The following is a 144179-nucleotide window of genomic DNA, read 5'->3' on the forward strand; positions in this document are numbered from 1 at the left end:
AAGAAGGTTCCTTTAATGTATGATTATATTGCAGCGGAACAAACACTGGTAGCAGTGAGATTCATTAGGAGAGTCCTTAGAAAATGTAGTCCATCAACAAAGGAGGTGGCTTACAAAACACTCGTTCGACCTATACTTGAGTATTGCTCATCAGTGTGGGATCCGTACCAGGTCGGGTTGACAGAGGAGATGGAGAAGATACAAAGGAGAGCGGCGCGTTTCGTCACAGGGTTATTTGGTAAGTGTGATAGCGTTACGGAGATGTTTAGCAACCTCAAGTGGCAGACTCTCCAAGAGAGGCGCTTTGCCATGCGGTGTAGCTTGCTCTCCATGTTTCGAGAGGTTGCGTTTCTGGATGAGGTATCGAATATATTGCTTCTCCCTACTTATAACTCCCGAGCAGATCACTAATGTAAAATCAGAGAGATTCGAGCACGCACGGAGGCTTTCCGGCAGTCGTTGTTCCCGCGAACCATACGCGACTGGAACAGGAAAGGGAGGTAATGACAGTGGCAAGTGAAGTGCCCTCAGCCACACACCGTTGGGTGGCTTGCGGAGTATTAATGTAGATGTAGAATGTAGATGTAGACGCAGCATCACAGACAGGAGCGCTGGCGATGGTGTACTCAACGACGAACCTGTGTGCACGAATGGCAAAACGTCATTTTTGCGGATGAATCCAGGTTCTATTTACGGCATCATGATGGTCGCATCTGTGTTTGGCGACAGCGGTGAACGCACATTGGAAGCGTGTATGCATCATAGACATACTGGCGTATCACCCGGCGTGATGGTATGGGGTGCCATTTCAGATGTGTTACGTGGCTCTACCCTTCATTCGATCCCTGCGAAACCCTACATTTCAGCAGGATAACGCACGACCGCATGTTGCAGGTCCTGTACGGGCCTTTCTGGATACAGAAAATGTTCGACTGCTGCCCTGGCCAGCACATTCCCCAGATTTCTCACCAATTGAAACCGTCTGGTCAATGGTGGCCGAGCAAATGCCTCGTCACAATACACAAGTCACTACTCTTGATGAACTGTGGTATCGTATTGAAGTTGCACGGGCAGCTGTACCTGTACGCGCCATCCAAGCTCTGCTTGACTCAATGCCCAGGCGTATCAAGGCCGTTATTACGGCCAGAGTTGGTTGTTCTGGGTACTGATTTCCCAGGATCTATGCACCCAAATTGGGTGAAACTGTAATCACTTGTCAGTTCTAGTATAATATATCTGCCCAATGAATTGGAGCGTCTCCTAACAAAACACATATTGTATGTGGTAAAAAAGGAGAAAAAAATAATCGAACTGGATGATTGTAATTGCGTGGACAACGATTGTGTGAACTTTATGTAATAAAGGGAAAGCATTATGTGTTATGTTTTATACTTGTATAGAATTATGTACCGATTTTTTAAAGATAATATCTGCGTCGGCGAGTACTGAAACCGCCACAGACGATACTTAGTAAATATCAAACAAAGATGAGAATATGTCAAGATGAATATAAATAGTAGTGACCGAATATTATTTTCTCTGTCGTCTTCTTGGAGTTACGTGAGTAGGAAGAGACTGTGACGTTGTATTGTACGCTTGCGTAGCATTCTTTTGCCAAGATTGAGAGACGTATGGCATTAGGTACTGATTTGTAAAGGTGTGCAATAATTTAATCTGATTAAATGTTTTGAATAAAGTTACTTAGTGAAAACTTGCATTATGATTTGTAATAAGCTTGCCTGGTATTTTATCCCATCCTTTGAAGACATTTTGAGCTATTTAAATATCATTCGTGGTGCAGAGCTGCGCTACGAACAAACGAGCCGCTGCCGCGGCGCATTCAGACTGCGTTAAATGAAACCAATCATACCGCAAAGAAGCGGACAGGTAATAGTAAACTAAAATTATTTCTTTCAGCTTTCGGAATTGCAGGACAGAGCAGCAGATTTTATGATTTCCTTTACAGGTGGACGCGGCCCGCCGATGATATATTATTAACAGTGCAAAAAGATAACTTACCTTCTTAACATAAAAGAAATCTTGCTGTGCGTAGTTCTGGTCTGGCAAACATTATAGTAAAAACATCTTTTTCTCTGATAATAGTCTCATGTTCTCGTGTTACTCGTGGTACTTATTGGCGTTTTACTGTTAACAAAAATCCACTGCAAAATTTTGATGTTGAACAAACATTGCGTACTGTAACATCAGTATTGATAACGAAATAACTTTCAGTAACCTTTTCAATAACTGTAAAGTAAGGAATATATGTTGAACTTCATGGCGAGTTGGCCGCGGTGGTCTAGCGGTTCTAGGCGCTCAGTCCGGAACCGCGCGACTGCTACGGTCGCAGGTTCGAAAACTCCCTCGGGCATGGATGTGTGTTGTGTCCTTAGGTTGGTTAGGTTTAAGTAGTTCTAAGTTCTAGGGGACTGATGACCACAGATGTTAAGTCCCATAGTGCTCAGAGCCATTTATGGCGAATTACAGTAACGAAAAAATGTTCCTTTAATAGAAAGCCAGATCTAGGATAATAAGAACGTAATATATTTTGTTTGGTTGAAAATTAATGATCCAAAAAAAGTCACAGCACAGCATCCCTAAAGTATTTCGGGGCTCTTTTCGTAGCAACATATCTTATCTCATTTATTAGTTGTTACGCGAGCAATAACAAAGCAAAGAGAGCCAGCGAAAAATATATCTGTCCAATGAATACCCGTTTATCATCTCCATTTTTGCTCGGTGTAGCAATTTTAGTGGCTAGTAGAGTAGTTACCAAGAGACCTGGGTTCGAATCCCGACGTGGGTACAAATTATCGTTTGTCGCTTCGGCCTGCACAAGTGAATCTGCATTTACCTTCAAGCATGCATTTCTCGGGGTGTTTCTATTTATTTTTCGTCCACCCCCGATAGATATAAGAATTCCGCGATATTGTGTGATACAGGTAAGAGAAACGCGTGCGGCGACCCCCAGCGGCCACGTTCCTCAGAGTGTTTTTTGACGACCGCAGAGCTGCAGGGCCGGCCTTCCGGATCGGGGCCAGCGGCACGGGTCTGCGCCGGTCTGCGGCTGTGCGGCCTGCGCGCCCCACATCGCAGCCGCAGCCGCTGCCAGCCTGCTGCAGCCGCCCGCTGCATTTCTCCCAAAGCGTGCAGCCGCCGCCGCTGCTGAGTCACCGGGCGACAGAGGTCGACAGCACGGCGGCGTGCCAGCGGCACTCGCTTTTCACGGACACTCGGCCGCCACCGCCGTCTAGGGCAGTAGCCCGACCCTAAATAGCGCTGACACTGTGCGGCCTGCGTGCATACACATCGACAGAGGGTTCGCACCGTTCCGAGGATGGCGTGGCAAATTTTGTAACTGGGGTCAAGCCGAGTGCATAGTGCGTCATTTAGTTTCTGTGTATCTACTCGAAGCCTGTGATACTGTTTCACGAAATAAGTTGCGGAGAGTGTGTGTGTGTGTGTTTTGGGGCTTTGGGCACTCAACGTCTAGGTCATCAGCGCCCTGACACACATTAAAGGGAACAAATGTGGACAGACCCAATAAAACTGAAACACACACGCAAAGAAAGGAGGAAAAGCAGGAAACTGCGACATAAGAAAGTAGAACGTAAAGAAAGGGAAAACGTAGCAAGAAGAATGCCACAGTAAATTGTCATTGGCTGGCCAGTTACATAAAATATGGGCGAGCTTGTCACACAGTGAGCAAATTAAGATCCTCTCCCTAAAATCTTTGTAAAAAATTTGACATAGCACAGAACTTCAAAACTTTAACCACATTCGTCCGAGTGTTGCCTAAAATAGATGGCAGGTCCACTGGCAAGTCAGCTGCGGCCCGCTGGTCAGAAAATAAAACGCAATCCAATAAAACGTGGCGCACAGTGACCTGTACGCCACAAGCACCACTGAGATACTCGTGGATCGAGACACGCCACCGAGCGAGGTGGCGCAGTGGCTAGCACACTGGACTCGCATTCGGGAGGACGACGGTTCAATCCCGCGTCCGGCCATCCTGATTTAGGTTTTCCGTAATTTCCCTAAATCGCTCCGGGCAAATGCCGGGATGGTTCCTGTGAAAGGGCACGGCCGACTTTCTTCCCCGTCCTTCCTTAATCCGATGAGACCGATGACATTGCTGTCTGGTCTCCTTCCCCTAACAAACAAACAACCGACCGAGACACGCCTCCTTGGCTGCGAGATTTGTCCTTTCAGTCCCAGCAGTGCCGACATGCCCCGGAACCCAGCAGAAAGCCACCACCTTCCCAGGAGGGCATCCTGGATGGTCTGGACTATTTTATCTGCTAGATACAAACGCTTCAAAGAGTGAAGGGCACTTAGTGAATCGAAAAAGACAAGAAATTTAGGACAGGAATAATGTCTCATCTGCTCCAGTGCCCGCAAGATCGCAGACAATTCTGCATTAAAGACAGTAAAAGTCTGAGGCAGTCGGACCTTGAGGACACGATCCGGAAAAACAACAGAGCAACCAACGGAATCCCCTTGTTTCGACCCATCCGTAAAAAGGACGGTATTCTTGTTGTTTGGCCTTCAGTCCAAACACTGGTTCGATTCAGCTCTCCACTGACACACAGGTGTCCATAATTAAAGCAACAAACAGCTATTCCCCCGTCCTGCGTCTAATTCACGATATAATCATACAGACTATCAGCGAGACGTCCGTACGATCATGTTCTGCACGGAAGATGCGATTCCGGTCAACGTACAACCATGACAATGGTGACGTCAGGGCACCTATACTATGTGATCAAAAGTATCGGACACTCCCAAAAAATACGTTTCTCATATTAGGTGCATTGTGCTGCCACCTACAGCCAGGTATTCCACGTAGTGACCTCAGTAGTCATTAGACATCGCGAGGGAGCTGAATGCGGCGCTCCGCGTAACTCACAGACGTCGAACGTGGTCAGGTTGGTTCAAAAGGCTCGGAGCACTATGGGTCTTAACAGCTATGGTCATCAGTCCCCTAGAACTTAGAACTACTTAAACCTAACTAACCTAAGGACAGCACACAATACCCAGTCATCACGAGGCAGAGAAAATCCCTGACCCCGCCGTGAATCGAACCCGGGAACCAGGGCGTGGGAAGCGAGAACGCTACCGCACGATCACGAGCTGCGGACCGTGGTCAGGTGATTCGGTGTCACTTGTGTAATACGTCTGTACGCGACGTTTCCACACTCCTAAATATCCCTAGGTTCGATGTGATAGTAAAGTGGAAACGTGAAGGGACACGTACAGCACAAAAGCGTACAGCCCGACCTCGTCTGTTGACTGACAGATACCGCCAACAGTTGAAGAGGGCCGTAATGTGTAATAGGCAGACATCTATCCAGACCATCACGTAGGAATTCCAAACTGCATAGGGATCCACTGCAAGTACTATGACAGTTAGGCGGGAGGTGAGAAAACTTGGTCGAGCGGCTGCTCATAAGCCACACATCACGCTAGTAAATGCCAAACTACGTCTCGCTTGGTGTAAAGGGCGTAAACACTGGACGATTCAGCAGCGGGAAAACGTTGTGTGGAGTGACGAATCACAGTACACAATGTGGCTATCCGATGGCAGGGTGTGGGTATGGCGAGTGCCCTGTGAACGTCATCTGCCAGCGTGTATAGCGTCAACGGTAAAATTCGGAGGCGGTAATGTTATGGTGTGGTCGTGTTTTTCATGGAGGGTCTTGCAACCCTTGTTGTTTTGCGTGGCACTATCACAGCACAGACCTACGTTAATGTTTTAAGCACCTTTTCCTGCTTTCCACTGTTGAAGAGCAATTCGGGAATGGCGATTGCATCTGTCAACAAAATCGAGCACCTGTTCACGGTCTTTGGAGGTGTGTTCAAATGTTCAAATGTGTGTGAAATCTTATGAGACTTAACTGCTAAGGTCATAAGTCCCTAAGCTTACACACTACTTAACCTAAATTATACTAAGGACAAAGACACACCCATGCCCGAGCGAAGACTCGAACCTCCGCCGGGACCAGCCGCACAGTCCATGACTGCAACGCCTCAGACCACTCGGCTAATCCCGCGTGGCTTTTGGAGGAGTTGTTACACGACAATAACATTCCTGTAATGTAGTGCCCTGCATCCTACAGAACGCCTTTAGGATGTTTTGGAATGTCGACTTCGTGCTAGGCCTCACCGACCGACATCGATACCACTCCTCAGTGCAGCACTCCGTGAAGAATGAGCTGCCATTCCCCCAAGAAACCTCCCAGCACCTGATTGAACGTATGCCTGCGAGAGTGGGAGCTATCATCAAGGCTAAGGGTGGGCCAACATCATACAGAATTCCAGCATTACCGATGGAGCTCGCCACGAACTTGTAAATCATTTTCAGCCAGGTGTCCGGATACTTCTGATCACATAGTGTATGAAACGAGGTAGTGTTTGCTTGGTAGTCCCCCATCCACAATCGCTGTGTACACAGTCACAGACGGTGCAGTATGGCACAGAGAAGAAACCTACCAGACTCTCTGCGATGGAGAGCCACAGAAAGAAAGGACGCAGGACAGTCGCAAACTGATATGACCCGATGGCTTAATGTTAATTGTAGTGTTGTTTCTCGGGTGTGGCGACAGTTTATAGAGACCGAAACTGTATCCCGAAGACCAGGGCAGGGCCGACACGTGTCACTTCAGAAGAGAGGAACGTTATTTGGCTGTAAGGGCACGACAACACCGTCTTAGTACTGCACCACAACTGTCATGTGAGTTCGCAGCATCCACTGGACGTATTGTATCGAGGCAAACGGTGTACTGAAGGCTTCAGTAAAGTCGTCTTTATTATCGGAGGCCTGCTGTGTGTGTACCTCTGACGCGACTCCACAGAAGGGAACGTCTAGATTGGAGTCGTCAACATGCCATCTGGGCGGTGAACAGTGGACCAATGTTCTTTTCACAGATTTGGTCTGGAGAGTAATTCTCGACGGATTCGCACTGGAAGGAACGTGGAACACGATTTCAGAATCCAAACTTGTGAAAAGAGACCGATATCGAGTATGATTCTTAATGGTGTGGGCAGGGACTATGTTTACAACTCGAACGCCTCTTCATGAAATTATAGTGCTGAATCGGCAAGGTTTAACTGCTGTCAGGGATCGTGACAAGATCTTGGGATTTCCTTTGCGGTAGTGGCGAGGTGCTGTGGGCCCAGACTTCGTAATGATGGACGATTATATTGGATCTCATAAAGCACAAGTGGTTCATGATTTTTTTTTTTAGCCGGAAGATATTGCACGCATGGCGTGGCCTCCTCGCTCTCCCTATTTGAATCCCATAGAACATGTCTGGGACGCACTAGAGAGGTGGCTTGCATCACGTCAGCATCCACCAACCACTCTCCAAGACAGCGATCGGCTCTGCAGGAAGAATTGACGTTATTGCCTCAACATGCGACTGATTACATCATTCACAGCATGTTACGTCGCTGTCAAGCCTGTATTGCTGCCAGAGGCCGGAGTGGCCGAGCGGTTCTAGGCGCTATAGTCTGGAACCGCGAGACCGCTACGGTCGCAGGTTCGAATCCTGCCTCGGGCATGGATGTGTGTGATGTCCTTAGCCGGCCGGGGTGGCCGAGCGGTTCTAGGCGCTACAGTCAGGAACCGCGCGACCGCTACGGTCGCAGGTTCGAATCCTGCCTCGGGCATGGATGTGTGTGATGTCCTTAGGTTAGTTAGGTTTAAGTAGTTCTGAGTTCTAGGGGACTGATGACCTCAGATGTCGAGTCCCATAGTGCTCAGAGCCATTTTTTTTATGTCCTTAGGTTAGTTAGGTTTAAGTAGTTCTAAGATCTAGGTAACTGATGGCCACAGCAGTTAAGTCCCATAGTGCTCAGAGCCATTTGAACCATTGCTGCCAGGGGTGGTCATACCCCACACTGAGCCCATTAACCAGTTGTCTGAATGAGTGAGCAGATGCGTTAAGTTGGAAAAAACGAAGAACCGTTATGCACGTTGCAGTTATTTGCGTTCTGTATTCTTTACATTGTTTCAGTTTTACTGAAAGCTTTTTGTACTGTTTTGTGGCAAAATAAACGCTACCTTGCAAAATTTTCGTTTGTTACTTTAATTTTGGACACCAATGTAGATTCAAAAACAGTAATTTCAATGACTTACTACAAAGTTTAAAAAAAGGGGGTAGGCGTCACCAGCTGGTGGTTGCGCGTATTGTCGTCCACAATTCGTACGGCTCAGCGCGGTAATACAGACAATGGTTCGTACCAAGTTCGGCGTGAAGCCGAGAATGCAACATATAAGGGACATTAACCACCATTAAAAACTTTTAAATGTTAGTGGGGCCCATGTCCGACTACTATAAACCGCAGAACGACGTCATTGTCACTAGACGAATGACCGAATCATTGTTTGCATAGGTTGCGTGAAAGTTCTGTAAGATACTAATAAAATGACTGGTCTTTTCATGACACCAACCATTGCCTTAAGCGGCTTTCCCAAGTTCTGGCGGTTTCGGATAGCATTAGAGTATCATCAGGAGACCTCATAGTTTTTACATCTTTTCTCTGAACTTCGATTCACTGTCCAAATTTCCCCTTGATTTCCTTTACTGCTTACTCAACGTACAGATTGAATAACACAGCGGACAGACTTTTTTAAATCCTGTCTCATTCCTTTCTCAATCATTGCTTCCCTTTCAAGCCTTTCGACTTTTATAACTGCGGGCTGGTTTCTGTTAACGTTTTAAATAACGTTTTGCCCTGTGTGTTTTACCCATGTAACCTGCAGGCTCTCAAAGAATATATTACAGTGAACATTGTCGAAAGCTTTCTCTAATTCTAAAAAGCCAACAAAAGTATGTTTGTCTTTCTTCAGTCTATTTTCCACAATAAATCGTGGGGTCAGTACGGTCTCGCGTGGTACAAAAGTCCACCTGAATCCCAAACTGATCTTACCCGATATTGCATTACATCAATTTCTTCTTTCTTCTAAAAATAATTCGTGTCCTTATTTTATAACGATGATGTATTAAACTAACTATTCAGTAATATTGACACCTGACACGTCTGTCTTCTTTGGAACAGGAGTTATTACATTCATCTTGGTGTCTGAGGGTATTTCGCCTATCGGGCATATCCCGCATGCAAGTTGTAATAGTTTTGTCATCGCCGGATCTGCCAAGGACCTCAATATCACACTGCAATTCTAAACACGTAATATTAATAGTATCACGGTAGGGAATCTGGTGTTCCAGTCATTCCAAGCCTCCAATGGACTGCCACAAGATTGTTATAGCCAGCCGATTTTATTTAATATCTGTTTCGAGGAAGTTCTTAAGAGACGGAGAATGAAGTGTCCCGGAATGGCAGTACCCAGAAAAGATAAAACTTTGCACACTATGCCATTCACAGACGTTTAGGTTATTGCAGACTCAAGCTACATGCTAAGAAACCTGAAGGAAAAATAGGGAGGATTAGAACTGTCAGTTGACAAACTGAATATTTGGCTCTAGCAGAAGGATGGGTAGATGTCCTTGGTATTGAAGCGGCAAAAAGTGAAGGAAAAGGATGTGATGCTTTCATATACTTGGAAGTATTGCTGTCGTCTCGTAGCAGACATAGTTGACATAAATAACATAATAGGCCAGGAAAAATAACAATAACACTACTCCGTTCCCTAGAATAACAATAGAATAAAAAGAAAGAATCAAATGATAAATAAATTATTTGTTGAGAATTTTGCTGAGTACGGTGCAGAGACCTGGAAGCTGAATAAGGGAGAATGAGGGAGAGGGATAGGGAGAGAGAGAGAGAGAGGGGGGGGGGGGGGGAGAGAGAGCTAGACGCCACTGACAGTAGAAATGAAATTTGGAGAAGTTGCGATATTTAGAGGATTGTGTATCGCATAAACAACAATTCAGTAAGAGCTATTGTGGGATCCAGCAAGACAAAAGATGATGCAATAGAAATAAAACAGCTATTGTGGCTCAACCACCCAGAAACCATGGAATGAAACAAGTGATGAAAACGAATTCGAAATGGATTCCACGAGGGAGACGGAAGAGAAGTCTCTCCCCTAGAACATGGGAGGAAGGTGTCTACGAAGCAGTGGTGTTCAGAAACCTATAAGGAGGACATCGAGATTGGAAAATTGGAAGCCGTAAATAACAGGAAAGTGGTGCCGGGTTAATGCATTAAACTGAATTTCGACAAGAGCGGAGTTCACACCCTTCAATTCACAGGTTTTCTTTGGAGTGCCTAAATCACCTATGGCCAAAGCCTGGCTTTGTTCCTGCGAAAAGGCCCCAACTGTTTTCTTATTCCAGTGTTTTCCCGTGAAAATTCATTGTTTGACCCTAATGACTTCAGCGTTGACATAACATTAAACTATGATTTTTCTTCCTTTTATTCGCATGTGCTGCAAGCAACAATTCCCTCGATGAAATTGTAAACTTCTCTGTAGTATATCACGATTTGAGGCCAAAAGACATTGGCAATAATGATAGTTCCATCGGAAGGGAGCGTTAAGCCCGAGAGTTTCTTGGTGCTATCCGATTAGGTTAATGTGTCGGTACCAGATTTCACCCTCTCTCTTCTGTAATACCATACAACACAAATACGATAGCATACTTTACACTCAGCAGTGACAGTCATATATCTAAATAGATACATAAAAGACAGAGCTCTTATACACCCTAGGTGCCATGATATGCCGAGGAATAAATATCGATGTAAGGGCAGATATTCGACCCATTTTCCTGTCGACTGTCCTTCCCACTTCGCCCGCTCGCTAAGGGAAAAAGCTGTCGGGGAGGACAGAGTTTGAAATACGTACAAAAATAATTGAGCACCTTGGATGTAGGTGCTATTTCGAGACTGGCGTAAGAGGAGAAATTTTGCCTGGCCGCATCGAACCAGTCAGAAGACAAATGATACCCCAACCTCCCATGCTCTCACCAAAACGAAAAGAAAAAAAGTAGATGTAAGAGGCAGAGATAACTTTCAGCATAATCTTCATCTACATCTACACTATATAGTCGGAAGTATCTGAACACTTCGAATGCAATGCGGAATTGGCCACTTGCTGGCACGAGAGGCGGACCCACCACTACAAAAGGAGGGGGGACTATTGTGTTGTCAGTAAAGAAGCAGTAACATTAGAAAGATGGTCAATAGAGCTCAGTGGCTTCAAACGTGGACTGGTCGTTGGATGACACCTGAGTAACAAATCCATCACGAACATTTCAACCCTTCTAAAGTTACCCGAGTCGACTGTTGATGATGATGAAGTTTGGTTTGTGGGTCGCTCAAATGCGCGGTCATCAGCAATTTTTACACAGTCCAGTCCAATCTAGCCACTGTCACGAATGATGATCATGGTGATGAAATGACAACGACCACACGAACACTCATTCCCCGGGCAGAGAAAATCCCCAATCCAGCTGGGAATCGAACCCGGGACCATGTGATCTTGAGGCAGCAACGCTAGCCACTAGACCACGAGCTGCGGACTCGACTGTTGAGGATGTGGCGATGCAGTGATGTGATTGTGAAGTGGAACAGCCACAGATGAACCGAGAGGTCCCATGCACTGATGAACAGTCACCGTAGAGTGTTGGGGAGCACGCCTGTACAAATCGCATGAAACCAGCGCAAGGAACCATTTGTCAGTTACATAGTGCCACCAGCAGTCCGACTAGCATAGTGATTGTGCGTCGCCAGTCAAAAAGAATGGAGTGCGATGGTTGAAAAGCTCTTTATAAGCCACACATTTGTGTATTCAATGCTACGCGAAGCTTGAGCTGATGTCAAGAACGACGTCACCGGACAATGGATGACTGGATACGAGTGATTTGTACAGATGAATCACGCTATACGCTGCTGCAATCCGATGGAAGGGTCTCGGTTTAGCTAACGCGTTGAGGACGTTACCTGCCATCATGTATTGTGCCGTCCAACAGTGAAGTACGGAGGAGGTTGTGTTACGTTAAGGGTGAGTTTCTTGCTTTTAGAGTGTGGCCTTGTTGTGCTCAAGAAAAAGGCAAATTTGGAAGTTCAGATGGTTCAAATGGCTCTGAGCACTATGGGACTTAACATCTCAGGTCATCAGTCCCCTAGAACGTAGAAATGATTAAACCTAACTAACCTAAGGACATCACACATCCATGCCCGAGGCAGGATTCGAACCTGCGACCGTAGCGGTCGCGCGGTTCCAAACTGAAGCGCCTAGAACCGCTTTGCCACACTGGCCGGGAATTTGGAAGTATATGAACAAATTTTACAGCTTTGTGTACAGGAAAAGTCCTAAGTCGATGGTTGTTTGTATCAGCATAACAGTGCGCCCTTTCATAAATCAGCATCTGATGCATTGATTTGTGGACAATAACATTTATGGAATGGATTGACCTACCAGAGTCTCGACCTGAAACCAGCAGAGCATCTTTGGGATGAATTGGAACGTCGATTTCGTTTCTTTTCGGGTTTCGCTTCCTGTGTAATCATAGACTGACTCGTCTGCAGACGTTCAGGCATCTCATTTAAAGTCTGCATAAGAGTTCAAACCGCCCAAAAAGTCAAGGGTGTACACATGTTCACTGATAGCTACCTCCTTCCAATGGCAACTGATTTAGTTGATTGTAAGTAGAATGTACGGCAGTGGCGAAATTTACTACGTAAGAGCCCACATGGATGCTTTTCTGCAGCGTAGAATCCTCGAGAGCTTCCAAGCAGGTCAGACTGCGGTCTCGACACACGGAAATCTCACTACAAGGACTCAGCAAGGATTTGAGACAGAGGAAATGTTTGTCGCATGCCAGTGGAAGGCCGACCTACAGTAACCAGTAAGTAACAAGACCGGTATGTGACGTTCACAGCACGAACAACTCCGGCAGTGTTTGCTAGGCAATTGTCAGCAAAACTTGCAGTTGCATCAAGGAGTACCCGCAAACTTCGTATCGAATGCTCCAGAGTACATGGTTTGTAATCCTTGCTATTTTGTGAATTAATGTTGCAGCAACTGTCATCGTGAGATCTGTAACTAAAATTTAAGGAACATAAAAATCATGTGGTTTTTTTTATACAATGTAAAGCTGTTGAAGTCTGCAATTATGAACACAATTTATTGGGCGAAATAGACGGACTCATTGGAAGCACACAGTTAATACAAAAACTGTGCATAACACAAGTAGAATGCTGCAGCTGGCTACTTGAAATGTATGCGATCACAGGGGAGAATGGTCGCGGAAGCGCAGTTTTAGACCATTCAAAAGCCAAGATCGCACAAAATATTTTTTATTCAAGACAACCGGTTTCAATAGTCTTTGCTGTCATCTTCATGACTTAAACATCTTTTTGTAGTAAAACACTTTCATTTCACTCTGAACCTCATGCAAATACCTGAAGATGACAGCAAAGACAGTTGAAACCTGTTGTCTTGAATAAAAAATATTTTGTGCAGCCTTGGCTTTCAAATGGTTTCCAACAATTAAAACCGACCACCCTTCTACACTCTCATAATGAGAAAATTCAAACAGTTGCACACAGGTGGTGGTTTCGGGGTCCTGCCAGGGTCCCTATTATGTATCTATCACATCGATTAGTGCGGTTAGTTATCCTCAGTAGTGAAGTCATTTTCGGTTCTTTATTCGAATTCGCGATTCTGTAAACTTCTGAGACCTGTTACCAGTCGGTTACTTTAAAAAAAATGCTTGAAAATTAAGGTGAGTCTTACAGTCCGTAGCGTCTTATAGTCCGTAAAATACGGTGCTTCATGTCGTTAACGCTGTCGATATCGAAGTCTCTTTGTCGTTCGTCGTAGAACACAATATGTGAGAGGAAAACGGCTGAGGAGCAGTTAAGATCCTCAAAACGAAAATCAGTTTCAGCCTGTAATGGGAAGAAGATTACATTTTTCTCGAAACAAAACCGGCCGTCAGCGTCTCTTTTGTAATGCTATTTTACCGGTGTGAAAGAAGTACAAAGTGGAACGACATCTTCAGCTCCTTCACGACAAATTCGTGACCATTTTGGATACTGAGGGAGGAAGGCCAAATACCTCGAGCTAAAACAGAAAACTATGTATGTTATCACCAATGACGGTGCATTGAGAGTGAGCTATCACATGGCTCTTGAAGTATCCAAATCAGCCCGTCCCTTTAGCGCAGGAAAATTTTTGAACGACTGTTTTGTTGCTACCTCAACAACCTATTGTTTAGAAACTCTCTGTGTTTCCTAAACAGTTCCTCTTTTACGGATAACAGTTTGCGGACACATCGACAAATGGGAAACGACGCGGAAATTAAACAGAAAAGTAGGACTAACGATTTTCCCTCTTTGGCTTTCGATGAAAGCACGGGTGTAACGTATGTAGCTCAACTAACTGTATTTGTTGTATTTGTAAGAAGTTCAACGTGACCGAGGAACTTCTTGATTTAGCGCCAGCCGGCAGCTGTGGCCCAGCGGTTCTAGGTACTTCAGTCCGGAACCGCGCTGCTGCTACTGTCGCAGTTTCGAATCCTGCCTCGGGCAAGGATGTGTGAGATGTCCTTACGCTTAGTGAGGTTTAAGTAGTTCCAAGTCTATGGGACTGATGACCTCAGATGTTAAGTCCTATAGTGCTTAGAGCCATTTGAAACATTTGATTTAGCGCCAATTCACGATACTACTACGACCGACAACACATTTTCTTCTTTAGAAAACATTATCAATAGATGGAATTCCTGTAACGGTTGGTAGAAGTCTAGTGTCGTTGGTTTGATAAGGAAAAAGTCAAAAGAAGTTGATAAACAGCAGGGAATATCAGCGATACACTGTCTCCTACAAAGTGTTAATCTGCCGGCAAAATGTCCCAAAATAAGGATACAACACGACGACTGTTTACAGTCTAATAATAGCAATGCAAAGCTTTGGGGATGTGACGAGGCCATGCATAAAAGAATATATACTAGTGTAAATTCACCTGATTTTCTTCGTGACGGAATGTTTAGACGCTAAATGTTTTTATTTGATTCGGTGGCACTTTTGCATAACGCATGAGAGACTACACTTCCTCAAACACTACGCGCTTATTATATTTACAGTGTTCTACCACAATACGCTGAAGTGACAAAGGAACTGCTACAGGAACGTATTCAAATACAGAGATATGTAAAACGGCAGAATATGGCACTGCGGTCGGCAACGCTTCTGTAAGATAACAAGTGTCTGGCGCAGTTCTTAGATCGATTACTGCTGCTAAAATGGCAGGTTATCAAAATTTAAGTTACTTTGAACGTGGTGTTACAGTAGGCGCACGAACGGTGAGACACGGCCTGTCGGGGGTAGCGGTGAAGTGGGGATTCCCCCGCAGGACCATTTCACGAGTGTACCGTGGATACAAGGAATCCGGTAAAACATCGAATCTCCGACATCACTTGGCCGGAAAAAGATCCTGCAAGAACGGGACCAACGACAACTGAAGCGAATTCGTTCAACGTGGCAGAAGTGCAACCCTTCCAAAAATCGATACAGGTTTAAAAAATTGTTCAAATGGCTCTGAGCACTATGGGACTTAACACCTGAGGTCATCAGTCCCCTAGACTTAGAACTACTTAAACCTAACTAACCTAAGGACATCACACACATCCATGCCCGAGGCAGGATTCGAACCTGTAACCGTGGCGGTCGCGCGGTTTCAGACTGAATCGCCTAGAACCTCCTGGCAACACCGGCCGGCCGATACATATTTCAATGTTGGGCCACTAGCAACTGCCAGCTTGCGAATGATTAAACTAAACATCATCGAATGGGCTTTCGAGGTCGAAGGCCCCCTTGTGTACCCTTGATGATTGCATGACACAAGACATTACTCCTCGTCGGGGTCCATCAACACCGACATTGGACTGTTGATCTGAAAACATGTTGCCTGGTCGGACAAGTCTCGTTTCAAATTGTATCGAGCGGATGGACGTTTACGGGTATGGAGACAACCTCATGGATCCATGGACCCTGCATGTCAGCAGGGGTCTGCTCAAGCTTCTGGAGGCTCCGCAATGGTGTCGGGCGAGTACAGCAGGAGCGATATTTCTAGATACGACACTGGCATGTGACATGGAGGTAAGCATCCTGTCTGATCATCTGCATCCTTTCATGTCCATTGTGCATTGCGAGGGACTTGGGCAATTCAAGCAGGACAACGCGACACTCCACACTTCCAGAATTCCTGCAGAGTGGCTCCAGGAACACTCTTCTGAATTTAAACAGTTCTGCTGGCGACCACACTCCCCAGACATGAACATTATTGAGCATATCTGGAATGCCTTGCAACGTCCTCTTCAGAAGAGATCTCCACCATCTCGTACTGTTCCGGATTTATGGACAACCCTGCAGGATTAATGGTGTCAGTTCTCTCCAGTGCTACTTCATACATTAGTCGAGTCTATGCCACGTCGTGTTGCGGCACTTCTGCGTGCTCGCTGGGGCCCTACACGATATTAGGCAGGTGTACCAGTTTCTTTGGCTCTTCAGTGTAATTACGACAGTAAAAAGAATACTTCTAACAACCTAAGCTGACTACAATCTCGAGCGCCAGCCGCCGATACTGTATTCTCGGCAGTCTTCTGCCTTGTTCGTAAATAAGAGAACTCGAGCTGCCGCGCACAGTGCCCGAGTCCCACGAGAAATACGGGCCCCGCAACAAACTTGTGACTTTACGCTGTAGCTGGAGTCACAAACGATGGTGGTCGAGTTTAGGATGGTTTTGCGCACCCACGTCACCCATCCTCCGACAGCCAGTGAGCACTCAGGACTATTTTGAGCGCTGTGCTGTGAATGAGTGCGTATTAAAAAGAAAATATGTTATGTGGACATGTGTCCGGAAACGCTTACTTTCCAGGTTGGAGCACATTTTATTTCTTCTCTTCAAATCACATTAATCATGGAATGGAAACACACAGCAACAGAACGTACCAGCGTGACTTCAAACACTCTGTTACAGGAAATGTTCAAAATGTCCTCCGTTAGCGAGGATACATGCATCCACCCTCCATCGCATGGAATCCCTGATGCGCTGATGCAGCCCTGGAGAATGGCGTATTGTATCACAGCCGTCCACAATACGAGCACGAAGAGTCTCTACATTTGGTACCGGGGTTGCGTAGACGAGAGCTTTCAAACGCCCCCATAAATGAAAGTCAAGAGGGTTGAGGTCAGGAGAGCGTGGAGGCCACGGAATTGGTCCACCTCTACCAATCCATCGGTCACCGAATCTGTTGTTGAGAAGCGTAAGAACACTTCGACTGAAATGTGCAGGAGCTCCATCGTGCATGAACCACATGTTGTGTCGTACTTGTAAAGGCACATGTTCTAGCAGCACAGGTAAAGTATCCCGTATGCTCCATTGAGCACACTACATACTGACGAAACTAAAATGAGCTCTAACATGGAAATTAAGCGTTTCCGGACACATGTCCACATAACATCTTTTCTTTATTTTGAAACGTCCCCTTTGAACAATTATACACGACTGTCCTTAAACTGACACACAATATTTTGTTAGCGCAACGCAATCTGACTTTCAAAATTCCCTACAAAAGAATGGCCCTGACTAACATTAAACTATACCTTTCACAAATCACTTACCTCACAAAAATCTTCGCTGCTCAAGCTACTGCAATACAGCGAGCGCCACTACTGCCAGCTAAATAAAAGATTCAAACTATGGAAGGCACTAACTACTGATAGGGATAGTTAGCAAATGAAAGATATTAATAGAGAACAAACAATGTATTTACCTTGATATCATCATATATAAATATAGCAGTTCATGACAAATTACAAATCTCCGCCATCTCTCTCCCCACATCCACCACTGCTGGCGGCTCACCTCCAACTGCGCAACGCTACGCGCTGTTCACAGCCAGCTGCCTAACACTACAATGGCGAGTATTACAACAATGCAAAGCAGCCACAGACTGCACACAGCACAGCCAGTGATTTTCATACAGAGGTGGCGTTACCAATAAAAAAACCTAAACAGCCTGCTTACATAGAGAAAACATAAACAGCCTACTTACATAGAGAAAACATAAACAGCCTACTTACATAGAGAAAACATAAACAGCCTACTTACATAGCCCCCATGCTCCCCACAAAAAATTTTACAAATTGGTTTGGGCAGTGCCCAATACAGATTTGAAAAAATTTTTCATAATTACAATAACAAAGATATCAAACGCACACACTTATTGATACAACGTTGGTCAAAAGCTAAAATTTTGTCACAGTCCATAAAGACAGTCCTGATCATTCATTACGGTAAAATATAGTGTTTTTCTCAAAGTCTGAGCAGTAGAAGAAAATGCACACGGAAGTAGTGGATTTCCATGCAGTCTTGAAGAAGTAGTGTTGTCCTTCCAACGGAAAGACAGTGCTGACTCTCGACATGCAGACAAGTATTGGGTCACAACAGAGCAAACCCACTGCAGAGTCAGTCGAAGTTTTGATGAATATTGGTAGGTAGGTCATCACAGAGCAGACCCACCGTAGTCCTGGTAGAGATTACGATATTGGTGGGCCACCAGAGGTGCAGACCCACTGCAGTCCTTGTAGAAATAATGGTATTGATGGATCATCAAAGATGTAGACCCACTGTAGTCCTTGTAGAGATAATGGTATTGGTGGGCCACCAGAGGTGCAGACCCACTGTAGTCCTTGTAGAGATGGCCAGCAGCCATCTGTTGCGATTGGGCAGGTGCACATTCACCATCGAAGAGTCTTGCGGAGAATATAGCAAGTCCATAAACCACCACTTGTGCACTCACAAAGTTTTTGGAATTGTCCTTAGAACCAGCAATGCTGTTATCCAGTCCCTTGCTGAATTATTAACACACGTGCAAACACTAACAGTCCCTACTTCTCACATATTGACCATATACTATGACCAACAGAAACGTGTGCAGTGAAATGTAACTTACAAGTTAATAATAAGATGAACTGGTGTCAATTACAATTTTATAAATTTACAACATGAAAATACAATTACAAAGGTACAAAATACATCATTAAAGAACATAATAATACAGATCACATTTGTAGTACAGGCTTTACAAAAGAATAGAAATAGACATATACATCAGTGTTACAGGAATTATGACATGAGTACATACATAAAAGATCGAATAACTTTCGAAACATCAACTTCACACATGAGCATTAACACAAAACAGAATAAATAATGTCTAAACATCTTTACAAAGTAAATAACGCATTATTAATGCCAATTGTATTTGAGGATAACAGTATTCCTCATCATAGTGAATGTAACTTAGTATTAGAAGAGAAAAAAGTTCTATGAAACAGTACACAGAGACAGGAAGAAAACAAATACACAAGGGTACACAAACATATAGTGGGATAACACAAAAGGGAAAGGGCAGGGTTTGTTTTCAGTGTAACATTTGGTACTGCAGTCCAACCTAAAACTTCATTCCATAGATCTTTCGTCTTATTTCAAAATTTGTTTCCACCAAAAAAATCCTATCAAAGCATGCTTTCTGTATTTATATGTTCACATATTTCTTACCTCATTATTTATTTCCAAGAAAATCCTACGTAAACCTGTTGTCCCTAAACCCTACTTTTTTGCTCATATCCTCTTTCAAAATACTTTTTTTTTGGCCAAACCATTTTCTTATAGCTTCTCAATGCATTTCTTCCAATTCATCACATCTCGTTCTCTCATATAGCCTACCCCATCTTAAGCTAACTTAAATCTACTGAGCTTAGATGCTAAACTAAGGGACGAGGCAATGCAGCAGCACAAAACAATTAACACAAGCAGCAATGACAAAAAATACAGATTGGCAAAGCTAGCAGCAGCAAATGTAATAACTTATATCAAAACATGACATAGCTCAAGCAGAAAAAAATATTACACTAAAAATGGCCATGTCTAATACCTATGTCACATCTTAACACTAGAGTGATGCATCACAATTTATTCTACAAAAGAAATTACCAAGTACTTGAAAAGAAAATTATGAATGCAGTTCCTGTGAAGGTAAATGTCGCTTTGTGCTCCCTCATTTTTTTGAAAAAAATTATTATATACTCGATCTGTAGACAGAAAATATTTATATTAGTACATCTATAAAATTTTATTTTAACCAATGCTGCAGTGCAGCTAGAAACTAGATATCAAATGAAATAAGCAACTATGTACAAAGCAAAGCGTAAGAACATCGTTCAATAGTCATGTGGCATTTCATAAGTAGTAAAAAAATCTCTCATCTAGAAAGACAGTAGTCATAGTCAGGTGTGTAGACAAACTATTTCTTGTCATTTCATTAGGCATTTCAGTAAATATCAGAAAGTACGATATGTTTCCAAGTAATTAGCATGTCGGATTTGCGATGCTTTCTCTAAAGGAATGACAATGGCCAGGATAATGGCCTCCCTTTTTTTTTCCTTCCTGTGCTCTGAAAGGCACGCGCCAATGGCCCTCTCTCCAGGCGTCCGACACAGCTGGGTGCCCACGACGCATTATGTGCAGGTGGTCACTTAACTTTCTTACGGAAATATTTACGACAGCAGTTTCCGCTACAGTGACAGTCTCACATAAAAATATTTCACAGGTCAAGAATTAGCGTTGCAAATCTGTAGAATGAAAATCCTATAATTATAAGTGTCCAAATAAAATATTCGTCAGCATTGTGATACAGTCACGCATTTACGCACATTTCATAACTCTTAAAGTACGATTCTTGGTTTCCAACATACTTCTTATTCCTCATATACGGTAGCAACATCTTATTGATCATAAACATATCTCAACAGCATAGTACACATCGTCGTCGTAATAATAACATCATAACACCTCAGTCAAATCTCAAAATCGTCGTAGCTTCCTCCAATAATTTCAAAACCTAAAAAAAATTCTCTGCTCATTTCAATAGTGTCATCTACCTCAAACGTACTTTAAAATCATGCTCCCTTACCAAATACATCATTCAAAGCTCTCATAGTATCACAATGATTCCGAAAAAATATGAACAGTTTACAAAGTACAGACAAAATACAGTTTCATAAGTGTGAAGTTACCCAACTGTGTATTGCGTAAACATGTGTCACTGATGTAGTAAAAAAAGTTTATCTCTCAGTTAAATGATCAGATAGCTGTGTAATTTATGTGTTACAGAAATATGGTACCGATGTGTAAAGTTGTATAAGCAAATACCATATTAGCTAGGGTTCCTTGTGGTTGCCACACACATGGTACACAAAGTAAGCGTGTACCCCCCTGAGGATTAATGTAATTATACCCTCAGGTGTTACAGATTACAGCAATAGAATGAAATATATCACGGAAAACTTTCTTTGTAATTCAAAAATCTTGAAAAATAAATGACTTAAGTACAAAATCTCTCACATGCGTGTCCTGTAGCGCTAAATGTGCGTCTTGCTGTAAGATAATTCTGTGGAAGTGTCGTACTTATCGTCCTCCGAAAGCCAAGTTCTGCAGAAGTCAATGTACTTACCTCATGATAAACAAAAGTGAAATACTTTGCGTAGAGATATCTTAGTTATTACGCTTATTGTTGTGATGATGAAAGTACTGTGCTGTAACGTATTGTTGTGCTATGGAAAAGGCTGTCTCCTTGTAGCTATACCACAAAAGTTACTAATAAAACATGTTTTGATTTCCAGAAGAATTCAGAAAAACTGTGCAGATATAAAACAGACACACCGCAAAAGCAACATTGTAAATTGTCACACATTAGTAGTGTCGTAATATAACCGTGTAGCTGTCAAAGAAACCAAATACTAAGTCATCTTTAATCTCACAGAAAGTACTTTAAATCCCAAATGTATTTTCAAGTAGACCAAAATGTTGCATTAAAATCTCATTAGCAGTACTGGTAAATGTTCTAATCGTGCAACTAACAAGCAAGAATGTACACACACAATTACACTGTGTCGTCTGTTCGCAATAACAATGCATTCATAATTTCTGTTTAAATAAGTTGTCTTGGTTCTTGACTGGATATTTAACTTCAAACATTGTTGCATATTAACAGTTTCTTAAGTCTGACAAAGCATACTAGAAATGTGAAGTGAAAAGTTATATGTCAAAGACAAAGTTAAAAAGCAGATTATCTTTCAATAAACGGTTTTACATGTGAAATGTGGTGTAAACCTTTACTCTTCCTAGTGCACAGAGTTTCAACTTCAAAGCAATTGTCATGTGTATACATCGGTAAAGAATACTGGAATTTTTCACAAGGTTAGCGTCTATGTTATTTTTCTCTGAGCCAACCGGCGCACGTGGGTGCCTGCGGCGCGAGTCATTGTCTGTCTCTTTGTTGGCGCGCGTTGTTATTGGGATTAGGAGACCTAACTTCTACAAATTCGCCTTGCCGAGAGGGCCCAGCTCTGTTAGAATCCCGCCAGTTCTGATGAAATTCACGTCTGTCGTTTTGTCGGTAGTTTACATAGTTTCTTGTTTGTCGGTCATGTGGTGGAGAATTTCTCCCTGAGTCGTAACTGCGCGCTGGACCGTTGCGTCTAAAGTTATTCTGCCTCCCTTGATAATAATTATTTTGGTTCCCATATTGCCTGTTTCTCTGATTGTCTCTGTGATAGTCATAACCGCGAAGAGGTGATCTTTCCCTGTAATTATTACTACTCTGCCAACGGTTGTCATACGGGTGGTGTCTGTTTTGGTCACGATTTGCGTTGTAAGCATAGGCTTGTCGTGTCCAGTTATTGCTTCTGTCGTAACGGAATTGTGACGTATGTGACCTGTAGTGATTGTTTTCCTGTTTTCGCATCCCGCGACTGTCAGTGTCACTTTCCAGTTCTTGTAACAGTCCCTGAAAGGCTTCAATGTCGTCTTTGCAACGTCCTGCCAAAATAATATGTCGTAAATGTTCAGGTAATTTGATTAAGCAAATGCGGATAAGTTCTGAGGGGCTGTATGGGTTTGACAGGTACTGATTCTTGTGCAACATGTCTTCAAAATATTTCATAAGACTGGAAAATTCAGATTGTTCGAAACGTTTCATCATTATGATGCTTTGTTTTACTCGGTCTTGTGTGGCCTGAGACCAATATGCTGAGAGGAAGGCATGGTAAAACTCTCCTTCACTGTGGCAATCGTGAATGACCGATCGCATTCTTACAGCTGGTTCATTCGGCAAGTAGCCACACATAAATTCTAACCTGTGCTCCAATGACCAGTTGGGAGGAAAACAATGAGAGAATTGATGGAGCCACGCTTGTGGATGAATGTCGTTGGCAGAATTCTTAAACGTTTTGAATTTACGTGTAGTAATGACCAGCTTATAGTCAAAATCATCATGTCGGCGAGTCGCATGTCGGTCATTGTTACGTCGCTTCGGCGGTTCCAACTCAAAATTCGGTGCACATTGCCAATTTCTTTCATAACTTCCGAAATGCCCTATGTTATTATTTTGTGGCTGTTCCGTATTTCTATGTCCCTCTTCCCTTATTGGGGCGCGAGTGTCCTCTGAAATACGTAATTCTTGTATTACCTGTGTTAGCTGATCTTGTACTTCCCGGATTTCTCTTTGGTGTTGCGTATCAATTTGATTCAGATTTTGTTTCAGTTTCCTAATTTGTTCGCTCTCTTCTGTGTTATTAAAGACTACCGGTTTTGTGTCATTCAGATTATCATCTACCTTCGTAGATAAATTATTTAGCTGATCCGAAAGTTCAACTACTTTCTCTGATAATGAACTAATTTCCTCCATGTGTCTTTCTACTGTGTCCTTTAAGTTTTCCTGAGTTTTTGTAAGTTGCGTAGCCGAATCGGTAGATGCAACTGAGTCAATTTTAGCTTGCAAGGTCTCATGATTTTCATGAACAATAATTTGCAGTTCTTTCATGGCCGCTCCGTGATTCTGTAATGCATTTTCATGCCGCGAAAAAATAGGTTGAAAATGCTCACAAATTTGTGTTTTTACGTCGTTACAGACTTTTTGACATTTCGATTCGATTTTATGTAACTCAGTAGTTAAATCTTCACGTGTTTGTTCAAGTGTGGTGTCTAACTTTTGAAGATTTTGTTCCATTGTGTCTAACTCTTGAAGCTTTTGTCCCATTTGTTTCTGATTTTGTTCAAGTGTTGTGTCTAACTTTTGTAGCTTTTGTCCCATTTGTTGCATTAACTGTAATAACAATGCACTGGTGTCTGAAACATGTTCCTCAGTGCTTTTCGGCAGTGAATTTGCACCGGCAACATTCACATTTTGACAAGCGGAAAACGTGTCTTGACTCATTTGGGAAAACGGTGAGGACGCAAAACCTGAATCTACAGTATTTGCAAAATTGTGTCCTGTCATTTCGGATTCCTGAGGCGAGCTGTTGCCGACCGATCGATCGATAATGCTTCCCTCTTCACTAATTGTTTCACTGTCCACGCCATTGTTTGCCGCCCGCTCCATTTCCCTATGCATAATTATCAAATTACTACTTTGAACATCAGTTAATTCATTACTCGGTGGCGCTAACACACTGCTTTCATTTTCACTGTCATTTCTCACTTTACTTTGGAGCCTAGTGTTACGTTTTTCACACGCCATTATTGTCACAGTATTTCACACGACAACACAGAAAAGCACAATTTGAAGAGCAAAAATAAGAGAACACATTAACATAACACTGAAAATAATATCTAGTTAATTGCAGCTGCGAAATACTTGGTGCAAATCTACATGCATGCCACAACTGTTTTACTGTACAACAATGAAAGACTGCAACTACAAAGGAGATTTTCTCTACAATTACGCGCTAGAAATAAACAAAATCTACACTAATTACACAAACTACAACAAAAGATCAGAAGATTCCAGTGAGGTATCCTCGGCTAAGGGTCGACATATGAAACGTCCCCTTTGAACAATTATACACGACTGTCCTTAAACTGACACACAATATTTTGTTAGCGCAACGCAATCTGACTTTCAAAATTCCCTACAAAAGAATGGCCCTGACTAACATTAAACTATACCTTTCACAAATCACTTACCTCACAAAAATCTTCGCTGCTCAAGCTACTGCAATACAGCGAGCGCCACTACTGCCAGCTAAATAAAAGATTCAAACTATGGAAGGCACTAACTACTGATAGGGATAGTTAGCAAATGAAAGATATTAATAGAGAACAAACAATGTATTTACCTTGATATCATCATATATAAATATAGCAGTTCATGACAAATTACAAATCTCCGCCATCTCTCTCCCCACATCCACCACTGCTGGCGGCTCACCTCCAACTGCGCAACGCTACGCGCTGTTCACAGCCAGCTGCCTAACACTACAATGGCGAGTATTACAACAATGCAAAGCAGCCACAGACTGCACACAGCACAGCCAGTGATTTTCATACAGAGGTGGCGTTACCAATAAAAAAACCTAAACAGCCTACTTACATAGAGAAAACATAAACAGCCTACTTACATAGAGAAAACATAAACAGCCTACTTACATAGAGAAAACATAAGCCTACTTACAATTTGTGTGTGAGGAATGTTTCCTGAAAGTTTGGCCGTACCTTTTTGTAACACCATATATATATATATATATATATATATATATATATATATATATATATATATATATATATATATTGTAACTGTCATGTGGAACTGCCGACAATGCAATCCCTGTCCATTTCTTGACCTGCGCGAACCACCATCTTTCGTGGAGCTGACTATAGTCGGCTTGTCTGCCACACTTCGCCAATGCTCGGTTCAGTGCAGGACCCTTGGGACATCAATACGTAACTGAAAAGGTACTCAATAAAGGTTTTAACTTTGTCGTGTGCTATCGGGAGCTTGCATTCATTGAAACGTGCAGTGAAGAATTATTAAACTCGTCTGGAAATAGCCACTCGCTCGCTCCCGGACACGGCTGCTGGCACTCGTAAGACCTGCAGTGTCACGTGATGTGACGTGAACGTCGCGACCTGTCATTCTCGTGGGCCTCGATCGTGCCCACACGGCGACACAAATGCACACAGTGCCCACAGGCAGCTCAAGCGCCCAGCGCTGATGAAGCCATTCATGAGCCGCAACATACCTATTTCCAAAGTTGTATCGAGCAAGATGTATGGTAACTCATTGTTACGAAATAAAAGCACAGCTTTCGCCAGAAATAGTTACCATATTTACACGAATCTAACGCCTACTTCTCTGTACAGATGTAATATTTAAAACTGTAGAGTGCATTATATTCAGTGGCACATTAGAATCTCATAACACTGTTACACTCCTGATGAGTAAAATTATTTAATGGGTGCTTAATAATATAGTCATTATTATTATTATTATTATTATTATTATTATTATTACGGTCAACAGGGGCCTTATTATGTAACTGACATAGTCATGAAGTAAGATTATATGAATTGAAATTCCAGTGTGCTACTAAAAATAATTATTCGATATAATGGTTATTCTGACATGAGGCAAACAATTATGTCACGATCTAGAGCCATCTTAATGAAAATAATCCCACATCACAGGTTCAGGCCCGCCGGCATCGAAAACTGGATTGCAAACAGAGGGAAACTTCTTACCACTACTATGTCAAATGTGTGATTATCCAAGTTATAGTATGTATGAAGGCATTTCACGATCTTCATGGTGTAAAGCGAAAAAGACTGGATCAGATAGTAAGAAGTTCGCGTCATTCACCGAAGGATGGCAGTGGAAATATGCTCCTCGTCACAAGAAACCCCATTATGTTTCGCCTTGAGATGCGTGATTTTATTGTCAGTATTCCCACTCAATACAGCAAATATTGTCACTCCAAAGGTGTAGCTATGAAGTATCTGTCTCCTCAACTCACTGTCTCTCAGTTACACGGATGCTGCATTGATGAGTATCCTGAAATGTAGAAAAATGTAAAATATTCGTTGTTTAATTATGTATTCCATCAAGATTTTCATTTGAAATTTCGTCATCCAAAAGAAGATATTTGTAATGATTGCACTAAAATGGATGCACAACGCAGTACAGCATCTAGTGAATAAACTGAAGTCCCTGTCACGTTGGGAAAAATTGCACTGTTTAACATATATTTATCACTTTAATTGTGATATTATCACTTTCGTACCCTCGTCGTAATTTCATTCGTCTTTTTTTGTTTTTTAAAACAAACGTAGGTGTTCAGCAGCTATCATTAATGCAAAACATCTATGTTTTTACCCTCTAGTTACTTGCTAAAAATTAACATAATTTTGTCATATTTTCAGCTTAAATCCATTTCATATATATTTGTCCTTTGTCCATGATTAATTGTGCGGTAGCTATTTATGTTTCAGCCTCATTTTTCCGCTGTGAAACATAGGTTCGGTGACTATGCGCCACCCCTGTAGTATTACACGATTAATTACTTCATTTGTTTTAGAGCCTGCAGTCTGATTTACTCTTAATTTGGAAACCCGATCTTTTTCTGCCGTCCAAATTTCTTCGCATTGTAGAGCAATTTCACTCACTCGCACATAATCCAACTTACTGCCATCCAGCAGCGAATTCTGTGCCTGTCGAAAAAAAAAAAAATCGTTGGCAAAAGATAAAAATATTAATTTCGCTCCAATGTACAGACTGAACTGGTACTACATGATACACAACGATGTTCTTTTCTCTAATCGGATTCCTAATTCTTACACTTAGTGTGTTTACACTCCTAGTACTTATGGAGACTCATTGATCTGGCATATGCATAATGCTTGGGGGGCATTATGTAGCATCTAAGTGTGTACAGAAAAGTGTCATATGCTGTTATTTTTACAATATGAGAAAGCAAAGAGAGCTTCTACTAAAAGCCTGCCTTGTTTGTCAAAAATCCAGACTTATTGATAGATCATGGCACATTTAGCTGCATCCCATTACACCAACACAAACACTTCAAATAGCCTGTGTGGACGTTACTGGTCCCCCCCCCCTCCCCTCTCTTCCAGGGGTGGAGTTAAGTATTTGTTGCCTTATACGATACAGTCACAAAGTATTTTAAGTTATGCGCTACAAGGTCAACAGCAATGGCTCCCCTCGTCAAGAAAATAGTAACTCATTACATTGCAACAGTTGGCAAACCTTCCACACTGTTATCAGACAACAGGTCTAACTTTACTTGCCACACTTCGAAAAAAATTCCTAAAAGAACATGGTATAAGACAGATATTAATCTCATTCTTTCACCCAGGAGGAGATCTGTGTGAACATGTACATAGAGAACTTCATGTACATTTCTGACCCAGCTGCGAGTGATTATCAGTTTTTCACTCCAATGAAGAAGCACTTGCGTAATATATGTTTTCATTGGATGACGACATTGTGCAGACAGTGAAAGAAGACTGAAGGAGCACAATGTCACAAAGCTTCTTCCAGGTTGGAATTAAAGGCTTGTAGGGAAAGGGATCAAACGCATAGAAATTGACGAAAATTACGTAGAGGACTTGTGTTGTTTTACTACAGTTTTTTTAAGTTCCCTTTCTTTTAGATTTCTCTATTACTTTTCTGATGGTTGACTCCCAAACTACACCAAATATCGGTTGTGGAATCCTTTCCCATATATGGTAGTAATCTCCCATTTAATATACAACAAAAAGAATTAGTTATTCTTCTGGACGACACGAGTACTGTAGTCAAACCAAAACACATATAGTACCACGCGAAATTATAAAACGATGTTCTTAAAATTATTATTGAGTGGTTTTCTGCAAATCATCTCATCCTAAATTTCGAAATGCCACAACATACTTGGTCCTGCACATCTAGAGGTGCTAAATCAATGATAAGTTTCCCACATGGCGAGGATGTAGTAACCAGGGCGGAAACTTCACAATTTTTTAGTGTGTGGTGTATATTGGTGAGAATTTAAACTTGAAAATTTGTGGAACTCCTAAAACAATTGAGTTCAGCCATATTTACACTTAGAATCATTGCAGATCTTGGGGAGGAACTGAGAAAGTTGGCATATTTTACGTATTTCACTCAATAAAGTCATGTGGAATAACGTTCTGGAGGAACTCATCTTTAACGAAGAATTTCTTGATTACTCAAGCACGTGCTGTAAGAATAATTGGTGGTGCTAACCCACAATCATCTTGCTGACATCTGTTTAGGAAGATGGGCGTTTTAACTGCCGCTTCACAGTATATTCAACCCCTCATGAAGTATGTTGTAAATAATACGCTGCAGTTCAACAGGAACAATGATGTATACAATTACAACACCAGAAGAAGAAAATACATTCATTATTCCATATTAAGGTTGCCTTAACACAAAAAAGGAGTTTACAATGCTAGCAGCAAAATTTTTTATTACCTACAGAATGACATAAAACGTATGAGAGACGGCAAAGTTAAATTTGAAACCTTAATGAAAAAGTTTTTCTTTGCCAGTTGTTCTATTCCACAGAAAAATTTCTATTTTCATGATGTGTAGATGGTGGTGCGTGGAATTTGCTAACAAATATCCATTTAAAAAAAAAAAAAAAACTCGTAAATGATCTGCATTTGCCAGCTTTATTTGCATATCGCTGTGTATTTTGAATGTAAAATGTCGTGTCACATTACTAAGATTATTAAGAATAAGTAATCTGAGGATCCCGAAACTAACACAAATATGGTGGGTACAGTAACATGCACTAAAAAAATTTAACTGTTATTAATTCTACCAGTTTGTGGAAAATCAGTCAAAAGTTGTCATAAAGACATGTTACAATTTTTGTCTTCTCTGTGAATAGTTCTTTGCTCCGCATGAAAACCATAATTTTATCGCTCACCAAAGGAAATAATTCTGGCTACCGAATCAAATAAAGTGGAAGAACGTTCTCGTAGAGAGAGAACAGAAAAAGATAATGTCCGCATCCTACCATAGGATGAAACGTCTGGCATTTTCGGGTACAGCAGCTGCTTTGCTTTCGCAACGAGGTCTCGGCTATCAATTTCGCAATAGCCAAGACATGTGAGACGTGGTTTATTCCCGACAGCAAGGCGAAGCCCTGTTCAAGGGAAAGTGTGCGTGCATGTGTGTGTGTGTGTGTGTGTGTATGTGTGTGTGTGTGTGTGTGTAGCGTAGACATTGCAGTTCACTCGCTGGAAGGTCTGCTGCTTATTTCTGTTAGGGTTCTGGTCATTGCCGAACGTCAAGAGTGATGTAGAATTGTCGAGGCTTTTCTTAGCGAGGCTGTGTATTATGTCTTGCTACTGTCTGCTTCTGACCTACTAAACTCCAACGTTGATTTACTTTAGAAACCAGGGATGTGTACTACTTTCACTGATGAACTCTGGTTGCATTAGCATTTGAGTGAAGAATGATGACTATTTGCAGTTTATTGCGATATTTTAATTCATTTTTCTCATCCTTGAATTAAGTACTGTATTGCCCAAGAAACCATATCCTACAGATGAGATTTTATACGAACGGATTCACAGCACGTCTCGATGAAATCATCACCTTTTTCTGTATAATGCATACTCCTTACATTAGATTTTTATAGTTTTGTTTCAGACGTATTGTCTCAGAAAAATGGAAATATTCGCAGCACATCTCTGTATACATTTATACGTACATATTACATACATTAGAATTTTATAGTTCTTATCTCGGACATAGCGTCTCAGGAAGAATCAATACGCAAAGAAGTGGGAAGTACTAAGGAATGACGAGATGCACGTGAAGTTCTCTGAGGCTATAGATAGAGCAATAAGAAATAGCTCAGTAGGCAGTACAATTGAAAAGGAACGGATATCTCTAAAAATGGCCATCAAAGAAGCTGCAAAGAAAAACATAGGTACAAAGAAGGTAACTGCGAATAAACCATGGGTAAAAGAAGAAATACTTCAGTTGATCGGTGAAAGAAGGAAGTAAAAAATATTCAGGCAAATTCAGGAATACAGAAATACGAGTCACTGAGGAGTAAAATAAATAGGAAGTGCAGGGAAGCTAAGACGAAATGGTTACACGGAAAATGTGAAGAAATCGAAAAAGAAGTGATTGTCAGAAGGACTGACTAAGCATACAGCAAAGTCAAAATAGCCTTCGGTGTAATTAAAAGTAAGGGTTATTATATTAAGAGTGTAATAGGAGTTCCACTGTTAAATGCAGAGGAGAGAGCTGATAGGTGGCAAGAGTACATTGAAGGCCTCTATGAGGGGGAAGATTTGTCTGATGTGACAGAAGAAGAAACAGGAGTCAGCTTAGAAGAGACAGGGGATCTAATATTAGAACCAACATTTAAAAGGGCTTTGGAGGATTTAAGAACAAATAAGGCAGAAGATACAGATAACATTCAATCAGAATTTCTAAAATCATTGGGGAGATTGGCAACAAACCGGCTATTCACGTTGGTGTGCAGAATTTGTGAGTCTGGCGACATACCATATGACTTTCGGAAAAATATCTGTACAAGAGCCAACAGGGAATAATAAGAGTGAATGACCAAGGAAAAATGCTCGGATTAAAAAGAATGTAAGGCAGGGATGTGGTGTTTAGCCCCTACTGTTCAATCCGTACATCGAAGAAGCAATGATGGAAATAAAAGAAAGGTTCAGAAGTGGAGTTAAAAGTCAAGGTGAAATGACTTCAATGATACGATTCACTGATAACATTACTATCCTGAGTGGAAGTGAAGAAGTACATGATATGCTGAATGGAATGAACAGTCTAATGAGTACAGAATATGGATTGGGAATAAATCGCAGAAAAACGAAAGTAACGAGAAACAGCAGAAATGAGAACAGCGAGAAACTTGATATCAGGATTGATAGTCACGAAGTAGACGAAGTAAAGGAATTCTGCTACCTAGGCAGCAAAATAATCGATGACGTTCGCAAAGTTTATTGTAAGGCAATTGCCGAAACTGGTTTACACTTCCTATCCTACGTAAAAGTTTACGCAGTATGCTACCGCGTTACATTGTAAAAAACTGTAATGTAGAAGCAACGTTTCGGCTGAGGTTACAGTGGCCTTTTTCTGGGTCTACTGGTGTGCATGGTCACTTACATTTTGTCAGTGCTGCTCTCTGCCCTAGAGTGTTCTCCGTTGCCCATATACTTCCACATCTAGAAATGAAATTGCGCCATTCTCCTCTTTCTGGACCATGTTTTTCAACTATTCCTGAAACCTGTGTAGCTACGTTTCAGCATAATGCCATATAGCGAACGTATTGTTCACATACCTGAATAAGCAGCGTGGGCGTCAATGAGCGAAAGAAAGAGCTGTTGCTTAAAATGCATCAATGAATATGTTGGCTGCAACGGTAATAGTGGAGACCCCACTGTGCAATTTAAACTGCACATTGACGCCCACGAAGCAATAAGCATCTACAGGCGATCTACTAAGTCTCTTCAGAATTAATTTAACAGGTACGAACACAACTTGGTTACCGTAATAGCAGATTTCTAAAGAAAAACATCTCCTGTTGTTAGCAACGCTATCACCAATCGAGCAGGATAAAGTCAACAGACTCACTTATCAGCAAGCGTGTGTAAGTAATGAAATTGTCAGCAGTCGTCACAAGTAAACATCTGAGCAGCCAGCAAAGACGACACGGAACATTTAGACTCGACTGGATGCACCTCGAACAATGATAAATCTCCCATCTCATTTTGTCAGCAATGCGGCCGCAGAAGCATGGGCTAAGGGAACAAAAGTTGTTGTCGCAACTGACTGGAATCCTACAGAAGAAATCGTTGTCTCCGTGGAAGCAGCACTCCGGCACACATCTACCACAGAAGCTGTGAAAATTAGGCAGGAAACCGTTCGAATTTTACTGCCTTCCAAGCCACTAAAGCCGAACCTCGGCCGTGCGGTGAGGGCAGCTATCACGGAACTGAAGAACAAAGAACAACAACGATACTGTAAAATTACAAACATCTTGGACACCTAGCAGTATGAAGACAAGATAAAGGAATTACTAAATGATCCCATCCACAATCAACTGAGGGTGGACTCCACAGAGAAGATAATTCGAAAGACGCCGGACTCGAGAAGTGACGCTTATACTGCCAAGGGACTCATTCCCAGAATACCAGTTGCTCCGGCCGGCCATTGCGGCCAAGCGGTTCTAGGCGCTTCAGTCCGGAACCGCGCTGCTCCTACGGTTACAGGTTCGAATCCTGCCTCGGGCATGGATGTGTATGATGTCGTTAGGTTAGTTAGGTTTAAGTAGTTCTAAGTCTAGGGGACTGATGACCTCAGATGTTAAGTCCCATAGAGCTCAGAGCCATTTAAACCATTCTGAACCAGTTGCTCCTAGAATTTAAAGAGTACTAAAAATAAATTCGAACTGTTGATATCTGCTGCACCGAGATGCGGAAACAGTGGCGGCAAGTGAAAATGTGTGCCGGACAGGGATTGGAGCCCGGGATTTCGTACTTACTGCAAAGTTGTGTTAACCACTGCGCCATCCGGACACAGTGTTTATCGCAAATGCGGGAACAATCTCTTTACGCTCCCCAGCTGTCTCACAATCCCACCTAGCACAACCTATCTGCAGTCCCTGTCCGTATCCTCCACGTCCATTAATTTTAGAGTCCAACCAGCCAGATATCGAACAAACAGTGAATCTGTGCTAAAGGTTGTAGACTCACTGCCGATAGAGGCAAATAAATTGTATGAAAGTGTGGTGTCTGGTCTTTCGGACAAGTCCGGAAGACTTTACGCGAAATCAGCAGTGATGAGAGAAAATGTGTGGCAGAATGGGACTCAAATCCGGGGTCGCCACCCGGACAAAGTGTTTATCGCAATAGCCCGGGGCTATTTCGACAAGCTCCCTTGCCGACCCACATCCCTAACGATCGCCACGTATCCGCAGTGCTCGTCCATGTCACACACGCTCGCTAATTTTAGGTTCCCGTCGAAACCCGAACGAAATGTCCGAATGAAGAAACACCAAACATTCATACAATCGATTCGCGTCGACGGCCAATGAATACAAAATCTTCGGTGCGGATGCACATTTCGTTCGATCTAAAATTTGCGTGCGTGAAGGACATGGGCAGGGACTGAAGATAGGTAGCACTAAGTGGGGATGCACGTCGGCCGGGGAGCGTGCTGAGATAATCCGCGCAAATTCCGACAAACACTGTGTCCAGATGGCGCAATGGTTAACGGAAATGCCTACTAAGCAGGAGATCTAGGGTCAGAGTCCCACTCTGTTGCACATCTTTCACTCGTCGCCGTTGATTCCGCACAAAGGCCCGAAGCAGCTGATATCAATAATTCCTCTCCTTTCTTTCCTTTCTCCCTCTCGCATCTTTCAATTTACGTATTATTGATTAAGGCCAATCGTGAACCGAATCAGCTCACCTATATACCGTGTCACAAAGCATCTAGCCTCCAAGTGAGGAAAACGGACGAACTCGATGCACTTTATAGAACGTATAAAGGGAGAAACAATTTTACCTGCGAACATCATGGTCTGCCTTGACTTACAAACGTGCCACTAGACGGAAATGTACGCATCCTCCAGTAGCATGTCCAGCCCAACACAGGGGACCTCGTTGAGTTGTGTTTGTCTTCAACATACTTCAAAGGCCAAGTGAACTACTACTAACAGACAGAAGATGTAGCAATGGGGTCTCCCCTAGGCCGTAAGTAGCCAACACATTCCTGCATGACTTCTCATGTACTCCCACGATAATTAATCAGATACGTGAACGTTCGCTATTCGCCGTCAGTGTGACACAGAGCTACACAGGTTTCACGAATATTTAAATAAAATGGACAAGGACGAGCAGACTGGCGCAGTTGCATTCCTAGACGTGCAAGTGTACAGTGGAACGGAGAGCACAGTAGGACACAGAGTAAATAAGGAAACTACGCATACGGTCAGGTACGCTCAATCCAGCCATATCCTAGCACAAAAATCAGTCATTCGTTCTTTGGTTATCCGAGCGCAACTCTTAAGTGAAGCTCAAAATATAACACATGAGCTCAAAAGGCAGCGTACAACGTCCCTGGGCAATGGTTACAACGATCAATCAATCCACACAGCCATGGTAACGAAAAAAAGAAAGCAGGAGAGGCAAGAAATGGACAAACTGCAGCCAGCAGTGGGCTTACCCTGTGGGAAGGATGTCACTGACCGCTTCGGGAAACACCTTCGTCTGGTTGGTGTCCAGCCAGTCTTCTACGGCAGCCACATGATCAAAGATGAGCCTAGGCTCCACCAAGGACAAGGTAGAGGCTCTACAGACAGCAGGTGTGTGTAAGGTGCAATGTCAGTATGGAGACGTACACACAGGCAACACCAGCAGGCAGGCAACGGGCATACGGGAACACCAAGGCTGCGTTCGTCTGTGGCAGCGGTAGTCAACATGGTCTCTACGGCTCACTAGTGAGCGTTCCGTTTTTCATTGTGGGAGGCTCCTAAAAATTTCATAAGGGCTTCGTAAAATTTTGACACAAAGTATTCGGTAAGTAATTATTGTTATATGTTTCAACTTACTGTAACTCTCCTTTCTAAATTTTATAATGTAAATTCCCTAGTTTATAAATCACCATTACTATGAAACTGGTGGGTGGTTAGAAAATTTTACTATTAAAAGAGGAACAAAAGTGGGCGGTAGGTGAAAAAGGTTGACCACCCTGGTCTAGGGCAAACATAGCAAATCTGCGGTGGCCGAATACGAGCAAGACTGCAGCAAGGTAATAAAATTTAACGGAAATTACGTGTTTGCCAAGCAGCCGGGTTGGTAAAACGCAGGATCAAAGAAGCCTTCAAAATATTAAAACACCCTAACAACATTAAGGGACGGGATGGGCTCAGGCTTTCCCCATAATGGCTGCAACAACACGCGACGCTAGCGCTGCCTACGATAACTGCCTAACTGCAGCCAGGGGGAAAACTGTAACCCACACCTCATTCGCCGATGACCATCAATCTTAGCACATAGTACAAGAAGCAGCAGATTTCAGCAGATCCCTACTCTCTCCAACATAGTAACCTCCTAGAATAAAGTTTCCACACCTTCCGGATTGAGAGGCCGATTACAAAAATAATCTTTTAAGATTCTGACGCTAGAAGGCCACTGTAAGTGCGGCCGAAGCATTAGTTTCTTCAGTATTGCTTTTTACAGTATGACACGGTACCATACACAGAAAACTTTTATGACAGATGACCGGCCGCGGAAGCCTACGCAATACACTTTCTAATTATTCCCAATTGTCACTCTATTTTCCCCACCATCAAATTGTCTTTTACTTGCCTGTAGACTGCAGGACTCTACCATGGGTCGTTACTCGAAAAGTCCTCTCTTACCGCTAGGAGTAGGAAATGAGAACTAGTAAATAATTCCTAAAAAGAGATGCAATACGCACAAACATCCTCGCTAAACATCACATGAACAACAGTACACAGACACACACACATTTATTTTTACCTTGGATAATGGACATCAGCGTCCCAGAAAGTGGAAAAAGGAGAAATAGATCCAGCCCTTTCGTTCTGACCAAGGTTTTAAGGAGATTCCGCTGTGTCACGGAATTGTCGGTGACACTCGATACCTGCAGCCACCGACGCAATGTGCTACAGCATGTACACTGCTCTGCAAAACTTGTGACATGATAGATAAAGTAACATAACATATTAACTACTTGTTGGAAATGAATTACAGTTCGGGAATCTGTTACCAAAGCCCTCCCAGTCGTGCAGAGAACGTCTGCACGTCGTATGTCGTGAGGTCAATGTGACTTCATCGCCCTGCAACACGAGGCTGTTGAAGAACATGAAAACGACAGTGTGTGGCAATCACCGAACAGTTACAGTGGACTGTGGTGGTGCTCACCATTACAACATGCTTCGGAACCACATTCGGGTGACTGCACACGGGGAAGGGTAACCGGAAAACGGAAGAAGGATGGTGTGTGAGAAGTGTAGCCTAGAAACTTGGTATTACTCACAGCATTGTTACACTTGCTTGGGGAGCGTTCCGAACCATAGATACTGCTGCCCGAAGGAGAGGAGGGGGTCAGCCGCTTTCAACTACAGTAGGAAATGACCGCTGCATGCAGAAACGGATACACGATAAATAGCAAGTGCAACTGCAATCACATTTAACAAGACTGCAAGGCACGCTGCGAGGTGCCTGGGTATGAGAACCAGACATGCACTCGACCCCCTCCTTACCTACCAGCTAATTAATTGTGTGCACAACGGCAATGAGCCGGCCGAAGTGGCCGTGCTGCTAAAGGCGCTGCAGTCTGGAACCGCAAGACCGCTAAGGTCGCAGGTTCGAATCCTGCCTCGGGCATGGATGTTTGTGATGTCCTTAGGTTAGTTAGGTTCAACTAGTTCTAAGTTCTAGGGGACTTATGACCTCAGCAGTTGAGTCCCATAGTGCTCAGAGCCATTTTTTGAACCAACGGCAATGAAAGGAACTGAAGGTGCACCCTGCTAGTTGGTAAAATAAGGAGTGCACACTCACAATAATTTAATAAAAATCGCAATCTACTCAGTGAAAAAAAGGGAATTTTATCATAATAAACGACCCTTACAAATACATTTTCGAAAGTTAAATTTATGGGCGAACTATCGGAACCCTTTGAAATAAAAACGGGAGTGCGACAGGGCGATGGGCTCTAACCATTGCTGTTCAATTGTGCGCTTGAGAAAGTAGTCAGAGAATGGAACACAAATATTAAGAGTGGTATAAGACTGGGTTGCAAAAAGAAGAACCTTAAAGTAAATTGCATTGCTTTTGCAGATGATATGGCCCTGTTTGCTGAAACAATGGAAGAAGCACGGGAGCAAATCCTTGAACTAAAGAAACAAGCAGCTGAAATTGGTCTTCACATCTCCTCTGAAAAAAACTGAGATATTGACAAACATCAAGCACTCATGTAAATACCTCAAAGTTCAATAACAGAAAATTGAAATAGTAAAAGAATTCAAATATCTCGGAGAATGGATTACTTGGAATGCTGGGGAAAGCAAAGCAATGGAATCCAGAAAAAATAAACTTGAATTGGCCTTCCAACTAACAAAAAATACATACAACAAAAAATCCCTTTCGTGGGGGTCCAAAATTACACATTACAAGACAGTGATTAAGCCAGAAGCACTGTATGCAGCAGAAACACTTAACATGAATTTCAAAGGCCAAATGGAGAAACTTGAGGTAAAGGAAAGAAAAATTTTGATAAAAATCATTGGGCCAAAATTTCAAGACAATAAGATTATATACATCAAAAATGAAACTCTCTACAAGAAAATTGAAAAACTTTCAGATTCTATGCGAAAAAGGAGAATAAATTTTTATGGTCATCTTCTCAGAATGAATTCCAACAAATTAACTAAACAAATCTTTGACTTCTTCCGTAACCGAAAAACGAAGCCCAACTGATTTAAAGAAACTGAGAAAGACCTAGTGGAATTAAATATTTCAGAAAATTCACTTATTGATCGAACTGCTAAATTAATTACTAAAGATTAAATCATAAGGTTCTAAGACAAATACACACAGAAGTCCAAATCCTTCATCTCGGAAGGAGAGAGGAGAAGAAGATCAGAAATAATGAAGAAATACTTGGCCCTAAGAAAATAACAATGCACAAAGAAATGATTGATCCAGCGTACCCCAAAGAGGGTGAAACGAAAGAAGAAGAAGAAGAAACGACAGGAAATGGGATTCTGCATCTATCCATGAACTGATATGAGGATTAAGTTTTACAATGAGCTTTATTGTAAATCAGGACACAAAGTACTTCATTGTCGATACAAACAGAAGCTATAGGACATAGTATACTGAACTATGAGAATAAGAGTTGTCTCCAGAACAAGGGGCTCCTACTCTCTGTGATGCAATAGACTGACGATTATGACTGGAGCTCCTAATGAATCAAATATTTCTTCCACGACTATAATGCAGTGTTGCGATTAGTAGTGAGAGCTCAAATGAAAACACATGGGGAAACACACAAAGTGGAGTTGTAGCAAAGCCAGAACGTGCTGCTGAGGAGTTCAGAATAAAAAAGATAGGTCCTACAGTGCCGGAGGCGCAAGATACTTTAGCAGTCCTGAAACTTGGAACACGTCTTCGGTAGGCAGCGTTCTGTTGATGTCGGCGCCGACTCTTGCTGTGCAGCAACTCTGTTTCAACCTGTGGCCTCGAATGTTGTCCGAGGATTCTAAGTTCTGCTCATGTGCCCGAACCAGAGAAACATTTGGATGCACGACGATATATCTCCAGAAAGACACACAGCAAAACCGCCTAAACTCGCCCTGTCGGTACAGGTGCGAAAACGCAGAGTAAGAATCTAGGACTTAAGTCGCAGAATGAAACTGGACTATGACCAGAGTCATGCTCCACAACGATTCCGAGAAAGTGAGACTAAGTCGCAAGACCGTCCGATTCCGACGAAGATCAGATCCTGAATGCCCTGCGGCCGCGCAACACAAGAGTGAAGCCAACGTTATTCAACCTCCCACTACCCTTGAAAAGCCTCGAATCAGCATTCAATGCTGATTCCAAAATTTCCCTACACTATCTCAGAACAGCATCCATTCCAATAGAAGCCATTCCCTCCAATTTCTTGCAGGGCTTTATGACGTCAACTGGCGTCAGTTTCAGTTGACCAGTCATGCATGTGCTATTTAGCTGGGGGCACTGAACTTGCCATTTGATGGGCTACGAAAATAGCATGCCAAGACCACCAGCCATCTGGCGCCAGGTAGTCCCACCCAGCAGGGCACCGTCTACAAGCATTCTCAGAATCATGAAGACAATATAGTCAGTCGGCGCCAGCAGTCTTCGTTCCTAATGCACCGCAACGGTAAACACATAACCTGTGGCGACACTCAAACGGCTCGCATGTCGTTTCACCCCCCATACAATACGCGGAACTCAACCGAGGTCAGTCGCCCCACCAGGTGCTCAAGCCTATTGATGTATGATCCTCTCCATATCGCGGAAGTGCAGACCCCCAGCGAAAACACAGCGTGTCGCGTCCCCTGGTGCTCGCCTCGCAACAAGCCACACAGGGAAATAACAGACAAAACTAAAAGCAAAACCACATGCAGTTCCAACATTCATAACAATCAAGTGAAAAATAATTTGAGCTTTCAGTACAAATACCCTCATCAGAATAACCTTATTCAGCCCATTCCCACCGTGAAATGATTAATAAAATTGATGAAAATGACAGGCGACATGCAAAAAAAAAGGACATGGAACTTCTCAATGCCGCTCATGCTACACAGCGGCACATCGATTGCATGGGGGTGGTCGCTTATTCCATAAACCTGTAAGCTGTATTCCACTGACACCTGCAAATAGGCAGCACCGTTTGCAATGGTACCAAGAGCACATGGACAGGACCAACGGGGCGAGTGGTCACGTGCTCTTCTCGGATGGGAGCATTCTCAGTTTGAGGAGTGCCTCTGCATGTATCCTCACATGGTGATAGGTGGGAACTCATAATGTACACTGAGACATTGTCGAGCATGATCGTTTAGGTGGTTCAGATATTATGGTTTGGAGTGGCATAGTGTTGCATGGGCTTACCGACCTCCAAATCGTCGAGTATGGTACACTCAGTGTTCAACATTGTCTTGAGACTGTACTCCCTTCCCATGTGACTGTTTCCAGGGGTGCATTCGACCCTGACTTCATTTTTACTGATGACAGTACTTGCCCGTTCCCTTGGCTTAAGTCCGATCAACCACATGCGGATATGTACTGTAGCGTGTTCTCATGCACAAACGACTATCCAGCAATTGTCAATTGCGGCGGTAGACGAATGGAACGCTCTGCCACAATAATTCCTTACAAACCTTCTGTCCAGCATGAGAGCACATTGCAGAGCATACATTGCTGTCTGCAGTGATTGCCCACCTATTGAAAACCATGTCCTGCCTTTTGTAATGTCCAGTGGATCACCACGTATCACAGCGGCTTCAGTGTAATTATTGTCTTTCAATAAAATTTTCATTTCTGCTCTCATGTCGGTGCGTATCTCTCTCAGTTACCTATTGTACCATACTGCAGGATTTCTTTCTATGTATGGTCCAGTTACCTATTGTACCATACTGCAGGATTTCTTTCTATGTATGATCCAAGTTTCTTCGAGATGTTTTACTTGGCGGTTGTAATCTCCCTCCCCCCCCCCTCCCCTTTCCTTCCTACTTCCATCTATAGTCCACATTAAACAATGTACAGTGCAAGCAATTAATAGCGAAAGTCTTTTATGAAGATTTGAGAGGAGCGAAGACTACAATAAACTTTCTAGTTTACTTAGCTTGTCATGTTGAGATGGCTGCATTTCTTCTTGTCCAGGGGTCTGATTCTTGAAGCTGAAAATGTCACATTAGGCCCTCACGGTTGGTTTGAACTAAATAAACCTGAAGACTGTTGTTGTAGCATTTTTTTACGTAAATATATTTTCTTGCATTTTAGTATATCATACAGTATTTTGATTTTCACATTAACAAAGACTAAATTAAATTGTTCGCACAAAATTACAAAAATATGTCCGATCACATCAGAGGCAAGCTTACGACTCTCTCATTCTGCAGAAATAACAATATTCCAAATACTTTACAGTTATCTTAACAAATGAATTCCTGCTAGTTTTAATTACATAATTAATTTCGTTTTTTATATCATAAATGAATCCACAAATAAACATAGTAAACAGTACAGTATTGCGTAAGTAACAATAGAAATTTTAAGTGTGCCAATAATTCGTAATTTCAAATGTTTCTAAAAATTGTAACTGTACATTCAGAACTAGTAAATATCGATTATAACATCGACACTAAAATACTTTATAAATTATTACCTTTTCATAAATTTTAGCTTGAAATATGACTTACTGTGCATAAAATTATACGAAAGTGTTCAGAAAAGCAACTGAGATAATACTGACCTGTCCAGAATCTGATAAGTAATACTGATATCGGCAACTACTGTTGAGGAATAGTAATACTAGAGGAGGATGTCCCGTTACACAATGACACATCATGCGAAACTTATTTTCGTCCTTAAATTTCGTACACCAGTGTACAAACTGTTTTACAAGTTTTATGTATTGAAATAAGTGTTTGTTTTGTGACTACAGAAACTGAATCTTTCTCTTTTCATGTAACGGTTCATCTGAGGGAGAATGTGTGAAGTCTTTGAAGAAGGGCCATACTGTCAAATACTTGGTCATCACAAATTACGCGCCAGAGGTCATAACAAAAAAAAAAATGGTTCAAATGGCTCTGAGCACTATGGGACTTAACTGCTGAGGTCATCAGTCCCTTAGAACTTAGAACTACTTAAACCTAACTAACCTAAGGACATCACACACATCCATGCCCGAAGCAGGATTCGAACCTGCGACCGTAGCGGTCGCGCGGTTCCAGACTGTAGCGCCTTGAACCGCTCGGCCACACCGGCCGGCAGGTCATAACACCTCAGAGCAACGATCGAATAGCCCCGGTTATCGCTGTGAGAGTTCTATCGTAATTCGCAGTTTTATGTTAATGGAACTTGTTTGTAGTTAGTTTACGAGATAGGCCTGTTCATTTTAATTTACAAAGCTTGTAACACCAACAAATGTTTATTGAAGATTGAGAAACAGCGGAACAGTTACTCTGGTTTTTCATGTATTGAATTGTGTGCAGGAGACGAAATTAGTTTTATGTGTAAAGTATATTTTAATTTTTATGAGACTTCTACATCTACATACATACTCCGCAACGCACCGTAATTTGCTTCGCAGCGGTTACCTTGTACCACTATTAGTCATTTCATTCGCTGTTCTACTCTCAAGTAGAGCGATGGAAACCAACTGTGTATATGCCCCCATTAGGAACTCTAATTTCTCTTATCCTCGTGGTCCTTACTCGAAATGTACGATGGCGGCAAAAGAATCATTTTGCAGTCAGCTTCCAATGCCGGTAGTCTAAAATTTCTCGATAGGGTTTCTCGAAAAGAACGTCATCTTTCCTCCAGAGATTCCTAATTTAGTTCCCGAAGCATCTCCGTAATGCCTGCGTGTTAATCGAACCTACCAGTAACCAGTCTAACAGCCCACCTCTGAATTCCTTTGAGGCTCTGAGCACTGTGGGGCTTAACATCTATGGACATCAGCCCCCTACAACTTAGAACTACTTAAACCCAACTAACCTAAGGACAGCACACAACACCTAGTCATCACCAGGCAAAGAAAACCCCTGACCCCGCCGGGAATCGAACCAGGGAACCCGGGCGCGGAAAGCGAGAACGCTACCGCATGACCACGAGCTGCGGACAATTCCTTTGAGGATTTCCTTTAATCTGACCTGGTGGAGATCCCAAAAACCCGAACCTGGAGAGGAGTTCGTGCGACGTAGGTAAAGGTTGGTGAATTACTTAGAGAAAACAGTTTTAGGAAACAGGTGTTTGAATTATTGTTTTCAAGGACATATACAAGTTCTGGGCCGATCTTGTGAATGCTATGAACTACAGAGAGATTTTATCGCTGTCGTCATCTCTGCTTTACGTATCTGTTATCTCTTCCTTCTCACGTTGTGCAAAACCGAACTTCCAAATCTAAAAATGGAAATTAATATTATCGCTCAATCAAGAATTTTAGTCACAGCGAAGAGCATGGAGTTTAGATTGATATTCTTTCCTGTCAGAATTGTTATGTAGTCTTCAACAAACTTGGGAGGCATTAAACATTCACGACGTGACGACACCACAGTTGCTAAGGTTATTAGGCAAATACCATAACGTAATCCTCTCCCACTTATTATCAATTCGGAATCCATCTGCCCCACTACCCATTCGCACCGGGTGAGGTGGCGCAGTGCCCAACATACTGGACTCCCGTTCGGGAGGACGACGGTTCAAATCAGCGTCTAGCTATCCAGACTTCAGTTTTCCGTGATTCCCATGAATCACTCCGCGCAAATGCCGGCATGGTTCCTTTGAAAGGGCGCGGGCAATTTCCTTCTCCATTCTTGGCGCAGACCGAGTTTGTACTTCGTCGCCAATGACTTCTCTGTCGACGAGACGTTAAACCCCAATCTTCCTTTTCGTTACTGCTTAATCGCCTGCTAATAGGCTCAAAAGAACCGCTCGACAAGGGACGCGATCTTAAACGCCTAGCCTTACTCCTTGGAGTAGGAAAAGAAACTGTTATACACCTGCTTAGATGGCGTACTCTCCGGTTAACCCCCTTTGCACTACACATTTTCTTCCTGTCGAAGTCTTTCGATCTGACTACGGTACCAAAATACTTCCAATAGCCAATATTTGTGTGGAAAGTGTATTACTGCATGAAGCCCGATACCGGCCCGTCATAACGTATTATAAAAAATAAATCACAAGCAGCCGACGTCGACTTTTAGTCACCAAGAAATTTTTAACGTTGTAGCAAGCTCCAGAGCACCGTGTATGTAAAACATTTGTACTGAACGGTATTATGTAGATAGCTCTTCCTATTTTCTAAAAATGCTTATATTTCGTCCACTGGACCTGACGGGATACCAATTCGATTCTACACAGAGTACGCGAAAGAACTTGCCCCCCTTCTAACAGCCGTGTACCACAAGTCTCTAGAGGAACGGAAGGTTCCAAGTGATTGGAAAGGAGCACAGGTAGTCCCAGTCTTCAAGAAGGGTCGTCGAGCAGATGCGCAAAACTATAGACCTATATCTCTGACGTCGATCTGTTGTAGAATTTTAGAACATGTTTTTTGCTCGAGTATCATGTCGTTTTTGGAAACCCAGAATCTACTATGTAGGAATCAACATGGATTCCGGAAATAGCGATCGTGTGAGACCCAACTCGCTTTATTTGTTCATGAGACCCAGAAAATATTAGATACAGGCTCCAAAGTAGATGCTATTTTTCTTGACTTCCGGAAGGCGTTCGATACAGTTCCGCACTGTTGCCTGATAAACAAAGTAAGAGCCTACGGAATATCAGACCAGCTGTGTGGCTGGATTGAAGAGTTTTTAGCAAACAGAACACAGCATATTGTTATCAATGGAGAGACGTCTACAGACGTTACAGTAACCTCTGGCTTGCCACAGGGGAGCGTTAAGGGACCATTGCTTTTCACAATATATATAAATGATAGTGTCGGAAGTCCCATGCGGCTTTTCGCGGATGATGCTGTAGTATACAGAGAAGTTGCAGCATTAGAAAATTGTAGCGAAATGCAGGAAGATCTGCAGCGGATAGGCACTTGGTGCAGGGAGTGGCAACTGACCCTTAACATAGACAAATGTAATGTATTGCGAATACATAGAAAGAAGGATCCTTTATTGTATGATTATATGATAGCGGAACAAACACTAGTAGCAGTTGCTTCTGTAAAATATCTGGGAGTATGCGTGCGGAACGATTTGAAGTGGAATGATCATATAAAATTAATTGTTGGTAAGGCGGATACCAGGTTGAGATTCATTGGGAGAGTCCTTAGAAAATGTAGTCCATCAACAAAGGAGGTTGCTTACAAAACACTCGTTCGACCTATACTTGAGTATTGCTCATCAGTGTGGGATCTGTACCAGATCGGGTAGACGGAGGAGATAGAGAAGATCCAAAGAAGAGCGGCGCGTTTCGTCACAGGGTTATTTGGTAACCGTGATAGCGTTACGGAGATGTTTAACAAACTCAAGTGGCAGACTCTGCAAGAGAGGCGCTCTGCATCGCGGTGTAGCTTGCTCGCTTGGTTTCGAGAGGGTGCGTTTCTGGATGAGGTATCGAATATATTGCTTCCCTCTACTTATACCTCCCGAGGAGATCACGAATGTAAAATTAGAGAGATTAGAGCGCGCACGGAGGCTTTCAGACAGTCGTTCTTCCCGCGAACCATACGCGACTGGAACAGGAAAGGGAGGTAATGACAGTGGCACGTAAAGTGCCCTCCGCCACACACCGTTGGGTGGCTTGCGGAGTATAAATGTAGATGTAGATGTATAATTATTGTGTACAATTAGTAAAATCTCTGCGCTACCCCGGGATTCGAACCAAGAACCCTGCCCGTCGCGGTGTACTGCGCTAACAGTTACGCAATCCGGTTACGTCTCGAGGACAGACTCAGAGCTTCAACAATGTTTCGCTTTTTATCGCTAGGTGACGAAGCGGAACTGTGTCGAAAGCTTTATGGAAGACAATAAACACGGCGTCAACCTAGGAGTATTTTCGTCGCACCTTCGAGCACCGGTTTTGTAATAGTTGACATCGCTGACACAGTATCTTCGCCGTATTTTATAGACGCCTTCGAGACACGGGGTGCCAGTGGAAAGCGTGATACGAGCCGTGACAGAGAGATTTAGTATCGCACTTTCATCCAATACAAGTGCTGTACAGAGATGGCAAAATAGACTATCGATAAACCGAGTTTCGGAAAACCGTCTGAAAGATATAGAGGCTGACGATATATCGGCCTTAAAATATTAATAATTCTGATATATTGGAACTTCTGATATATGAAAGGGCGGGATTCTTATTTAAACGGAGTTGCTAGGAGTGAAAAGACCTGTCTTTCTTATTTACATTCAAGTTTTATCAAGAAATAGGTTTGATCTCGATACAACACATAGTAATAGTATAACTGATTTCAAATTTTTAAAGAATGTAAATCTGGTTAACTACTCCACAGAATTTTTTTCATTAATCGTGTAACTGGCTCACCAAACCGTCCTCTCCAGTGCCAACCTCAGCATGCCGGATTAGCACTTACAGCCAACATTCTCGTTTGTTAGGACCTGCAGTTTTTCCCCTATTATTCCCTGATTTCTGATCACATGTCCTATCATCCTCTCCCTCCATCTGGCCAGTATTTCCTACGAGGGTCACTCCAAAAGAAAAGCACATTATTTTTTTAAAAAATCCATATTTTATTCTACATGTTTGCAAGTTTTACAGTGTGTAGATACATCCTTTAGGAACAATGTTTTCATTTCTCCACATTATTTCCACCCCTCTCAACTGTCTTATGCCATCTTGGAACCAGCGCCTGTATACGCGCACGGTAAAATTCTGGACCAACCTATTGGAGCCACTGTTTGGCGGCGTGCACAAGGGAGTCATCATCTTCAAACCTAGTTCCACAAAGAGAGTCTTTCAGTTTCCCAGAGAGATGATAGTCACATGGAACCAGGTCAGGACTATAAGGTCGGTGTATCAGTGTTGTCCATCCGAGTTTTGTGATCGCTCCCATGGCTTTTTGACTGACATGTCGCCGTGCATTGTCGTGCAACACCAAAACATCCTGCTTTTGCCGATGTGGTCGACCACGACTCAGTCGAGCTTGAAGTTTCTTCAGTGGCGTAACATATGCATCAGAATTTATGGTGGTTCCACTTGGCATGATGTCCACAAGCAAGAGTCCTTCGGAATCGAAAAACTGCATAGCCATAACTTTTCCAGCAGAAGGTGTAGTTTTGAATTTTTTTTTTTTTTTTTCATTGGGTGAATTTGCATGATGCCAATCCATTGATTGCCTCTTCGTCTCTGTCCGCAGCTCGTGGTCGTGCGGTAGCGTTCTCGCTTCTCGCGCCCGGGTTCCCGGGTTCGATTCCCGGCGGGGTCAGGGATTTTCTCTGCCTCGTGATGACTGGGTGTTGTGTGATGTCCTTGGGTTAGTTAGGTTTAAGTAGTTCTAAGTTCTAGGGGACTGATGACCATAGATGTTAAGTCCCATAGTGCTCAGAGCCATTTGAACCATTTGAACCTCTTCGTCTCTGGTGAAAAATGATGGAGCCATGTTTCACCAAAAATGGCTCTGAGCACTATGGGACTTAACTACTGTGGTCATCAGTCCCCTAGAACTTAGAACTACTTAAACCTAACTAACCTAAGGACAACACACACATCCATGCCCGAGGCAGGATTCGAACCTGCGACCGTAGCAGTCGCGCGGTTCCGAACTGCGCGCCTAGAACCGCTAGAGCACCGCGGCCGGCTCATGTTTCATCACCTGTCACAATTCTTCCAAGAATTTCATCTCCACCATTCTCGCACTGTTCCAAAAGTTCGCTGTATACCGATTTTCTTGTTTCGTTGGGAGCCACTGTCAACATCCTGGGAACCCACTCGGCACAAACCTTTTTTAATGCCAACACTTTCAGTATTCTGCAAAAAACTTCCTTCCCCTATCCCAACGTAGCGTGACAAATCGTTCACTGTGATGCGTCTGTCAGCAATCGCCAAGTCGTTAACTCTCTTGCACATTGTCTGGAGTGTGTGCAGTACGAGGCCTGCCGTTGCGAGGACAATCCTCAATATTGCCGTGTCCGCTTTCATCACGTAACCTGCTTTCCTACCGACTGACTGTACTGCGATCGACAGCAGCATCTCCATACACCTTTTTCAACCTTTTGTGGATGTTTCCCACTGTCTCGTTTTCACAGCACAGGAATTCTACGACAGCACGTTGCTTCTGACGAACGTCAAGCGTAGCAGCCATCTTGAAGACATGCTGTGACGGCGCCACTCACGGGAACAGGTTGAACTAAGTTTGAAAACAAGCGGGAAGGATGTATCTACACACTGTAAAACTTTCACACATGCAGAATGAAAACTGTATTTTTACAAAAATAGTGTGCATTTCTTTCGGAGTGACCCTCGTACATGTTCGTTTTATTGACTCCTCATTTTTATGTTACCAGTTCATGTAATTTTCAGCCTCAAACGCTTCGATTCTCTTATTTTCCGGTACACAGATACTAGAGGGATAAGAGGTCCTCTAAAATGAAAATAGTGTCCGGAAATCAGTGATCTGAACTTTTTTGATACTGACAGCGGACTAGGTGAAGATTCCGAACCAGTATCTTGTGACAGCATACTGCGAGCCACTTGTCTGTAGATGTCCGTCACAACTGGCGTATAAGCGACGTCAGCCCAGTAACAATAAGACTGTGGTGGTTTGTACTATACTTTGCTCATCGTAAGAATAAACCTAATGTGAACAAACACAAACGCGATGATTGACGAGCAGCGGTAGCACATATACATTGGTATTGTTAAGCTCTTGTAAGTAGATCGTACTTATGTATTAGATATCTTATTACTATGTTGCGATAAATGAGACTTACAGATATTCTAAAATATGACGGCCATCAGCGTTTTTCTTAATCACTTTTCAGCAACTTAGTTTGTATTTCAAAAGCTGTGTACAATCGCAGTGTCTGTATTGCTGTGCTCTTATAGTCACGCTGTTAATACGTAGAGTAAAAATGTATAACGCTGCTTCCTGATCCGTCTGAAACACGTGCGTTTGCGTTGAACACAGTCAAAAGGTGACGAGAAACAGGTCGTTCTTAGTATTTTTCACAAATTTTTTGGAAAAAGTACCTTTGAACTTTTCTGAATAATACGTTATGCATACCTGGATCGGTAGAATAATGGAATGGTAATCCAGAATCAATCCCTGTATAGGATTCGAACACCGCTTTATTGTTCTTTTTTCCGTTAAATTTGAAATACCTACTGCGTTTGAATGTAAAAGTTATCAAATATATGCTGATTAATACAAATCTAATCATTATTTTGGTTAAAAATGCACGTCTTCTTGTTTGTAATTACATACTGCAATATTCCAGTTTTCATTGCAAATATAGACTCTTCACTATCAATATGTTATAAAATATTGTTAATAATGGTTGATTAAATTAAGAAAACATGAGAAATTAAAATGCTTAGAACAAAATTGAAAATTAAACACTCTTTATTTGGAATACGTCCAGCATTTTATAGCACAGATGTGGTCTCACTTGAGTCCGAGTGATAAGCGTCTTGGAAACATGGAGAACAATCGTTTTCACAACACTGAGCACAGCATTCAAATTCTGCATTTTTATGTTTGCCACCGTACCACTGCAGCATGAACCCTACAGAACAGATCTGGAGCCAAGTTAAGGGATCTGTCGCGAGAAATAACAAGGCATTTAAGTCAAACGTGCTGGAACTGATGCACAAAGCCTTGGCACATGTCACTGTCGAACGCTGGCGTGCCATAAAGGAATAGCATAAATTGTTCCTCTTGGTTGGCTTTGTGGATTCTGTTATGGATCGACTCGTTATCAGTGTAACAGATAACAGATCCAATACTGAATTTTTTCTTCGGATTCGGATATGGAAGTAATTGAAGGATTACTCACTGTAGACGGTGAAATTCCTGCAGCACGCTTTTGCAGCGCACATGCCCTGCGTAGATATACCACCTTGTTTTTAAGTTGGCAATTTTTATCGTTGTTTTCGTTTTTTACTTACGATGCTATAATAGCTGAGCACGAGAGCTTGTTATACATTCTGCTTGGTCCTCTAAGTGCGGTATTGGTGGACTTTTGACGAGTATTATTTCATTCTCTTTAAAAATGAAATGATATTCGAAGCTACATTGTTGCTCTGATCGTCTCTTTATTCGTCGTAACTGCAACTGCTCTCATTACTGCTTTATTTGCACCAGCTGGCTGGCCAGTGCTGTCCAAGTCAAATGCGCCGGTAAAGCTGTTGTCCCATATGAAGACAACTTGGCTTCCTCTCCACGTGAAACGAAATCCAATGAGATTTCAGCAAACGCGGAAGAATACATGGTGTAATGTTTACGTCAGGTTTATTCTTACGATGAACCCAGCATAGCAACTGTAAGCAACAGCTGTGCATTCTACGGGTCGGTTGTCAGGAAACAGTGTTAAGCAGTGGACGTGCAGGCATAGTGTGTCAACGTTCTCCGCTTCTTATTCTTATTCCTTTGATTTTCCGGTTCTTTCATCGGGGTCGGCATTGTTACACGGGTTTTGGCAATGTTAGTGGCAGTTGATGGCTGCATGGTCTTCCTGCCGAAGCCACTGCTCCGCCCCTTCCCAGTCAATTCAAATGGTTCAAATGGCTCTGAGCACTATGGGACTTAACTTCTGTGGTCATCAGTCCCCTAGAACTTAGAACTACTTAAACCTAACTAACCTAAGGACATCACACACATCTGTACTGTACTGTACTGTACTGTACTGTAAGCAACAGCTGTGCATTCTACGGGTCGGTTGTCAGGAAGCAGTGTTAAGCAGTGGACGTGCAGGCATAGTGTGTCAACGTTCTCCGCTTCTTATTCTTCTTCCTTTGATTTTCCGGTTCTTTCACCGGGGTCGGCATTGTTACACGGGTTTTGGCAATGTTAGTGGCAGTTGATGGCTGCATGGTCTTCCTGCCGAAGCCACTGCTCCGCCCCTTCCCAGTCAATTCAAATGGTTCAAATGGCTCTGAGCACTATGGGACTTAACTTCTGTGGTCATCAGTCCCCTAGAACTTAGAACTACTTAAACCTAACTAACCTAAGGACATCACACACATCCATGCCCGAGGCAGGATTCGAACCTGCGACCGTAGCAGTCCCGCGGTTCCGGACTGCGCGCCTAGAACCACCTTCCCAGTCCCCCCCGCCCCTCCTCCACCCACCCCGTGATGGGATCTGTGTACGTCATCTGTCTGCATCTAAAGTAAACCTATGTTCACGCGTGAGAACGTTTTCTAAACATTTACATAGCACATAACTGTCTAGTTGGATGTTGCAAACCGCTTAAAAGCCACACACAGGCTGGCTGCCTCATCGTCCCTTGTCGTCCACATGGCAGATTCGACCCGAGGCAAACTCGACTCCCTGAATCCAGGAAGCTGCGCGTTAACACGCTCGGCAATCCGAACGGTTCATAGGGTGTGAACGTTATGTCACAAACCGCATTGGAGTAACGAATCCCTAAATCAACTGTTCAAGACCTTCTCCAGAATGTTATGAAGAAGAGAAAAGTATCTGCAATGTTTGCCCTGCAGACCTGGACTCCCGAACAAAACACAACGAAGCGTGGACACATTCCACGATTTGACTGAGAGGAATAACACGGATGCTTCTTTTCCAGAAAAAATCATCACATGTTGCATGGGGGCTTAATTAAAAAGAAAAGACTAATATTAATCAATAAATGCAATAATTTTACTAGCTGTGTGACCGGTTACGAAGTCTCGTAACCGGTTGGCCCTGACTATTATTAGCACGCAATCTGACTGCATAAAATAAAAATAAAGAATTACAAGGAATTTCCATTAACACAATTGATTAATTAAGTCCCCTGTAACTATAAAAGCTACGAAACAATAAAGCACAAGTGTAACTGTTCTGTGTGTGGTAGTGAGACATGTATCTGGCTCGGTTCTTTCTCAATACGACAAAATATTTTAAACACCCTTTACAATGAACTAATTGAAAAACCAGAAATACTATAATTGCACATAGAAACCAGGATTACAAGTTTAATAAATGAACACCAGCCAGATGCTTTGTTGACTGTACCTGTGGGCAAGAACGATTGTTATTAAAGAAAACTGTAATCCCTTTTTACCTCATTATATATTGACCAAAATATTCCATTACACCAGCATCATAAATCAAAAGCCCATCTCCTTTCTCAAATATATTCTGACAATTGCGTCTTCTTCCATCTATACATTACACCAACCGAACAGTACAACATTTCAGTCAACACTCAGATCGTCTACTTTCTCGTCCAACAGAGCAACGACTGCTCTCGACATCCTCTGAACTACTACTGCACCCAGTGGAGGCGGCGGAATGATAATCTTTGGCGCAATCTCTGGCGCTGTGACACAGTGTAGCCACCTTACCACAAAACGCGAAGCGTAGAATGTGTTTCTGATCGTTCGCCACCACCGAAGAAGGTGCATACGTGACGCGCGAGTTGAACTTCCAGTGAGTGACTTTTCTAACAGTAGCACATGGTTCTATGAACGTTCTGTGCGTTGTGAAGAAGAGGTGAAAGACTATGTCGAACACCCGAGGTCTTAAGACACCATCGTAACCTTTCTTTGTTTGTTATTAATCCATTCTCTAAACTTCTTGAACAGACGATGTCGATTGAGAGATACAAGTATAGGTGACATATGTGGACTCTGAAGAAGTAAATGAATTCATTAAAAGTGACTGAGCACTTGGAATATATATGAGCTGAAGTGTCAGCTATCAATGTGATACTGGACTTACCTAATTAATCTTCGTTTTGTAAAGTTTTTCTGACAGGATGTATGAATGGTAAGTTTTTATTTATACCCAATGCCTAGTAAAAGTGTATAGGGATTACAGTTATGGAATTGGGATGTATCGGGAAAATTTGTTCGTGTTGTGTTTATATCGACTGTGTAATGCTCTGGTGTGCAATACTTAAGGACGAACATAACGTTCGTGTGAAGTGTTTCTGCCAGGTAACAGAGCTCGCTGGAACTTGGACCATACATAAAAAGAACTGGTACAGCACACTGCAGAAGTTGACTGAAAGCCGGCCGGAGTGACCGAGCGGTTCTAGACGCTTCAGTCTGGAACCGCGCGACCTCTACGGTCGCAGGTTCGAATCTTACCTCGGGCATGGATGTGTGTGATGTCCTTAGTTATGTTTAAGTGGTTCTAAGTTCTAGGGGACTGATGACCTCAGCAGTTAAGTCCCGTAGTGCTCAGAGCCATTTGAACCATTTGACTGAAAGAAATACGCGATGAGACGAAGAAAAATGACACTTTTATTCAAAGATAATAACAACATTGAAGTCATTACTATTTTCAACGGCTCGTGTACAGGCGGGTCATGGTTCTTAATAGGATGTATGATCCACCACGGATGTTGATGTGTGATCTGCAACGTGCTGGCGGCAAGTTTAGTAGGGCATGGTAGGGTGTTCCACTCTTCCACCGGTTGACAGCTGTTGGGTGGTCGTTGGTGCATAAGGACGTGTTGCAATAGCTCCCCTCAAAACACCCACACGTTCTTAATGGGATTTAAGTCGAGGGTTTGGAGTGGGGGTGGGGGGAGGGGGTTAACTTCCCTTCGATCCATCTGCGCTGCTGATCATCCATAAAAATTGAGTCAGAGACGTATGCCCCCCTGAGAAGACGCACATGGGTCAGGTGTAGAGTGTGTCAGTAACGTTGAGCGGTGGATGTTGAAAGACGGGGACGTCAGTAGGCATGTGCAATGCACGCTCTACACACCGTAACACTGCACCACCAAATCGCTCATTTCAGACAATATTCTTGGGCGCATTACGTGTTCACACGTCTCGTCATATGAGGGTACGTTCAGCATCGTCGAACATGATCGTTTCTGTGGTACAATTCTTATGGTCTCCGAAGGTCAAAGCGACCTCATTTCATTCCCCCAAGAACTTAACAATCGAGAAAATTAAATAATTAATACATATCTGTACGCATAATAAGAAACGAATGTGTTGATAACGTCTCTTTGTTCACGTTGCAGATATTTTGACGTTTGTCACTAGCTGTGCGTCGAGTGCGGCCTTATTGCAAGAGCCAACAGCTGCTTGCTCTTCTTCCGGACTGACCTAACCTTCAGGCTCGGAGGGCGTCCCCTTGATCCAGTGGCGGAGATGCGGGCCGACCTTGAGATTCCCGGCACGGCTGACGCAGACATCGACCGCGGCTGCCCCTGGGGAGGCCTGAGTGACGGATCAATATTGAAAGCCGTGCCGCCGCCGCGCCGCCGGTCGCTATTTCGGTCCGCGGGCAGGAGCGACAGCGGGGCGACCTCCTGGTTTCACAACACTGGCGGAGACTGCTGAGTGGCAGCCACTTTGCAGATGCCGCTGCTGCGAAGTTCCGTCCGCCTGAAGCAATTCTGGGACGAGAATAATAATCCAGCAGACATCAAAAGGTATTGAAGATCTGGAGGAAACGGACTGCCAGACAAGACAGATACAATGAATATATTGAAGGGAATGGTGAAAGATTAGGGTTCGCAAAGCCAGGTAATGAGGGTTTGTCGTACAATTAGTTAGTTAGTTAATTAGTTACACGTTCCATAGATCATTTGAACGATTCTTTTGTCGACATGATGTGGAAAGTGTCACTTTACAAAGCATGTATACATGATCAGTGTTCACATTAATAAATACATTACCTTTTTATTCCTACTCATGCAGGTAAAACACTCAAAAAAAGTTTTTCCTGGCTTCTAGTTTTTAAGTTGAAATTTGTCAATGGAACAGAAGGAGTCGCCCAGAAGGATTTCAATTAGATTGGAAACTTGCTTCGCTACCTGTCAGACGTATTATGTTATTGGGCAAATGATCAAAAACTTTTATTGCTGCATACTGAACTCCTCTCTGGGCCACTGACAGCTTCAACAATGGGTAACAAAGGTCTCCTTCCCTCTAGTGTTGCAGCTATGTACATCGCTGTTCATCTCAAATTGTGATGGATTATTTGTGACGAATTTCATTAGCGAAAAAATGTATTGTAAAGGCGCAGCTGAAGTGCCTAGTTTCTTAAGGAGGGGTCCATGGCGTCCATGGGTGAACACCAAACATTATTCTTACTGCCCACTTTTGTGCACTCAACACTTTCTTTCTAAGTGATGAGTTACTTCAGAAAATTATTGAGTGGAAATATGCAAAATATGTCCGGAGGTTGAGACGTTTGTTTACAGGGTTATCAATTGTACGAATCTCAAAATTACCTGAACTTAGTTGTTCGAGAAGCTCAGCAATATGCTTTTACCAGTTCAAGTTTTCATCAGTAAGTACCTCCCAGAATTTGGAACATTCTATCCTACTTGCTGCGTTCTGCTCATGTGCTACATCAATTGATGGTGTGGCTATTTGTTGTGAAGAGCTGAATGTAGTGTGGTTTTTCAAGGTGTAGGGAGAGTCTATTTTCAGAAAACAATTTAATAATTTTCCGGAAAATATCGTTTGCTAAATCCTCTTTTGCTTTCTCTCTAAAGGGATTTATTAATGTAGTTGTATCGTCTGCAAAAAGCACCAATTTTGATTTCATGATGTTAAAATGTTAAATGGAATGTCATTACATATATAGGGAATAGAAGTAGAAACAAAACTGGACCCAGTGGGGCTAGCTCTGTGATCTTTTTTTTCCGACACTAAAATTTTCTACCTTTCCGACATTGTCGGAATTATTCAGCACAAGCTTTTGCATACTGTTTGTCAAGTATGCCATCAGTTCCATAAAACTTGATAAAGATTTACACAATCGAAGGCCTTGGAGAGATCACAAAAAATACCAACTGGCGATATATTATTATTTAAGGCATGTACTGATTGAAGATCGATTGTATAAATACCATTCTCACTGTTTAATGGGTGAATGTATAGATAGCATTTTCAGTCGAGCAACTTTTCTGGAATCCAAACTGTTATATGCTAAGTAAATATCTTTCAGCACACAACCGCATCGTTACTTATCAGTTTCGCAACTTTCGTCATAAACGAAAACCTTACCCACTTTTTTGGCTGTCGTATTTATCGTGAAAGCCTGAGTAGCTTCCCAAACAACTTGTCTGATTTGTACACCAGCAGAGCACAAACTCACAGGCTTCAACACATAGGTAAACATATTAACTGTACGTGAGTTATATATTCGATTGCCTTTGGTACGTTAGGGTTTCTTATGTGAATCAGAGTTCGGTTCCTACAGTGGCAGAAGTACAGAATCAGTTGTAGTAGAATTCACGAAAGTGGTAGTACCTGATGCTCTTGACAAAAATGGATGTGTCACAAACATAATTTTATATCTTTCAAAGGATTTTGTTGCTGTTGACCATGTGACTACACTAAATAAGTTGGAAAATTTAACCTAGATGGACCTCTGTAGAATGGGGAACAAACACAAAATTTCTAGGAATAAATATTGCTTTTCAATCACAGGTACTTGCAAACAGAACGTCATCAGCAGTGTTTAACAGTTAGGGTCTCTTACCTACATAGCACTAATATATACAGTCAGTTCTTAGCGACAGAATTATTTTCTGGGGAATAAATGCACAAAATACGAACACAGTTTTCAAATTACAGCTAAGGACCATAAGAATAATAGCGAAAAATAGTAGTTGGCCTCTTTGTAAAAGTGTGTTCAGATTTAGACACAAAATGTGAGTACATTTCTCAGTACACATTCAAAACAGCATTTTCCGTCAAGGAACAAAACTGTTAAATAAATTGCCCGAAGAGACTGAAGAGATTACTAAAACACACTATCTAAATAGCCAATTAAAAATACCTGTTAAACAAAACATTGTGTATGTTGAAGAGTTACTTATATAAAACAGAGGTGTGGTAAAAATTGGCACACGTATAAATAATAATCACAATAACAATAATAAATCATATATCATTTCACATGCTTCTTTCACTCTTCCTTTCCTCTCTCTCTCTCTTTATCCTTTTTTTAAACTTATTCTCAAAGTTATACGATGTATAATGCAAACGCCTTGTACTCTATCTGAGATCAACATCTCCCTCGTTATACTGGTATAGTGACTCAGTTTTTTCACTCTAGTAAATGAGAAGTTACGGTACACAAAACTGAAACAGAAATCGTAGATGTGACCCTGACATCAGCTGATTATGTGTGTAGTACTATGTTATGAAATAATATGAATTTAGTGTGTGTAGTATGTACAATGACTGGGAATCAGATGTGAATGAACAGAATAACACCAGACTTTTATATTACTGAATACCATCTTTGTAAAATAGCATTGTACACTAGGGGCAAATCGAATGAGGTAGCACTGTTTCAAACAGACTGGCCTTGTATTCGGGAGGGTGGGGGCTCCAATCTCCATCCAGTCATCCTGATTTATGTTTTCCGTAGTTTCCCTAAATTATCTCAGGCAAATGCTGGGATGGTTCCAATTATAAGGCTAAGGCTAACTATCTGTTCCATACTTCTCACTCTAGGCTGTATATATGTAAATGCCTGTATATATGTACCACGTTACTTTTGTTGTTCTTAAATTGTAATATTGGGATATGTCCATAATCGTTGTAAAAATGGTCTACGGATTAAAAAAGTACTGTTTCTACTATTACGTTTGTGGGATCTCTTCTTCAGACTGCTGGACAAAGGTCTGCAGCACTGTTATTTTGTTACTATTTAATCATGTTCCACACATATTGCGTCACTGAAGTCCGTTCAGAGGATCATTCCATTGTGAAATATTTATTTGAACTATATAATCTTGCATCGTCTCTGGGTAACTGAATCTATATGCAAAACACGTAACACGTTGCAATTTGCTGCAAATGAGGAGCTCCACATTTTGCTCCTTGCTGAAGAGACTGTAGGAAGCCATTGTACACAGCAGTTCCTAGTGCTGTTAAACTACTGTGTACAGCAGTCCTTACTACAGTTGGATCACATTACTAAGAGAAATAATAACCAAATTAAGGTTTCAAAAACCAGTTAAAATACTCATAATGACATTTACAAGAACACTAATGAAATAAGGATAAACTTCAATGTTACTCCACTGAAATAAGTGTATATTATAATTATGCTGTATGAAATCTTATTTAACAAGAGAAGTTTGAAAAATCAACTGCGAGTCAGACTATGTTCACTACACAAAGTCTTAGAAACAACAAGGAGAGCTTTTAGTCTCCCGTCAAGTAGAAAACGAGGTCAGGCTTTCCAGTGTCACAGGAAAAGTACATAGTTACGTTACAACAAACGATGTTATTTTTCGGAAGTTGTTAGAAAACTTTCCTCGATGTACTTACTCATTATGGCTAAATTTAGGTGTTGTGTCTTGTGTGTGTGTGTGTGTGTGTGTGTGTGTGTGTGTGTGTCTGCTGGAAGTCAATGTTCGGCTTATTAATTCGGTGTCTACAAACCACTGGCAGATATCTGTAGCAAATTACCGTTTCCGAAGTTAGTGGGAAAGAGTTTTCATGCCACCGCTGTAAAGGTGGTAATCTGCTATAACAAATCATTGTGTTTCAACGATGCTAGCAATAAGATTATATCTCAGAGTACCAACTTTATTTCGATGTCATAATTATCTGTGAAAATTTCGATTATCTTTTGTTAAAACATAAGAGAACGAGTTCTGGGCCTGTAACAGAGCTCGTATGAAGAATGAAAAACTCTCTTGCGGAATTATTTCTTCTTCTTGTTCGAGTCTCGATATTAGAAGGTTGTCTCATCCATTGTACGATGAATTTTATTGTGAAGTAATAGTATCTTTAACTCATTTACGAGTTTATTTTAGCAGTTGAATACATAACCCGGTACACCTGTAATAAATGAGATCTTTTGCATATTTTTCAGGCCTGTAAATTAGTAGGAAAAAGTCAATTTGGTGACGCAACGGTCGCGCGTCTCAAGGGCGCTACCGTATTCACATTTCAACAAAGCTCAACTGGCACTCTATGTTTTTAAAAGAGTCTGTATGTAGTTATTCTTACTGTACAAACTATTTCTGTGCAGTTAATAATTAACTGAAACACTGTTCTGTACCACCAGGTTTACTGATTTCCAACGAGGACCTCTGGACCTGTAGCAAAGCTCGTATGAATCATGAAATACACTCTTGCAGAATTATTTTATGCCACAAGAACAGTGTGAGTTTCAATGTTTTCCTCTAATTTTCGCAACTACACTTTTTTTCTTCTTGCTAGCAATGTAATGTTCCCTTCCTTAGACAGTTTTTTTACCTTCTTATTTAAATTTAAAATCACAAAAATTAAAACACTAGTATGAAACATTACAGGGACCAGAAGAGCACAGAGGTAATTTCATGTAACCGAGGTCGTGGACAACGTCCAGTGATCTATCCATGGAAGAAGTGTCTGACTCGCTCGAACACTGATATGCTTTCCTTGTGTGCAGAAAGAGGTTTCGCTCTCCTTCAAGAAGAGCATAGTTAGTTTTCCGAGAAGGTTTACAGAGCACGCTGAACACTAGCTGTGAAGTTACCGGACTGGTTTGAGAGTCACAATATTTCCCATCATATTAGGGGATTTTTTTTCCGACCTTAATTATAGAAAAATCCCCACAGGTGGAAACACTAAACAGAGACTTAGGTAAGTCTTCTGGGCTCTAACCTGGAATCACTTCTTTCGTGGAAATGCTCCTACCTACAAATCTTCTAACTGATTTGAAGTAACCCGCCACAACATGCTCTGCTGTGAAAACGTCTTCACCTCAGAGCAGCACTTGCATTCAAGGTCCTAGATTATTTGTTAGATATATTCCAATCTCTGCCTTTCTCTACAGTTTTTACCCTCTGCCGCTACCTCTAGTACAACAGAAGTTATTCCCTGATGTCCCAACACATATCATATCATCCTGTCCCTTCTTTTTGTAAGTGTAGCCTGTTATTTTCTTTCCTCGCCGACTCTGCAGAGCACCTCCTAATTTTCAACGTCCTTACATCTTCCACTACGGTTTTTACGCTCTACACTCTGTACCTTCCTTTAGTATCATGCAAGTTATTCCCTGAACTCTGCTGAGAACCTCTTCATTTCTTATGTAGCACTCTACCTAATTTTCAGCATTATTCTATAGCACCACATAACAATCACTTCGATTCTCTTCAGTTCCCTTTTTCACAGAGTCCAAGATTAACCCCCATTTATTAATGTGCTCCAAACAAACACTCTCAGAAATTTCTCCCTGAAGTAAAGGCCGATGTTTGATCTACACTGAAGAGCCAAAGAAACTGGTACACCTGCCTAATATCGTGTAGGGCGCAAACGAGCATGCAGAAATGCCGCACCATGAGATGGCGTGAACACGACTAATGTCTGAAGTAGTGCTGGAGGGAACTGACACCATGAATCCTGCAGAGATGTCCACAAATCCGTAAGAGTACGAGCGGTTGGAGATCTCTTCTGAACACCACGTTGCGAGGCCTGTCAGATATGCTCAACAATGTTCATGTCTGAGAAGTTTGGTGGCCAGCGCAATTGTTTAAACTCAGAAGAGTGTTCCTGGCGCCACTCTGTAGCCATTCTGGACGTATGAGGCGTCTCATTGCCTTACTGGAACTGCCCAAGTTCGTCAGAATACATAATGGACATGAATGGATGCAGGTGATGAGACAGGATGCTTACGTACATGTCACCTTTCAGAGTCGTATCTAGACGTATCAGGGTTCCCACATCACTCCAACTGCACACACCCCACACCATTACAGAGCCTCCACCAGCTTGAACAGTTCGCTGATGACATACAGGGTCCATGGACTCACGAGGTTCTGTAGTCCATCCGCTCGACAGAATTTGAAACGAGACTCGCCCGACCAGGCAACATGTTTCCAGTCGTCAATGTCGTGCAGACATCAAGGGTACACGAGTGGGACTTCGGCTCCGGAAGCCCATGTCGATGATGTTTCGTTGAATGATTCGCACCCTGATGGCCCAGCATTGAAATCTGCAGCAATTTGCGGAACGGTTGATCTTCTGTCGCTTTGAACGATTCTCTTCAGTCGTCGTTGGTCCCGTTCTTGCAGGATCTTTTCCGGGCCCATCGATGTCGGAGATTTTATGTTTTCCGGATTCCTCATATTCACGGTACACCCGTGAAATGGTCGTAAGGGGAAAATCCCCACTTCATCGCTACCTCGGAGATGCTGTGTCCCATCGCTCGGGCGCCCACTATATCACCACGATCAAAGTCGCTTAAATCTTGATAACCTTCCATTGTAGAAGCAGTAACCGATCTAACAACTGCGCCAGGCATTTGTTGTCTTACGTAGGCGTTGCCGACCGCAACGCCGTGTTCTTCCTATTTACATCTACATGGATACTCTGCAAATCACATTTAAGTGCCTGGCTGTAATTTAATACACACGCCTATACCAGTTTCTTTGGCGCGTCAGTGTAGTATTTTTCCTTTGACCGGAAATGGTATCTTTGCCCGGGCTTGTCTGTTTTTTATGTCCTCCTTGCTTCGTACGTCATATGTTATTTTGTTTCCAAGAAGCAGAATTCTTTTTCATCTACTTAGTAGTCTCCAGTTTTGATGTTAAATTTATTGCTGATCTGAATTTTCCTATTAGTCATTACTTTTGCCTTCTTTCGGTTTAGCCTTAATCTACACTCCTGGAAATTGAAATAAGAACACCGTGAATTCATTGTCCCAGGAAGGGGAAACTTTATTGACACATTCCTGGGGTCAGATACATCACATGATCACACTGACAGAACCACAGGCACATAGACACAGGCAACAGAGCATGCACAATGTCGGCACTAGTACAGTGTATATCCACCTTTCGCAGCAATGCAGGCTGCTATTCTCCCATGGAGACGATCGTAGAGATGCTGGATGTAGTCCTGTGGAACGGCTTGCCATGCCATTTCCACCTGGCGCCTCAGTTGGACCAGCGTTCGTGCTGGACGTGCAGACCGCGTGAGACGACGCTTCATCCAGTCCCAAACATGCTCAATGGGGGACAGATCCGGAGATCTTGCTGGCCAGGGTAGTTGACTAACACCTTCTAGAGCACGTTGGGTGGCACGGGATACATGCGGACGTGCATTGTCCTGTTGGAACAGCAAGTTCCCTTGCCGGTCTAGGAATGGTAGAACGATGGGTTCGATGACGGTTTGGATGTACCGTGCACTATTCAGTGTCCCCTTGACGATCACCAGTGGTGTACAGCCAGTGTAGGAGATCGCTCCCCACACCATGATGCCGGGTGTTGGCCCTGTGTGCCTCGGTCGTATGCAGTCCTGATTGTGGCGCTCACCTGCACGGCGCCAAACACGCATACGACCATCATTGGCACCAAGGCAGAAGCGACTCTCATCGCTGAAGACGACACGTCTCCATTCGTCCCTCCATTCACGCCTGTCGCGACACCACTGGAGGCGGGCTGCACGATGTTGGGGTGTGAACGGAAGACGGCCTAACGGTGTGCGGGACCGTAGCCCAGCTTCATGGAGACGGTTGCGAATGGTCCTCGCCGATACCCCAGGAGCAACAGTGTCCCTAATTTGCTGGGAAGTGGCGGTGCGGTCCCCTACGGCACTGCGTAGGATCCTACGGTCTTGGCGTGCATCCGTGCGTCGCTGCGGTCCGGTCCCAGGTCGACGGGCACGTGCACCTTCCGCCGACCACTGGCGACAACATCGATGTACTGTGGAGACCTCACGCCCCACGTGTTGAGCAATTCGGCGGTACGTCCACCCGGCCTCCCGCATGCCCACTACACGCCCTCGCCCAAAGTCCGTCAACTGCACATACGGTTCACGTCCACGCTGTCGCGGCATGCTACCAGTGTTAAAGACTGCGATGGAGCTCCGTATGCCACGGCAAACTGGCTGACACTGACGGCGGCGGTGCACAAATGCTGCGCAGCTAGCGCCATTCGACGGCCAACACCGCGGTTCCTGGTGTGTCCGCTGTGCCGTGCGTGTGATCATTGCTTGTACAGCCCTCTCGCAGTGTCCGGAGCAAGTATGGTGGGTCTGACACACCGGTGTCAATGTGTTCTTTTTTCCATTTCCAGGAGTGTATATTCTGATCTAGCCAGACAGAATTTGAGTTGTAAGTCGTGCCTGAATCATTCAAAGGGTAAGAACGTTGCTAGCGGAAGGTAACGTTCCGGTTTCCATTCCCAGTATGGTACACATTTATAATCTGCCAAGAAGATTCAAAGCAGTTTGCAGGGAATCATTGTAATTCTAGACAAGAAAGTATTTGAACAACACTGTCGGTTACGGTAGATATATATCACCATGTAATCATAAGCGATATTTTCTGAAGGGCACACTTTACATTATCTTCTCCATAACATTTCCAGGGGAATTTAATTCGCGGTGCAGTAGCTGACGGAGTGGCTCTTTTGTAAATAGCCATACCAGGATACACTGTTTTCATTTCAGTGGAATGATTCCTTTAAGTTGGGGCAACGACTACGAAACGAAAGGTACGTTAATAAAATGAAAACGGTCGTGCTGTGGTACGACAGTTTCACCTAAATTCTGACAGGCCACTAAGGAATAATTTTCGAATGTTGCTCCGATGTTTTTGCTGCGGAATTCGCAATTGGAATTGCTCATTTTCATTCATGACCAGATTATTCAAATGATAATTCGTGCTACGTGAGAAAAAATATAAGCGGATTGTAGTCTTTACAATTGCCAGTGTGAAAACATTCATACTATTGCTACGTTTTGTCTTGAACAAGCTTAAACATTCTCAGAGTATTATCGTCTAGACAGTCTTAACAATACTGTTGCTACATATTTTGTGACTAGTCCGAACTTACCATTGCATGTCCTACAAGATAAAGCTAGAAAAATTGCACAAACTGGCTGCACATGACATATGAACTAGTCCTTATCTTCCATTCCTGTCTGTACTCTATTCCTTACGTAAATGTTGTTTATTTTTTCTTTTTATCGATGCTATAGGTGGTCTTAGACAGTGTTAGCTTGACTTTTTCTGTGAATGCTTTTATTTTTTAAATTTATCTTCCGGCTGGTTTGATGCGGTCCGTCACGAATTCCTTTCTTCTGACAACCTCCTCATGTCAGAGCGGCAGTTTCACCCTACGTACTCAGTTACTTGTTGGGTGTATGCCAGCATCTGTCTTCCCATACAGTGTTTGGCGCATGCGGCTCCCTCAAGCATCTTGGACATTACGTCTTGATGCCGTAACAGACGTCCCATCATCTTCTTCTCCTTGCCAATGTTTTCAACATGTTCCATATTTTTCTTGGCTAAATAAATGATGATTTGAAATGTTTTGACGACACACTCCTCTCCACAGTGTAGATAATAGTTTAGACATTTGTCAAGACAATCTTCTTTTTTGAATTTTGCTTTGGTCGTTAATAAACTCTGTTGTTCCTTAATGTTGTTACTGTATTTCGAGATTTTTTAGGAAGGGCGGTCAATCGTATTTTCCCCATTCGTGTTCCAAATAGCGTAGCAGACGTCACTCAGAATACATGTAGCAATAGTGTGTCGTACTGTGGGCTCAGAAAATACCTCGATCCAGAGGGCCTCTCCGCATTCCTTTAATACGTCGATACTCGCGAAGAGTAGCAGCACTGTGGGTGATGTTTTGATAAAGCAGCTGTACGAGTATAGCCCGACTCGTCTTATTCAGGCCCATGTGGACTGTCTGCAACTGTATTGCACACTGATGCTTGTGTTTCAGCTCTACGTCCTGTCGCACCATCTACATCTACATTTATAGTCCGCAAGCCACCCAACGGTGTGTGGCTGAGGGCACTTTACGTGCCACTGTCATTACCTCCCTTTCCTGTTCCAGTCGCATATGGTTCGCGGGAAGAAAGACTGCCGGAAAGCCTCCGTGCGCGCCCGAATCTCTCTAATTTTACATTCGTGATCCCCTCGGGGGGTATAAGTGGGGGGAAGCAACATATTCGATACCTCATCCAGAAACGCACCCTCTCGAAACTGGACAGCAAGCTACACTCCTGGAAATTGAAATAAGAACACCGTGAATTCATTGTCCCAGGAAGCGGAAACTTTATTGACACATTCCTGGGGTCAGATACATCACATGATCACACTGACAGAACCACAGGCACATAGACACAGGCAACAGAGCATGCACAATGTCGGCGCTAGTACAGTGTATATCCACCTTTCGCAGCAATGCAGGCTGCTATTCTCCCATGGAGACGATCGTAGAGATGCTGGATGTAGTCCTGTGGAACGGCTTGCCATGCCATTTTCACCTGGCGCCTCAGTTGGACCAGCGTTCGTGCTGGACGTGCAGACCGCGTGAGACGACACTTCATCCAGTCCCAAACATGCTCAATGGGGGACAGATACGGAGATCTTGCTGGCCAGGGTAGTTGACTTACACCTTCTAGAGCACGTTGGGTGGCACGGGATACATGCGGACGTGCATTGTCCTGTTGGAACAGCAAGTTCCCTTGCCGGTCTAGGTATGGTAGAACGATGGGTTCGATGACGGTTTGGATGTACCGTGCACTGTTCAGTGTCCCCTCGACGATCACCAGTGGTGTACGGCCAGTGTAGGAGATCGCTCCCCACACCATGATGCCGGGTGTTGGCCCTGTGTGCCTCGGTCGTATGCAGTCCTGATTGTGGCGCTCACCTGCACGGCGCCAAACACGCATACGACCATCATTGGCACCAAGGCAGAAGCGACTCTCATCGCTGAAGACGACACGTCTCCATTCGTCCCTCCATTCACGCCTGTCGCGACACCACTGGAGGCGGGCTGCACGATGTTGGGGCGTGAGCGGAAGACGGCCTAACGGTGTGCGGGACCGTAGCCCAGCTTCATGGAGACGGTTGAGAATGGTCCTCGCCGATACCCCAGGAGCAACAGTGTCCCTAATTTGCTGGGAAGTGGCGGTGCGGTCCCCTACGGCACTGCGTAGGATCCTACGGTCTTGGCGTGCATCCGTGCGTCGCTGCGGTCCGGTCCCAGGTCGACGGGCACGTGCACCTTCCGCCGACCACTGGCGACAACATCGATGTACTGTGGAGACCTCACGCCCCACGTGTTGAGCAATTCGGCGGTACGTCCACCCGGCCTCCCGCATGCCCACTATACGCCCTCGCTCAAAGTCCGTCAACTGCACATACGGTTCACGTCCACGCTGTCGCGGCATGCTACCAGTGTTAAAGACTGCGATGGAGCTCCGTATGCCACGGCAAACTGGCTGACACTGACGGCGGCGGTGCACAAATGCTGCGCAGCTAGCGCCATTCGACGGCCAACACCGCGGTTCCTGGTGTGTCCGCTGTGCCGTGCGTGTGATCATTGCTTGTACAGCCCTCTCGCAGTGTCCGGAGCAAGTATGGTGGGTCTGACACACCGGTGTCAATGTGTTCTTTTTTCCATTTCCAGGAGTGTACACCGCGATGCAGAGCGCCTCTCTTGCAGAGTCTGCCACTTGAGTTTGCTAAACATCTCCGTAACGCTATGACGCTTACCAAATAACCTGTGACGAAACGCGCCGCTCTTCTTTGGATCTTCTCTATCTCCTCTGCCAACCCCACCTGGTACGGATCCCACACTAATGAGCAACACTCAAATATAGGTCGAACGAGTGTTTTGTAAGCCACCTCCTTTGTTGATGGACTACATTTTCTAAGGACTCTCCCAATGAATCTCAACCTGGCACCCGCCTTACCATCAATTAATTTTATATGATCATTACACTTCAAATCGTTCCGTAAACATACTCCGACATATTTTACACAAGTAACTGCTACCAGTGTTTGTTCCGCTATCATATAATCATACAACAAAGGATCCTTCTTTCTATGTATTCGCAATACATTACATTTGTCTATGTTAAGGGTCAGTTGCCACTCCCTGCACCAAGTGCCTATCCGCTGCAGATCTTCCTGCATTTCGCTGCAATTTTCTAATGCTGCAACCTCTCTGTATACTACAGCATCATCCGCGAAAAGCCGCATGGAACTTCGGACGCTATCTTCTAGGTCATTTATACATATTGTGAAAAGCAATGGTCCCATAACACTCCCCTGTGGCACGCCAGAGGTTACTTTAACGTCTGTAGACGTCTCTCCATTGAGAACAACATGCTGTGTTCTTTTTGCTAAAAACTCTTCAACACAGCCACACAGCTAGTCTGATATTCCGTAGGCTCTTACTTTGTTTATCAGGCGACAGTGCGGAACTGTATCGAACACTTTCCGGAAGTCAAGGAAAATGGCATCTACCTGGGAGCCTGTATCTAATTTTTCTGGGTCTCATGAACAAATAAAGTGAGTTGGGTCTTACACGATCGTTGTTTCCCGAATCCATGTTGATTCCTACAGAGTAAATTCTGGGTTTCGAGAAATGACATGATACACGAGCAAAAAAGATGTTCTAAAATTCTACAACAGATCGACGCCAGAGATATAGGCCAATAGTTTTGTGCATCTGCTCGACGACCCTTCTTGAAGACTGGAACTACCTGTGCTCTTTTCCAATCATTTGGAACCTTACGTTCCTCTAGACACTCGCGGTTCACGGCTGTTAGAAGGGGGGCAAGTTCTTTCGCGTACTCTGTGTAGAATCGAATTGGTATCCCATCAGGTCCAGTGGACTTTCCTCTGTTGAGTGATTTCAGTTGCTTTTGTATTCCTTGGACACTTATTTTGATGTCAGCCATTTTTTCGTTTGTGCGAGGATTTAGAGAAGGAACTGCAGTCCGGTCTTCCTCTGTGAAACAGCTTTGGAAAAAGATTTTTAGTATTTCAGCTTTACGCGTGATATTTTCTGTTTCAATGCCATTATCATCCCAGAGTGTCTGGATATGCTGTTTCGAGCCACTTACTGACTTAACGTAAGACCAGAACTTCCAAGGATTTTCTGTCAAGTCGGTACATAGCACCGTTGCCTAATGGCAAATCGTGACAACTAACAGTATTAACAACACAAATCCTGCGGCATACAGTCTGAATATCATTCCTATACAGCTGGGTATCCACACAGTCCATAGTTTTCCGTCTACGCTGGCTCAATTAGAGAAAGTGTAATTACAATCATTCCATACGTTAGATGAGTTCTACCTTGCAGACCATTCGGAATAGGACATAAGTCCGTACGAAGTTTTTCGCTTCAAATGAGCGTATCTGTCATATCACTGCATGTTGGCCATTTCTTCTGGGACACCGAATGGAAATGGGAAAAACACCAATACTTATTAGAATGAGAAGATGTCTGATTTGGCTGCTGCAGTCGTCTCGACATACGGCAGACTACTGGAGATTATTTACGATTCTATGCGGCTGATGTTAGGAAACGAAGAGGAAGGTAGCTGCTGTTGGTGCGTCGCGTCGGACAGTTCAGTAAAAGCGGGCAAAACATAAACTCGGGGCGCCACGCCGGGAATAGAGCTGGACGGCTTCCAAACAGCTCTCCGACACCTCCAGCCGCGCCGCCCGACGCCCGCCGCAGCGCCCCACAGCCCTTCCAAGCTCTCCTGTCGATTTCCGCAGAGGATCCTCCGATCGAGGTCGACAAAGACTGGGAGCGTCCGTTCCCACTGCCGCAACGTGGAGAAAGGGTCCGCATCGGGACGTGCTCAGCTAGCCGACAGCGGCTGGTACTTGACCAATAGGTCAGCGGGTCTCAGCGTTCTAGTGTGTTTCACGTACCAAGGGTACTCATAAGGTTTTAATTACGATTTCATTCCTAGCTGTTTTTCGTCACCAACTGTGATCCACACGAGTGGCGTTCAATAACTAATGCAATAATTTTTTTTCTGAAAGGAGGTAGGTTTTGTTCAGGATTCCAGCACACCATATTATTTCCCATTCTTTTGGCTACAAAACCCTGTTTTTCAACATGACCACCATTCAGTACGACGGCTTTACTCCACGTTACTGGGAAGGCCTGTATGCCCGCATGATACTACTGTACCGATCGATGTCGGAGCCAGAGTCTCGCTGCATCAGCGACCTCCCCACCACCTACGTGCTGCTCCCCACGGAGTGCCAAACAGACGTAAGTCGCCCGCCGATGTGGCCGAGCGGTTCTAGGCGCTTGAGTCTGGAACCACGGGACCGCTACGGTCGCAGGTTCGGATCCTGCCTCGGGCATGGATGTGCGTGATGTCTACATCTACATCTACATCCACACTCCGCAAGCCACCTGACGGTGTGTGGCGGAGGGTACCCTGAGTACCTCTATCGGTTCTCCCTTCTATTCCAGTCTCGTATTGTTCGTGGAAAGGAGTGTCTGCATGCTTCTGTGTGGGCTCTAATCTCTCTGATTTTATCCTCATGGTCTCTTCGCGAGATATACGTAGGAGGGAGCAATATACTGCTGGACTCTTCGGTGAAGGTATGTTCTCGAAACTTTAACAAAAGCCCGTACCGAGCTACTGAGCGTCTCTCCTGTAGAGTCTTCCACTGGAGTTTATCATCTCCGTAACGCTTTCGCGATTACTAAATGATGCTGTAACGAAGCGCGCTGCTCTCCGTTGGATCTTCTCTATCTCTTCTATCAACCCTATCTGGTACGGATCCCACACTGCTGAGCAGTATTCAAGCAGTGGGCGAACAAGTGTACTGCAACCTACTTCCTTTGTTTTCGGATTGCATTTCCTTAGGATTCTTCCAATGAATCTCAGTCTGGCATCTGCTTTACCGACGATCAACTTCATATGATCATTCCATTTTAAATCACTCCTAATGCGTACTCCCAGATAATTTATGGAATTAACTGCTTCCAGTTGCTGACCTGCTATTTTGTAGCTAAATGATAAGGGATCTATCTTTCTATGTATTCGCAGCACATTACACTTGTCTACATTGAGATTCAATTGCCATTCCCTGTACCATGCATCAATTCGCTGCAGATCCTCCTGCATTTTAGTACAATTTTCCATTGTTACAACCTCTCGATACACCACAGCATCATCTGCAAAAAGCCTCAGTGAACTTCCGATGTCATCCACCAGGTCATTTATGTATATTGTGAACAGCAACGGTCCCATGACACTCCCCTGCGGCACACCTGAAATCACACTTACCCGGAAGACTTCTCTCCATTGAGAATGACATGCTGCGTTCTGTTATCTAGGAACTCTTCAATCCAATCACACAATTGGTCTGATAGTCCATATGCTCTTACTTTGTTCATTAAACGACTGTGGGGAACTGTATCGAACGCCTTGCGGAAGTCAAGAAACACAACATCTACCTGGGAACCCGTGTCTATGGCCCTCTGAGTCTCGTGGACGAATAGCGCGAGCTGGGTTTCACACGACCGTCTTTTTCGAAACCCATGCTGATTCCTACAGAGTAGATTTCTAGTCTCCAGAAAAGTCATTATACTCGAACATAATACGTGTTCCAAAATTCTACAACTGATCGACGTTAGAGATATAGGTCTATAGTTCTGCACATCTGTTCGACGTCCCTTCTTGAAAACGGGGATGACCTGTGCCCTTTTCCAATCCTTTGGAAAGCTGCGCTCTTCTAGAGACCAACGGCACACCGCTGCAAGAAGGGGGGCAAGTTCCTTTGCGTACTCTGTGTAAAATAGAACTGGTATCCCATCAGGTCCAGCGGCCTTTCCTCTTTTGAGCGATTTTAATTGTTTCTCTATCCCTCTGTCGTCTATTTCGATATCTACCATTTTGTCATCTGTGCGACAATCTAGAGAAGGAACTACAGTGCAGTCTTCCTCTGTGAAACAGCTTTGGAAAAAGACATTTAGTATTTCGGCCTTTAGTCTGTCATCCTTTGTTTCTGTACTGTCCTTATGTTAGTTAGGTTTAAGTAGTTGTAGGGGACTGATGACCTCAGATGTTAAGTCCCATAGTGCTCAGAGCCATTCGAACCATTTGACTGTGTCCCGTCCATCACTTCAAATAAGGGTATCCGCACTTCCTAACGTTGCAGAGCTGTGTGCGCGCGGCCGGCCTGCACGCGGGAGATCTGACAGGTTTGCGCGACCTTGTTGCGATGATGACAGAGGCCTCGTGCAACGGCTCACCACGCTTTTGTTCACTGCCAGGTCTCCGTAGACATTCTGCAAGCGCCTAAGAATATTTGCGCTCCGAGTCTCCGTCAAAAGGAACTCAGTGAAAACTACCTGCTTGCAACGCATCTCCATTACGGACACCATTTTGAAGGCGCCACCTAACTGCAAGCGCCTAAGAATATTTGCGCTCCGAGTCTCCGTCAAAAGGAACTCAGTGAAAACTACCTGCTTGCAACGCATCTCCATTACGGACACCATTTTGAAGGCGCCACCTAACGGAATTTCGAGAAACTATAGAGGCTAAGGCGGAAATATTACACGGTGTCCCACAACAAATTCCGCATTTTTTTCTACCGAAACTGACCAAAAAAAGAATGTAGCCTTACTTACTGAGCGCCCTCATATTTCACAATAGGCCTAAAATTCATTCGTCAGTCGCTCAATAAAGACGGTAAAAATTCATATAAGTCAACATTCGCAGAAAATCTCAAACTCGAGGAACACTCTGTTCCTCCGCCATCTTTGCTTACTATGGAAATTTTTCACATAGTTGACAAGTGCTTTGAAGTTGAAACGTCCCCTTAGAAAAATTATACAGGACTGTGCTTAACGTGACACACAATATTTTTAGCGCAACGCAGTCTGACTTTAAAAATCCCTACAAAATAATGGCCCTGACTAACATTAATCTATACCTTTCACAAATCACTTACCTCACCAAAAATCTTCGTTACTCGAACTACTGCAAAACAGCGAGCGCCACTACTGCCAGCTAAATAAAAGATTCAAACTACGGAAGGCACTAACTACTGATAGGCATAGTTAGGAAATGAAAGATTTTAGTAGAAAACAAACAATGTATTTACCTTAATAGTGTTGAAAAATCATAATATACATAACAGATCATGACATCCAGTCTTACAAATTTCCAAACTCCGCCATCTCTCTCCCCACGTCCACCACTGCTGGCGGCTCACCTCCAACTGCGCAACGCTACGCGCTGTTAACAGCCCAGCTGCCCAACACTACAATGGCAGACAACAATGCAAACCAGCCACAGCTTGCACACAGCACAGCCAGTGATTCTCACACAGAGCGCTACGTGGCGTTACCAATAAGAAAACCTAAACAGCCTACTTACAAAGTGTTCAAAATGCAGCGCCGGAAAAAACATGCAACACGATCAAGGACTACGTTCAGTGGCACCAGGTTACAGTTAGTGCGTACTGAGGGGGTTGTAGTGTTAGTGATTCATTTGGCTGGGTCATCGGCAATCAGGAGGAGCTCGTGAGGTCTGTCTGTACGCCCTCTATTTTGAGTCTGCAGACAGAAACTGTGCTGAGTATATATAGTTGAGAAGTATTAGAAACATTCATTCTAGAGTTCAGCCATACCCCAACGATGAGTATCTACTGCCGTTGAACAACTTCAGCCACTTAAACGGGATTTCCCTGTGTGCCTGCGGAATGCTGGATGGATTGCTGCACATCTGGGCACATTGTATCAGTGTTGTAAACCTAATGTGTGGCGTAAACCTAATGCCTGTCCATACTGCATTCGCCCATCACAGACAGGTCCCACCCAGTCTTCATGGTGTGGGAGGACATCAGTTACAACTCGCGGTCATATTTGGTGTTCATGCAGTGTAAAGTAACCAGTACCCGCTACGCTGCTTAGGCTCTTTTCCCCCGAGTTACTGTTATTCCTTCTAAAGGAAGATGACGTTATTTTTAGCTATACGATGCACGTTCACATTCGGCTAGTGCAGCGCATCGTGCTCTGCATGCTTACAACAACTGTTCTGGCCAGCAATGTGGTGTCACCGCCAGACACCACACTTGCTAGGTGGTAGCCTTTAAATTGGCCGCGGTCTGTTAGTATACGTCGGACCCGCGTGTCGCCACTATCAGTGATTTCAGACCGAGCGCCGCCACACGGCAGGTCTAGAGAGACTTCCTAGCACTCGCCCCAGTTGTACAGCCGACTTTGGTAGCGATGGTTCGCTGACAAAATACGCTCTCATTTTCCGAGACGATAGTTAGCATAGCCTTTACTACGACCTAGCAAGGCGCCATTACCAGTTGCTATTGATGCTGTAAAACATGTACCGTCAAGAGCGATGTTCACCAATTATGGATTAAAGTTAAGTATTCCAGCAGCTACGTACGTTTTTTGTTTTCTCATTTCCTCGACCTGTTCCAGACCTCATGCCAGCCTGCGTGAGCTAAAACGCGGACCTTTCGGCTTCCTCTCATAGCGGGTTGGCTGTCTTGCCAATCCACAACAAGCAAGAACATAGATCTGTCGTCAATTGAACATGTATGGGACATGGTGAAGCAGGAACTTACTCGTTCTCCAGAGCCTGCTGAAACCTTTGCCGATTTGCAATAAGAGTTGCTAGATGCTTGGGACAGTCTATCGCAGGAGGCCATTCGGCACATTTGTGATCGTTTGCACGTGAGAAGACACATTTGCGGTGTCAGCAGTTGGCGGTACACTGTGTAATGATGTGACTATTTGACCACCCCTTACTGTAACGTGTGTGTTTCATTTGGTCTGAATCTGTTACCATAAATTCCTACAACTATGAACTACCTGTCACTTCACTTGTCAATAAAATCGCTTTTTCCTTGAGGGTGTTGCATTTTGATTTTCCGGAAGTGTATGTAGACATTCTTACTTAAATTTATCAGATTTGTTAAACGATCCAGTCGCCATGAAAAATATAAACTGTTTTTACTGTTGTGGCAGCTCTTATAAAATGGTCAAAACTAACCAATTTCTTTTAGATATTAATGTCATCAATAGTTAATGTGGAACCATGTGCCATGTTTTTAGTATGTATCACATATAACTTCCTTTATATACCTCAGTTATAGTTTTTGTATGCTTTTCTATATTTTCCTTCCTGCTAGAACAACAACATGAGTATGTACATAAATGTAAATTATCTGTGTTTGTAATTATCATATAGAATGTGTGCATTTTTGGACATATCGTGGCATTATAGTTGAGTGAAGAAGATATTGGATTTGCTACATCAGTGTTAGCCCCTTCAGACCTGAATTTTTTCTGGAGGAGGAAAGATTATTTAGTGCGTGGTAATGTTCTTAAGTGATTTTTTAATGATTTTAGATATTTTTCAAAATATGCTTTGTACACTTGGCTTAATTTTATGACTAAAATAACTAATTGTGAAATATTCTGTATTTTAATAAATAAAATGATCAATAATTACCATGCAGGATAACAATAACAGTATTCAGTTACTCTCTGCAATAGAGCGGACCAAGCCACGTCGTGTATTTTGGTGGTCACGAGCTGCTGCGCACAGTAACATTGACTTGCTGTTATTTTTATAGTAATGTCCAACAGTTGGCAGCAATTGCACATGATGAAAACGTTGTACATTCACAAATGTCTACCTCAGATTTCCATCGGGGAAAAATACTTCTGTTGCAAGTAAGACACAGTAAAACCTAATGTACACAGCTTTAGCCAGAGGGTCTGAAAGGGTTAGACAAATTTTTGTAATACACCTCTTACGCTTGGCATACATGTATGGCCAAGCCCTGAGGTTTCATAATATACCACATTGCGTGTGTTGAAAGCGAAATAAATTTCCTAATTGTGTAGTTGATGACTACTTTTTATTCTCAAAAGTTTTAATTATCTCCTCGAAAAGAATCTATCTACGAACACGAAACGTGGTGATCGATTTGTCACCCTACAATGCTACACATTTTTCCCAAAGATGGATAAAATGCCGGAGACCTTGCGTTTCTACTGTTCAGAAAACGCTCCACCTCCAAAATCATTGCTTCAGTAGTCTGGAACTGCAGTGTTTTCTTCGTACAAGAACTAAGAAGTCAACGGGTTGATAGCCTAAAAGAGCAGCATGAGTTACTCTGAACTTTGCAGATTGAGCACGGATATAGTTATGGTACTAAAGCCACACCTTGGAGAGTGTTTCGTTTTGACGGCCTCCCTAATCTCGACAGGATGTATCTGTAGTATGCTTCTGTGACAATTTGCCCTTCACAAGCATAGTCTGTTTGCACCAAACCTTGATGGGCCTAGAAAACACTCAGAATCACTTTGCCCGATGATTTGGGTCTTCTCTTTCGTCGGTGGTTGTGAATCCACATGTTCCTATTGTTTGGTTCCGTACTTTCTCCCAGCGAGGCTACATTTCCGCTGCTGCGTCGGTTTCGCGTGATTCCTGAACAATGTGCTGCGACTTCCGACGTATTCGGAATGTCGAGCAAGAACGAACGTAAAATCTCCGAGACTGACCATATTTTATAGAGGCTCGAAATTTAGTGCGGACATCAGTGCGAGATGCTTATAACAGTTTCCATAAACGACTCTTTATATCGAAACATGGTATATAATGTAAAAAGATTCGGGTCGTACGGGAAATATGCTAGCGGCAAAACACAGTCAATGCTTTCCGTAAGCAATAGCAATGGAAATGCTATCGACGACAGAGATGCGAAGCAGTGTTACTGAACATAGCCTTTCGAAATTCCAGAATTCGACTCAAGACCAGCTCACAACATGAGTAAGTTAGAAGTAGATATCCTAGAAGAAGTGAACCAACTTAAATCACTTAATAAAAGCAAGTCTCCTGGTCAAGACTGGGTACTAATTAGGTTCCTTTCAGAGTATGCTGATGCAATAGCTCCGTACTTAACAGTCATATACAACCGCTTGCTCGACGAATGACTGGAAAGTTGCACAGGTCACACCAATATTCAAGAAATGTAGTAGGAGTAATCCACTAAATTACAGGCACATATCGTTAACGTCCATATGCAGTAGGATTTTGGAACATATATTGTGTTCGAACATTATGAATTACTTCGAAGAGAATGGTCTATTGACACACAGTCAACATGGGTTTAGAAAACATCGTTCCTGTGTAACACAACTAGCTGTTTAGACACACGAAGTGTTGCTATTGACAAGGGAGTTCAAATTGATTCCGTATTTCTAGTTTTCCAAAAGGCTTTTGACACTTTACCACACAAGCGGCTTGTAGCGAAATAGCATGCTTATGGAATATCGTCTCAGTTATGAGACTGGATTCGTGATTTCCCGTCAGAGAGATCATAATTCGTAGTAATTTACGGAAAGTCATCGAGTAAAACGCAAGTGATTTCTGGCGTTCCCCAAGGTAGTGTTATAGGCCCTCTGCTGTTTCTTATCCATATAAACGATTTAGGAGACAATCTGAGCAGCTGTCTTACGTTGTTTGCAGATGATGCTGTCGTTTATCGTCTAGTAAACTCATCAGAAGATCAAACAAAATGCAAAACGATTTAGAAAAGATATCTGAATGGTGCTAAATTTGGCAATTGAAGCCACCTAAAGAAAAATGTGAAGTCATCCACATGAGTCCTCATCCGTTAAATGGTTACACGATAGATCAGTCTAATCTAAAGGCCGCAAATTCAACTAAATACCTAGGAAATACAGTTACGAATAATTTAAATTGGAAAAAACACATAGAAAATGTTGTGGGGAAGGCAAACCAAAGACTGTGTTTCATTCGCAGAATACTTAAAAGACGCAGCAGATCTACTAAAGAGACTCGCTACACTAAGCTTGTCCGTCCTCTTTTGGAGTACTGCTGCGCGTTCTGGGATCCTTACCAGACAGGATTAACGGAATACATCGAGAAAATTCAACGAAGAGCAGCACGTTTTGAATTATCGCGATGTAGGTGAGAGAGTGTCACGGACATGATACAGGATTTAGGATGGACACCATTAAAAGAAAGGCGTTTATCGTTGCGGCGGAATCTTCTCACGAAATTGCAATCGCCAACTTTCTCCTCCGAATGCGGAAATATTTAGTTGACGCCGACCTACATAGGGAGGAACGATCATCATGATAAAATAAGGGAAATCGGAGCTCGCACGGAAAGATATAGATGTCTTTTTTTCCGCACGCTTTTCGAGTCTGGAACAATAGAGAATGTTTGTGAAGGTAGTTCGATGAACCATGTGCCAGGCTCTTAAATGTGCTTTTCCAGAGTATCCATGTAGGTCTAGATGAAGATGTAGAAGATTTTGAAAACACATCCATGACGCATTTTCACTTTTGCCACTATCACCTTGATTGTGACAAGGCGATCTTCGACCACCAGGACGTCGTCTTGTGATTCCCAGTTTATCGCAGAGAGTTGCTCAGCCACTTTGTTCTGTGTCATTCATACCTGTCCGACCATAGCGTCTAAGCAAACTAACCACTGTGTCGTATCACGGTATAAATTTTCATCAACTTCCTCCAGTTCAGCATGGTCTGTTTCAGCGTTTTTTTTTCTTTTTTTTGGTCATCAGTCTACTGACTGCACTTGCAACCTACGTCCTCAATTATTTGCTTGACGTATGCCAATCTCTGTCTTCCTCTACAGTTTTTGCCCTCTACAGCTCCCCTCTAGTACCAGGGAAGTCATTCCCTCATGTCTTAGCAGGTGTCCTATCATGCTGTCCCTTCTCCTTATCAGTGTTTTCCACATATTCCTTTCCTCTCCGATTCTGCGTAGAACCTCCTCATTCCTTACCTTATCAGTCCACCTAATTTTCAACATTCGTCTATAGACCACATCTCAAATGCTTCGATTCTCTTCTGTTCCGGTTTTCCCACAGTCCATGTTTCACTACCATACAATGCAGTACTCCAGACGTACATCCTCAGAAATTTCTTCCTCAAATTAAGGCCGGTATTTGATATTAGTAGACTTCTCTTGGCCAGAAATGCCTTTTTTGCCATAGCGAGTCTGCTTTTGATGTCCTCCTTGCTCCGTCCGTCATTGGTTATTTTACTTCCTAGGTAGCAGAATTCCTTAATTTCATTGACTTCGTAACCATCAATCCTGATGTTCAGTTTCTCGCAGTTCTCATTTCTCCTACTTCTCATTAACTTCGTCTTTCTCCGATTTACTCTCAACCCATACTGTGTACTCATTAGACTGTTCATTCCGTTCAGCAGGTCATTTAATTCTTCTTCACTTTCACTCAGGATAGCAATGTTATCAGCGAATCGTATCATTGATATCCTTTCACCTTGTATTTTAATTCCACTCCTGAACCTTTCTTTTATTTCCAACATTGCTTCCTCGATGTACAGATTGAAGAGTAGGGGCGAAAGGCTACAGCCTTGTCTTACACCCTTCTTAATGCGAGCACTTCGTTCTTGATCGTCCACTCTTATTATTCCCTCTTGGTTGTTGTACATATTGTATATGACCCGTCTCTCCCTATAGCTTACCCCTACTTTTTTCAGAATCTCGAACAGCTTGCACCATTTTATATTGTCGAACGCTTTTTCCAGGTCGAAAAATCCTATGAAAGTGTCTTGATTTTTCTTTAGCCTTGCTTCCATTACTAGCCGTAACGTGAGAATCGCCTCTCTCGTCCCTTTACTTTTCCTAAAGCCAAACTGATCGTCACCTAGCGCATTCTCAATTTTCTTTTCCATTCTTCTGTATATTATTCTTGTAAGCAGCTAAGATGCATGAGCTGTTAAGCTGATTGTGCGATAATCCTCGCACTTGTCAGCTCTTGCCGTCTTCGGAATTGTGAGGATGATGCTTTTCCGAAAGTCAGATGGTATATCGCCAGACTCATATATTCTACACACCAACGTGAATAGTCGTTTTGTTGCCACTTCCCCCAATGATTTTAGAAATTCTGATGGAATGTTATCTATCCCTTCTGCCTTATTTGACCGTAAGTCCTCCAAAGCTCTTTTAAATTCCGATTCTAATACTGGATCCCCTATCTCTTCTAAATCGACTCCTGTTTCTTCTTCTATCACATCAGACAAATCTTCACCCTCATAGAGGCTTTCAATGTATTCTTTCCACCTATCTGCTCTCTCCCCTGCATTTAACAGTGGAATTTCCGTTGCACTCTTAATGTTACCACCGTTGCTTTTAATGTCACCAAAGGTTGTTTTGACTTTCCTGTATGCTGAGTCTGTCCTTCAGACAATCATATCTTTTTCGATGTCTTCATATTTTTCCTGCAGCCATTTCGTCTTAGCTTCCCTGCACTTCCTATTTATTTCATTCCTCAGCGACTTGTATTTCTGTATTCCCGATTTTCCCGGAACATGTTTGTACTTCCTCCTTTCATCAATCAACTGAAGTATTTCTTCTGTTAGCCATGGTTTCCTCGCGGTTACCTTCATTGTACCTATGTTTTCCTTCCCAAATTTTGTGATGGCCCTTTTTAGAGATGTCCATTCCTCTTCAACTGCACTGCCTACTGCGCTATTACTTATTGCTGTATCTATAGCGTTAGAGAACTTCAAACGTATCTCGTCATTCCTTAGTACTTCCGTATCCCACTTCTTTGCGTATTGATTCTTCCTGACTAATGTCTTGGACTTCAGCCTACTCTTCATCACTACTATATTGTGATCTGAGTCTATATCTGCTCCTGGGTACGCCTTACAGTCCAGTATCTGATTTCGGAATCTCTGTCTGACCATGATGTAATCTAATTGAAATCTTCCCGTATCTCCCGGCCTTTTCCAAGTATACCTCCTCCTCTTGTGATTCTTGAACAGGGTATTCGGTATTACTAGCTGAAACTTGTTACAGAACTCAATTAGTCTTTCTCCTCTTTCATTCCTTGTCCCAAGCCCACATTCTCCTGTAACCTTTTCTTCTACTCCTTCCCCTACAACTGCATTCCATTTCAGCGTATTACCATTCAAATATAGAAAACGAATAAGGGCACTTTCTCAAAGAAAAGAACCATTTCGATATGAGTCCTCTAGCGGCGTGCCACGGTACTACACCGAAGGGGTTTCATTGAGTAGCATGACTGAAGGCAAGTGCCTGCAAACAAACAAATTACACTCTAAGGAAAAAAGGCGACACACCAGGAAGGAATTATCCGAACGGGACCGAAATCGGTAGCTGTGATATACGTGTACACATAAGCAAATGGCAGCAGTTTCAGAATAATTCGATGATTTATTCGGCAGAGACAGCTTCACAAACTGAGCAAGTCAGTGTAGCGTTGTTCCACTTCTGGCCCTTATTCAAGTAGTTATTCGGCTTGTCATTGATTGATAGCGTCGTAGAATGTCGGCCTGAGGGATACTGTGCCAAATTCTCCCCAACTGGCGTGTCAGATGGTCAAAATGCCTTGTTGGTTGGATAGCCCTGCTCATAATGACCCAGACGTTCTCAATTCGGGAGAGATCTGGCGTCCTTGCTGGCCTAGGTAGGGTTTTGCGAGCACGAAGACAATCAGTAGAAACTGATGAATGTGAGCTCAGGAGCGTCGTGGTCCAGTGGTTACTGTGAGCAGCTGCGGAACGAGAGGTCCTTAGTTCAAGGCCCCCCTCGACTGAAATTTTTACTTTCTTTATTTTCGCAAAGTTATGATCTGTCCGTTCGTTCATTCACGTCTCTGTTCACTGTAATAAGTTTAGTGTCTGTGTTTTGCGACCGCACAGTAAAACCGTGCGATTAGTAGACGAAAGGACGTGCCTCTCCAATGGGAACCGAAAACATTTGATCGCAAGGTCATAGGTCAACCGATTCCTCCACAGGAAAACACGTCTGATATATTCTATACGACACTGGTGACGGCATGTGCGTCACATGACAGGAATATGTTGTCGGCCCACCTAACTTGTACACGTAGCGAATGCGTAAAAAGATTCTTCTACCTTGCCCCATTTAGGTTTTCTTGTGGATGTGATAATCACTCCCAAAAAAGTGATGAAAACAAAAGAGTTTGTCACATAAAATGAAAATAAAAAGTTAAACTTTTCACCCGAGGGAAGACTTGAACCTAGGACCTCACGTTCCGTAGCTGCTCTCGCTAACCACGGGACGACGGCGCTCCTTGACTCACAGTGTCCTTGATGTTGCCTACCTTCGGATGGACTACTCAGTTTGTATATTTTACTAATTTTTTTCATAGTTCCACACAACTTCTTCCTGTTTTCTCGATTGATCTGTGTTCAGTTTTTCAAGGCCTGTCCACTGTGCCAACTTATAACTAAATCTGAGGGGGGTGCGATGGGAAGGTTCCCTTGTGAGGTGTAAGCCTAGAAAGGATTTCCATGAAGGACAACAAAACGGAGTGTAGCATAACGTGTTCTGTAAGGGCGCCGGGGATGACAACCAAAGGAGTCCTGCCAGAAAATGAAATGGCATCTCAGACCATCGTTCTTGGCTGTCTGGCGGAATGGCGGGAGACCGTGAGGTTGGTATCCCACCATTGTCCGGAGCATCCCCGGGCACGTCTTCGCTCTGGAATCTCATTGACTGCAGTAGAACTGTCTTCAGTAACGAGTTAGGCTTCGAACACAGTCCCGATGGCCATTTACAATCAGCGCAATGTAGTTTTTTTATGTTTGTACGTAATACTTTGACATCTTACATGCCGATGTGTGGTGATCTTCGTATTGGTGGGAAGTGCATATGCAATGTGAAGCGATTTGTAACACACATGAATAATGCGTTGTAGAAATTCAAACACATAAGATACGAGCATAAGAGCGTAGCTCTGTCGAAACCGATCATCCAATAAAATGCCTTTTTAACGATTTTCGCTTGTTTTCTTCAGTTACCAACACAGTAAGTCAAGTATTACTGTTACAGACTGTGTATATGTATTGAGGCAGTGAAGTTCACAGCGCAAATACCGGAATTATATTTAGCCAGTATTTGAGAATGACAGCTCTTAATGACTTGCAGCAAACTTTATGCCTAATTTCAAACCTTTGCTCACACCTCCGACAAAATGAGGAAAGGAAAGTATACTACATTTGCGCTATTTGTGCAGTAATACTGCCGCATCAGGCACGACGCTGTAATTTGTTTCTTCTTTACTGCTAACTGTTCTGCAACACACTTGGCAGACAGTGTCCATATGTAGCACTGAATGCACCTGCAGAATTAATTTATTGTACGACACATGGTTCACGAGGTATGACGTCATAAATATTGTGAAGTGTGAAAAATGTAGAGCAAATTACGCAGAACATATGCATCCGGTGTTTGATAATGAGAGCACACAGGGACTTAAAAAAACTTTAAAAATTTCATCTACATCTACATCATACTCCACAAGCCACCTAATGGTGTGTGGCGGACGGTACTTTCGGTTCCACTATCAGATCCTCCAACCCTGTTCCACTAGCGAATAGTGCGTGGGAAGAATGATTGCCGGTAAGCCTCTGTATTGGCTCAAATTTCTCGAATTTTCTCGTCGTGGCCAATACGCGAAATGTATATGGGGGGAAGTAATGTGTTGTCTGACTCCTCCTGAAAAGTGCTCTCCCGAAAATTGAATAATACGTCTATCCGCGATGCACAACGTCTAACTCTGCCAGTGGAGTTTGTTTAGCATCTCCGTAACGCTCTCTCGCCAGCTAAACGATCCCGTGGCGAAATGCGCCGCTCTTCGTTGGATCTTCTCTATCTCCTTATCAGTCCTACCTGATAGTGACCCGAGATACGTGAACAATACTCAAGAACAGTGCGAGCAAGCGCCTTAGCAACTTCTTTCGTGGATGAGTTACATTTCCTTAAGATTCTTCCGATGAATCTGAGTCTTGTGTCTGCTTTTCGCACTATTGTTTTGTATGGTCATTCTACTTAATGTCGCTCTGGATAGTTACACCTATATATTTTACGGCAGACGCTTTCTCCATCTGTTTGTCATCAATAGTGTATCTGTACCGAATGGATTTCTTTTCCTATGTATGCGCACTACATTACATTTATTTACCTTCAGGGTCAACTGCCAGAGTCTGCACCATTCATCAATTTTCTGCGGGTCCTTCTGCAAATTCTTACTATCTTCTGTCGTTGCTACTTTGGTATAGACAACTGCATCATCTGCGAATAGCCTTAAAGAGCATCTGGCGCTATTAGATCATTTATATATATCGCGAACAGTAACGGTCCTATCACGCGTCACTGTGGTACTCCGGATATTACGTTTACCTCTGCCGATTTAGTTCCGTTAAGACCGGCGTGTTTTCTATCTGCAAGGAAGTCTTGAATCCAATCGCAGGTCTACTCCGATACTCTGTAAGCTCGTATTATTTTCGTTAAACGGCAATGCGGGACAGTGTCAAATGCCTTACTGAAATCAAGGAACACGGCATCAGCCTGAGTGCCGTTGTCCGCTGCGCTGTGGATCTCATGGAGGAACAGAGCGAGCTGAGTTTTGCAGGATCTCTGTTTGCGGAATCCGTGTTGATTTTTATAGAGGAGATGTTCATTTTCCGAAAACGTCATAATTCATGAGCATAAAACATGTTCCATAATTCTACAACAGATTGACATCAACGATGTTGTTGTTGTTGTTGTTGTTGTGGTCTTCAGTCCTGAGACTGGTTTGATGCAGCTCTCCATGCTACTCTATCCTGTGCAAGCTTCTTCTTCTCCCAGTACCTACTGCAACCTACATCCTTCTGAATCTGCTTAGTGTATTCATCTTTGGTCTCCCTCTACGATTTTTACCCTCCACGCTGCCCTCCAATGCTAAATTTGTGATCCCTTGATGCCTCAAAACATGTCCTACCAACCGATCCCTTCTTCTGGTCAAGATGGGCCACAAACTTCTCTTCTCCCCAATCCTATTCAATACCTCCTCATTAGTTACGTGATCTACCCACCTTATCTTCAGCATTCTTCTGTAGCACCACATTTCGAAAGCTTCTATTCTCTTCTTGTCCAAACTGGTTATCGTCCATGTTTCACTTCCATACATGGCTACACTCCATACAAATACTTTCAGAAACGACTTCCTGACACTTAAATCTATACTCGATGTTAACAAATTTCTCTTCTTCAGAAAGGATTTCCTTGCCATTGCCAGTCTACATTTTATATCCTCTCTACTTCGACCATCACCAGTTATTTTACTCCCTAAATAGCAACACTCCTTTACTACTTTAAGTGTCTCATTTCCTAATCTAATCCCCTCAGCATCACCCGATTTAATTTGACTACATTCCATTATCCTCGTTTTGCTTTTGTTGATGTTCATCTTATATCCTCCTTTCAAGACACTGTCCATTCCGTTCAACTGCTCTTCCAAGTCCTTTGCTGTCTCTGACAGAATTACAATGTCATCGGCGAACCTCAAAGTTTTTACTTCTTCTCCATGAATTTTAATACCTACTCCGAATTTTTCTTTTGTTTCCTTTACTGCTTGCTCAATATACAGATTGAATAACATCGGGGAGAGGCTACAACCCTGTCTCACTCCTTTCCCAACCACTGCTTCCCTTTCATGCCCCTCGACTCTTATAACTGCCATCTGGTTTCTGTACAAATTGTAAATAGCCTTTCGCTCCCTGTATTTTACCCCTGCCACCTTCAGAATTTGAAAGAGAGTATTCCAGTTAACGTTGTCAAAAGCTTTCTCTAAGTCTTTCTCTTGTCAGTCTTTCCATATATTCACATCAACGATATAGGTCTATAATTGTGTGGATCTGTCTTACGTCCTTCTTAAAAACGGGAATGACCTGCGCTTTTTTCCAGTCGTTAGGCACCTTTCGTTGCTCAAGTGATCTACGATAAATTACTCCTAGAAAGGGAGCAAGTTCTTTCACATATTCTTCATAGAATCTTATAGGTATCACATCTGGTCCTGAAGCCTTTTCACTACTAAGCGACTCTAGTTGTTTTTCAATTCCGCGATCGGCTATCTCAATATCTGCCATTTCGGCGTTCGCACGACGATTGAAAGGAGGGATAGTGTTACGATCTTCCGCGGTGGAACGACTTCGGAAGGCCGAATTCAGTATTTCCGCCTTCTCTCTGTTATCTTTCGTTTCGGTGCCGGCGTGGTCGCTGAGAGAATGAGTAGATGATTTTGACCCACTTACTGATTTTACATGACCAAAATCTCTTAGAGGTTTTACTCGGGTCGGTTGACAACGGCTTACTTTCGAAATCATTGAACGCTTCTCTCATTGCTCTCCTTACGCTCATTTTCGCTACGTTCAGCTTTTGTTTGTCAGCTACGTTTTTACTTCTCTTGAATCTGAGATGAAGTGCTCTTTTTTTACGTAGCGCTTTTCTAACACCGCTATTAAACCATGGTGGATCTGTCCAATCCCTTAAAACCTTACTCGGAACATTCTTGTCTATGGCATATTGAACCATTCCTATGAATGTTTTCCATTTGTTCTCCACATCTTCGTCCTCATCACCGAATCTTTGATGCTGACTGCTGACATATTCTGAAATTTCTATCCTGTCACCCTTACTGAGCATGTATATCTCCCCACCTTTCTCAAAATTCCTTGTAGGACCCGTTGTGATAGACGCTGTCACAGCCTTATGATTACTGATACCCTCCTCTACGTTAACTGATTCGGTAAGTTGAGGTCTGTTTGTTGCCAGGAGGCCTAAGACGTTACCCTCACTAGTTGGTTCTCTAACTATCTGCTCAAGGTAATTTTCGCACAAGACATTCAGAACGGTGCCACGTGATTCCCTGTCTCTGGCAGTAAACACCATTTTTGACTAACCTAGCCTTATGATAAACATTCCAGTCGATACTAATTCTGGGACCTGTACTTGGATGCTCCTGCAGTTTACTAAAATCGTATTAATCTCTTCTATCTCTGATCTGCGAGGACCAAGACTCTCTGAGGTTGTTGTGGCTCATTTAACTGGAAAATCGTATTTGCTTCCAAGGGAGGGGTTCTCGAACCTAAAAAAGCCCCATGTGCACGCCACACCTACTCCGCTACCCTGGTAGCCGCTTCCTGCGTGTAGTGCACCCGTGACCTATTAAGGGGAACCCTACAGTTCTGCACCCGATAGCGAAGGTCGAGAAATTCGCATCCGATACCGTCGCAGAGCCGTCTCGGCCTCTGGTTTAGACCTTCCACTCTGCTCCAAACAAAAGGACCGCGATCAACCCAGGGTATGTTGCTACAAGTAGACAGCTTAGCCTGCACCCCGCGTGCTTTACTAGTTGCCGTCACCAAATCAGCCAGCCGCCGAAAGGAGCCGAGGATGGTCTCAGAACCCAAGCAGCAGGCGTCATTCGTGCCGACATGTGCCACTACATGCAGCCGGTTGCACCCAGTGCGCTCGATATCCGCCGGCAGGGCCTCCTCCACATCGCGGATGAGACCTCCCAGCAAACATACCGAATGCACACTGGAATTCTTTCTCGCCTAGCCTGCTATCTCCCGCAGGGGCTCCATCATTCGCCTAACGGCACCGGAGCTCCCAATGACTAGCATACCCACCCTCTGTACTTGTCCGGACCGGGCAGGAAAAATGACCGCTGGCCCAACAGGAGACACATCCCGTGCTGGCTCAAAGCTATCGTCAACACTGGGAAGCACCTCGTACCTGTTACTAAGACGTAGAGAGCCAGCCGCGCGACCTGCTCGCTATTTCACCTTCCGTCCAGTGACACGCGAACACACCACTGTCTGCTACCCACTCTGGAGTGAGGACGGACCAGTCAGATGTAGCGTATCGGAAGCCGCAGTGACGTCCGGGCAACCAGGGGGTTCCAGTGACACCTAAGGTGTCGCAGGTCTCGTGACTGGCGCCTCTACGTCACCGCAACTTTGAGCATTAGCTATAAGCTTGTCGATCGTAGCTGCCGCAGCTTCCAGCTGTTTACGCACAGCAGCCAACTCTCTTTGTGTCCGCTCACAACAAGCTCAGTCCCTAGCCATATCGTGCTGTGAATAAAACAGATATAAGGTCTCAAATGGAGCTACCGAGTTTGAAAATATACCGACGGAGAAGAAAGTAACACTAAAAGTTGGTGTGCAGATTTCTCACTGAACTCTGAGACAGCAAGCTATTAAACAGAAATAAATTTGTCTACACGGGAAATTTACACTAGGAAGCCGCCCTACACAAGGATATTCTCAAGACTCACGCAAAAACAAAAACTACGATTAATTTTCTAACCACATACGTACAGTTCACTTCTTTGCATAAGCACGTGAACAAAAAACAGGCTAAATTGACTTACAGTTTATCACCCAAGTGCTGCTGCTGCTCTGCTTCGCGTCCTCTCGACTCGGCGGCTGCCGCTACACATTATTCCAGACCTTCTCTTAACTTTCGCATGCTTATATGTTTAACGTGAAATACTTAATACACCAACTCATTTGTCAAGTAATCGAAAGTATGAAGCCTTCTTACAGATGTGAGTACGATTCTTTAAAGAATTGGGGGTTTACTTGTTCTACCCTATTTGGTGACTCCTGCTGATGGCGACGTTAATTTCTGGCGTGACTGGCTTGGTTGTAGTGAAGTAAATACGCTTTTCACGAAATTTCCTTTCAGAGAACCACTTGATAATTTTGTTTCTATCCTCAGCTCATACAAACTGTTTCATTAGCGGTATCAACTTCTTTATCATCAGATTATCTGTTTAAAAAGAAGTAAAAGGAGGGATAGTAGAACTCTAAGAACGTAAGTTAAAAACTCAAACCAACTCTTATATACAGCTGATGTGCGCATGAACACGATACAGAGTAACCTCCCGGGAGAAGGGGTTGGTGTGAGTTTTTCGATGTTCTGCTATTCGCAGATATTTTTCCTTTCACACCGATTATGATGATGATGATAACTTTCTAAGTCGTCGAAACCGGATAACGGAGAAATTTTTGTGAAACGTGGATGGAAATGTGAAAGAAGTTTGTTTACAAGGCAGTCATTGTGTTCCACTTATGGTGTACGCCTAGTCGATGTGCTCTTACAAATTCTTTTAAAAGGTCGGTAAGCATCCTTTTTTTCGCTTTCTTTCTCACAGGATTGTTTAAATCACTTCACAAAATTCAGAATACTGCATTTTTTAGTCATCAGACGCCAATCTTTTCATATCAGAGTATCACTTACAACTTACATCCTCTATTTTTTGCTGGATATATTCCAGTCCTTGTATACTTCTACAGTTTTTACCCTTTACAACTCCCTCTAGTAGCATGGAACTTATTTCCTGATGCCTTAAGACATGTCCTACCACACTGTCCCTTCTTTTTGTCAGTCTTTCCATATATTCACTTCCTGTCCGGTTCTGCGGAGAACGTCCTCATACCTTACCTCATCTGTCCACCTGATTTCCAACATTCGTCTGTAGCACCACATGTCAGATGCTTCGATTCTCTTCTGTTCTGATTTTCCCACAGTCAATGCTGTGCCCCAGACGTACATTCTCAAAAATTTCTTCCTCAGATTAAGGCCTATGTTTGATACTAGTAGACTGCTCTTAGCCAGGAATGTTCTTTCTGCCGGGGCTAGTCTGCTTTCGATGTCCTCCTTGCCCCGTCCGTCGTTGGTTGTTTTGCTGCCGATGTAGTCAATTCCTTCACTTTATCTACTTTGTGATCACCAATCTTGATGTTAAGTTTCCCGCTGTTCTCATTACTTTCGTCCTTCTTCCATTTACTTTATATCCATATTGTATACTCATTAGACCATTCCATTCAACAAATCATGTAATTCCTCTCCAGCAATGTCATCAGGGAATCGTATCATTGATATCCCTTCACCTTAAATTTTAATCCCACTCCTGAACCTTTCTTTTATTTCCATCATTGCTTCTTCGATGTACGGGCAAAAGACTACGTCACTGTCTTACTACATATTTAATCCGAGCACTTCGTTCTTGGTCGTCCACTCTTATTATTTCCTCTTGGCCCTTGTACATATAGTATATTTACCCACCTTTCCCTATAGCTTACCCATATTTTTCTCAGAATTTCGAACACTTTGCACCATTCTACTTTGCCGATACTCCGACAATAATTTCTTTTTTGATTTCTTCACATTTTTCATGCTGCCATTTCTTCTTAGCTTCCCTGCACTTCCTATTTATTTCATTCCTCAGCGACTTGTATTTCCGTATTTCTGATTCTCCCGCTCTTACACCCTTTTTAATCCGTGCACCTCGAACTTGGTATTCCACCTTTATAGCTCCCTCTTGGTTATTGTGCATACTCTATATTACCCATCCTTTCCTATAGCTTACCCCTATTTTTCTCAGCATTTTGCACATATTGCACCTTTTTACATTGTCGAACGTTTTCTACATGACTACAAATCGTATGAACGTGCCTCGATTTTTTCTCCTGTCTGGTCGCGATGTTGTTCTTACGCATAGTGTGAACCATCGTGGCTTTCTAGGGGACCTCGCCGATACGCGGCGAGATACCAGCGTCAGGCCAGTGTGAAGCCCTTGTGACAGCCGCTATCGACCTCTGAAGGATTTGTCGGTGTAGTCGGAGCCACACAGCGCGCCACGGTCGGCATCAGCGGAAGCGAGAGCGCTATCTCGCCGATAGCGTGTCCACTCAGCTCTGAAGGCGACGCCCTATCTTCCAGTGCCGCTCGCCGGCCGGCCTTGAGATCTACGGCAGAGCATTTGTACCGCGGCTCCGCCCGCCTGCGGGACCGAAATGCTGCGACGCAGTTCCACGTATCTGCGACCTCGAGACACGCGATCGACGTTCTGAGCAGAGCGTCAGCCTCGATAACTCCAGAATCGCGTGCCCCAATCGGCGCACGCTCTCCCGGTTCAAGTAATGTCTCAGAAAATACTAAATTTCACAGATTTATGTCCCTTTTCTTGAATATGGAAGACGCAGAACAGTGTCACAAATAGAATATGCTGCACTATGTAGCCCCAGCCAATATCTATCAAACATTACATCTACGTCTACATCTGCGTCTGCACCTACACTTTGCAGACCATTGTGGAGTGTATAGCAGACGGGTACGTCCCACAGTAGCACGTGCTAGGGTTATTTTCCTGTTGCCTTCACGTATGGAGCGCGGGGAGAACGATCTTATAAATGCGTCCTAGATTCCTGAAATTAATCTTACATTGTTCTCACGATCCCTACGGGAGCTATACTTAGGGGTTTGTAGTACTCACATATTCCTAGAGCCGGTTCTCGAAACTTTGTATGTGGGTTTTCTCGGGATAGTTTACGTGTATTGATGGCGACTCCATGGAGTGCTGTATGCACAACGACCATATATGTTAAATTAAAAGGAAGGTCAGCGTTGGCCGTAATATTGATGTTTTATTGATAGCATAATCGATTTTCAATCACATAGTCATCATCTTCAGTGCTGTGGTGTACAAATTAAACTCAGACACTGGTATCAAGTCATCAGTAACCAGATTTGGTTACGGATTTCAGCTGTTGTCATCAGTCTGTTCGTCATAGCCTACAATTCTCTCAGTGTGCAGTCCTTCCAAAACGACACGTGTCTGTTGTCCTCACCACACTGTTCTCCCGCGTTCGTCTCCTCACCGTTCGTTCTGCAGTCGGCACACTACCTTCAACTGTCTGTGCGATCTGTCTGCGTGCTGCTTCCTAGTCCCACATGCAAATGATCTGACTTTTCTCAGAGTCTAAAAGGTGAGGATAAACTGCAAGTTCACTCACTCTGGACATGCAATATTGTGATCAGCACAGTAACGTTATACACACAGTAGAGCCACCATGTACTAACACCATTCTTCAGCTCTAGGAAGTACTGAAATTAGCTCCGATAAGAATGAAATGATTGTCGGAACGACTGTCTCAGCATATAAAAAAGTCAAAAGAAACTTTGGTGACGTCAACTGCAAGGGCGGTAACATTAAGAATGCAATTTGAATTCCACTGTTAAAGGCAGACGAGAGAGCGGATAGGTGGCAAGAACACACTGTAGATCTTCATGAGGGGGTCGTCTTGTCTGGTAATGTGACGGGAAGAAACAGGAGTCGATAAGGAAGAGATAGGTGATCCACTATTAGAAACGGAATTTAAAAGATCTTTGGACGACTCAAGATCAAAAAAGGCGGAATGGATAGGTCTATTGGAATTTCTCAAATATTTTGGGGAAGTTGCAAACAAAACGATTATTCGCGTTGGTGTGTAGAATGTATCAGTCTGGCGATACACTATCTCACTTTAGGAAAAAAATCTACACAAATCCGAAGACTGCAAGAGCAGACAAGTGCGACAATTATGCACAATCACCTTAACAGCTCAAGCATCCAAGTTCCGAACGAAAATGATATACAAAATAATGGAAAAGAAAATTAATGATGTGTTAGATGCCGATCAGTTTGGCTTTAGGAAAGGCCCCAGAAAGGCAGTTCTGACTTTAAGGTTGATAATGGAAGCTAGACTAAGGAAAAATCAAGACACGTTCACAGGATTTGTCGACTTGGAAAAAGCGTTCGACATCATCAAATGCTGCCCGAGGTTCAAAATTCCGAGCAAAATTAAACTTCCGGGTGAGAGGACATCAGTGACAAGATTCGCTGATGACGTTCCTATCCACAGTGAAAGTGAAGTGGAATTGCAGGATTTGTTGAATGGAAGAACAGTCTAATCAGCACAGAATATGGATTGAGAGTAAGAGTTGAAGAAAGACGAAAGTACGAGAAGAAACTGAAAATCAGAACTGGCGATCACGAAGTGGATGAAGTTAAGGAATTGTGATTCCTGCTCAGCGAAACAACCAATGACGGACGGACCAAGTAGATCATCAAAAGCAGACTAGTACGGGCAAAAGGGCATTCCGGCCGAAAGAAGTCCACTACTATCAAATATAGCCCTTAATTTGAAGAATAAATTTGGAGCACGGCATCCTATGGTAGTGAAACACAGAATGCGTAAAAAGGGGAACAGAAGAGAATCGATGCATTTGAGATTGATGCTACCGAACAATGTTGAAATGTAGGTGCCTGATAAGGTAAGGAATGAGGAGGTTCTGAGAAGAATAGGAGAGGAAAGGAATATATGGAAAACATTGAGAAGAAGGGACTGCATGATATAGTTAAGAAGACATCAGGGAATAACTCCCATGGTACAGCTGTAGAAGAAGACAGAGATTGGAGAACTGTACGTCCAGCGAATTACTGAGGATGTAACTCGCAAGTGCTGCTCTGAGATGGAGCGGTTTGCCACAGGAGAGGAATTTGTGGCTGCCCGCATCAAATCAGTCAGAAGAATCACGAATTAAAAAAAAAATGCAATTTTAATCAACATTTCCCGCAGCTCTGGAAGTACTTGAGTATCAGTTTAATACCGTTAGCTCAACGTCTTCCTGGTGAAACATTCCGCACTCTGTCAGTGAATAACCTAAACGTACACTTCTGTACATCAGCTGCTAGATGTCTTACAGCATATCTCCAAGGTTGCCCTCTTAGTGAGGTAAATGTCAGTATCTCTACTCGAATAGCGAGATCAGCTGCAGATCTGAAACGTAGACAATATGGTTTTTCCAGCTGCGATTGTTTACTGTGATACTACTTCTAATCTACAAGTGATGGCCCACAAAGATAAGTTGTAGAAGACCGATAACCGGAGACCTTTAAATTAACACGGCGGCGCAGAAATGCGCATGTCCGTGAGCGTTGGTGACAATGACATTTTCGAGGTGTCTCCTTGGGAAAAGACTGTACACGGGTGTGGAAAACTAAGGACTAAAGTAACTTTTGCATAAAGTGTCATTGCCAAGTAAAATAGCTCTATGAAACCGGGATCATACATACAAACAACTGTGGTACAGCACATCAATAACTAAAGGAATCCGCTAAGAGACAAACGAAATGACACTTTAATTCAAAGACAATAACTACGCTGAAGACACCATAATTCGGCATGGTCCCCTGGACATTTAGAACGGTAGGACATGGTTCGTAATAGGGTGTGTGATTACCACGGACGGCTATGCACACTCCACGACGTGCTTCTATGCTTGCCACAAGGTTGGTAAGGGTCTGTTACGTTAGGGCGTCCCATTACTCCACGACGGCGGTTGACAATTACTGGAAGATTGTTGGTTCATGCGGATGTGCTGTAATATACCTACCCAACGAATCCCACACGTGCTCGGTGGGGTTTAAGTCGGGGGTACGGGCAGGCCAGTCTATTCGTCGAGTATACTCTCGTTTGATGCGGTCGCGTACTAGAAGCCAAAAAAATGAAGTCGGGGACTAATGCACCACTGAAAAGATACACTTGAAGAAAGAGAACAGAGCCACAATAACGTTGACTAGTGTAATTATTGTCGAGTGGTTTCTTATTCTGGTCTTGGTTGATAATTAACAATGAAATATATGTGATTATTCTTTTATTAAGATTTTTGCATGCTTTTCAACCTTTCTTTGGAAGCATTGCTCATATTTGTGCGTAGTGAAGAGAGTATAGGCCAACGGCCTTGCCGCAGTGGTAACACCGGTTCCCGTCAGATCACCGAAGTTAAGCGCTGTCGGGCTGGGCTGGCACTCAGATGGGTGACCCTCCGGTCTGCTGAGCGCTGTTGGCAAGCGGGATGCACTCAGCCCCTGTGAGGCAAACTGAGGAGTTTCTTGATTGAGAAGTAGCGGCTCCGGTCGCGGAAACTGACATACGGCTGGGAGAGTGGTGTGCTGACCACATGCCCCTCCATACCCGCATCCAATGACGCCTGTAGGCTGAGGATGACACGGCGGCTGGTCGGTACTGTTGCGCCTTCATGGCCTGTTCGGAAGAGTTTAGTTATAGAAGAAAGTGTAACTGAAAGAAAAAAAAAACGAAGTGGACAAAGCATTCATTAGCAATGGGACACAAACTCGGATTTAGGATGGAGACGAAGCAGAAATTTGCAAAACAATTTCCATGAGCCTCTGAGACGAGAGATTGATATTACTGGTTCGATAGGCAAGTATTTTTGGATAACTACAGTCTTACCTTTACGTGAGTTCCTATCTATGCAGGACTCTTCAGTGATACGCCTGCTGAAAGGTAGTTGGCGCTTAAGAACCAGCCACATAACGCCAACCTAAGAGATCCATATTTCCGTCAGAACTCGATTCTAAGAGTTACCGTCTTTTTTTTTTTTTTTTAAGAAAGTCCATTTAGGGTGGCAACACAAGAAAGTTACTTTTTTAGCTGGAATCTAAACTTTAAACGGGCACAGTAATGCCTGCAGCATCACTTTTGTTAGTTTTCTTGAGCAGCTAACATGCAGAATCGACGTATCGATGGACTTTTTGTTCTGCACCATCCTGGTGAAAATTTTGTAGTGAGAGATCACACCAAGTAGTAAAACCGTGTAATGTAGAGCGTGGCGATTTCCATAAATTACGTAGATATACACTGACGGAAAAAAATCGCAACACCAAGCAGGAAAAGTGCAGGATAAACGAAAGTTAGTAGACATTTTTCTACATCTGAAAGATGATATCTGTTCAGATTTCGAACCAGTCGTTTAAGAGCGGCAGAAGTAGCGCCATTATGAGGGTGCAAGTCACGTTCGCTTTAAATACGGGCTGTAACGGTCGCGAGCGTTAGGGATTGGACGTACTGAGTTGATGTTAGTCAAGAATGCCTTTAAGGCGACGATGACGCCAGTATAAACAGCTGACCGATTTTGGACGAGGTCGTGTAGTAGGGCTACGAGAAGCTGGATGTTCCTTCCGCGATACTGCAAAAAGATTTGGCAGGAATGTAACCACTGTACATGATTGCTGGGAGAGCTGGTCACGGGAAGGTACGGTCGCAAGAAGGCTAGGCTCCGGTCGGCCACGTGGCATTACCGAGCGAAATGACCTTTGCGTTTTTTTAAATTTATTTATTTTTGAACATAACGCCGTTACAACAATGCATGAACAGAAAAATGTAATTGTTAATGGCTGGTCAATATTTCACATAGTCGAAATTTAAGAACAGAAATAAATACAACTGAAATGTGTGACAAATTATTCACAGAGAGCAGAGAGCTTTCCGTAACAATTCTAAAAAATAAAAATAAAAATTTAAAAAAATAAAATAAAAAAAACAGTATGAGTTGTGAAATCTAATCATAGGTTGAAATAAGTGTATCAGGTAAGAAACTAAGAAAAAATGAAAAACTCAAATGAGAAAAGAGAAGCAAAAGGGATACTTCTAGGGAAAGTATTCACTGTAAGTGAAGCGCCCTCTGATATCCGTACAGTAACGCAACCGATAAAGTGTTGGCAAAATGTTGTCGGTACTGCGGTGATCGTTGCAATCGTTGACGACATTCCCACAACTAGGGCATGTATTGCACGGCGTCACTGAGTTGCAAACTCAAAAATGGCGGAGGCAGTGTGTCCCAGTAGCCAGGTACGTCGTTGCACTTTGTTTATGGTTGCAGGTTAAGGTCAGGAAGGATAATCCACATTGGTGCAGTCTGGTTGATAAGCCCCACCATCAGTCGGCATAACTCCCCTACTCCCCACACGTAGCGGCACGCTACACGATGGTCTCTGGTGTCGGCAGCTCCACACTGGCTGCACTCGTTCATCTGGCTGAGTTTGGCGTAAGGCTCTGACGCATCGTACTGCATCTACAGCAACAGTTACTGTGGCATCTGGCACCACAGTGACACAGTGAACTGTTACAAACCGGTTACTTCTAGGGCAGCTCCAAACCAGATTCACTGTAGCATGCATTCCACTGACCCCAAAGTCCGCCGCTGTTTGGGTCTTCAGTGGTGTCCAGCGAGAGTTTATTGGAGGACGGGGTAGAGGTCTCTTGTGGTTCCTAATGAAAGCCGGTTCTGCCTCGGTGACCGTCAATGGCCGTGTGTTGGTCAGAAGGCCAGGTGAGTCCCTGCAACCAACCTTTCTGCGGCCTAGACATACTAGATCTACACCTGGAGTTACGATCTGGGATGCGATTTTATATGACAGCAGGCGTACTCTAGTGGTTAGAAGACTAAGTAAATATTCCCGAATGCCAATCAAGAACAACTGCCGAGATGAGAAACATAGAAGTAGATATCCTCGCTGTAGGAAAGCAGCTTAAATAAGTTAATAAAGCCAAGACCTCCGGTCCAGATTGTATACTAGTCAGGTTCCTCTCAGAGTATGCTGATAAAATAGCTCCATATTTAGCAATTATATACAATCACACGCTCACAGAAAGATCCGTACCTAAAGACTGGAAAATTGCTCAAGTCACACCAATAGCCAAAAAGGGAAGTAGGAGTAATCCGCTGAATTACAGGCCTATATCATAAAAATCGATTTGTAGTAGGGTTATGGAACATATACTGTATTCGAACATTATGAAGTACCTCGAAGAAAACGCCTCTCAGAGTATGCTGATAAAATAGCTCCATATTTAGCAATTACATGCAACCACTCGCTCACAGAAACATCCGTACCTAAAGACTGGAAAATTGCTCAAGTCAACACCAACACCCAAAAAGGGAAGTAGGAGTAATCCGCTGAATTACAGGCCTATATCACTAACGTCGATTTGTAGTAGGGTTTTGGAACATATACTGTATTCGAACATTATGGAGTACCTCAAAGAAAACGATTTATTGACACATAGTCGGTACGGATTCAGAAAATATCGTTCTTACGAAACACCACTGGCTCCTTATAACCATGAAGTAATAAGTGGTATCGACGGGGGATGTCAAATTGATTCCATATTTTTAGATTTTCAGAAGGCTTTCGCCGCCGTTCCTCACAAGCGTCTTCTAACCAAACTGCGTGCCTACGGAGTATCGCCTCAGCGCCTCAGTTGTGCGACTGGATTCGTGATTCCCTGTCAGAAAGGTCACAGTTCGCAGTAATAGACGGAAAGTCATCGAGTAAAACAGAAGTAATATACGGCGTTTCCCAAGGAAGTGTTATAGGCCCCGTATTGTTCCTGATATATATTAACGACATAGGAGACAATCTAAGAAGCCTTCTTAGATTGTTTGCAGATTATGCTGTCATTTACCGTCCTATAAGGTCATCAGATGATCGAAATGACTTGCAAAATGGTTAAGGTAAGATATCTGTATGGTGCGAAACGTGGCAATTGACCCTGAATAAGGAAAAGTGTGAAGTTATTCACATGAGTACTAAACGAAAGCCGGCCGAAGTGGCCGTGCGGTTAAAGGCGCTGCAGTCTGGAACCGCAAGACCGCTACGGTCGCAGGTTCGAATCCTGCCTCGGGCATGGATGTTTGTGATGTCCTTAGGTTAGTTAGGTTTAACTAGTTCTAAGTTCTAGGGGACTAATGACCTCAGCAGTTGAGTCCCATAGTGCTCAGAGCCATTTTTGAACTAAACGAAATCCGCTAAATTTCGATTACGCGCTAAGTCACACAAATCTGAAGGCTGTAAATTCAACTAAATACTTAGGGATTACAATTATAAATAACCTAAATTGGAGCGATCACATATATAATATTGTGGGTAGAGCAAACCAAAGACTGCGATTCATTGGGAGAACACTTAGAAGGTGCAACAGGTCTACTAAAGAGACTGCTTACACCACGCTTGTCCGTCCTAATCTGGAGTACTGCTGTGCGGTGTGGGATCCGAATCAGGTGGGCTGACGGATAACACCGAAAAAGTGCAAAGAAGGACAGCTCGTTTTGTATTATAGCGAAATAGGGGAGATAGTGCCACAGACACGATACGTGAACTGGAGTGGCAATCATTAAAACAAAGGCGTTGTTCATTGCGACGGGATCTTCCCATGACATTTCAATCACCAGTTTTCTCCTCCGATTGCGAAAACATTCTGTTGGCAACCACCTACATAGGGAGAAATGATCATCACGAAAAAATAAGAGAAATCAGGGCTGGCACAGAAAAATTTAAGTGCTCGTTATTCCCGCGTGCCGCTCGAGAGTGAAACAGTAGAGAGACAGCTTGAAGGTGGTTCATTGAACCCTCTGCCAGGCACTTTATTGTGAATAGCAGAGTAATCACGTAGATGTAGACGTAGATGTAGATGTAGATCTCACGCACTTTGCATGCAAATTTGTACGTCAGTCTGGTGATTCGACCTGTTGTGTTGTCCTTCATAAACAGCATTCCAGGCGGTGCGGTGTTTTCCAACAGGATAACGCTCGCTTGAATACCGCTGCTGTAATCCAACTTGTTCTACAGAGCCTAGGCCTGCTCGACCACCAGATCTGTCTCCAATCGAGCATCTATAGAACATCATCGGACGATAACTCCAACATCATCCACAAACAGCATTAAGCGTCCCAGTATCGACCGACCGAGTGTAAATGGTATGGAAGCTCATTCCACAAATTGACATTCGGCACCTGTACGACACAATACATGCTCGTTTGCATGCTTGCATTCAATGTTCTGGCTTTTACACCGGTTATTACTGTATCAGCATTTCACATTTGCAATGATTTCCTTCGCGTTTACTTTAACGTGTGAGCTTGCAATGTTAATCACTTAAATATGTTACCTAGGCAAGCGTATTCCCTAAATCTCATTACTCTATATTAATTATTTCTTGGTATTGTGATTTTAATTTCAGTGGGTGTATAAGCTAGCTGAAGACGAACCGTCAGTTTGCAGTCTGCAGCTACATTTGGAGGTTCTTTCACCTGCAAGCTAGATAACACGCAGCTTTGTTTGTGCATAGACATATGGTGCAACGTACCTCTAGAAAAGTACCGAAGATCTGTCGAAACAATGCGAAGCAGAATCACTAATGTACTGTCTCCCAAAACTGGACGAATAGGCTGTGGTAATAATGCTTTGGCTAACCATTATATGTGCATGCATGTAAGAGATATACCTTGTGAAATCATAAACAAGAGGAAGCACTGATAAAGAAACGAAGCTAAAATAGGCGAGTCTCAGAAAATGTAGGAACTACAGTTGTCTTATTTTTCAGATTGTTATGCAGGTAACGACTTCACTACGGTCGCCTTGTGTTATAAATCTGATACTTCCACTTCTTTTTCAGTGACAAATCCTTTAGGAGTAAAGGCACCGCATTCGAATTCGGGAGGGTAGTAGTTCACATCTCCGGAAACTTCTAAATAAATGGATACTACGGCATACCAAAGTTAGTGTCCAGTCCCTATCGAGTGAGACAACCAGAGTGGATTTCGAAAACATCATCATGTGAAACCCAACTCGCACTTTTCTTACATGACATACTGAAAGCCTTGGATCAAGGCAATCAGGTAGATGCAATGTGTCTTGATTTCCGAAAAGCATTTGACTCAGTACCACACCTAGGCTTATTGTCAAAAGTTCGATCATATGGGGTATCAAGCGAAATTTGTGACTGGATTGAGGACTTTTTGGTAAAGGGGGCGGGAAGGGGAGCACGGCATATTTTCTTGGATGGAGAATCATCGTCATATGTAGAACGTACTTCGGGTGTGCTCCACTAAAGTGTATTGGGATCCTTGCTGTTCATGTTGTGTATTAATGACCTTGCGGACAATATTAATAGTGAAATCACGCTTTTCTCAGATGATGCAGTTATCTGTAATGAAGTACTATCTGAGAGAAACTCCATGAATATTCAATCAGATCTTGGTAAGATTTCAGTGTGGTGCAGAGATTGGCAATTTTCTCTAAATGTTCAGAAATGTAAAATTTCGCACTTCACAAAACGAAAAACACCTAGTATCTTATGACAATATGAATGAGTCACTGTTGAAATTGACCAACGTCGTAGGTGTAACTGTAGGGATATGAAATGGAATGATCACTTATGTTGAATTGTGGGTAAAGCAAGTGGTATACATCTGTTTATTGGTAAAATACTGTGGGAGTGCTATCAGTTTACAAAAAAAGATTGCTTACAAATCACTCGTGCGACCGGTTCTAGAATATTGCTTAAGTGTGTGGGATCCGTATCAGATAGGACCAATGCGCAATTTTGGACGTATAGAGAGAAGGGCAGCACGAATGGTCACAGGTTTGTTTAATCAGTGGGAGAGTATCACAGAGATATTGAAGGAACTAAACTGGCAGACTCTTGAAGACAGACGTAAACTATCTCGAGAAAGCCTATTAACGAAGTTTCAAGAACCCGCTATAAATGATTACTCTAGGGATATACTACAACTCCCTACGTATCGCTCACATGGGGGTAGTGAGGATAAGCTTAAAATAATTAGTGCGCGCACAGAGGCCCATTCTTGCCACGCTCCATAGGTGAGAGGAACAGGAAGAAACCCTAATAAGTGGTACAGTGGGACGTACCCTCTGCCATGCACCCCATGGTGGTTTGCAGAGTATAGATGTAGATGTAGATTTGGTTAGTTTGAAATTAAAAGACTCTGTAGTCCTATGCGTAAGATAAAATTCATCCCAACTCTCTGTCTTCATTCATGTAGAGGACATGGCTTTCGTAAATGGAAAGTATTTTGTGACGACGATCTCCTTTCGCTACCCATTAAGGGCCGTTGTGTGGCACCACAATAGAAACACCTGCTGGGAGAATGAGGCGCGTGTGGCACGCCTCCCACTGCTGCCACGCTGGAGGCTCTCGTGCCACGCTGTAAGTGACGGCGGCTGACGTCACACATCTGTAAAAGACGACGCGAGTGCCGTCCTTGCGTGTCGCGCAGTCATCAAGTCACGATAACACAGCACGTGACAGAGATCTGAAATTCGTGCCGCGGCCGAAATAAACGCTATCTGGACGCTTACGGAGATACTCTCCGAGAAATGTTACCTAAGTTTATCTTCCAATACCTGCCGTTTTAACCCGGTCGAAGGTTTTCGTATCATAGTCAATCCGTAATTTTATTTATTTATTTATTTTTTGCTGTTCTTGATTTAGGTCAGAGTAGTCAAATGACACGTGTATTTGTCAGCCGGTAGGTTGGTAAGGAGGAGGGAGTTTCGGTACTGCCGGGCATCTAGAAAGATGCCCTACCACGTGACTCTGACTATACACGATGCAGAACTACAGAAAAAACCGTCACTGATGTCAGAGTAGAGGAGGTGAAGTGAAAGAAAGCGCGAGCCGCCACGAATTCCCCTGTTGTGTCGATCTTTTCATCTCAGAATCTACGTCCTCAGTTGAAATTTCCTGGCAGATTAAAACTGTGTGTCGGACCGAGACTCGAACTCGGGACCTTTGCCTTTCGCAGGCAAGTGCTCTACCATCTGAGCTACCCAAGCACGACTCACACCCCGTCCTCACAGTTTCACTTCCACCAGTACCTCGTCTCCTAGTTTCCAAACTTCACAGAAGCTCTCCTTCTCATTCTGGAAACAACCCCCAGGCTGTGGCTAAGCCATGTCTCCGCAGTATCCTTTCTTCCAGGAGTGCTAGTTCTGCAAGGTTCGCAGGAGAGCTGTTGTGAAGTTTGGAAAGTAGGAGACGCGGTACTGGTGGAAGTGAAGCTGTGAGGACGGGGCGTGAGTAGCGCTTGGGTACCTCAGTTAGTAGAGCACCTGCCCCCGAAAGGCAAAGGTCCCGAGTTCGAGTCACGTTCCGGCACACAGTTTTAGCCGGCCGGTGTGGTCGAGCGGTTCTAAGCGCTTCAGTCTGCAACCACGCGACCGCGACGGTCGCAGGTTCAAATCCTGCCTCTGGCATGGATGTGTATGATGTCCTTAGGTTAGTTACGTTTAAGTAGTTCTAAGTACTAGGGGACTGATGACCTCAGATGTTAAGTCCCACAGTGCTCAGAGCCATTTCGAACATTTTTAATCTGCCAGGAAGTTTCATATCAGCGCCCACTCCGATGCAGAGTGAAAATTTCATTCTGCGTCCTCAGTAATTTGCTGGATGTGTACCAATATCTGTCTTTCTCTACAATGTTTACTCCCTACAGTTCCATCTAGTCCTATGGATGTTATCACCTAACGCCTTAACATGTGTCCTGTCCTACTGTCCATCGCTCCTCAGCGTTTTCCATATGCTCCTTTCTTCGCAGATTCCGCGGAGAACCTCCTAATTTCTTACCTTATCAGTTCATCACATTTTCAACATTCTGCAGCACCACATCTCAAAGACTTCGATTGTCGTCTGTTCCAGTTTTACAACTGCCCATGTCTCATTACCATACGATGCTGTGCTCGAAACGTACATTCTCAGAAATTTTTTCCCCAAGTTAAGACCTTGTCTTGGCCAGCAATGCCTTTTCCGCCAGTGGTAGCCTGTTTTTTACTTCCTACTTGCTACGTGCGTCATACGTTATTTTGGTGGCTAGGTAGCAGAATTTCTTACCTTCGTGATCCCCAGTTCCAATCTTAATTTTCTTGCTGTACTCATTTCTGCTACTTCTCATTACTTCCGTCATTCTTCGATTTACTCAAAACCGTATTCTGTGCTCATCAGAATACTCATTCCATTCAACATCTCCCGCAGTCCTTCTTCACTTACACTGAGGATAGCAATGTCGTCAGTGGGTCTTATCATTGCAATCCTTTCACCCTGAATTTTAATCCTCCTCTTGAACCTTTCTTTTATTTCTCTCATTGTTTCTTCGATGTTGAGGTTGAACAATATGGGTGAAAAACTACATCCCTGTCTTACACTCTTTTTAATCCGAGCACTTTGTTCTTAGACTTCCACTCTTACTGTTCCCCCTGGTTCTTCAACATATTTGTATTACCTGCCTTTCCGTTTTTTTTCTCAAGCGTTTCTAACATGTTGTACCATTTTACATTGTCAAACGCTTTTTCCAGGTCAACAAATCCTATAAAGTGTGTTGATTCTTCTTTAGTTTTGCTTCCATTATCAAACGCAACGCCAGCATCTTGGTGGATGCATGAGATGTTGTAAGTAGGCTGTTTAGGTTTGCTTATTGGTAACGCCACGTAGCGCTCTGTATGAAAAATCACTGGCTGTGCTGTGTGCAGTCTGTGGCTAGTTTGCATTGTTGTCTGCGATTGTTGTGTTGGGCAGATGGATGTGAACAGCACGTAGCGTTGAGCAGTTGGAGGTGAGCCGCCAGCAGTGGTGGATGTGGGGAGAGAGATGGCGGAGTTTTGAAATTTGTAAGACTGGATGTCATGAACTGCTATATATATTATGACTTTTGAACACTAGTAAGGTAAATACATTGTTTGTTCTCTATCAAAATCTTTCATTTGCTAACTATGCCTATTAGTAGTTAGTGCCTTCAGTAGTTTGAATCTTTTATTTAGCTGGCAGTAGTGGCGCTCGCTGTATTGCAGTAGTTCGAGTAACGAAGATTTTCTTCCATTGTGTCTAACTGTTGCTGTGTTTGTCTCTGGTGTTGTTCCATTGTGTCTAACTTTTGAAGATTTTGTTCCATTGTGTCTAACTTTTGAAGATTTTGTCCCATTTGTTTCTGATTTTGTTCAAGCGTTGTGTCTAACTTTTGTAGCCTTTGTCCTATTTGTTGCATTAACTGTAATAACAGTGCACTGGTGTCTGAAACATGTTCCTCAGTGCTATTCGGCAGTGCATTTGGACCGGCAATTTTCGCATTTTGAAAAGCAGAAAATGTGTCTTGATTTATTTGAGGAAACGGTGAGGACGCAAAACCTGAATCAACAGTATCTGCAAGATTGTGTCCTGTCATTTCGGATTCCTGAGGCGAGCTATTGCCGACCGATCGATCGATAATGCTTCCCTGTTCACTAATTGTTTCACTGTCTACGCCATCAGCATCTCAAGATTCAGCACTGTCTTTCCGTTGGAAGGACAACACTACTTCTTCAAGACTGCATGGAAATCCACAACTTCTGTGTGCATTTTCTTTTACTGCTCAGACTTTGAGAAAAACACTGCAATTTAACTATGATGAATGATCGGGACTGTCTTTATGGACTGTGAGAAAATTTTAGCTTTTGACCAACATTGTATCAGTAAGTGTGTGCATTTGATATCTTTGCTATTGTAATTATGAAAAAAATTTTCAAATCTGTATTGGCCAGTACCCAAAACAATTTGTAAAATTTTTTGTGGGGAGCATGGAGGCTATGTAAGTAGGCTGTTTAGGTTTTCTTATTGGTAACGCCACGTAGCGCTCTGTATGAAAAATCACTGGCTGTGCTGTGTGCAGTCTGTGGCTAGTTTGCATTGATGTCTGCGATTGTAGTGTTGGGCAGATGGATGTGAACAGCGCGTAGCATTGAGCTGTTGGAGGTGAGCCGCCAGTAGTGGTGGATGTGGGGAGAGAGATGGTGGAGTTTTGAAATTTGTAAGACTGGATGTCATGAACTGCTATATATATTATGACTTTTGAACACTAGTAAGGTAAATACATTGTTTGTTCTCTATCAAAATCTTTCATTTGCTAACTATGCCTATTAGTAGTTAGTGCCTTCAGTAGTTTGAATCTTTTATTTAGCTGGCAGTAGTGGCGCTCACTTTATTGCAGTAGTTCGAGTAACGAAGATTTTTGGTGAGGTAAGTGATTTGTGAAAGGTATAGGTTAATGTTAGTCAGGGCCATTCTTTTGTAGGGATTTTTGAAAGTCAGATTGCATTGCGCTAAAAATATTGTGTGTCACTTTAGTGAATGTTTCAGTACGTTCAGTTTTGCTCAGCTGTTTGAAAAGCAAATAATGTAAGAGGTTTATCAGCACCGCAGAATGATTAAATGATATTTTTCCGGAAGTGTGTTGGTATATCGCCAGTCTCATACATTATACACATTAACGTGAATAGTCGATTTGTTGACACTTCCCCCATCATTTTAGAAATTCCCATGAAATATTATCTATCCCTTCTGAATGTATTAGATCGTAAATCTTTCAAAGCTCTTCTAAATTCTGATTCTCTGGATCTCCTATCTCTTCCATGTCTAGTCCTGTTTTTTCTTCAATTACGCCATCAGACAAGTCTCCCCTTCGTAGGCGCCTTCAGTGTACTCTTTGAACCTATCCGCTCTCTTCTCTGCATTTAACAGTGGAATTCCCATTCAACTGTTACCGCCCTTGCTTTTAATTTCACCGAAGTCTGTTTTGACTTTCCTAAATGCTGAATCCCTCTCGATAACTTTTCGTTTCGATTTCTTCACACTTTTCATGCAGCCGTTTTGTCTTAGCTTCCCTGCACTTCTTATTTATTTCGTTACTAAGTGACTTATATTTATGTATTCCTCAATTTCCCTCAAAATTTTTGTTCTTCCTTCTTTCGTAAATCAGCTACAGAATTTCATCTGTTATCCATGGTATCTTCGCAGTTGTCTGCCTTGGTTTTCTTTCCATCTTATGTGATTACCATCTTTAGAGATGTCCATTCCCCTTCAATTGTACTGCCTACTGAGCTAGTCATTATGGCAGGGTCTATAGCCCAGAGAACTTCAAACGTATCCCTTCACTTCTTAGTATTTCCGCATCCCACTTCTTTGCTCACTGATTCTTCCTAATTACTCTCTCAAACTTCAGACTACTCTTCATCATTACTAAATTGTAATCCGAGTCTATATATGTTCCTGGGTACGCCTTACAATCCAATATCTGATTTCGGACTCTCTGCCTGACAATGACGTAATCTAACTGAAATCTTCCCGTACCTCCCGACTGTGTCCAAGTATACCTCCCCCTTATGTGATTCTTGAACAGATTATTCGGTATTACTAACTTATATTTATCGCAGAACTCGTTTCTACTACGAAGCCCATATTCTCCCTTAAAACGTACTTCTGCTCCTTCCGCTACAACTGCATTCCAGTCCACCATGACTATTAGATTTTCATCTCCCTTTTCGTACTAAATTACCCGTTGAACATCTTCATATACTTTCTCTACATCTTCATCTTCGGCTTGTGACGTCTGCATGTATACCTGAAGCCTATGGCCGCGAAACCAAAACCAATTAGCAACGATCACATATTTAGCGAATACCAGATGCGCTGTAGAGCGCTGTCATTACTAGTGTGGGCTCTTGATAACTGTTTAAACTCAACAGCCAGGGCTAAAAAGCTTTAGATTCGTAACCACGACGTTTCGCTAGACATTTTCCACTAGCATGTGCAGCGTGAAGTACATCTACTATATCAACTACGCTATAAATACTGTAAATCCTCTTTTAATAGAAGTTTGCACGTTTTAGTTTTTTAGCCTATGATCATCGCGCGTTATTGTGCGTCATTATCTGTTTTGTCACTAAATTAAAATTTGCATGTCATTCATGATGAAACATTTAGTTGTGTCATGTCTTAAGTAAGCCTTATTGAGTCGCCGGCTTTTAGTCGGCAGTTTTTTGAAATGCTCCTCCTTTTAATACGTCCCTTTGTCGATATTGCTTTTAGCTATCAAATTGTACAGGAATTTTTGACTGTGTGGATTTTAAGGTTCAGCTGCCTTCCATTTTGCTTAGCACCAATATGGTTTTTAATGGAAGTGGCACGTGTGGATGTTCTTTTAGCTCATCACTGTGACACGTTATTCCACGTCGCCCCACTAAATTAAAATTTGCATACCACTCTTGGAAAGGAAAGAAATTTCATTATGTTTTACCGTTTACGCATATGATTTATAAGTCTCCGACTTCGAGTTAGGAGCTTTGTTACAGCTTTGTACTGCCCCCGTTCAACACGTTTCTTATCAAAGTTAAAATATTCTGGGTTGTTAGGCCGCATCACATTTCCTCTAAAATAATCGACGTTTCGACTGCCCTGCTGCGATCTTCTTCAGGATCTTGAGGAAGAACTGCCTGCCATTCCTCCACAGACATTCAGACACCCCACTGAACATGTCCCCAGCAGAGTTAGAGCCGTCATAGAGGTGGTGGACACGCCGCATATTAATGCCCAGTGATAGGTGTCCAGACACTTCCGATTAATAGTGTTTATGGATGTATACTAACGTAAAATTAACGCCGAAGTTGTCATTTCTTTGTATACAGTAATACCTTCAAGCCGAATTTCATGTGAACTTCTACAATGCGTCTTCGTGTGACAATATTTTCTTCAGGCAAAATAATAAACATAAATACACTTGTTATAGCACGTAATATGCTCATTATTTATTCGTATTGGGCACATTCAGCGTAAACATACAGGTATATAACATTAGTATATGTATATAATGAGAAAACTGCTTATAAAACTAACTAAATGTCAATATGTTCCTAATCCATATACGAGCTCTATCGTCAGCTTTCACGAGATCGCTCAAACTCCCTTGCTACGAATGCAAGAGGCAGTCATCTCTAATGTGCTGGTTCGGATCTCCACAGTCACAAACCGGAGACCCTGTAGCATGGCATTTGCGAAGTGTGTCTACTCATCGACCATTCCCAATGCGAGCTCTGCACAGTTTGACACATAGTTTCCTGTAGATTGTTGTGCCTTAGTAGAATACTACACGTGCAACCCGGGTAACGCTAAATGAGCTACACTCATGCTCATAGATTCAGTATAATGCTGATACATGGTGAAACAACGCTCTGGTGGACGGTTTGCGGGTTTAAATCACCTCGGGGTATGACCATCGCACGGTGGCGCTGGCAGCAGTCCACATATGCAGACGTGTGTTGGACCATGTCAGAGTACGGAGCAGCGAGTAAGTGTGCAGACGTTTCCAGACGTGCTAATGGTGACTGTGTGTTGAAAATGGCTAAAGAACACATATTGATGACGTTATGAGGGGTAGAATACTAGGGCGACTGGAGGCTCGTCAAACACAGCAGGTCGTAGCACGGACCGTCCGTGCGCCACGAAGTGTGACTTCAAGATTATGGCAACCATTCCAACAGACAGGAAACGGGTCCAGGCGCTACAGTACGGGACGTCCACAGTGCATAACACCACAAGAAGACCGATATTTCACCGTCAGTGCCCGCAGACGGACACGGAGTACTGTAGGTAGCCTTGCTCGGGACCTTACCACAGCCACTGGAACAGTTGTCTCCAGAGACACAGTCTACATACGACTAAACATACATGGTTTATTCGCCCGGAGACCTGCAAGGTGCATTCCACTGACCCCTGGTCACAGGAGTGCCTGTAAAGCCTGGTATCAAGAACACAGTGCATGGTCATTGGAACAGTGGTCCCAGGTTATGTTCACGGGCGAGTCCAGGTATAGTCCGAACATGATTCTCGCCGGGTTTTCATCTTGCGTGAACCAGGAACCAGATAACAACCCCTTAATGTCCTGAAAAGGGACCTGTATGGAGGTCGTGGCTTTATGGTGTGGGGTGGGGTTATGTTTGGTGCACGTACACCGCTGCATGTCTTTGACAGAGGAACTGCAATGGGTCAGGTGTATCGGGACGTCATTTTGCCCCAGTATGTCCGCCTTTTCAGGGGTGCGGTGGGTCCAACCTTCCTCCTGATGGATGATATTGTACAGCCCCACCGAGCTGCCATGGTGGAGGAGTATCTTGAAACAGAAGATATCAGGCGAATGGAGTGGCCTTCCTGTTCTCCAGACCTAAACCCCATCGAGCACGTTTGGGATGCTCTCGGTCGACGTATCGCTACGCTTCTTCAAACCCCTAGGACACTTCAGGAGCTCCGACAGACACTGGAGGCTATAGCCCAGCAGCTGCTCGACAACCTGATCCAGAGTATGACAATCCGTTGTGCGGCCTCTGTACGTGTGCATGGTGATCATATCCCATATTGATGTCGGGGTACATGCGCAGGAAACAGTGGCATTTTGTAGCACATGTGTTTCGGTATGGTTTTCTCAACTTATCACGAATACCGTGGACTTACAGATCTGTGTCGTGTGTGTTCCCTATGTGCCTATGCTATCAGCGCCAGTTCTGTGTAGTGCCACGTTGTGTGGTACCACATTGTGCAATTATCCTTAATTTATGAGCATGGGTGTAGTAAAAATTGTTAGCTAGATCAAATATTGGATTTCCTGGCTACAAACATGCAGACAAAACATAATGCGCTAAATCATCTACGAGTAAATAAAAAAATAAGGTGTATCTTGCATTAAGTGGAAATTCTCTCCAATTAGTATTTTCTATTTTTTTTCATTTAAGGCTCGAAATTTCTGACTACAATATCCCCACAAATTATACATCCTCGCACATTTTATTATCTCGCCTTCCCGAAAACTCCTTGCGTGTTGCGGATTCTTGTCGCGTACTCAAAATTTCTTGAATCCGGCCTTTTACGGGTATCGGCTTGGGCCCAACTCACCGCTTTCAGGCTGTCCTTTCGTAAGTCCACAGTTCGTTTGCAACCTGTGATCTTATGAAATTCTTGTTCGATTTGACGTCCCTTGTCCTGGTGTCACCTTGTAGGTTCTTTATTTTTTTACCTTCTGCATCATATACTCAGGCACATATCGGTCGAGACAATGGATTCACATTCGGAATTTGTGGCATTCAGACTTCCCTCCTACTGTCCAAATTCAGCATTTCCTTTTTTTCCCCTAAACTGCTTAAGATAAATGTCAGGACCGTTATTTTAAAAATAGAAGGAGAGAATGTATGTGGTACATGGCATTACTGGGTGGAAGGGTACAAACAGAAAGAGAAAGGAACATAGACGTCATTTCTTCTGTTTACACAATGATTTTTAGAATGTTGATTGCGGTGACAGGCCGATCTGTTGCGAATGTCGAGGACTAGCCTAGAATCCAAGCTAACAGTCTGGTTTGAGTTGAAGAAGGCAACGAATGTGAATACGATATCACAGACCTGGTGACATACCGATACGCAGCGCATGCCGAGGTCTAGGTTAGTTGTACCGTAATTTCCCGTATCTATGGCCCAGGCGTGTGACTATGGTCCAAGCTGCCAGTCTCAAATTATGATGGCATGATGATCCATACAAATGTGATCTTCATTTCTTTTGTGCTGTACTTGGCAGTCCGACAAGTGCTGCACTATATGAAATCTCCGAATTCCTATATTCGCATATTAGAGAAGCATGAACTGCTGTTGAGTGTTCTCTGTGGGAAAACGTGACTTTGGTTTTACTGCAAACTTTTGTGTGTTATCATAATCATGTGACGAAATCTCTCATAGATACTTCTAATAAAAGTACATTATATGGAACTTTATAAAAAATTAAACCTAATTTTAAAATGTTAGAAAGGTCCAAAATTTCTGTCTGCAGGATAGTCATAATAAATTGTTTTTCATTCCTGGTACCGTACATAAAGAACTAAAATTAAAACAACTCTTTTTAATAGAAATTGTAAATTATACTGTAATAAATAATGAACAGTAATTCTCAAGAGAGAATAGTTTGGAAGCTGTATTACCCTTATTTCCCAGATAAAATGGACTTATGTCAAAGGGAATTACTTGAAAAAAAAGAAAAAAAACAGGATCAGAGGGAACCGCCAGAAGTTAATGATTTTATCATTGTCAAATATGAGGGCGTAATCTGGGCAGGAGATTCATTAAAGTTTGCAAAATTCGAGAACTGAATTGCATGACAAGAAAAGGGAAACTGTGGTTTTTGCCTAAAGAAAGGGATCTTGTTAGGCACAAAGGAATCTTACGTAATTTGCAAAATTCAACCCCCAGTTAAAGTGGCCAATAAAAGAAAATTATAATCTATAACAGAACTCTTAACACATAGGGGCAAATAGTGTGTTAGTATTCATATTCCACAGACTGCAATCTAAATGTTTTTCATCGATTTACTACTCAAATAAATGGACAGGAGAACTATAACTACAACCCACCATCATATATGTGACGTGGATCATAGTTAGGAATGTTGGCACCTAACTATGGTTCAATTTTTAATAATCAATGTCTGTTTTGATAATAGTGCCGGCCGTCCTGGCCGAGCGGTTCTAGGCGCTACAGTCGGGAACCGCGCGACCGCTATGGTCGCAAGTTCGAATCCTGCCTCGGGCATGGATGTGTGTGATGTCCTTCGGTTAGTTAGGTTTAAGTAGTTCTAAGTTCTGGGGGACTGATGACCTCCGATGTTAAGTCCCATAGTGCTCAGAGCCATTTGAACCAATTTGATAATACTTCAAAGTAAATGCTGGAATAATGGTAATGTTCCTTTCACTTCACTGAACACTTGAAAAGAAAAAAAAAAGAAATTTTTTGAATATCCTATATATACGCTCTGCAAACAAAATCAAAAGGCTGTGGATATTGGACCACAGTTTTGGGTCATTACGGTATGTTGAAAGGTGGCAGTCTGGTTATGGGTGCCGAAGCGGTATCTTACACTTGAGTTAATCCGAACTGAAGCTGCCTAACGGGTGAAGAAGCCTAGAAATCGGATTCTCCTTATTGGAACCCAATGGGCAGATCTCCTTTGTGTAAGACTTTAATATAACATTTGACAGTAGGACAGTGGGCTCATTTTGTCTGGAACCTGGTGTTGTGTTTGTGTTGTTGTGATGGTGATCAGAGCGAGAGAGCCAGAAGGGAAATGGTGATCCTTTGACGAGGATAGACTCTAATTTCGACTGTTACCAACGGCGCTGCCGACTCGGATATCGCCAGCTCTGAACGACGTCACATACTCTCGTTCCATGAAATATCGCGTGGAAAATCTGGTGACCTGGCACATAACACCACTATCTGTACTACACTTTTCGACCAAAGAATGATAACGAACGTTTCTTCCAGCACCCAGATTCGAACCAACTGCCACAGAGTGGAGGGACACGCCCTGACGTGCTCTAATGACCTCAGCTGTGGCGGCAATCTTCGCAATAACTATCTGAATAAAGCAACGACTATATCACATAACCCTCTCCTTGCTGCAGAATAAAGCCACTTTTCTGGTCGAAAACTATTGATTTTATCTTTCAGTTTACTTTGTATGCACAGTACCACACTCTGTGAAGCGTAGCATAGATCTTTTTCACCGGACGAACATACTTCTGTTTTCTGAGAAACAGGAAGTGTGTCAGTTTCTTGATTAAACGTTTTCATTTCAGAGCTGTTGCTGTCAGATGAATATTAGCGTCGTCAAGCGTAACAGCTCATTTCATGGCGCACTATAAAAAAAACCAAGGTCTACCAGCTTTTGGAGAAAGATCGCGCTAGATTTTACGACGCTGTTACAAACTGCCTATTAGGAGCGAATCATAAACTGTGCTTTAGTAATTCTGCAACAAGAACGTTTAGGCAACTCTGGGCCATTAAAAAATAATGAAAAAGTCGAAAGTCATACTAATCATGTTAGCCTTTCCATTGTAATGTTACTGGCGTTTGTTGAATGCAGTCTGAAGTATACAGTAAGTGACAAGTAAACCTGTTCACAAACTCTTAGAAGAAAAAATACACAATGGCACGACATTCTTTGATAACTGCGGATTATTTACTAAAGTTTCCAATACTTGTTAATGTCCTCTAGAGTATGAACTTGCGGTTTGTTTGCAACGTATATCATTCCACGGTTGTGTCTGCCTTCCTCTTCATACGTAGCACACCCTTCGTAATCATATGTGTCAGCAGCTCGTGTGGCCTTATGGATAGTCGTTGCTGACTGTCGATCTCGGGGCCCTGACTTCCCTTGTTTAGATGTCTATGTTAATATAGTGTTCCAACAGATACAGCATCATTGTCGGTTTAACTGCATACACGAGAATTATCACTGCTCCCCAACAATCGATCTTTTTCTAAACCAACTAAAATTGTATACCAAGGCTATAAGAAATCTTGTATCAAAGACATAAAGCTGAAAAAAATTATGCATCTCCTGAGCAAGTACATTCTAAAACAATAAAACGACGGCCGGCCGGCGTGGCCGAGCGGTTCTAGGCGCTTCAGTCTGGAACCGCGCGACCGCTACGGTCACAGGTTCGAATCCTGCCTCGGGATGTGTATGATGTCCTTAGATTAGTTATGTTTAAGTAGTTCTGAGTTCTAGGGGACTGATGACCAAAGAAGTTAAGTCCCATAGTGCTCAGAGCCATTTGAACAATAAAACGACGAACCACAAAGGAATCATCCGAATGCCATTGCTGCAACATATTCATGTAAGAATATCCAGTAACAGTGCTCTCGGCGAAGAAGAATTACCCTTACAGTTTTCGACGTGACAAGGCACAAAAAAAACATTTACCTTTGGGGAATCACGCTCAAATTCAGTGCATTCCTGTGGCTTTGTGCCCCAGATTCGACAATGATGCCTGTTCACTTTCCCATTAGTGTGAAAGTACCTTCGTCGCTAAAATTTAAGCCATCAACAATGCCATCCCCATCCTCATTCAATTGTTGCAAATGCGAACAAAACTCAAAACGCTTGTCTTCGTCGTCGTCATTGAGCTTCTACACCAGCTCCAATTTGAATGTTTTCATAGGCAGCTTCTGTCGCAGGACTTTCACACTGTCATTGGAGCCATTTCGAGTTCACGGGATGCACCATCCGCCGATTTCTTTGGGCTCCTTATGAATATCTCTCGTACGTGCTCCACATTCACTTCACTCACTCTCGGACGTCCGCTTCTCTTTTCCGCGCGCAAGCAACCCGTTGTAACGAATTTGTTGTGTCAGTGGTAAATGGTCTTCCTTCTTGGTGGCTTCTTACCGTACTTGGTTCTAAACATCCGTTGTCGAACTCCAACACACCGAAAGCTCGCTCCGCACCTGAATTCGCTACGATTGTGACTTCAAATGGCTCTGAGCACTAAGGGACTTAACATCTGAGGTCATCAGTCCCCTAGAACTTAGAACTACTTAAACCTAACTAACCTAAGGACATCACACACATCCATGCCTGAGGCAGGATTCGAAGCTGCGACCGTATCGGTCGCGCGGTTCCAGACTGAAGCGCCTAAGACCGTTCGGCCACCCCGGCCGGCCTTTGTGACTAGCACTGACTATCGGCAAATTACCAAAATAATTGAAAGTGTTTCTGGACTTTATGTACACCCCGTATTACCATCAGTTTGCGACTTCCATAGAAGGGTGATAAAGATCAGGTGAAGCGATAGACTTACCAAGGAAGAGACGCTAAGAAGTGTGCAGGAAACCAGATCTGTCAGGAGGTACACCGAAATAAGAAGAAAAAAACACGTGGGACACATTTTGAGACACAATTACACTGTTGGAACAATAAGCGAAGTAGCTACTGAGAAGAGAAATCACTGTGGCTGATCAAGGATGCTATAAATGCAGAAAGTGAAATACAATGTGCTTGGGTCTTTATTGGCGGGAAGATCCTTGCTGGGCCGTTCGCCCGCCTGGTGGAGATCTTTCTGTTCCACACCATTTTCATCGTGAAGTTTGTGGGTACCTGAACACGAAGCTGCCAAATCGATGGATCGGCCGTGCTAGAGAAGGGGACAGCTGTTTCATGAAATGGCCTTCCCGATCACCAGATCTCACTCCGTGTGACTTTCTTCTGTGGGGACACTTTAAAGTACGTGATGTAGCAGAACTCCGGGAGAGAATACGGAAAGCGACTGCCACAGTCGACGAAGCCATGCTGGGACGGTAATGGCAAGAATTCCATTATCGTACTGACGTTTTCCGCGTCACTCATGGTTCACATATTGAATGTTTGTAAAAAAAAAAAAAAAAAAAAAAAACTTTCAGAGTTTCTCTTCAAAATGCAATATGTATGATATCTGTACAATGTTTAGTTCTTGTGCAATAAAAGTTGAAAGTGTTCCCGGACTTTATATACACCATGTATTTACGTCAATCTACTACACGTTTCCGGTTGTTACAATCAGGAATAGGGATCCAGAAGATATGGAACAAACTATTGTATCATTTTTCGGTGTATTAGTTGACAACAACTTTGAAAAAAATGTATATCTTCCATTTAATGGAAACCTCAGACTCTCCGTTGGCATGCAGTTGAGAGTGAAATGTGTACAGTAAATGAAATCACTGAATAACATCAATAATTCGGAATGATGCGTTCAATGGAGAAGTAAACAACAAATGACCCTTTGACCAACTCAACAGTTGTGATTTACTCATCTTCAATGATCTTGAATTGTTTATAAGGAGTTGCCTAACATGATGCATTAAAACTACATCCATGATGAAAGAAATAAAGTTGAAAATTTACGGTGAGAGTATTTGTAGACCTGGAAAATCTTTTAAATAGTATAAGATGGAATAAGAATTTGATAACATATAACGATTGAGAATTAAGTACAACCGCAGTAATCCACAAATAGCACTAATAAATTACGATAGAAGTTGAAAAAAAGAGCGAGACAAGTCAATTTTAAACAATGCATAAGCGAAAGGAGTCAAACGTGTAAGGGACACAGATCGTAACGTGAACACTAACGGAAATCATTTCACCGGAAAGAAAACAAGGCAGCTGAGGAAAGTGAAATAATTTGTGCAGTATTTGCCTGAATCATAAAGAACATAAAATCAAGTAGTGTGTAGTATTCAATGAACTGTGGATGAAGTCCGACTAACAAACATTACATGCATTGAGCGAAAATAATAGTGCATTGAGAATGGCCAGCTTCTAGCTGAAATCTAGATCTGCACAATAAAATTTAAAAAGGACTACTGATCGCTGCGGTCTATAATTTACAAGTCAATATAACAGTCGCTGAGCGCAACAGCTTTCTGAATGCAAGGTAATCTGAAAAAAAAATGATGATGAGTAGCGAGGTGGAGAATACTGACTTCCCAAAAACGCAAACTGGCAAAAGGAAGTATCGTAAGAAGCGAGAAAGGATGATGCTCATAAAGTAACATTATGCAAGCGAGGCGATGCATTGCAGATTCCAGAACCAGATTGACAGGGGAAACGAAAGGTATCTACAAGTAAAAGAAGTTATTTGATATCATATATAGACTTGAGGATGGCATTTCCGAAATAGTAACTCTGGAGCGGAGTTTTGGGTTAGTGTGATGCGAGAATTGAGTGAAAGTTGAGAAGAAATGCTAGGAGTTTTTGAAATAGATCGCCTAAAAAGGAAGTTAAAATTAAAGTGAGCAGATAAATATGAACGAAGGAAGAATATTTTTCACCTTCTCGTCTAGGTCCACGTTATTAAGGAAGTAGCAAAAGCTCGGTAAGTGATGGGCTAGGGAAGCATACCGGGAGTGGCATTTTCAGATGAACCGTACTGACATTTGCTTTAAGCCATTTAGAGAAAGCTCAGTAAACCTCATTATAGATGGCTGGTTGGGGAAATTAACTTACGTTCTGTTGAATGCAAGCCCAGCAGAGGAAAAATTGTGTAGGCAGAGGCCGCATTAATAGCACTCTCAAAACTGTTTACAGGACATTCTCCGAATAGCTAATATATCACCCAGTATTTGCGAATACGTAATTTGCCTGGAGGCGAATTAATAACGTGATAATATGTCTCCATACGAAGTGTTCTATTGTTAAATCGCGCGAGGCAGTAAACTAGCTTGCATTCGGGGTACAAATCCCGTCCGAACATCAAGGTTTAGGTTCTACGTGGTTTTCTGACGATGAAAGTCGGGCTGATGCCTTTAAAAAATGAAAAAAAGAACGATTAAATGGTTTCTGAAGTGACTTTTCTAAAATTAAAAAATGAAACCTATTAAAGAAACATTTGATGAGCCTTCGAATGATGCTAGAAATAGTTCGCATATTCAGTGTTTAATGTAAAGAGTACCAGAGGATATTTGTCTGGTGGATTACATAGATCGTGCTGGCTGGTGTTGTGTGGCATTGACGTACTACTGTTAAGTCAAGCTGTAAAATATTTTACTAACTAACCTAGGTTAGGTTGCGAGGTGGAGAAGAGTTTGTACCTCTTTAATTCTGGCGAATTTTGCATGAGAACTGAGCATGCACTCGAACCCCTCCTTACGTACCACCTAATTAATTATGTGCATAACCATAACGAAAGGAATAGATCGTGAACCTTGCTAGTTGGTAAAATAAAGAGTGCACACTAACGATAATTTAATAAAAGTCATATCTACTCAGCAAAGAAAAAGGGAATTTTATCATAATAAACGACAGGAACTGGTATTCTGCATCTATCTATGAAATGATATGCAGATTAAATATTACAATGTGATTTACTATAAATCAGAACACCTAGGTAGTTGATCGTCAATACAAACAGTAGGCTAAATGGTAGGTTAAACTGAACTATTATCAAAATAAGAGTTGGCTCTAGAACAAGGGGCTCCTACTCATTGTGATGCAATAGATTGATGATAATACCTGGAGGTCCTAATGAATCAAATATTATCCCCCCCCCCCCCCCCCCCCGACTATAATGCCGTATTGCGATTAGTAGTGAGAGCTCAAATGGGATCACATGGAGAAACAAGCAAGGTGGACTTGTAGAAAAGCGAGCGCGCGTGCTGCTGAAGACTTCAGTATAAAAATGATAGGCCCTACAGTGCCGGAGCCGCAAAATGCTTAACCAGTCCTGAAATCTGCAGCTCGTCGTCGGTAGGCAGCATTCTGATGACGTAGGCACCGACTTCTGCTGTGCAGCGACTCTGTTATTCGTCCTGTCGGTACAAGATCAAAAACGGAGAGAGAGAATCTGAGTTTTAAATCGCAGAATGAAATTGGAGTATGACCACAGTCACACTCCACAACGATTCCGAAAAAGTGCAACTAAGTCGCAAGACCACCCGATTCCGATGAAGACCAGATCCCGAATGCCCTGCGCCCGCGCTACGAAAGGGCGAAGCCAACATTACTCAACTCCCCACTACCCTCGAAAGAAAGCGAATCAGCATTCAGTGCTGATTCCAAAATTCGCTCACAATGTTTCAGAAGATCATTCACGCCAATAGCGATTTCAGAACATCGTTCACGCCAATAGCGACTGTTCCCTCCAATTTCGAGCAGTGGTTTATGACGCCAACTGGCCTCAGTTAAGTTGACCAATCACACCTCTGCTATTTAGCTTGGGGCACTGAACTTGCCAGTTGACCAGCTACGAAAACAACAGGCCTAGACCACCGGCCATCTGGTGCAAGACAGTCACGCCCAACAGGGCCGATCGACAAGTATTCTCAGAATCATGAGGACAATGCAGTCAGTCGGCGCCAGCAGTCTTCGTTCCAGACGCGCCGGAATGGTGAACACATAAACTGTAGCAACACTCAGACCGCTCCCATGTCGTTTCGCCCTGCCTACAATACGCAAAACATGACCGAAGTCAGTCGTCCTGCGAGGCGCTCAAGCCCATTGCTGTACGACCCTCTCGGTATTGTGTGCAGCCCCCTCTGGGAACGCAGTGTGCCGCATCCTCCGGTGCGCGCCTTGCAACAGGCCACCCAGGGAAGTGACAGAAGAAACTAAAAGCAAGACCACATTCAGTCCACAACATGCATAGCAATCAAGTGAAAAGTACTTTGAGCTCTCAGTACGAATACTCTCATTTGAATAACCTTATTTGGCCTGTTACCACCGAGCAATGATATAAAACACTAATAAAATTGATGAAAAAGAGAGGGGACATGCTAAAGAGGGCATTGTACCTCTCAAGGTTAGGTTAGGTTAAGTTCTCTATTGAAACCTCATTTGCTGTAGATGATTTCGAACATTATTCAATGGCGAGTTAAATGTTTCTCCAATCCATTTCATTTCTTACTTTTTGACACATCATTTCTCAAAACATTTGAATGTTTCTCTCAAATATTTTTTTCTAGTTTTTCGCAAAGCGAGATCACACTGGTCTCTTTGATACCGCACTTGTCCTTTTATTCTCGTCTGGCTATGAAAATTAGGACAAAATTTTCCCTCAGATCAGTAATTAAATTTCTTTTTGACTACTCTGATTTATTTTAATCAATTAAACTTGTTTATTTGTTTATCTGTAAAACTGGAGCCACTCTTCATTTGGCTTTGAAAATTCGTGCAACAATGCATTTCCCTTAAATCAGTACTGAAGTTTTCTTAATCACTCTAACTACTCTCAACAAATTAACACTTTTTTCTTTTTCAATACTAGAACTCACGCTGGTCAATTTGATACCACTCTTATTTGACTATGAAAATTCAGACAAAAATGCCCCCTCAAGTCACTAATAAAGTTTTTCTTAATTGCTCTGAGTACTTAGAAGCAAAAAAACTTTGCATTGTGAATCCAGGCCTCACGCTGATCAATTTGGCACCACTGTTGTTCATTTCCCACTCTTAGTTTGGCTACCAAAATTAGGAGAAAAATTCACTGCGTAACTTCTAGGGAGTCTTGTTTCGCTCCCCACAAATTTCTGAACGAAAAGGGCTTGGCCGGTTTTCTATCGCATATCTGTGAAATCCGAGCTTCTGCTTCGGATGTAAGGACCTAGTTGTCAATGTGGTGTTAAACTCTAATCTCGCTTGCTGGATACAAACTGTTAGCCGGACCTGCATCATAACTTTCCAAGGGCAACTCTTTCGTCGAATGAGTTGTAAAAGTTACGACTCACAACACCTACGTCTTTACTCCGCAAGCCACCCTGTGGTGTGTGGTGGAGGGAACTTCCGCCCTTTGCTGTTCCAGTCACGGGAAGAGCAGTTGTTGGTAAGCCTTTGTATTAGATCGAATCTAATTTTACCTTCGTGGTCCTTGCACGATATGTACGTAGGAGGAAGCAATGTACTGTCTGACTCATCTGAGAAGAGTAAACCACACTATGACGCAGAACCCCGCCTTTGCAGCGCCTGCCACTGCAGCTTGCCGAGCTTCTCTCCGAGGCTTTCTTATTTACTAAAGAAAACGCACTGTTCTTCTTTGGACCTTCTCTACTTCCTCTTTCAATCGCATCTGGTACGGATTCTACACTGACGAGCAAGGTTTTTGTAAGCTACCTCCTACGGGGGTGGACTACATTTCCTGAGGTTCTTCCAATGAATCTCTCTCCTACATCTGCCTTACCTTCGATTAGTTTTTTCTGGTCACACTTCTTTAATTCGCTCCGTACGCATACTCCTAGACATTTATCGATGTGATCGTTTTGTAATCGTGTAATCTTGCAATAATGGATTTATTTATTTTGAGGGTTTAGTGACAGCCACGGAACTGTACCGCGCACCTTCCAGAAGTCAAGGAACACGGGACTGTCCTGGGCACCGGTAGCCACTGCTTTCTGGCTATCGTGGATGAACAGAGACAGCTGGGTATCATACGATCGTTGTTTCCGAAACCCATGTTGATTCCTACAGAACACATTTTCGGCCTCCAGAAATGTCATAATACGTGAGCGTAAAACATGTTCCAAAATTCTTCAACAGACCAACATCAGAGATATAGATCTACAGTTTTGGTCTTCTGTTCGACGACGCCTCCAGGAAAAGGTAGTGACCTGCTCTTGCTTGAAGCACTAGGAACACCTACGGTAGACTGCTGCCAAACGAGGAGTAAGTTCTTTCGCGTAGTGTATGGGAAATCGTGTGGCCCGCCCGGTTGGCCGTGCGGTCTTACGCACGACTTTACGGGCGGGAAGGAGCGCCTGGTACCTGGCACGAATCCACACGGTGGATTTGTGTCGAGGTCCGGTGAACCGGCCAGTCTGTGGATGGTTTTTAGGCGGTTTTCCATCTGCCTCGGCGAATGCGGACTAGTTCCCCTTATTCCGCCTCAGTTACACCATGTCGGCGATTGCTGCGCAAACAAGTTCTCCACGTACGCGTACACCACCGTTACTCTACCACACAAACATAGGGGTTACACTCGTCTGGTGTGAGACGTTCCCTAGAGGGGTCCACCGGGAGCCGAACCGCACAGTAACCCTGGGTTCGGTGTGGGGCGACGGAGGGGTGAAGTGGACTGCCGCAGTCGTCGTGGGGTTGTGGACCACTGCGGCTGCGGCGGGGACGGAGCCTCTCCGTCGTTTCTAGGTCCCCGGTTAACATGAAACGTCCCCTTAGAAAAATTATACATGACTGTGTTTAAACTGACACACAATATTTTGTTAGCGCAACGCAATCTGACTTTCAATAATCATTACAAAAGAATGGGCCCTGACCAACATTAAACTATACCTTTCACAAATCACTTACCTCACAAAAATCTTTGCTACTCAAGCTACTGCAATACAGCGAGCGCCACTACTGCCAGCTAAATAAAAGATTCAAAGTACTGAAGGCACTAACTACTGATAGGCATAGTTAGCAAATGAAAGATTTAAATAGAGAACAAACACTGTATTTACCTTAATAGTCATAATATATATAGCAGTTCATGACAAATTACAAAACTCCGCCATCTCTCTCCCCACATCCACCACTGCTGGCGGCTCACCTCCAACTGCGCAACGCTACGCGCTGTTCACATCCAGCTGCCGCTGCCCAACACTACAATGGCAGACAACAATGCAAACTACCCACAGACTGCACACAGCACAGCCAGTGATTTTCATACAGTAAGAAAACCTAAACAGCCTACTTACAAACATAAAATACATACAATACAATGGGAAATCGTGTTGTTATCCCCCACATCCATAACCTCTAGAGTGTTCACATGGTACAAAGCTCAATGTAAAAGAGTCTAAACTTATGAAGGACGTCTTCTGGTCCAATTCCCGTAGCAGTCGTATATTTAAGACCTCGTAATGATTGTCGTTTTGTATGTTTAAAGTGCAAGTGTGCTCTGACTCAGTAATCATCTATCAGTGGCCAAACATTCACTCCAGTGCTGGTGGAAGTGGTAGAATCGTAGGAATCAAAATGCTGGTCACGTATCAGCTCACTGAAATTTATTATAAGTTTCCGGTTTCAAGCCATCATCAGATCCGACGAATGTACTAGGCGCTTAGTCATCCTCCGCTAGGAGCTGCTGCACGTTGAGCCTGCCAACCAGTACCATGAAACAGAGAATTTCCAAAAGGCTCACGAATCAAATATTTGGTTCAAATGGTTCAAATGGCTCTGAGTACTATGAGGGACGTAACTGCTGAGGTCATCAGTCCCCTAGAACTTAGAACTACTTAAACCTAACTAACCTAAAGACATCACACACATCCATGCCCGAGGCAGGATTCGAAACTGCGACGGTAGCGGTCGCGCGGTTTCAAACTGTAGCGCCTAGAACCGCTCGGCCACACCGTCCGGCGTAAATTGGTGATGTGAAAAGTAACGAGCTGCCCAGTGGTTCGGAATCCACGATAAACTGTAGGTTCCCCCATCCACCCCGTATAACTGGCTAGTTACGTCAGTTCAAATGGTGGAAAAAAGGAAGCAACGGCATATCACCTCCAACAGCACCATGCCTAAGGTGTTCAAAGCAATCTTCGGATTGGATTTCGGTTTTATAGTACACCAACGTTGAGCGTAAATGCAAAGAGTATGAGGACACTACTTACTACACTTCGCAAGATCGCAATCTATGGCCTGAGATGCATTAAATTTCGCAATGAAATATTTAAAAGCATTTTTTAGGGGCGCAAGTAAAAATTCCAAGCTTTAACTATGTCCATTTGATAGCATTAGTCATGCAACATGGATAAAAATGTTACTGAACCGGCAGCAGAGTGAAATGATTATTAGACAATAGTGTGAATAAGTTACTAGCGTATTTGGAAGACGTATTATATGAACATGAGAAAGCTGTAGCCGTGTATATGAATTCAGCTTCTGTTTGTGGAAACATCACAATATTTCTCCACATAAAGGTTAAGTACGACAACTATATGAAAAAGGTGGGCTGAAAAAAAACTCTTGTTGTTAAGCCTTGATTGTGGGTCGTGAGCACTACAGGAAAAGAAATACATCGACGAACCAAAATTCAAGTTAAAGAAATTAAATGCCATCTGGCGGCATTCCGGGGACGCGACGCATTAAGAACAGTATACAGGGTGGCCCATTCATCGTGACCGGGCCAAATACCTCATGAAATAAGGGTCAAACGAATAAACTACAAAGAAAGAAACTCGTCGACCTTGAAGGAGGAAACCAGATGGCGCTATGGTTGGCCCGCTAGATGGCGCTGCCATAGGTCAAACGGATATCAATTGCGTTTTCTTAAAATAGGAACCCCCATATTTATTACATATTCGTGTAGTACGTAAAGAAATATGCATGTTTTAGTTGGACCTCATTTTTCGCTTTGTGATAGATGGCGCTGTAATAGTCACAAACATATGCCTCACAATTTTAGACGAACAGTTTGTAACAGGTACGTTTTTTAAATTAAAATACAGAACGTAGGTACGTTTGAACATTTTATTTCGGTTGTTTCAATGTGATAAATGTACCTTTGTGAACTTATCATTTCTGAGAACGCGTGCTGTTACAGCGTGATTACCTGTAAATACCACATTAATGCAATAAATGCTCAAAATGATGCCCGTCAACCTAAACGCATTTGGCAATGCGACATTCCTCTCAACAGTAGTTGAGTAGTTCGCCTTCCGTAATATTCGCACATGCATTGACAATGCGCTGATGCATGTTGTCAGGCGTTGTCGGTGGATCACGATGGCAAATATCCTTCAACTTTCCCCACAGAAAGAAATCCGGGGACGTCAGATCCGGTGAACGTGCGGGCCACGCTTCGACGACCAATCCGCTTGTCATAAAATATGCTATTCAGTACCGCTTCAACAGCACGCGAGCTATGTGCCGGACATCCGTCATGTTGGAAGTACATTGCCATTCTGTCACGCAGTGAAACATCTTGTAGTAACAACGGTAGAACATTACGTAGGAAATCAGCATACATTGCGCCATTTAGATTGCCATCGATAAAATGGGGGCCAATTATCCTTCCTCCCATAATGCCGCACCATACATTAACCCGCCAAGGTCGCTGATGTTCCACTTGTCACAGCCATAGTGGATTTTCCGTTGCCCGATAGTGCATGTTATGCCGGTTTACGTTACCGCTGTTGGTGGATGACGCTTCATCGCTAAATAGAACGCGTGCAAAAAATCTGTCATAGTCTCGTAATTTCTCTTGTGCCCAGTGGCAGAACTGTACACGACGTTCAAAGTCGTCGTCATGCAATTCCTGGTGCATAGAAATATGGTACGGTAGCATTCTCAACACCGACGTTTTTGAGATTCCCGATTCTCCCGCAATTTGTCTGCTACTGATGTGCGGATTAGCCGCAACAGCAGCTAAAACACCTACTTGGGCATCATCATTTGTTGCAGGTCGTGGCTGACGTTTCACATGTGGCTGAATACATCCTGTTTCCTTAAACAACGTAGCTATCCGGCGAACGGTACGAACACTTGGATGATGTCGTCCAGGATACCGAGCAGCATACATAGCACACGCCCGTTAGGCATTTTGGTCACAATAGCCGTACATCAACACGATATCGACCTTTTCCGCAATTGGTATACGGTCCATTTTAACACGGGTAATGTATCACGAAGCAAATGCCGTCCGCACTGGCGGAATGTTACGTGATACCACGTACTTACGCGTTTGTGACTATTACAGCGCCATCTATCACAAAGCGAAAAAAGCGGCCCAACTAAAACATTCATATTTCTTTACTTACTACACGAATTTGTAATAAAAAATGGGGGTTCCTATTTTTAAAAAACGCAGTTGATATCCGTTTGACCGATGGCAGCGCCATCTAGCGGGTCAACCAAAGCGCCATCTGGTTTCCCCCTTCAAGCTAGACGAGTTTCGTTCTTGGTTGTTTTTTCGTTTGATGGTTATTTCGTGAAATATTTGGCCCGGTGACTATCAATGGACCACCCTGTATAAGCGCAGCTGAGACAAATGGAGAAGCATTCTAGCGGCGTCATGGGAAAATCTGCTGAGATAATCGGCTTTGACATAGGGTAAATTGTTACGGGCTGCCGCCCGTTATTCATATGCCAGTGTCGCGAGCTTCTATGGAATGTGGTTGAAGGACTGTGAAGATAAGAGTGGGTGACGACATGTTGGACGATCAAGCCTCATCAGCGAATGTGGAGGTCTCCTCTGCCACAGGATAGGCTGTGATGTGTGGCAAATCTGTCCACAGAGTACAGTGCTGATTGGGAGAAAAAAATGGCTCTGAGCACTATGGGACTCAACTGCTGAGGTCATTAGTCCCCTAGAACTTAGAACTAGTTAAACCTAACTAACCTAAGGACATCACAAACATCCATGCCCGAGGCAGGATTCGAACCTGCGACCGTAGCGGTCTCGCGGTTCCAGACTGCAGCGCCTTTAACCGCACGGCCACTTCGGCCGGCTGATTGGGAGACAAGTGTTTCAGAGTGCGCTGTTCATTGCTGAACTTGGGGCTCCACAGTAGGAGAATCCAACGTGTTCCCATGTTGACTCAGCGGCATCGTTATTTACGAAGGCAACGGGCACGGGACCATCGAGAATGGACCGTGGATCATTGGAAGCGTGCTACATGGTCGGATGAACCGCGTTTCTTGTTACACCGAGTCGGTGGCCGGGTCGTGCCCGATACCCCGTCAACACCACTCCAGCAGAACGGGGGGTGGAGGGTGAGGGGGTGAGGGGGCAGTGTTATGCTATGGTGGGCAATCACCTGAGTTTCTATGGGATCTACGGTAGCAGTTGAAGAGTCGGTAACAAATGTGGAGTACGTAAACATTATTGCGAACCACCTGAAGCCCTTCAAATTCGATATCTTCTCCAAAGGTGAGTGCATCTTCCAGCGCGGTAACTTCCCGAAACAGTAGTTTCAGGAGCGCGACACTGAACTCATATTGAAGTCTTGGCCACCAGATTCGACTAGCTGGCCGGTGTGGCCGAGCGGTTCTAGACGCTTCAGTCTGGAACCGCGCGACCGTTTCGGTCGCAGGTTCGAATCCTGCCTCGGGCATGGATGTGTGTAATGTCTTTAGGTTAGTTAGGTTCAAGTAATTTTAAGTTCTAGGGGACTGATGACTTAAGATGTTAAGTCCCATAGTACTCAGAGCCATTTGAACCATTTTGAACCAGATTCGACAGATCTGAACCCGATGAACCACGTCTGGAACGCTATCGGGTCCCATCTCCAGCACATAAACTATCTGCTCCTAATTTAAGCGAATCTTGTGGCCTGTGCATTGACATCTAGTGCCACATACATCCGGATAACTAGCAAAGACTTGGCGAATCCATGCCACTCACAGTTGTTTCAATATGGCGTCCCGATTGAGGACCAACACGCTGTTTAGCAAGCGATCAAAATTTTTGACTCATCATCGTAGTTAAACTCTAGCTCTTGCTAAGTAGTTCTTTTAAGTTGTTTTCTTACGATTTGTGAATCATCAAGCTTCACTGCTAATGAGATATTTCCGCCTCAGAACATTGGCAACAAGTAGTTGCTAAATGCTCTAAAAGGTTTTCTGTTAGTTGCAAGGAAAATGCAGACCAGTTTGGATAAAACCCATAAACGATAGAGTGAGTGACATACACAGCATTCAGTGGTTACATTTGATTACAAGAGTAAACAAAACTGATTTGGAAACGGCCCGTGAGTACAACATTGGATTCTGAATTAAGAAATCTGTGACCGCAATGTGGAAGCTAACAGGAAGGAGGTCCTTTGAAGCGTCATTCAGCTGAAGATAAAAAACGCTTGAAATACAATGACGCTATGGACTTCCTTCGTTTCTTTCCAACAATCTACTACCCTTTGTACGTAAATCGTCCTCAGGAAGAGGAGAAACGAGCCGGCAATCAAAGACAACATCAATGCAAGCAAACAGAATGTGACTGAGAACGGTGAGTGGTTTTTGAGACAGTCAGAAATGTACAGGGTGATTCAAAAAGAATACCACAACTTTAAAAATGTGTATTTAATGAAAGAAACATAATATAACCCTCTGTTATACATCATTACAAAGAGTATTTAAAAAGGTTTTTTTTTTCACTCAAAGTTCAGAGATGTCCAATATGGCCCCCTCCAGACACACGAGCAATATCAACCCGATACTCCAACTCGTTCCACACTCTCTGTAGCATATCAGGCGTAACAGTTTGGATAGCTGCTGTTATTTCTCGTTTCAAATCATCAATGGTGGCTGGGAGAGGTGGCCGAAACACCATATCCTTAACATACCCCCATAAGAAAAAATCGCAGGGGGTAAGATCAGGGCTTCTTGGAGGCCAGTGATGAAGTGCTCTGTCACGGGCTGCCTGGCGGCCGATCCATCGCCTCGGGTAGTTGACGTTCAGGTAGTTACGGACAGATAAGTGCCATCCTGCTGAAATATGAACTGTTGTGCTTCTTGTTCGAGCTGAGGGAACAGCCAATTCTCTAACATCTCCAGATACTGTAGTCCAGTTACAGTAGCACCTTCGAAGAAAAAGGGACCAAAAACTTTATTGGCTGAAATGGCGAACAAATGTACAACTAAATGAAACTTTATAGCTCCCTTAATTCGCCGACAGATAGTGCTTAGCTCTGCCTTTTGTCGTTGCAGAGTTTTAAATTCCTAAAGTTGTGGTATTCTTTTTGAATCACCCTGCATATGCTTCTGGGACGTAGATCCCTCTATTTGGACTGATTTTGGTGACACTGTAGGTTGTGGAAGAAAAATGGGCTGCTTTAATTAGCTTCTATTTTTTCTGTTTCTATTTTTGGTATTATTGGCAACACTGAATGTTTGCATTACGTTTCAGGTGTGTGTGCCTCATGCTGAGCTGGAGCACCGGAGTGGGCCTGAACTTGCTGAGGCTGTGAAAGGCCTTTAACAGAATGGTACCTGTGTTGTTGCTGCTAGACTGGAATACCGTCGTCATTTCGACCTTAGACGGAGTGATCCTGTACCATCCGCACATGCAATCAGGTTGTGGGTGGAAAACTTTGAAGCAACAGGAAGTGCACTTAAGGTTCAAAGATTCGATTTTTTATTGCGTTCTTTGAAAGGTACATGCGTCTAGTATGTTGGGACGAGAAGATTTTTTCATCCACGCGTTAGAAAAGTTTCTACAGGCCATCATTCGAAGCAGTGTCACGGCCGCCGTGGGTTGCTCGCAACCGGAGACGCCGGGATCAGGCAGCAAACTTGTCGTGCCGTGACGCACGTTCAGAGAATGGTTTCTATTGCAGTGTGCCTGAAAACATATCCGCCGAAAAAGCTGACGAAGTCTGCAGGCTGCCGAACGCAGCCCATCCAGCTCAGCCAGATCGGCCTTTTCCGCCAACAAGAGCGAAGGAACTGCTCTCCAGGAACAATTCTAGTTACACGAAGGGTTGATATACGGTCCTGGAATCGCAGACTAGATATAAGTAACGAAAGCACCTTTTTGTCAAATTTTGGTAAAAACTGGTCAAAATCTAAGTTTTGGTCCGCCAAATTCGATTAACCATTTCGATTTTTGGAAATCTAACTTAATATTTGTGTTCAGCGAGATCAAAAATATATAATAACACGCAATTTTATGCAGATTGAACGAATAACATATACAAAAGTTTTTTCTTAACTTTAAACAGGTTTTTATCGAGAAATGATTTTTCCGAACTGCATGTATAACATTAACTACTTACGTAGCGTGTGCTATCTATTTACCAAATTTGATTTACTACGCACTAAGCCCCAACAGAACAAATGGTCCTGTCACTCCGGGCGTACTACCATTATACCATAACCTCGAAGCTGGAGTAAGTTAGTGTAATGAAATTAATTTTGTTAAAGCAATTATAGTATAAAGAAGCTGTGAAATAATCCCCTCTCAAAGGAATTTTGTTGTATTTACCGTGATGTACTTAAAGGAGGTGGCTTATCGGACGTGAAAGTCGAATTTACGTAAATGTTCAGCAAGTAGTAGATAATCTTTTAACTATTTAAACTGTTCAAATAATTGAGCATAGGAATATTTAACATTCCTGTTCAAGAAATAAATATGAGTAACTTCAATGGAAAGACACAGTCTACACTTTCTCGTTTGAGAATGCAATGAACCCAGTCACAAGCATCTTATAACGTTAAAGAAAGTACTGACAGTCATAGCAGAACAAAGCTATTTGCATAAGCACAACATATAATAACACACACTCTTGCCTTCAGGGCTTAGTCGAACTGAATGGTTTCAATAAAATTACTATTGAAGTTCGCTTTAGAATTATAAAATTAGGCACGAATTTAGTCTCACTTTTCAAATACTTTCCTATCTGGCATGAAATGTGAATACAGATCACTGCAAAATTATGAATTGGGCATGGGTTTAGTCTCTCTCTTTACCAAATACTTTCCTACCTGACATGAAAATTAAAAGGAGTTCAGTAGCAAACAATTTCTCACTGTCCTCTGAATAAAACAACTTACGATTTTCATAGAAAATGATCTTTCTGTCAATAATTTTCTATCAGTGAGCACAATAGACAAACAATGGATCCTGTTGCACTGGTAATATGCACTTTCAACACATATGAGGATCAAGAATTTAGAAAGTATAAGTATATAGCTTTCAACAGTGACAGTTTTTAACTTTTACTGCAGTGAGACACAAATTGACGTAGTTATAAAACAATTTTCAACAAGCTGCACTACGATCATTTAATACGCAAAACTCTATAGGTTTTGAGAATATTTACTTTTAAAGTTGATAGCAAATTGTTTTAATGCCTGTTTGTACTACTTTATTACTTTAGAATCAATGATTTAATTTATACTTTTGAAAGCCCATCTAAACTTTAAAATAAGCATTTTCAGTTACTAAGATACTTTCAGCAAACCGTATTAACTATCTTACACAATTTTGCCACATTTATTTAAAATTTTAGTCCTTTCTTTCTACAGAATTTAGGTGGCATCATTCAATTAAAAGTTGGGCTTTAACAACTTCACTTTCACAACAAGGACACGCGGAAGTTATATTTAGCATGAGAAGGACCCTAAGTGGTTATGTGACTGGGGATAATCAACGTAATTTTTCAGAAATAATTTTTAATTTACCTTATTATTGGAAACAAATAACACATCCGCATAAGCTGATCGTTCACTGTACACTTCTACGATTCCTTCATTCAGTTGCAGTTATTGCGCAATGTGATGGCGAGTACATCTTGACAGGTGGATTTGCAGTTGATAATGTTGAGCTTTGTCATTTCTTGGTGGCGATTATCCACAAATTGTTAAATACCATTTCCAAAATAGAGCTGGTTACTTAATCCATCCATCCGAGGCTTTGGCACAGTGGAAATCAGCACAAACAGCCTCTCTCGGCACCAGCACAACTCACTGTTAGGACATAAGCTGCTGGCAGTTCGGAAGTTCGTCTCCGACTAACTCTTGGTTCCATCTTTCTATCCCTACAAACCACATTTTGCGCGTGCCGCAACTTTTCGTTCCAGAGAGGAACTACACCACCTTTTATACATATAAAGAACTAAGAACCCTAAATGAGGATTAGCAAATACAAAGTAGCAAATAAACTTTTTGAACAAAACAGGTCAATTACACATATTGACATTTCTACAAAAATATTATTCACACAAAAAATACAATTATATACAGTAAGTTCTGTCTCTCTCTCCAAATGAGGCAATGGCTTTAACTGATAGAGACACTACTTTACATAGGATCAAACAATGACATCAAAGTTTTTAACAGAGAAAAGAGTATACACTTTTATATAGTACCGAAGTAATCGTACAATAATTACAGAACTTCAACGATGGAATGTTGAACAAAATAGAAAGCAAAATGAATCAGCAAAAGGTATGTAGTTTCTGAGCTATAGCGTTACACATGCAGCATAAAATAAAAATGGTTCAACCTGTACACTTCCACCTCTGACCCGCGAAACACATTTCTTAGGAACTTAGAATATGTATGAAATTTGTTAATATTAACTATTTTTTTGTAAAGCCATAAAGAGAGAAACAAACCTTCAGAAATCAAACTCAAAATTAGAGTTAAATGTAAGGTTATTTCATGTGGTTAGCGTAAGCTCCCATATATTTAATGTAGTATCCACTGTGGTAATCTATTTTTGATTTCAGATGACTCCTGAGGAGTATACTGCACGCAGTCTGTGTACTTCAAACTCGCAAGTCCTTGATCAAACCACAATTACGGCCGCCATTTCTTTTGTACTGAAAATCTAAAATAAAGTTCAAAGTAAGATCAGTCATAATGCCCAAACAGATCCTTTGTATGTTTTTTCATTGTCTCAAAACCAAATCGAAATTTTGCCCAATTTTTGCTCATTAGGATCAGAATCTGGTCGTAAGCTGAAGTCGCCAGGAAGTCCCAGAAGTTGTCGTTCACATGAACGAACTGAGAAGGTGCAAGATGTAGCCAACCGCGTGAAGCGTTCCGCGAGACAAGTTGCGGCACTAGTGGGAATGTCCAGTCATAGTATGTACATAATTTTACCCAATAATATAAAGTTAAAACCGCGTAAGTCACAGGTTGAAACTTGCTGGCAAATTAAAACCGTATGGTGGATCGAGAGTCGAATTCGTGACCATTACTTTTTGCGGAGAAGTGCTCTACCGACTGAACTAGCCAACTGGTACACACTCCGCTGCAGAGTGAAAACTTCATTCTGGAAACATTTCACAGGCTATGGCTAAGCCATTTCTCCGCAACATCCTTTCTTCCAGGAGGGCCAGTGCGGCAAAGATCACAGGAGAGCTTCTGTGAAGTTTGGAAGGTAGGAGGAGAGGTACTGGCGGAAGTAAAGCTCTGAAGAGGGGGGGGGGGGGGGGGGGGTCGTTAAGTCGTGCTTGGGTAGCTCTGTCGGTAGATCACTTGCCAGCGAAAGCCAGTGGTTCCGAGTTCGAGTCTCGGTCCGGCACACAGTTTTAATATGGCATGATGTTTCATATCAGCGCACACTCCGCAGCATAGTGAAAATTTCGTTCTTGAAGTTACAGGTTGTGCAACAGTTACATGAATGCATGAAAAGCGAATGGCTGTCTGTTGAACTGTCGACTAAAGTTAGAGACAATAAAGGCTGTTTAAATTTGCCGTGGGTGAGTGACGAGGAATATTTTCATCCCAGTGTTTATGTCAGCAAACAAAACTGCCGTTCGGTATGTTTCTACGGTTGACGCATTCCTCGCACCTGAAGTTCAACTGTTTGCTGCAAATGAGTATTGGTTTCAGCAAGACAATGCTACGCCTCACTGTGCTCAGATTTCAATGACAGCAGTGTGGAAATTGTTTGGTAACCACTTCATTTCAAGGAGCTCCCGACTTATCGGTCTGTGATTACTTCCTTTGGGAGATTCCTCGAACACAGGATGTATGCTAGACGTATACACACAAATGCGGGTCTGACAGGCAACATTCGTGCAGAAACCAGAAACATTCCTATCCAGATTCTTCATCGGTTCACGGGCGTCGCGTCGGATAATGTTGTGGAAGCTGCACGATACTTAGACGTGACAGCTGCTGTTCCCGCATCGCGAATGGGAAGCCCGTGACCGTTTGTCCGGCAGGGGGCTCTATGATTTCTCTACGATGACGTTATAACCTCAATCCTTGGCACCTACGCTTTTCTAGCGAGTCAGTTTATTTATATTGGAGAGCCATTGCAGCACCACGTCAGTCAGCACCTAAAGATGACGAGCAGCTGTCTCGCTGAAATATTCTGCATCTTCCTTAACATTATCTGACCTGACAACCGGAACTGATGAAGCATTTACTACGTCGGGAAAGCCTTAAACAGCACATTTCTATCCAGAAGCTTCAAAGCGTCGACAACGATTTACGTCGTAAATTATCTGAGTGTGAATGTAATCTATAAGACATCAGTTTAAAAACATGAGCAGTGCGTGTAATGGCAGTTCGCAAGAGTTTTGTTGCTGTGATTGAAAATGTCTCACGATATAGTCCTCGGCCTGTTCCGCTACATTTAAATCGTTGCATTTTTCTGTCGTTTCAAAAGTGGTTCAAATGGCTCTAAGCACTATGGGACTTAACATCTAGGGTCATCAGTCCCCTAAACTTAGACTACTTAAAACTATCTAACCTAAGGACAACACACACATCCATGCCCGAGGCAGGATTCGAACCTGCTGTAAGTAGGCTGTTTAGGTTTTTATGTTGGTAACGCCACGTAGCGCTCTGTATGAAAATCACTGACTGTGCTGTGTGCAGTCTGTGGCTGGTATGCATTATTGGAATATTTGCTATTGTAGTGTTGGGCAGTTGGATGTGAACAGCGCGTAGCGTTGCGGAGTTGGAGGTGAGCCGCCAGCAGCGGTGGATGTGGGGAGACAGATGGCAGAATTTTGAGAGCGGCCGATCTGGACGTGTGTCCATCAGAGAGAGTAAATTTGTAATACTGGATATCATGAACTGATATGTATATGATGACATTTGAATATTATTAAGGTAAATATATTGTTTGTTCTCTATCAAAATCTTTCGTTTGCTAAGTATGCCTATCAGTAGTTAGTGCCTTCAGTAATTAGAATCCTTTATTTATCTGGCAGTATTGGCGCTCGCTGTATTGCAGTAGTTCGAGTAACGAAGATTTTTGTGAGGTAAGTGATTCATGAAAGGTATAGGTTATTGTTAGTCACGACCTTTCTTTTGCAGGTATTACTGAAAGTCAGATTGCGCTGCGCTAAAAATATTGTGTCTGTTTAGTGTTGATCAGAATAAGCAAAGAGAGAAATGTCTGAGTACGTTCAGTTCAGTTCAGCTGTTTGAAAATTAAATAACGTAAGGGGTTTACCAGCACAGTAATTCATAAATTTTTCTAAGGGGAGGTTTCATTGCGATCGTAGCAGCAACGCGGTTCCCGACTGAAGCGCTTAGAACCGCTCGGCCACATAGGCCGGCGTCTGTCGTTTCCTGTTGAAAACAAATCTATACTTACTTACATTGTATTATTGTATCTTTGTATTATCCTATCGTAAACCAAAGGAAATAAATGCAATGCTCCATTAAGAAGTCCCTAAGATGGACTAAGTTGTACATTATAATAATAAATGAAAAGCACCAGTTTGCTTTTGTTCTACAATATTATTTTTATTGCTAACCGGTTTTCGGCTTACAAGGCCACCTTCAGGCAAGCCGAAAACCGGTTAACAGTAAAAATAATATTGTAGAACAAAAGCAAACTGGTGCTTTTCATTTATTATTATAATGTTGTTCTACCAAGAACCGACGGAAGATTCTGTTAATATGAAGTAGTACATTTTTAGGTATTTCAGTTTCGGAATAAATAATGTAAATTAGAGTGGAAATCGCATTACGTATCAAATTGAATGCAACACATAAAATGTGCACATCGCTCAAATTTACGCTTCATATCCTCAAACCGCCATACAATGGGGTTACCTGTTTGGCTTTCAGGTATCACATATTACGACAGCCAGCTTGATCGTACACTAATCTTAGTGATGACGCGCTTGGCAATGACGCTGAAATTGACCAGTCGAGCGGCATAGACACTTGTTCGATAAAATACACTCCTGGAAATGGAAAAAAAACACATTGACACCGGTGTGTCAGACCCACCATACTTGCTCCGGACACTGCGAGAGGGCTGTACAAGCAATGATCACACGCACGGCACAGCGGACACACCAGGAACCGCGGTGTTGGCCGTCGAATGGCGCTAGCTGCGCAGCATTTGTGCACCGCCGCCGTCAGTGTCAGCCAGTTTGCCGTGGCATACGGAGCTCCATCGCAGTCTTTAACACTGGTAGCATGCCGCGACAGCGTGGACGTGAACCGTATGTGCAGTTGACGGACTTTGAGCGAGGGCGTATAGTGGGCATGCGGGAGGCCGGTTGGACGTACCGCCGAATTGCTCAACACGTGGGGCGTGAGGTCTCCACAATACATCGATGTTGTCGCCAGTGGTCGGCGGAAGGTGCACGTGCCCGTCGACCTGGGACCGGAACGCAGCGACGCATGGATGCACGCCAAGACCGTAGGATCCTACGCAGTGCCGTAGGGGACCGCACCGCCACTTCCCAGCAAATTAGGGACACTGTTGCTCCTGGGGTATCGGCGAGGACCATTCGCAACCGTCTCCATGAAGCTGGGCTACGGTCCCGCACACCGTTAGGCCGTCTTCCGCTCACGCCCCAACATCGTGCAGCCCGCCTCCAGTGGTGTCGCGACAGGCGTGAATGGAGGGACGAATGGAGACGTGTCGTCTTCAGCGATGAGAGTCGCTTCTGCCTTGGTGCCAATGATGGTCGTATGCGTGTTTGGCGCCGTGCAGGTGAGCGCCACAATCAGGACTGCATACGACCGAGGCACACAGGGCCAACACCCGGCATCATGGTGTGGGGAGCGATCTCCTACACTGGCCGTACACCACTGGTGATCGTCGAGGGGACACTGAATAGTGCACGGTACATCCAAACCGTCATCGAACCCATCGTTCTACCATTCCTAGACCGGCAAGGGAACTTGCTGTTCCAACAGGACAATGCACGTCCGCATGTATCCCGTGCCACCCAACGTGCTCTAGAAGGTGTAAGTCAACTAGCCTGGCCAGCAAGATCTCCGGATCTGTCCCCCATTGAGCATGTTTGGGACTGGATGAAGCGTCGTCTCACGCGGTCTGCACGTCCAGCACGAACGCTGGTCCAACTGAGGCGCCAGGTGGAAATGGCATGGCAAGCCGTTCCACAGGACTACATCCAGCATCTCTACGATCGTCTCCATGGGAGAATAGCAGCCTGCATTGCTGCGAAAGGTGGATATACACTGTACTAGTGCCGACATTGTGCATGCTCTGTTGCCTGTGTCTATGTGCCTGTGGTTCTGTCAGTGTGATCATGTGATGTATCTGACCCCAGGAATGTGTCAATAAAGTTTCCCCTTCCTGGGACAATGAATTCACGGTGTTCTTATTTCAATTTCCAGGAGTGTACAACCGTGCATGAGAAATGGTTTCATTCGAAAGATTTGGATCCTTTTGTGTTTTATTGCTTGTACAGGAGACGTATGTCAGAACAATGGAGGCATTAGTCGTCGTGCTCCCTCGCGACTCAACGCGCAGATGTTACGGTCTCAGCAATCTGTCGCTTCCGGGCGTTGTAGTGAGCTCACACGCCCCACCGGCGATACTCGGCAGATAATCGTGTTGTGACTCAGGCGCTTGCTTGTACGCTGGCGCTGTGTCAGACAGACGCGGCTTGCGCATTGTGGCGGAACTGGTCCCGGACAAAGTGCAGTTCTCCGGTGCGCTCCTCGGTGTGAGCTCACTCATCGCGCAGCGCCACGCGCAAGGTCACCGCCCCCGGCGGTCTCATATTTGCGTGCTCACCACTCGGAACGGGAGTGACACATCGTAACGGATTCTCCTTTTGTCTGCGGAGAATTTTGCACTCCAGCAACTGGCTCGGACGTCGAGCGAGTATCGCAAGCCGTGTACAGTTATTCTTTGTACGTTGCACTCGCTGGCTGGTGAGCTTTCCTGCTTTCTTGCAGACAATTACGGTGACATACACTCCGATACAGCTTACGTATCCGTCTTCTTTCCCTACCTTTGTTCTGAGATTTGACTCCCCTGATTCATTACTCGCTCAGAGGTCAATATCAATATCCAAGTGTATTCATTCTTCACCTTTTTAACTTATTGCCGGGCTTGACTGCTTTTAATTTTTATTCTCCTAAAGTGTTTTCATGAATTCACTGCGTTTTTATTCCATTCTTCTGATAATTTCCTACCGGTTTTATTCCTTTGTTTCCTGTGAGTATATGGGATGTTTGTGCAAGAGCGTGCAAAAATGTAATAGGAGATAGAGAACGCGCCACTGAACAATTTGTACGGAACCTGGGGTCGCACAAGCCAGCTTAAGGAGATGTGGAAGTAAATTTGTCTACCAGTTTGCCTAGCATTACTGATTTCCAGCTTATTTAAACATGCGCACAGGTTTACACATACTATTCTGTTTATTTACATGTATATTCTTCATTCTGCTCAAGGAAACAAGGTACCCTCCACCACGCACCTTACGATGGCCTGCGAAGTATCTATGTAGATGTAGATGTAGCCGAGCTTCAGTATTTTCTACCTGGCCGTCTGAATGGTCACCTGTACTTGAGGTTGGTGCAGAGAGTTGTTGGATAACGTACCCTTGGCTATTCGTGAGATCATTTGGATACAATATCCCCGTGCACCGCCTCACTTCAGTGTGGATGTCCGGAACCTTCTCAGCGCCGTATTTCCTTGTCACTGGATTGCAAGGGGAGATCCTATTCCACGGCCTCTGAGGTCACCTGACCTGAATCCCCTTGATTATTTCCTTTGGAGATATCTAAAGTTACTTCTGTATGAGACCCCGGTCGATACGGAGATGGAATTAGTTCCCAGAATTGCAGCTTCCTGTGACGTGATTCCAAACACATTAGGTATATTTGTCACTGTACGTCAGAATCTTGTTCGGCAATGTCATGCTTGCATTGAGGTTGATGGCCGTCAGTTTCAGCACATTTTGTAGGATACAGTACGAATTGTACGTTCATTGTGACAATGATAGTATTTGCTGTTAAATGTAACTATTTTAAATAGAAAAGTGCACATTAGTGTGATTTTATTCCTATTCTCTCCTTAAGTTGGGTCCTCCGATCCCAGGTTTCCGACCTCAAATTGTTCAGTGAAGCATCCTCTATGTCCTGTCAAATTTTTGCACGCTGTTACGGAAACACTCAGATGGTAGATGAAAAAATCGGTATAGAAGCAATATGAGTATTATCTCGGACGGAGCCACTGAAAAGTAAGCTAACTGTGGGTGAGAGGAATACTATAAAACGCCTGACTGACGATAATACTGTTATAACTGAAGAGCCAAAGAGAGTGGTACACTTGCCTAAAATCGTGTAGGGCCACCACGAACACGCAGAAGTGCCGCAACACGACGTGGCATGCGCTCGACTAACGTCTGAAGTAGTGCTGGAGGGAACTGATACCTTGAATCTTGCAGGGCTGTTCTTAAATCCGTAAGAGGAAGAAGGGGTGGAGACCTCTCCTGAACAGCACGTTGTAAGACATCTCAGTTATGCTTAATAATGTTCATGTCTGGGGAGTTTGGTGGCCAGCGGAAGCGCTTAAACTCAGAAGATTGTTTCTGGAGCCACTCTGTAGCAATTATGGACATATTGTCCTGCTGGAATTGTCCAGGTCCGTCAGACTGCACAATGGTCAAGAATGGATGCAGGTGACCAGACAGGATGCTTACATGTCACCGATCATAGTAGTATCTAGACGTATCAGGGGTCCGATATCACTCCAACTGCACACGCCCCACACCATTACAGAGCCTCCACCAGCTTGAATAGTGCCCTGCAGACATGCAGGGTCCGTGGATTCACGAGGATAGCCCGATACCCGTACATGTCCATCCACTCGATACGATTTGAAACGAGACTCGTCCGATCAGGCAGCATGGTTCCAGTCATCAGCAGTCCAATGTCGATGTTGACTGGCCAGGCGAAGCGTAAAGCTTTGTGTCGTACAGTCATTAAAAGTACACCAGTGGGCCTTCGAAAACCCATATCGGTGATATTTCGTTGGATGGTTCACACGCTGACACTTGGTGACGATCCAGCAGTGAAATCAGCAGCAATTTGCGGAAGGTTTCCACTTCTGTCACGTTGAAAGATTCTCTTCATTCATCGTTAGTTCCGTTCTTGCAGGATCTTTTTCCGGCCGCAGCCATGTCGGAGATTTGGTGTTTTACCGGATTCCTAATATTCACGGTACGCTCGTGAAATGGTCGTACGGGAAAATCCCCACTTCATCGCTACCTAGGAGACGCTATGTCCCATCACTCGTGCGCCGAGTATAACACTACCTTCAAACTCACTCAAATTATGATAACCTGCAGTTGTAGCAGCAGTAACCCATCTAACAACTACGCCAGTCACCTGTTGTCTTATACAGGGTGAAAATTATTCAAAACAAATATTTTTCGCTAATGTCATTTTTTCCTATGAGGTGTATTTAAACCGGTAGAGGAAGATTTCTCAGGCGGCAAATTAATTAAACCAACAATCACTTTTCAATTTTTTTATGACTAAGAGACAGCACAATAACACAACCCAATTTCAATTACAATAGAGTTTCAAAAAATTCCTCCATTGACACGTAAACAGAGGTTACACCGTCGGATCATGATCTGTCTGACATGGGCAAAAACCCCAGGAGTGTCCTGAATTGTTCATGCTGCTCCTACTATCTGGGCAACCAGATCCTCTTCTGATGCAACAGGAGTTGTGTAAACAAGGTTGCGCTTCTCTCCCCACACAAAAAAGTCCAGAGGTGACATATCTGGGGATCGAGCAGGCCATGGTACAGGACCACCTCTGCCAGTCCACGTTTCTGGGAACCGTCGGTCCAGGAATCGACGCACACGACGTCTGAAATGTGCCGGCGCACCGTCATGTTGTAACCACATGCGTTGTCTTATAGGGAGCGGGACGTCTTCCAGCAATTCTGACAGTGCTTTGGCGAGAAAATTGTAATAGTGCCTATCATTTAATGGCCTAGGTAGCAGATACGGCCCAATTAAACAGTCCCCAACAACACCGACCCACACATTAACGAAGAACCGCACTTGATGAGCGCCAGTAACTGTGTCATGTGGGTTATCGTCACTCCAAACATGTGAATTGTACATGTTGAAGACTCCATCACTCCCGAACATTGCTTCATCGGTAAACAACACAGTGGATGGAAATGTAAGATGCATTTCACACTGTTCCAGGTACCACTGCGAAAACTGTGCTCTGGGTGGATAAACAACTTGTTCCAGGTTGTGGACACGCTGTAAGTGAAATGGACGTAAGAATTGCTCTCGAAGGACTGTACTTACATTCGTCTGATTCGTCCCCATGTTACGTGCAATTGCACGAATGCTGATTGAAGGATCCCGCTCCACATGCTGCAAGACAGCTTCCTCAAATTCCAGCGTGTCAAACGCAACAGTAAGATTACTGACTCATTACATCGGTAGACGTAAACGAAACTGTGGCAGGAGACCATCGAGAAAGTTCTCACTTATACGGTCGATAAAACAAATTTCTCAATCGAAATCAGCGCTCACACATGTTTGTTCAACTTACTTACGCTACCAAGGAGATTATCTGGATTGCCGAAAATTCACCAGAGAAAACGTCCCGCTAAGATTTACAGTAAGTACTACTTGGCCAGAGTATGTGGGGTGTGATCTAGACTAGAGCCATGTATGCATCCAGGCCAGAGCAAGAACATCATACCAATAATTGCGTTCTTGCTGCTGCGTCCTTTGGTGCATGTTAGTCGATTTTGTATTCACTGAATTAACATCTTATAGCCTCTTAACGGATGAAGTTTCATTTCTCTTTCTCCTTTCCTTCTGCGTGTTTCACTTCTTTTGTTAGCCAATGTGTGTGTGTATGTGTGTGCGTGTGTGCGTGTGTGTGACATAGTCAGCTTTATGCTTACGGCCGTTGTGCCGTGGTCCATTGCATTTCTTGTACAAACCTATTTCCACATCTGCAGAGAACATCTCCTTTGAAGACTGACTGAAGTAAAATTTCTTTTCCATGTAGTTTTGCACACGTATATTCAAAACTCGAGCGGTATTGGCTATTGTCGCTTGTTGAGGCCCGCTTCTTCCATCGCCTCGTGATGTAAGACTACTATCAATCTTCTTCAGCACTGGAACCCATACGTCATTCAGTTTCCTCTGTCTGGTTAAAGTTTCTGGCGTGTTTAGTAATCTTTAGAGACGCGATATGGCCTATCGTAGTATCCACTCGTGGCTGCCCTTATCTCAATCTTGTCACATCGAATCTGCAAAGGGTGTTCTGTAACCCGATCCGTCTCTTTGCTCTTATGATGTTCTAGTCATTTTTCCGCCGCTCTTTCTGTAGTACATATGTATACGTCTCCACAACTATAGTGTGCCTTGTATACTCTTGCGTTTTCCACCGGTTTGCCAGTATTCTTAGCGGAACTTAGGTATTCTTTTGTTCGGGCGTATGTGTAAACTACGGCTGTATTCAGGTTTTTCAAGATCTTTCCTACGCAGCTAGAAACGTCTTCCGTGAGCTGTAGGAAAATGCTAAATTTTGCAGACGCTACTATAGACTTTACGTAGCTGCCATGTCTATGCCAGGGCGAACACTAATTATGAACGTGAAACAGCATATTGACGAGATATTCCAGTTCTGAATCCACTAACGTTTTTATTACACCGCGCCTTTACTGGGTGGATAGTTGTTTGAATACGAGCGAAGGTAACGGTCTGCAGGTGTGGGCTTTCTCAATATCGTGCACCTAACCACCTTCTTCAGTGAAGACACGCACCCAGTAAAAGTAATCTGACGCCTACCTTCTCCTACAAGAAAAATGAATTTTCAGTTAAATCCCATTAAGATATTCAGGAAAAGACCTGGTTTCTCTTTGTCATCTCTCAACAACACCAAGGGATGGCCCATGTAACGGAACCAGATGTTCGATTTATTGGTGACAGTTCCCATGGTCTGTTCTTCAGATTTTCTCCAGGAAGCACCGTCATTTAGAGGCTCCCCACAGACACATAGTCAACCTGGTCGTTCCATTAAGTACGCGGAGTCAGGCAATGTTTAAAGAGCTCCGTAATATCTAGAGAAAAAATTCGATTCAGCTACTCGAACACTTCATTAAACGAAACTATAGGTAAACAGCGATACCGCATCACTGACTGATATGTCTCTGGCTGGACCGTTATTTCTTTCTGTTTACTGCTACAGTGTGTCGAGTTCTTGATGTAAGAATCCGATCAGCCCACATGTGGTAGTGTTGTCAAGAATTTGGCAGTCGAATAGGTGGGCAAACTATTTTGATATGATTTGATTTGCTGATTTGCACAGGGACACAAAAGAACAGAGGTCTTAGCCTGCTTTTGGCAGCGCCGAAACTAAGTTTATTGTGCGGTTTCTCTCCCTGTCATTCTAGTGAAGACAGCTAGTAACTTTGAACATTGGTAGGAGACCCTTGACTAATTCTTTATTTGACGCTATTTCTTCAGGTACTGATAACTTAAATGTTCTGTGTCTCTTGGCATTAGATGTGATGCGGTTTCATCTGCCTCACCTCACAGTCTCCTTTTTGGGGTTTTCTTTCTATATATCCATAGTGATGATCCAGATTTAACGGGCCTTACATAAATTTTATCCATAAAAACAGTACGATACAGTATGAGATAGTCAGAAGATAATAATTACATTATATCAACCTATGTCAATGGCAGTTAATATCATGTACCTGAAAACTAACAAAACAATCTCTACCAATATTTGGACGAACCGAGCAGGTGGCTAAATGTCTCTAAGCGCTATGAGACTTAACATCTGAGGTCACCAGTCCCCTAGACTTAGAACTACTTAAACCTAACTAACCTAAGGACGTCTCACACATCCATACCCGAGGCAGGATTCGAACCTGCGGCCGTAGCAGCAGTGCCGTTCCAGACTGAAAGCAGGTGGCTAATAACATCATAAAACTTCCATTAGCAAGAGAATGGCAAGCTTCAGGGCAGAAAGCGATAAGGCCAGAACAATAAATTATTCCTTTTAGTGTAAAAAAGTCGGTAATAAGGGTAAGTGGTTGCACATCATTAACAGGGCTAGCCTGCGACCTAGAAAAAAAACTATATATTTATTCACCTCTAACGACATGGTGATTGGCTGAAGCCATACTTGGCCATTATATAAAAGCATTTTGAGACATAAAATTAAGGCTCTCTCTCTCTCTCTCTCTCTCGTCTCACGGCGAACCGCACAAGTGTGTGGAAATAAGGGAAGGTGTTGAGAGCTTTGCTTTCTGCGAAGTGAGAACGATACGCTTCATGTATCGTGGCGAAAGATAGCAAAGCGGTAGTTAAATATTTCTGTGGGAATTTTTGCGGGCAAAGAAAGTGTGCAAGTCGCTCCAACCCATAGCGAGTGTGCAATAGCCATTATTCCAACTAGGGAAATATTAACGTTTTACAGAATGCAGGAAAGTTGTGACTGAATGAATTCAGTCAAGGCCAGAGTAAGGAATTAGCATTTCAGATCCAGCATGAAGACAACACCACCATTGCAGATGCCGCTTGGTAAAGTACCATCGCGCATTAGGCCACAGTAAATGTTGAGTCTAGATTTTGCTCACTCCAACTTGTGTATGCTCCGATCATTGAATATCAAAAGCTAGGATAGTAACCTACCCTCACTCAGAGTACATGAGGGTTTCTTTATTGGTTCAAAAAGTAAATTTATTTTCCACCAACCCAGTGCATTGACCAGGTACAACAATGTAGATTTAAATGAGCTGATGAGGACTTTTATTATTCATTCTTTCCTGTGAAAAAAATTTTTCATGTGTAGAGATAACGATTTTAATGATCGTCATTTTAATATGTCCAAGACTTAAATATTTTGCTATTTGATTATCAAAAGTAATTGAATATGATTGTTCCCTGAAAGCAACAGTTGATAAATTACATAAGGAAATAGCTGTTTTGTCTTTCCAGAATAGACACCAAACTTTCATTTTCATTAATTCATGCATTCTAGGCACGTGACAGCAGCATTTCTAATGATTTTGTTACAATCCTCACCGGAAATTAGCTGCCTTATAGGGCTTGGGCCATATGTTTCAGAATGTTTGTTTGACACGCTGGGCTTGAGAAGACAGTTCAGAGGTTTTGTTCATTTGCTCACTAAGTGGTAACCTAAGTTTGCACACGTTAGTACACTCACTGTGCAGATACAAAGGTCGGACGTACGACAGTGTACAGGTGTTTTCTGAAGTTTCCATCGCCTGTCATCAGTTCTACCATGAGTTCAGTTTCCCATTCAACCCCAGGCTTGCAGAATTCTCTTGATATGAGTCATCTCAATCATTAGCTTGCCAGCTTTTGTGTTTGGATCTTAGTCCAATATTGCGCACACTGCTCAAATGGTTCAAATGGCTCTGAGCACTATGGGACTTAACATCTGAGGCCATCAGTCCCCTAGAACTTAGAACTACTTAAACCTAACCAATCTAAGGACATCACACACATCCATGCCCGAGGCAGTATTCGAACCTGTGACTGTAGTGGTCGCACGGTTCCAGACTGAAGCGCCCAGAACCATTTGGGCACAGCAGCTGGCGTTCACGCTGCCTCTTGATCCATCTTTATAGTTTTGATATTACCATTGCGTTACCGACGGCTAAGACACGGGCAACAAATGCAGTCATCACTGGCCAGGCTATCACCTTCTTCATTGCCGCTGATTCCTGAATGACCAGGGACTTACACCTTGTTTACTCTTTCGGTTTCCCTGCAGACGATCTTTGATCTTGTTACAAGGATGGATAGAAATTTCTGAGCAGCCTGGCTGTCTAAATGAATTTAGACACCGCGATCTTCGTTGCACCTATGCAGATACTCCTCCGCGAGCACCGCCATAGCAAATAAAAAACATTTGACAGTATTGAATCACTGTTCATATACGCGACTATGTCGCAGCTGGTGAAGGTAGCGAGTATTTCCGCCTAGAATAACTGTCACCAGCTTCTTGAGAGAGACTACGGTCTCATGCGTGCATGATTCGATTGAGATGGGTGTCAGAAAGGCATTGTATCCTCTCCTGAGGTAAGTTGACGCACA

At 43.2% G+C, this 144179-nt stretch overlaps 1 pseudogene; it reads left to right on the forward strand.

Annotated features, from left to right (window-relative positions):
- Positions 1-93408: 93408 nt before the first annotated feature.
- On the forward strand, positions 93409-93526 carry LOC124559929 (annotated as a pseudogene).
- The last annotated feature ends 50653 nt before the right edge of the window (positions 93527-144179 follow it).

The sequence above is a fragment of the Schistocerca americana genome, chromosome 1 (genome assembly GCF_021461395.2).
Source record: "Schistocerca americana isolate TAMUIC-IGC-003095 chromosome 1, iqSchAmer2.1, whole genome shotgun sequence".
Classification (NCBI taxonomy): Eukaryota; Metazoa; Arthropoda; class Insecta; order Orthoptera; family Acrididae; genus Schistocerca; species Schistocerca americana.